This window comes from Buteo buteo, unplaced genomic scaffold, assembly GCF_964188355.1.
Source record: "Buteo buteo unplaced genomic scaffold, bButBut1.hap1.1 HAP1_SCAFFOLD_59, whole genome shotgun sequence".
Classification (NCBI taxonomy): Eukaryota; Metazoa; Chordata; class Aves; order Accipitriformes; family Accipitridae; genus Buteo; species Buteo buteo.
Genome location: NW_027439225.1, coordinates 180211 through 320802, shown reverse-complemented (window position 1 = coordinate 320802; position 140592 = coordinate 180211). Strand labels below are relative to the sequence as shown.

The 140592-nt window shown below is 49.9% G+C and overlaps 2 protein-coding genes across 2 annotated transcripts; both read left to right on the top strand.

The window, feature by feature from the left end:
• The first annotated feature begins 55942 nt into the window (after nt 1-55942).
• On the top strand, nt 55943-70660 carry LOC142027821 (electroneutral sodium bicarbonate exchanger 1-like). Its single transcript, XM_075022022.1, has 24 exons — nt 55943-55990; nt 56274-56469; nt 57177-57311; nt 57780-57915; nt 58131-58291; nt 59225-59410; nt 59519-59607; nt 59740-59897; nt 60276-60363; nt 60869-61015; nt 61173-61264; nt 61598-61772; nt 61909-62042; nt 62585-62830; nt 62935-63040; nt 63975-64136; nt 64863-64976; nt 65315-65476; nt 66094-66345; nt 67152-67220; nt 67763-67936; nt 68036-68173; nt 68655-68752; nt 69273-70660. The coding sequence occupies exons 1-24, from the start codon at nt 55943-55945 to the stop codon at nt 69358-69360; spliced, it is 3354 nt and encodes a 1117-aa protein (XP_074878123.1). The 3' UTR covers nt 69361-70660.
• A 2567-nt stretch (nt 70661-73227) lies between these two features.
• On the top strand, nt 73228-89735 carry LOC142027820 (electroneutral sodium bicarbonate exchanger 1-like). The gene is made up of 25 exons (XM_075022021.1): nt 73228-73347; nt 73668-73997; nt 75340-75421; nt 76129-76263; nt 76732-76867; nt 77083-77243; nt 78177-78362; nt 78471-78559; nt 78692-78849; nt 79228-79315; nt 79821-79967; nt 80125-80216; nt 80550-80724; nt 80861-80994; nt 81537-81782; nt 81887-81992; nt 82927-83088; nt 83815-83928; nt 84267-84428; nt 85046-85297; nt 86104-86172; nt 86715-86888; nt 86988-87125; nt 87607-87704; nt 88225-89735. The coding sequence occupies exons 1-25, from the start codon at nt 73228-73230 to the stop codon at nt 88310-88312; spliced, it is 3642 nt and encodes a 1213-aa protein (XP_074878122.1). The 3' UTR covers nt 88313-89735.
• Nucleotides 89736-140592: the final 50857 nt, after the last annotated feature.

The window sequence follows — 140592 nt, the reverse complement described above, 5'->3', positions numbered from 1 at the left end:
CTTGTACCAAGGGACTGTCATACCCTCGTGTACGGGGACCCCTCGTACACGCACCCTGGCACGATTAACTTTGCACAATCTTGGCCCCCTTCCCTGTCTTCAGGGGAACCCGAACTAGTAAAACGTTTTTGACTTGTTTTTCTTCCTTGCATGGTGAGGATGGACCATGGCAGCATGATGTCCTTACAGTGTCACTTGGTGGGGAGACTTGGACTTGTCCTCTACAGGCTGGACACTAACTGTCCAAATGACTTCCTAGAGCTGGCTGCAACAAAGAAATGCAGTGTCATGCTAAGGAGGAAATGACAGCTGGATAGCTCCCTCCCAGAAGCTATAGCAAAAGAAGAGAATGAGAAAAATGAGGGATAATTGTTCCTGACAATGGTGTCTTTTAAAATCAAAATAGAGATTTTTTTTTTCCTTCAAAATAGAGATTTTTTTTTTCCTTCAAAATAGAGATTTTTTTTTCCTTCAAAATAGAGATTTTTTTTTTCCTTCAAAATAGAGATTTTTTTTTTCCTTCAAAATAGAGATTTTTTTTTCCTTCAAAATAGAGATTTTTTTTTTTCCTTCAAAATAGAGATTTTTTTTTTTTTCCTTCAAAATAGAGATTTTTTTTTTTTTCCTTCAAAATAGAGATTTTTTTTTTTTCCTTCAAAATTTCTCAGGAAGTTTTTGGTGATGTTGGACTCTCCAGTGCAGAATGATCTGAACACCGCTGCAGTGTCCTGATGACAGGACTTTTCCAAGCACTCAGCTTTAGAAATAGTCTATGGAAAGATGTCCATGTCCTGGGCATGAGATTTAAAAAAAAAACAAAACAACCAACCAAATTAAGAAAATAAAATTTGAGCGGAAAGTCCTCCTTTCTCCCCAGTGCAATAATTCTTCATGGCACTTGGAATCATGCTCAAAAATGTTGAATCTCTTCCCCTTAAGTTTGAAAGATGGAAGAAAGATTTGAAAATAAACATGGAAGAACACCTGGTCTGCAGGAAAGTTTTTGTGGGGAAAAAAGTTATCAAAAGCAGCTTGGTGATGTGATTTTTATTTATTTATTTATTTATTTTCCTATTGCCATTTAGGTCAGAGGGACTAATTTGTATGATTTTCTTAAGGATGCTTTCATGTGTAAAATTTAGATCTCATAAATCAAGACTCAAACAGGACAATAGTAAGGATGGAAATGTTTTCTTTACTGGCATACTGGGGACAGACTTTATAGTAGAGAGTGTTGCAATAGGACAAGGGGTAATGGTTTTACACTAAAAAAGGGTAGATTCAGACTAGATATAAGGAAGAAATTTTTTACAGTGAGAGTAGTGAAACACTGGCACAGGTTGCCCAGAGAGGTGGTAGATGCCCCATCCCTGGAAACTTCAAGGTCAGGTTGGACAGGGCTCTGAGCAACCTGACCTAGTTGAAGATGCCTGTGCTCATTGCGGGGGGGGGCGGGTTGGACTAGATGACATTTGAAGGCCCCTTCTAAGCCAAACTGTTCTATGATTCTACGCTAACAAGTTTGGAACAATGTCATCCAGTTCTGGGCTCAGCAGAGAGGAGTGAAACATCACTGGAGTCAGGGTGCCACTTGTTTCTATTAAACATTTTGTTAGAATCTTTCTTTTCTTACTGTAGTTTTGTACAGGCATTCATCTGCCTTTTCCAGTGTTTAATATTCACATGCTGGAAGAGTAATTTAAATGGGTAATAGATACAGAGTGTAACCATTAAATCTAGTTCATAACAATGCAAACTATTGGATGGCAACAATTGCAAATATATGCCTGGCTTTGCAGGATGCCAACTCGTTGGCTTGGGACACAGAGCTCACCTTAAGTGACAATAAACATTTTATATTTAGATGTTCATTGCTGAGCCAGATGAACACAAAGAGCTGCAGCGTTTCATTTTTTTTTTTCTTTTTGTTTTATGTAGGGGCCTTATGCGGACTGACGGCAGTCCCGGAGAGAGATCCAGCCTCGCTCGAGTGGAGTACACCTGCAGCTTTTAATCAGAAACGACAGCTATAAAGCAGCACTATGTGCAATACCTCTGAGACCTGTACCCTTGCTGGTGCTCACACTTGCATGGAGGAGGAGGTGAGCAGGATGCCTAGCAATAAGAGAAGGATAGCATTTGAAATTTCTGGAAGAAAAAGAGTTATTTCTGTCTGTTTTCTTCATTCCTGTCTTTTCTGCTCCTTCTGATAAGCAGTGTGGCTATGTTGTCGGAAGGATAAGCTGAGAAGTGGGTTAAATGAGAAGGTTTTCCTCTGAGGGGAAAAATCTGGAAGTGGCTTGGAGCCATATTTTGTAGCTAAATGGATTGTAGCTGTAAAAACGTGCCGTAGCTAGACGATGAGTAAGGCTGTGTCACAAACTGGAAAAGTTGTGGCTGACTGAGGAAATCTGGAGGGGTTTTTGTGCTTGTGGAGTGTCTGTTTTTTAAGAGCTTCTGGAGAGCTGGATAGCTTCAAGAGTAATGTCAAGTCGTTTTGGGGTCCAAAAAAATGCTGAATTGCTGCAGGAGGAGTGTATGGGGTTTGCTGAATCTGAAATAGCTTGTGAGCACCACTGGAGGCACAGTGTTGTGGGGACACCCCCAGAGGTGCAGTGCCCTGGGCAGTGGGGTAAGGGTGTACTTGTGTGGCTGTCACCTTAGCCTGTTTGTAATTCTGTGCTTGTGTGGGAGCTGCCTGTGTCTAGGTGAACAGTACCTCAGTCACACCTTCCTTCTCATACTGTTTTAATGCTACCGTATTTTAATTTGTCTCCCATTATTAATTAATGGATTGACTCCCCTTCAAAGCAGGTTACTGCTTTTTTCCAAGTGCTGAACTGAAAATGGTGACCAAGTCCTGCATACAATGATACTTTCTGCTAGAAAGTCATTGGAATGATTCTGGCACCCACTTTGGTGCTCATCCATTAGGGGAGGACTTCACGTGTGCTGTACTTTGGGAAATGAGTGTGCATTTATTTCTCCATTTAACTGGATTTTTGTGTGAGTGAGATTTGTTAATATTGTTGTATCACTGATTTTGCTGGCTTGCCGTGGAAATCTTCCCCAAAAGAGTTAACAGCTATTTCTAAACAAGATCCTCCAGACCAGATACATCCTGAACAGCTGAGTTGACCTGGGAAGTGGTTGTAGCCTCAGGTGGAGTTGCCATTACAATCACAATAACTGAGCTATCATATAATCAAATTCTCCAGCTCCCTGAATTGCTGATCTCACTTCTAAGCTTTCTGTAAGTGGAACTTCTGAGTCCTTGATGTAAGAAAAGCCTCGGCAGCTTTTAGTTATCTTTTTGGCATTTTCCATCAAAATTTCTGACTAAACTTCACAGCTTCCAGCTGCCTACTTGGCAGTAGGTTTAGGGAGCTGAGCCAGCACTAATGCCAACCCCATGGGGGTCTGCGCTTGCCCTCAGGCTGTGATGGCTGGTGTGATGCTGGTGGTGCATCTGGTGCAGAAAAGGAGCCTTCCCACAGACACAGGAATAAGGCACGAGTCAGCTGGCACGCTCAGCTCATGCTGCTGTAAATAAGCTGAAGTTTTTTGAAGGCTGGCCTCAAAGGTGACAGCCTTTCCATTGTCACAGGAACTTGAAAGTCAATAGTAAAGATTGTAAAGTAACAAAAGTCCATGATAAAGATTTCATCTTTGAAGACCGCAAACAGCAACCCGCGTGAGGAGTACCTGCTCTAGCCTGAAGTTATTGAAGAGAAAAGAGAAAATGTGTTAGTTAGCATTCAGAGGGTAACAATTTTCTGATTTATATTGATTGCATGAGCTAAAACCAAGAAGTACTGAATGCTTATCTGGGAAGTACAGCAGAAAATTGAACTTAAAGGGGATTTGGAGAATGTCTGTTGGAAGAAAAAAATTCTCTTTTATCTATGCAATTTCCTGAAAATAAAAGCACCCACACTCCATATTCCTTAATCTTTTATTCCTCTTTTCATTTCTACTAGTTGTGAAAACTAGAAGACAAACTAATTTGTTATCCTTGTTTAGCCAAAATGATTTCCTAGAGGAAAGAAATATTAAGAAATGTCTAATGTGCAAAACCAGCAGGATTTCTTGCAAACTAGGACAGGGTTTATCAGGCATAGCATACACATGGCCATTTCACCCTCCCAGGGTTTAACAGAGGGCTGAGATTTACCTGAACTCAAAGTTGAATCAGGAGAAATGGATTTGCCCCAAACCAGGAAACAAGGTTTGTAGTTGTCTCAATAGATACAGTGTGATATAGCCCAGGGGAGGTGGAAAACACTGCAATGGTTTCTGCTGATGTTATATGGAAGGAAAAAGAAAAGCAAGCTGAGAGAAAACCTATCAGATAAGGGAAATATCCAGTCATGATCCTACGGTTTGCAGTAGGGTAAACTGCAGCTACTCAGAACAAACATAAATGTCAGAAACCTATGGAAGAGATGAGATCATCCAAAGGTTAGGTACAAAACCAAAGCAGCTTCAGTGTATTGACATAAGCAGTCCTCATATTGAATGTTAAAACATTTCTCTTCTATCAGCTCAGTGCTAAACAGAAGCTGTAAAATGAAATGATAAAGTGAATCAGATAGAGCAATGTATGTTTGGCTGCTTATTGCTGACAACTGGCCCTGGCAAAAGCTGAAATGGTTTTGTGGGTATCAGCAGGCTGCTGCATTCCTACAGTATTTGCAGTTAATGAGATTATTGGGTTGTTGTGTGATGTATAAAAAAAGCTAATATTCTGTCTACAATGCCAAGATGTCTGGGCAAGTCAGAGACATGGAAAGATAAGAGTGAAGTTATGGGACTCATATATTGGGATGTATATTTCAGATATTTTATCCATTTTCTCTACTGCTTGCAGAGAATAGAGATGATTTATTATGAGGTCCAAAAATGCCATTAGTATGCTACATTTGAAATGCATGCCCTAATCTTATTTACCATTGTCCTGTGTGAGGAATTTTAATTATTCTCTAAGGTTTAAAGGAAAAATACCTCCTGGAAGAAAAAAGGAATAATGCTGCAGTAAACTGGCTTTCTCCAGTGTAAGCTTTCAGCCGTAACAGAAGAGAAAATGTGGAAGTGTGTTAGCAACATTCATTTTTCACTACATTACCTTGTGGAAGCAGTATACAAGAGCTATTAATATTTTATTACAGATATCTGTAACTGTGTTTGCAGTTGACTGATCTGACTGTATGATAAGAATTAAGTTGGCAAACAGGTATTTCTCAAGTACAGTCCTGTCTTTTTGTTTGTTTGTTTTCATGGCCAATTGTTAAGCTGTATCAACCAAGCCACTATGTTGTTATGCAGGGTTTTCCATTTCACACCACGCCTTTTCATGCACACGTTGCATGTGGTGAGGTGCTCAGAACAGAGAGAAACCTGCAGCCCAACACGGATGATGATCTCCTCTGCCTGCACTCCTCTCAGAAGCGATGGCATATAGATGTAGTACTCTTACTGAATACATAGTGGCTGGGTTGGTGTGGTGTTTGGGGTTTTTTTGTTGTTTTTTTTTTTTGTTGGGTTGTCATGTCCCCCCCCCCCCTGCCCCCCCCCCCCCTCCGGTTGCTTGGCTTTTTTGCAGTACTACGTTATAGGCCTGATCCAGCTGAAAATTCCCCCCAACAAAAAGTCTGCTTTTTGTCATCATTTTATAGATGAGCTGAAACCAAAAGATACTGAATACTCAGGTCCTGTTCAATACTTGCTCAAGGCTGGCATGCTGCCACAGAGCACAGCAGGGCTGGGAAGCGGAGCTGGCTCTGGGGCAGCCAGGGGGAGCATGGGGGCAGAGATGCTCTGTTGTGTGGGGCACCCTTTGGCTCTCTGATCTGACCTTGCAGATGGAGGGTGGGTTTCTGTGTGTGTGTGTGTTGGGTTCCCTTTTTTTTTTTCCAAAATTATACAAACTTAGGATAGATAACTAGATAAAATCATGTGTGTAGCTATGTTAGAGTCAGTGGGAGAAGGAAGAGCTCTTTTGTTGAGTCTAGAGCTGGTATTTGCTAAGAGTAACTATGGTGGTGCAATTATGAAATTTTATTGTTAACTGACTGTACCATATGCACGTTTTTGTTTTTATTATGCTAATAATTTTCACTGTTTTGAGCTATCTTCTACGCAATTTTCTGGTTCAAAAAATTTCCCCAAACAAGCATTTAATAATTTTTTTTCCACTACCTTCTTGAATCTCTATATAGGAAGAACCACGTAATTTTTTATTTTTTTTTTTTTTTTTAGCGTTCAATCTCAAGCCCCTGGGATACAGTTAATTTCTCTGGCTCTGTATCACTGCTTTTCCAAGGATGTGAGTACTAGATGGCTTGTTTGAAAAACAGCAGCTGACAACTGCACTTAGTTTCAGACAGCCTTAAACTTTTGTTCCTCATTTACTTGAGTCTGTCGAAGATGCATTTGATACGGAATACCTAATTCTGGTACAATCCTGTTCTTGTAAGGTTTAGAATGTACTGACACAGAGACTTTGTCACATACGTAATGAGTTATTCTGATAATAATAGAAGAAAATTACTTGGAAAGAAATGCCACATGTACGTGCTTAGAAATTCTTGTATTAAATTGAGTCCAATTTGTTATAAGTTTCAAATGTCAAAGAAAATAAAATCAGCAAAACCAGATATATGCGTATTTTCCACAGGGCTGAACAAAACCATCATAGAAACTTTGGAACAGAGTTTTGTGTTTGGACACCTTTCTATTGTACTGTCTCTTCTCTGTCAATGTTGGGCCATTCTTCTCTCATAGCTGAAGTTCACTGAGATGAGAAGGTTGAGAGCACTCTGCTCTTGTATAGCCACTTTTTTTTCTCAGTATGTGTAATGGTCCCCAGAATGAATCCTAATAGCGTGATAATCTTGCTCTGAGCTCAGAGGTGAATTTTGGTCTTAAGTCGGATTTACCTAGCTTTCTTTGAATACTCAGGATGTGGAGAAAAATGCTGTCCTGGTGTCAGCTGGGATAGAGTTAATTGTCTTCCTAGTAGCTGGTACAGTGCTATGTTTTGAGTTCAGTATGCAAAGAATGTTGATAACACACTGATGTTTTCAGTTGTTGCCAAGGAGTGTTTAGACTAAAGTCAAGGATTTTTCAGCTTCTCATGCCCAGCCAGCAAGAAAGCTGGAGGGACACAAGAAGTTGGGAGGGGACACAGGCAGGGCAGCTGACCCAAACTGGCCAAAGGAATATTCCATAGCATGGGACGTCACATCTAGTATAGGAACTGGGGGGAGTGGGGGTGGGGGGATCGCCGCTTGGGGACTAACTGGGCATCGGTCGGCAGGTGGTGAGCAATTGCACTGTGCATCATTTGTATATTCCAATCCTTTTACTACTGTTGTCATTTTATTAGTGTTATCATTATCATTATTAGTTTCTTCTTTTCTGTTCTATTAAACCGTTCTTATCTCAACCCATGAGTTTTACTTCTTTTCCCAATTTTCTCCCCCATCCCACTGGGTGGGGGGGGAGTGAGTGAGCAGCCACGTGGTGCATAGTTGCTGGCTAGGGTTAAACCATGACAAATGCCTATCACAAGGTAAGAAATAACATATTAAGGGACCTTGAACCTGCACTTAGTAGCCGGATAAATTCCTTCTAACTGGTCCAGCTGAGGGGAGAGGGGGTCCCTTGCATGAATGAGGGTGGCAGAAGGTCTCTGATTTGCCTTAAAACCTGCTTCCTTGCCTATAGGCTCACAGAGGAAAGAGGAGTTAAGTTCTGAGAAAAGACAGCAGCAACCCATCATGCCTGGTGGGACCTTGTAAAGCAATTTACAGCCTTTGGCTGTCCGCTTTTTCACCATTAGAGAAATGCTGTTTTCTTTTATTTCACCTTTACGTTTTGCAATGCGTGTTCCACTGTTCACTGCAGAAAATTATCAAACGTGTGTACAAGAGAGTCTGTATTAATACCTGGGCGGGAGATGGGGTTTTGTGGGCTTTTGGACCTCTCTAGGAGTAACTTGGAGCATCCAGGGCAGGCAGGGAGATGGGTTTATATTTTCAGTGAGTGCATCTGTTTGTGTAGGGAGCAAGTTCCCTGGGTGCAATTTTGGTGCTGGCTGTGGGAGCCAAGGGCCTGTCCTGGGAGCTGGACTTCTCCTAGGGCCAGCCCTGGGCCACTGCCAGCCGTGATTTGGGCATTGGAGAGATGCGGAGCAAGCACCTGAGCTAGGCTGTGGGTGTACAGAGCCTCAGCGGTGTCCCCCATGGTTTGGTGCTGGCGAGGAAGGGTGGCAACTCCCTGTGCTGCTACAATTGGGGTTGCATGTGGAGAAGCCTGGGGGTGTGCTGCCTGCCGTCCCATGGCGGGGGGGTCAGCCTGCTGCTGGCAGCAGGATGGGGCACCCCGGCTCACTTGTTGCATCTTCCATCCAGATGAACACCGTGTGGCCAAGGTGTGTGACTCGGTTTACAGGAGGTTAAAACTGTGGTGTGTGCAGCACGCTGGCATTGTTTCTTTTTTGCACATTGCAGCAGTATATTGTGCAAGTGAGTTACCAAAATATCCTGGAGCCCACCCACAACTTCAGCTGAGAATGGATTGTGTTCATCAGCTTTTTTTTTTTTTTTTTTTTTTTCTTTCTTCATTCCACTGAGTCTACTCCCCCACAATTTAGTGAAGCAGGGATGTGCCTTCCTCCCCTGGCATAATGCAGCATGGCTCAGGAATATAGAACCAATTTGTCTGCGTGACAATATGAAAACTCAATAGAATTACAAAAATAGAGTTGTTATTTTTTTAATCCCCCCACCCCCACCCTGCAACGCGAGTGTGTATTATACTTTTCTCCTCATCTGGTTAAATACGCACAACTCGCATAAATGACCCTCAACATGAAGTGAGAGTTGTTTCCTTTAGGCATGGAATTATTCATTTTTAACTTGATACTGGTGCATCAAATTGCATGCAATTTAAGGGTTGATAAGGTATTTATGTTTTTCCTTTAGACTGTAAATGAAACAGAGTTTTCAGACACATTAACTTCTTTAAAAAACAATTCTCTGTGAATTTTGCGTTTTTGAAGTATGCCAGAAAATTTCTTCTCAAAACAGACACTATGTAATACTTGCTTCTAGAAATCAAATTACATATTGGGAAGGTATAATAACAATTGCAACACACAAAGGCAGCACTTAATATTTTCCTAGTCTCACCTACCATTGATGATGACAACCTTTGTTTTTCCCCTTGGGAGTACAATTCATGGTGACCTTGTGACACCATTTTTTTTCTGGGCTGTCATAGAGGAAGAAATTGTGTCATCTGACGGAGGTGCTTCAGAACTTCTCCAAATCCAAATACTGTCCAGGCAAAGGTTTTGTTCTGTTATCTCCCTTTCTCCTCAGCCACCCTCAATCCATGTTGTACTTGTGCATGAATTATGTCCAGTTTGCAAAAATATTGACTGCTACAGAATAGCCCTAGTTAGTAAGCAGAACCACTAGGCCAGAGAGAACTGGGATTTTCCCCCCCCTTCTCCGTAGTGTTGATAAGTTATCAATTCCAATTCCAGCTGTATAAGGTGATTTTCTGCAGGTTTTTTTCATGCATCAGTCTGAGCTCAGGTCCCAAGGCCAATAATTTCCTGCTTTGCCATCTGTCAGTGTCAGTAGCCATAAAGATACAGTTTTTGGGGGTAGCTATTCACAGGGGCCATGGTGGCAGATGTGGAGGGCTGTGCTGCGTCCCCCAGGGTGGATCCTGCCCTCTGCTTGAACGGTTACAGCTGCAGAGGCTGTTCCTCCCTGCTGCCTTGCAAATGCCATCTGACCTTGCCTGCAGGATGTCTGCCAATAGTTTGGGTTTGAGTATTTTAAATGGTCCTCTGGTTTGCCCAGTATGTCATTTCCTTTATTGGCGGGCTGCCGCATTCCCCTGTACCGCTCCTAGTATGGTGACTTCTCAGGATTTGACCCAGAGCATGCGTATTTATTCTTCTGTCAGCACCTCCTGTTCGACTCTGTTCGAATTTGACGAAGCAGAGCTTGCTGCTCATTATCAGGACAGCAGAGGGAAAGACTTGCCACAGAAAGCCCTTGTGGTGCAAAGCTAGTGGAGTTGAGCATCCTCTCCTGCCTTCTCTCAGTTTGCCACTCCTTCTGGCATTGCAAAAGGGCAAATCCCCTTTGTGGTCCCACATGTATGTAAGACCTATGACCTGTGCCATAGAGAACCGCACAAAGAAATAACCTGGGTGCTAAGCTGCTTCCCAAGAGTCAGATCCTCTCCAGAGGGGTTTCCACAGCCTTCCACTTGCCTCACTGCTGCGAGCAGTACACTTGTTCCCAGGTAAAAACCCTTTTGCCATTTTGCATTTGTGGAGTCCACCAGATTCAGATTCAGGAGGACTCTACGCATGGCAGTATTGGCATGTGAAGGCAGGACAGACCTCCCTGTGGCCTCCTGAAGATGCAACAACAAAATATCCCAAGCAGCAGAGTTGCACTTTTGCATCACCTGTTGGGAAAGCTGTTACCTGTAAAGGTTGTAACTATAATGCACATTAGGGCTGTGAGTTTTTCTATGCTGTACAGATAACGTCTGGGAGCTATCACTGCAATGAATATGAAAGTGCAGCATAGTGCTTGGCCTCTCAGCTGAGCTGTTGAATTTGTAGTCCCACAGCAGGCAGCAACAGTAAAAATGGGGGGTTTGTGCCATTGACAGTGGCAGTGATTTCTCATCCCTTGGACTCAATAAAAACCTGACACTTCCTTCACTGACATAGTTAATATTTTCTCAATAGCATGTCAGCGTGCATGTGATCAGAATCTGGCTCCTCTGACTTAGAAACTGGACCGTTTCAGCAGCAAATTTTGCTAGGCAGCCATCCAGTTGACCTAAACCATTTTTAACATGGTAATTTAGAGGCAAAAGGCAGTTCTATATACTTTGCTACATCCTGAATCATCTGTGCTTGTTCTCCCTGTAGTTGCACTATGTCATTTTAGTAGACGTATTATAGCTGAAGCATTTACACTCAGCTCCAAAAGCTCTTTGAATATTCTTCTAAGAAAAGGCTGCTTTATAGGAAAATAGAGCACAAATTATTACCAGTCTGGAGCTGACATGGAGATTTGGCACTCCAGCTGGAGTGCTTTCTTTCAAGAGGTATTTCTATAAATTCTGCCCTGTTCCTGATGAACAGGCAGTCTCTGTTGTCAGTGTCAAACTGTACACTTGTCAGACGTGATAAAGACAAAGGAATATATACAGTGTGCGCTGGCTGATTGCACATTGTCTGGAGCTGTAGAATTTTCCTACACTGTTACTGCTTTCAGGTGATTTATTTGTGCAATTTCTTGGGGAAAGTCATCTGCAGGTTTCAAAATGCATAGTGTTATGATCTTAGGGATTTATTCTCACTGTGTAAATGGGGACTATCAGTGTCATCTGTGAAACTACACTAAGATAGTATGGAAAAATAATCAAGACCACTTTTAGAACAGGGACCTCAGCAGAATGACTGCAGGTTTATATTAACACGCCTGGCATATAATGATGTGACTGGAGAGCAGTTGATAGTCTATCTAAGAAGTAGTACTACTTTTGGATAAAAATTATTGAACATTAGGGGCAATGAACAGAAGGTTTTAGAGGTGTAGTGTGTAGAATTTCCCACATCTCTTGAAAATAAATGTCTTATTTTCATGCTAAGTACTGTCTTTTTCATCTTCTACAGGAAATACTTCAACTCTCATGGAAATAAGTAGGGAAGATAATTGTAGTTTCTTACTCATTTTTGCCCTCAGAAGAAGGAGACCAACTTTTCTTTTAAGACTCTTCTTACTGTAATTGAACCAGGGTAATTACTATGCAAACAATACCTACTTTTCTCATAGCTTCAGGAAATTTGTGATCTCATTATTTGTTTGCTTGTTTGTTTTCCACTGCCTGCAAATCACTACCTAGATAAAGTAAAGATTAGCCTGGTGAACCCTGCCATAGTTTGGACAATACGTTCCATCTGCAGAGTGGTGAGGTCTTGGCTGCAGGAAAGGCTGGGCAGTTTAAGATGCCAGCTTGTTGCTCTCTGATAATTTGTTAGTCCTTGGCTGTGAGGAATAAGCACCTTTCTGGCTGATGTGGTGGAACAGACCATGGCTCAAGCTCTCTTCTGTTGGCTGGAAGAAACCATAAGGTATTTGCTATATTAATGTGTTTTTTCTTTATGCTGAAATTGCGTGCACTGGTGTTGAAATTTTTCCTTAAACAAAACTGATAGTGACTTGTCCAGCTTTTGTATAATGGTGAAACTCTCCAAAATCAATAGACTTTTCTCTGGGCTGTGTGATGGAAAGCATTTCTAGACATAAAACAGCAGTGCTTAGTGTGGACAAAAAAATCCTTCCATTTGCAGGGCATGCGTAGAGGTAAAGACAGTGAAATAAATCACCAGTGTAACATGGACACATTGGAATAAGTTAATTCTTTTCTCTGTCAGTCTGTAGCCTAGAAATACGATGCCGTGATATGAGGAAGCAACTTCTTGTAGTTTTCCAAAACAGTGGTTTGAGTTTTGTGTTTCTCAGAAGTCCAGCTGCAAGCTCTGCCCTTGAGCTGCCAGCAAGGCTATTGTGGGGAGCAGCTCCTGTGGCTCGCTGGACCCTGGCTGTCTTGGTACCGGCTCCTTCAGAGGAACCAACTCCACATTAAACATGCTGCAGCTGTGGCAGATGACCTTCCCTTGCTGCTACCTTTCTTTCAAGGTGGACAGCATTGCTGGAGTGCTTTTTTTCCAGCTGACACAGCATGTTTTATTTACTGTAGGAAGCAGAAATATCTATGTCACTTTTGGTCTGACTACACATTCCCCCCCTCTTTTGTTTTATTGCCTTGTTGGTCATGGAAGTGCAACCTCCTATTGTTTTGTCTTTGTTGCTCTATAAATTACTGAATATTGCCATGTTTCATCAGTTCAGAGCCAGGCAGTTGTTGCGGTTGTAGCAAGCAGATGTTCTGCACTTTTATATCCTTTACTTTCAATGTACAGATCATATTTTCTGCTGATCATAAAAAAAAATGACAGGGGCACATGGGATTCTTTGGATGCTGAATATACATGACTGTTTTGATCCAGGTAGTGAATTCAAACAGAAATATTCTATTTATGAAGGAATCAACTGCTAAAGTACTAGCACTGGTGCCCAGTTTGGGGTCATGGTAAAACTGCAGAAGCAGAGCCCCCAGGAGAGCTCTGTCACTTACTGTCAAGTTCCTGAAACTAAATGAAGTCCAAATAACTAGCATTTAGTATTACTTAATATTTCTTTTCATCAGATCTGGCAGTATCTCTTCCAGTCCTACAGGTTTCTGAAATGCTGTAAAGAAATTAACTGAGCCGAAGAAATAGCTTTACTTTATAAAAACTGAAGGTGTGAATATCCTTTAGTTTTGCACTACTATATGCACAAGATCTTTCTGCTCCTTAGTGCCTCCACAGATAATTTCTCAGCTGAGGCCCTCTCATTAACCCCCTAGGAAAGGATGAGGCCTTGAACTCCTACTTGCTGACCAGAGCAACCAGAAGTCTTACAAATAATGGGCAAAATGCGTTGTGTCCTTCGTAAGTACCTGCTAGTGTTGAGCATATGCTGGTGAGTTCAGCTTGGATAGGAGATATCCTTTAGCTATATACCGCTGTGTCTTCTCTGTCACTCTATGTTTTCTGCACCTAACATCCCCCTCTGTTTCCCCAAGGTGAGAAATTATTTTTCTTTACACATTCCCAAGTGTGCTGATCCCCAGCTCAGCTTGTCTGTAGTGAATCGATATTTGTGAGAGACAAAGCAAATGCCATCTTATATTACATGTGTACTAAAGAGAGAGAGAACAAGAAAGAAGCAGTATCTCCATATCTGTATTACTCTCACTCAAACCACAGACTTCTCGACCAGTTCAAGTCCCATCTCAAATGAGGAATGGACAGCTTATAAACTGTCTGCATCAAACTTATTTGCTGTGACTTGGTCCTTCCACAGGGAGCTAGTTTGGTCCTTCCTAACAACAGACAGAGTTGCAGAGAACTCGGCGTTTTCCTTGACTGAGTTGCTAAGTTTCAGTCTACCTGTATCATCAGAAATGTCCATCCTCTTTACTTTAGCAACTCTAAGCTTACTTTTTGAGTGACTAAAAAGCCCACTTTAGCACATTTTATATGCTCTCCAGTCCCTCAGGCTTCTCAGTTAGCAATTCCTTCCATACCCTTTTTCTTAACCAGTATAATTTTGCAGACTCCTCCACAGAAAATATGATCTCACTGTAATCTCCTATACCTTAAAATAAACCATAACCCTTCAGTCCATTTCCCTCTCTCCATCCTCTCTTCTTTTGCCCTAAAGCTTAATGAACTGCTTTCTGGTGTCTTATTATAGATACTTCCCAGTTTATCCTTATTTCTGCACTGAAATGCCTTCAGTAGTGACAGACCTTTGCTGGAGGTCTAACGGCATTTTCTTTTTTTCTGGTGATGTGCTATCTCTGGAAATCTCATATATGGACTCAGATTCAGGGATCTGTGCGCACTCAGCAAATGCAAGCTAAGCTTGTAGCATTTTGGACAACTCTTTGGAAATTCAGTTAACAAAATTCAGTCTCTTGCCCTTTCCTTGCTAAAGGTCACTTTCTCTCTTTTTTTTTTTTTTTTTCTTCTCCAGGCACTGAAGACAAGACCACCCAGTGTCTTTGTCACGGCTCAGCCTGCAATGTGAGTGTTGTTTCAGTGTGTCGTCCTCACACCCTACTTCCAGGGCATCTGTGTTTTGCTGTTCTGTTCTGTGCAGCAGCATCTCTGTGTCCGCACAACTAAAATTCTGACTCAGGTTTCATCACCTCATGTTTGGAGTTACTTAGAACACTCACACTACATTTATATTTGTTTAAAATGCTGCACCTGAGATTCACTTCTTGCCTTTGTTAATTTAAGTACTTCATCACTCTTCTTGCCTCTCTCCACTGGCTTGCTTTCCTCCCCGTATACACTGTAGTTCTTCATTTTTTAAGACCCTTCCAGGCCTGCCCCATGAGGCTATGAAGCTGTTAACTCTTGTTTCTGCCCAGAAGATGATGCCAGTCTTTTTCACCCTCCTGCTTCACCTTTCCTTATGTTTCTTGCCAGGAGTGGGCAAAGTTCCTTGTAACCCCAGGAGGACAACTCGGTTGGGTGCCTCCTAGGCTAGCCTTGAAATTCCCTTTAGCAGTGATGCCTGTGTGACAGCAGACGCCCCAGTGCGCTGCCTTGTTCTGGCTTGTGTTTGTGCCCCGGTGCTGCTGTCTTCTAGGAAGTGGTATTTGAGGGGACAGAGCCCGCCTTGCTTTTGTCACCCAAAAAGGAAGCCTTGGTAGCAGTGCACTGCTATAATATGAACAATGCAGCTTACTCGTTATGAAGAGTCTGGGTTATCTATATGCATAAGCTTCTCCTAAACAAATTGTTTAGACTGAAAGTATCTACATTTTAGAAATGTAATTCTATAAATCAAATTGTTTTCACCGATCACACTTCCCTTTTATTGCTGTTTGTTATTTGAGGGCATATGATAGCTTTCTGTAAAATGTCGCCTTAATTGCCTTCTGGATATACCCTATAAATCCTGACAAATACTTTTAAAAGCGAAAACAAAGGCATATTTTTCTTCTATCAGAGCTTGCTCAACAAACCGCCTGTACCTTTTCCATGGGGCCTTGCAAAATGGTGTTATGTCAAGAAGAATAATGCTATTTAATTTATGAACCATTAATATTTATTGCACATGCAATCACTGGCATTTTGTGTGTGAGAGCTGGGCAGCAGCTAATAAAATTGGGAAGAGGCTATATATTTACCAGGACTACCCAGATAATTCATATAGGATAATTTTTGATTAATTTATTTCTTTGTGTTGACCAATTTCCTGGTAGCGGCCAACGAGTTGTTTGGGGTTTTTTTGTTTTTTTTTTTAAACTTATTTGCTAGCTCATAATGAATTGCTCAATAATTACTACAAATAATTCAAGTCCTTTGTTATTAGGGATTTGTAAGTGTGTTGAGGAAACTTGCTTATACCACTATACAATTAACAATCGGATCTCAGTCTTATTTCTGAGCGGAGATCTGCTTATTTCTCACAAAGATCAGGACTGGGGACTCCTTATACTGTATTTTGTATCAGTGCATCTGGAGACCCTGCTGTGTAATGGTGCTGCCCCAAACCACACATCCGATTGCCCCGTGCGAGGAATTGGTTTTGCAAAACCTTGTACCGGTGCTTAGCTTTACAATGAGTCCCCCTGCAAACTGTGTGTGGAATACTGGCCCAAAAGAGGGCTCTGGTGCCACAGTATCATCTTTTGAAAACAGTAGCATTAGTTTGGGGGAAGAAATTAGATACATCTGCAAGTCTTTGTAGAACAGGTTGCCTGAAAATAACTGGTAACAAGGTTTTAAAATTCAGGTTGTGTTGGTTGCTGCTGATAGGTGTCTGCTCTTTTCAGTTCCTGATGGGGAATAATATTATGTTCTTGAATCACGTTCTGGTTGCAATGTAAGTTTTATTTCCCTAAGTAGTATATGTGGCTTACTTTAGAATTAGCTGCTTCTAAGACGGTTCTAGCCAATAGATTACTCTGGGAGGTGCTCACAGAAACATGTGAGTATGGGTGAGAGCCATCCACATAGAACAGGTGGGAATTCTGACCCGTTTTGATTAATGTTTGGGGTGGGGTTTTTTTTGGTGTTATTGTTTTCTAAATATTGTGATACTTGCATCTGTAACAAAGTGGAGTCTGTGACTATCACTGAAGAGATTGGTGGAGGAATATTATGCCTAATGCGCCGATACAAATACAAATTTGACTCCCATGCAGATTGGAAACCTGGAAAGCAGCAATATTGCAGCCAATTAAGAGTCACAGTTAGCAGCGTGCTAGTCAGAACTGAAGTGCTGCACCAATACAGTTCTGGCTGATACTGATGTAAGAACACAGAGATAATGGAAGCTTTTGCTACGTGCCTGTGTTATACAAAGGGATTAATTGTGATTGGATCTAGGGTGTTATTTAGATGAATTATTCCCAGTAAGATATTCACAGAACAAGAGGGACTTCAAGGTTGGTGAAGCACACCAATCCTATTAGCTGTTTTGAGAAGATCTGATTTAACTTTGTCTTCTAAATTCAGTCCTTGGAGTCTAGGAGGGGGGAAATGGCTGCTCAGGCCGTGGCCCAGACGACAAGGTAGCAAGCAGTCCTGTTAGGAAGAGGGTAGGCTGCGCAGAGGAGTGCTCCCATACAGTCCTCTGGTGTCTCATTAAACTAAGTTCTTGCACATTGGCAACCAGGTGCAAATGTCTCAATATGTGTGTGGGAAACTAGTAAGTACAAGCAAGGGAGCAGATTTTAACTACTTTTTGGATTCCAAATATGTGGTCTTGCAGAAAACTCTTCTTAAATGCATTTTGAATGTTGCCTGAATAAGGGCAGCCAGAAAGAAACTCTCGAAGTCTTTGGGGTTTTTTTTTCAGCACACTGGGGCTGGAAAAGATTCAGGGAAAACCTGGCATCACTAGCAATAGTAAGCTTCCAGCACCTGTGGCAGACCAGGGTCCCTCACTTGCATTTTGAAGTTGCACTGAAATGACAGTAGTTAAAAACTCTTGCATAGTGTCCCTGTCTGTGACAGAAGTCAGAGCTTTTAGATAGAAAACGAAGAGAAATTAGAAATATGTCATCTTTTAACTCCTGGAAGACACATCAGTTCTTTTGTGGAGCTGGTAGAGATTTGTTAGTTGAGTTTGAATAGGGAAAGCAATGCAGTGTAGTTACTGGCAACTTCCACACTAACATTTTAATGAGCTGATTTTTCTGATGTGGACAAGCAGAAGCAGCAGCAGCATTTTATTTGTTTCCATAGGGTGCATCAGAAGCACAAAGCTGTGCTTTTGAGTTATGAGGAAAGATGAACATTAATAAACAGGCAGGTCAAGAAACCCCACAATACAAAGGATTTTGTTCTTCCTTCAACATTTGTCACCAGATGCTAGCCGTCCAATAAATCTTGCTTTGAGCAATAGTTTTTAAGTCTTGCTTAGATCTGACAGCAGTAAAAGTCCCTTGTGAACTTTGAAAAGGCAATCTCAATCCAGCTGCTGGTGTTTAGGGCTACACAAGATGAAAAGTGCTGTAAATGACAGAATCTATCTTCTAATAGATTTGACAAATGTGGGGGCTGAACCTGTGCACGATGGGAGCTTTTTTATTGACTTGCCAAAAGCAACAGCTCTTGTAACTTGCACGACTGAAATAAACAGTAAAAACATGCAGTGATGCAAGTTGCTGAGTAATCATGTATCCTTCCAGTGAGCAGTAAATACCTTTTTGCTAACTAAATGCTATGTTCAAGAAGAACAAAATATAAAGAAGATGCAATAAACTTCAGAGTAAATCTGCCTCTTGGGTATCCAGTACCAGGCTGCAGTTACTGTGTGACTTTGGGTAGACTGCCTAGCTCAGGCTCCTCAGTTTCTTCATCTGAACCAGGTGGTTTGTAAGATCCTTCAGATCAATGGATGAGGGATTATTACTCATGTTGGGGTATTTTTAGGGACTTGCTAATTATTGCAGTCTTGGTAGGTTGATCTCTCCACTTGCTCACTAAAAAAGTTTGTTGCTTTTTCCACAAAGCCTAAGTAGAAGACAGGTGCTCTTCATCCGGCACTAGTAGTTTTGCTCTAGTGTGTGTGTATTTTTTTACTTTCCCAAAAAGTTAAAACAGTCCTCTTAAATAGTGTTTTAAGAACAGTGCTATCCAGGTAATATAATGTACGCTATAGTCACCAGCAGGTCAGCTTCTTGGAGAAACAGTGCTCACTGGGTTTATCAGCGTGACATCTGTTGAAAACAGGGAAATTCTACCACCAGCTGAATTTTCATCAGGGACACTTGATACCAGAGAGGAATATTGCAGGGCTGTAGCACACACTGTGGCTCCCAGACAGGTTGCATTGCTCCGCAGTGGCTGGGTGAGCATGACCTCAATGGAGACTGGGATCCTGTGCAACTGCTGGGAGTGTGGGGGCACCGGCGGTACTACATGCCACGTACCGCAAGCCCTCAAGCTGACCGTGGGGAGTGAACTTCGGAAGCAGTGGTGTGACAGCAAAGCCTCCAGCTGAGGAACGTAGAAATTCCTCAGGCAAACATTAATCTTTCAAGGGCACATGCTCTACTGGTAGCCAAGCAGAGAACTCCCCCTTTCTCTAGCAAAAGAAATCCACTTCGAATAACTAAAATCTGCGCTTAAACCTTAATAACACAATCCATGATATTTTTTGAAAAATCCAGTTGTTCCCACGCATGCCTTTCTAGCTAGGATTGGGGCACTGAAAAGATTAAATCTCATCATTCTGCAAATCTCTGTATTAACTGACTGCAAAGGCAACAAACACAAACTGCAAAAGTGTCTCTTTTCAGCAGATACCCATGGCTGCTTCTTGGACAAAATTATCTGAATCACTGATGGGCACGTTTAACTCCAGTCGAAGCCCAAGCTGCCTATCGCATTCGTCCCCAGCGAAGGTCCCAGCAATATACAATCTTAGTAATTAGTCTTTGCCCTTGTCTCAGTGCAATTTTTTTCCCCCCCCTGCTAAAAGCTTGGGTGTAAAATGCTAGCTATACAAGTTTAACTGATGTTCATTTCCCCCACACTTTTCCTCTTAATTCTCCCTGTCTTTTTAAGAATTCCCCTTTATTCTTTCTCCCTGCTGGTTTAGGATTTTGCAGCAGCAGAGAAAATATTTTGTTGTAGTGATTGTGAAGAGTATTTTCCATACAGGTATCACTGAACTTTAATGGCACTATACAAGTGGCACTTAATTTTTTATATGACCTAGATGTTTTCTGGTCTTTCCACTCAATATTTGATTTGGGAATCTGCAGCAGTGAGCTGGAGGAAATGAACGGTATGGTAAATTCAGCAGAGGAGGAAACTTTGGAGTAAAATACTGTAGCTTGCTCTGCTCTGGGGAGATAAGTCATTGCTCAGTTGCAGTAGGGCACATAGGGATGGTGTAACGATCCCTCAGGCAGAAGCAGGAACCCTTCAGTACACAGACATCCCCACATGTTCAGCTGTGGCAGTGAATTTTGGTCCCAGGACCACTTCTGTTTGACTGGCAGGGCTGTCCCAGCTGGTTGTGAGTTCCTGGTGCCACGCTGAGCCTTGGAACTGGGGCTGAAAGTGGTACGCAAACAGCACACACTGGCTTGGGCTGCAGTCTGTCATGTATGTCTTGTATGTCATGTCTCCTACTCCCAAGAGAGAAGGAAAGAATTGCTGCTGCTGAGCATGGCAAGAGGAGTGTGGGGAGCATGTGCAGATAAGCGTCTGGATTTTGGTCCCACCCGCAGAGGCCATGCCACTCTGTAGCAGTCTTTCGCTGTCTTCTCTTTCTCTGGTTGCAACTCACGTAGCCTGGGGTGTACACATGCAAAGACAATGGTGAGAGAGAGACGGCACGGGATCTGTGGTGTTCTTCCCATTGTTCTTATAAGGCACTAAGTAAAAAAGTGAAAAGCATGATTATTTATTAATTCTGCTGTGTAACAGGCATATGTGACCACAGACTTGCAAAAGACATTAAATTTGCAAAGTCAAGCCCTCAGAATACTTGTGCAACCTTGATGCAGCCCTCTGTGTGCGTACAGTTAGGAAATGGCCTTTAACTACAGAACTGCAAACTGGAGGGAAGCATCAGAGTGGGAAGGATGAATAATGGACGTGAGTTGCAAGCTGTTTCTTGGGGCAGATAATAAAAAAAAATTGAGGAATGAGGGTGCAGTCAAAAGAATGAAGCAAGGGCATGTGGAGTGGACAAGTGGTCTGGGTTGTCTATATCTGGAGACTGCAGGGCACAAGAGTTCCACATATGAATGAAATGCTCTCTGGAACTTTGGAAGAGAATTTTCCTTCAGGAGACCCTCAGTGGGATCCAAATGACCCTGTAGACAGGAGAAGGTTAACTCGGTACCAAAGGTGGGTATTGTATGGAGTGAAACATGCAATGCCAAAAGCTCTGAATTGGTCTAAATTATATGAGATAAAACAAGATAAAAATGAATCTCCTTCTGTGTTTTTGGAAAAATTGAAGGAAACTGCTCGAAAATATACTGATTTAAAATTGGAAACAGAGGCAGAACAGCAACAGCTGGCCTCGATTTTTATGGGACAATCGGCACCTGATATAAGGCGAAAGCTCCAAAAATTGGAGGGGGAGGACTCAAGAAATCTGAATAAAATGTTAGGAACAGCATGGAAAGTTTACAATAATCGGGAAAAGGAGGAGGAACAAAGAAAAGAAAAGAAAGAGAAGATTAGAGAATGTAGGTTAATAGCTGTTTTAACAGGGGGTGCAGTAAGAGGAAGAGGACAAACCCGAGGAAGAGGAGGTTTTAAAAACTTTGGTGACCAGGACCCTAATGCACCTTTAGGAATAAATCAGTGTGCTTATTGCAGAGAGAATGGACATTGGAAAAAGGATTGTCCTCAGCTGCAAACAAATCAGCAAGAGGCTGTGAAAATGATGACTGAATGAATGAAGGGGACCGGAGGGGAGCCCAGCTGAACCTCTGGTTACAATTAAGCTGGGAAATGATAAAGTTGAATTTTTAGTAGATACAGGAGCAGTATATTCTGTTTTGAATACTCATAAAGGGAAATTAGGAGACAAAACAGCAACCATAATTGGAGCGACTGGGAAACAGGAAAATAGACCATTCTTTCAACCCCTTGATTTAAAATTTGGAAATAAGGCAATTACACATGAATTTTTGTATGTGCCAGAATGTCCGCTACCCTTGTTGGGTCGAGATCTGTTATCCAAATTAAATGCACAGATAGTTTTTGAGGGAGGAGAAATTCTTTTAAAGATACCGGAGTCAAAGACAGGAGAAATATTGATGATACAGGAGAAGGTTAAGACTCAAGAGATGCCACAAGAAGTTGATGATGCTGTGATCCCTACAGTTTGGAACACAGACATACCTGGAAAATCTAAAATGGCACAACCTGTAAAGGTGGAACTGAAGGAGAATGTGAGGCCAGTGAGATTAAAGCAATATCCAATTAAACCTGAGGCTAGATTGGGAATCAAGAAATTAATTGATAAATTTTTGAAATATGGAATTTTAGAGGAATGTGAATCTGAATATAACACTCCAATTTTACCGGTGAAAAAGCCATCAGGAGAATACAGATTAGTACAGGATCTGAGAACAATAAATCAGATAGTGAAAGATATACACCCTGTAGTGGCCAATCCATATACACTGTTAACAGCTCTAGGGGAGAATCATCAGTGGTTTACAGTGCTTGATTTGAAGGATGCTTTCTTTTGTATACCCCTGGAAGAAGGAAGTCGGAAATTATTTGCTTTCAAGTGGGAAAATCCAAACACAGGACGAAAAACGCAATTGACATGGACAAGACTGCTGCAAGGGTTCAAGAACAGCCCAACAATTTTTGGGAGCCAATTAGCAAAAGAACTTGAGATGTGGAAACAAGATGGTCCCAAACCTGGACATTTGCTCCTTCAGTACGTAGACGACATACTGATAGCTACGGAAGAGAGACCAGCGTGTATAAAGGTAACAATTGATCTTTTGAACTTTTTGGGGCTAAGTGGATACAAAGTCTCTAGAACTAAGGCCCAAATAGCAAAGCAGACTGTAATATATCTGGGTTTTGAAATCTCCCAAGGACAAAGACAGCTGGGAACAGAGCGGAAAGAAGCAATTTGCAGTATCCCGGAGCCGAGAAATACCCATGAATTGAGAACCTTTTTGGGAATGGCTGGGTGGTGTCGGCTGTGGATAATGAACTATGGTCTGTTGGCTAAGCCATTGTATGAAGCTCTTAAAGGTCCACCATTTGAATGGGGTCCAGATCAGCAAAGGGCTTTCAAGAGTTTAAAACAGGCCCTGATGACAGCACCAGCCTTGGGACTTCCGGATTTGACTAAAGACTTCCAGTTATTTGTACATGAAAAACAACACATTGCACTAGGAGTGCTGACTCAGAAGATGGGAAGTTGGAAGCGACCGGTTGGATATTTTTCCAAACAATTGGACTTTGTAAGCAAAGGCTGGCCTGCTTGTTTGAGAGTGGTAGCAGCCACTGTGATGATAATACAGGAGGCTCGAAAAATGACTTTGGGAAGAATGATGGTGGTATATGTGCCACACATGGTGATATCAGTGTTGGAGCAAAAGGGGGGTCATTGGCTGTCCCTGAGCAGAATGATGAAATATCACAAGATGATGTGATTTTAAAAACTACTAATTTGACTAATCCTGCAGTCTTTCTGAGTTCTGTACAGGAAAAAGGACAACTGGAACATGATTGCTTGACTACCATTGAATATGTATATTCCAGTCAAGAGGATCTGAAGGATGTACCTATGGACAACCCAGACTGGGAATTGTACACAGATGGTAGCAGTTTCGTTGAAAGTGGAATTCGCTATGCAAGATATGCGGTAACAGCTGAAAAATCAGTTATAGAAGCCAATACCTTGCCGAGCACAACTTCAGCTCAGAAGGCGGAATTAGTGGCTTTGACAAGGGCTCTAGAATTGAGTAAAGAAAAGAAAGTAAACATCTGGACTGATTCGAAATACGCATTTGGTGTGGTCCATGTCCACGGGATCTTATGGAAAGGGAGAGGATTATTATCCTCTCAGGGGTCCAACATTAAATATAAGGAGGAGATTTTGCATTTATTACAAGCAGTACAGAAACCTAGTGCAGTAGCAATCATGCACTGTAAAGCACATCAATCAGGGAACACAAGAGAGATTGTAGGGAACAGATTAGCAGATAAAACAGCTAGGGAAGCAGCCAAAAGGAATACTTTACAATTGGCATTGATTCCCACAAAAACTATTGCATTACCAAAGGAAAAACCTAAATATTCAGAAGAGGATGAGAAATTGGGGAAATTATTAAATGCAAGGAAAAATCTGGAAGGATGGTGGGTGACATCAAAATGACAAGTAGTGGTCCCACCATTTGTAATGAGGGAAATAGTGCAGACAAAACATAAAGAATGTCATTGGGGAGCAGAAGCATTAGTAACCTTTTTGAGAAGGCAAGTAGTATCAGTGAAAATGCTAGAAATAGCTAAAATGACAACTGCTACATGTGAAATATGTTTGAAAAACAACCCAGTAGTAAAGAAAAAGGTCCAAATGGGGATATTGAAATCAGGAATGGAACCAGGGGACTATTGGCAAATAGATTTTTCAGAGTTACCTCGACAAAATGGGTATCGATACATTCTGGTGGGGGTTGATACTTTTACAGGATGGCCAGAAGCCTTTCCCTGTCAGACCAACCAAGCCAAGGAGGTCATTAAATGGTTATTACAAGAAATCATCCCGAGATTTGGAGTACCTATTGGAATCTCTTCTGATCGAGGTTCCCATTTTGTTGCAGAAGTGGTCCAGGGTGTTAGTAGAATTTTGGGAATTACATGGGATCTACATACACCTTGGAGACCACAATCTAGTGGAAAGGTGGAAAGAATGAATCAAACATTGAAAAGACAAATTAGTAAAATATGTCAAGAAACCAATTTGAAATGGCCTCAGGCACTCCCATTAGCCCTTTTACGAGTTCGGGTCCAACCAAAGAGTGGGACACTGATTAGTCCTTATGAGTTATTGTATGGAAAACCTTATGAATCTCCTGAACCAAATTTGAGCATACATTTAAAAGGAAAACAAGATGTGTGTGACTATTTACTTTCTTTAGGAAAAACTTTAACTGCGCTGCGGAGTGCGGTTGTTTAGAGCAGACCTCTGTCTTTGGAAAATCCAGTACATGACTTCCAACCAGGTGATTATGTCTATGTGAAGACATGAGCTTCTGAACCTCTACAAGAACACTGGAAAGGACCCTTTCAAATATTGTTGACTACTTTCACTGCTGTCAAGATTGCTGAATCAGATGCATGGATTCATTATTCAAGAATAAAGAAAGCACCAACAGGGAATTGGAGGTCTAAGGAAGTTGGTCCTTTAAAACTGAAACTTTATAGATAAGTTGCTATGTACTTGGGAAAATAATTGTGTAAAGCTTATAATATTAGGGTTACTATTAGGGATACTGTCAGGGGCATTGATCCTCTTGTGTGGTATAGGCTGTGAATATTTCCTCGTAAGTTGCTCTAAGCGTAAGATACAAAGCAGATGTAAGATTATAAAAGTAGAATCATGAATTGACATGGTAAAGGAATAAGTAGTGTGAGGTAAACAAAATGAGGCGATTATTGCTTAAATTATTAATCTTGATATCAGTCGCTCCTGGGATGTTGATTCAGGATAATCTAGTTTTACAATTGATTCAGGGTTTTGAAGAAGAAAATCAATCATAAAGCTATGATTATCCAAGTTATTGACATCAAAATGGACAAACAATCCCAGAGCTTCTTTTAGCTTATAGTGAATAATTGATAAATTACAGTGAAAGTACTGAAGTGATTTTCAAACCTTTCAAAGGGGGGAAATGTTACCAATACTTGATAAAAGTTGAAATTTTTCTTAAGTCAGGTTTGGTTAAAAGGGTAAAAATTGTAGAAAATAGGGGTTTGAAGCTCACAATAGCTATAGAAACTAAGGAACATACAAAATGTGCATATGCAATCATAAAAGAATAAGTCTTGTCTAAGATCGGTTAACCATAGAAATTTTGACAGATTTGTTAGGTTGTAGTGTTTTGTTTTAAGAAACTAAGAGAGATTGTTATGGACCTTAGTTCCGTTGCTTAGAAACCCCACTTTGATCAAGATTCCAGTTAGTGGAATTAAGTAAGATTAACCAATGAATGTTTTAGTATAAGAATATTGATAAGGTGGTGTGACTGAGGGCCAATCACTAGAAACGTTAAATTCAAGAATTAACATTGAATGTACTTTCATGTAAATCTAATACATGATGGCAAAATCGTACTGCGCAGAATCACATAAGAGAGGTCAACTATCGGACAAGGTGAGGAAGACTATGGAAGACCACCAGAGGGCTTCTGAAGACCACCAGAGACTTCACCACGCCTACATAAAAGGACATTTACATACGCTAATGATTTATCGGACAGTTGATGATTATGTATGACATTTCCCAGGCATCTAGTGAATATCTATAACAGGTGTGTATTTAACCTGCATGATCAAACCAGACAGGTGCACACACTAGGTGGAGGGATCCCCTGTGTGCCCAGCGCTGCAATAAAGGAGTGCCTGCTTCTTAACTTCTCATTGCCGTTAAGGAGTTTTATTCCGGTTTTCGGCGACATTACCACCCGGGACGCCCCCCAGCTGTTTCCAGTGTTTTAAAACACACCGCAGAGGTGATTTTTTATGGAGTTCACTTGACTGTCCTGTTCCCATTATCAATACCTTCAGTATACAAAAATCAGAAAGTCAAATATCAGAGCCTAAGTCAAAATACCAAACAGAATCAATCAGAGATCGAATGTCATATCCAGAATCAATAGTCAAATACCAAAGCCTTAATCAAATTACCGAGACCAAACCAAATGAGTATCTTTGCCTTCAACCAGCGAGACGAATACCCTTTACCAGAGGAGTACTTCTACCAGAATACCAGATTTTTAAGGATCCTTTTATATTTCTTCCTTGCTGACTTCTCTTAGTCGGGCTTACAGGTAAGAGTACCAGACCAGAATACCAGAACCAAGTTAATCAAAAGAATGCCTTTAAATAAAATCTTACCAGTGGCCTTGGCTTGTGAGCCCAGGGAACGGGGATCAAGGGTCTCCCCAAGAAATCTCAGTGCCAGCTGGAGGTCCTGCGATCCCAAGTCCATCGAGTCTCAGAAGCCTCGTCCCATCTGGGTCACCAAAATGACACCGAAAAGCTGGTCGAAGAAACTCTCAAAGACTCGTTTTGGCGTTTTAGAAAGCAGGCATTCTTTATTGCAGTGCTGGATGCACGGGGGATAGTTCCACGTAGTGTCCATACCACAGCTTTAGCACAAACAGGTTATACAGAATAAGTAATTGCATATTAATCGAATTAGTGTACATATACATAGAAACGATCGCAACTGATTATCTTAGTACTGCCTACATCCGATCATGCGCAATGAAGGATCCCTTTGAGTCGAAGGGCTGCTTTTGCGACCACCGACCCATTGAAGTTCTTGCTGGCTGTCCTTGAAGTCTTTATTCTTGTCCTTGTTCTTTGATCTTGAAGCTTAACGCAGCTTCAATCACATGTGGTCAGTTTCAGCATTGTTCTCATCTAGTGTACAGGAACATCTAGTCATAAGAGCAAAGGACTGCAAAACTTATGAAGATTTACTAGTTAGTCCCTTGACTACACTCTTGTAATTATCTCCCCAGTTACCCTTTGTCTCTTGTTTCAGCCATAATTTTAATGCATGATCATTTATCAAATCTCACTTAGTCATCTAGCAGCAAACCAGTTTTCATAGAAGGTACAAAATATTAAAAACATAAAAGTTTGAACGAACCACATGAAATGTATGGACATATGCTATCAAGTTCAGTTATACACATTCGATTTCCAAAGTTCTTCCCCAAAACTATTACCAGGAGTCGCTTATCTCACACAGTTTCTATCGGGTTGAAGTTCCCCCGCTTTGAATTAAAGGTCCAGTGTTCTTTTCTTCTACAGCACATGCCCAAGGGGGGTGTGTGTGTGTAAGTGTTTTGGTTGTGAATTGAGTCGGTGGTCTGATCTGCCCCTGCTGCCTTTACCTTTCCTCCGGTTATCCAAGATTTTTGCTGACTTCGTGCCTATTAGCAGCTTTTCAGCTTCTCGGCGCCTCCTGGGGTAGGATGGTCCCTTCTTCTCAGCCTTTTCGTTCTCCTTCAGGGGCCCAGTCGTTAGCAAGGCATGCCTTGTACAGACAAAGGATCTCTTATTTCACAAGACCTCTTCTTAAGTAAATCCCTCCTTCAGTCCATGGCTTCTCTCTCCAGTCCATCCTCTTTTGTTACTGTGAAATATGTTCATCTGATTCGTGTCACTATAAACAATGCTAGGGCCGCATAATAAAATGTGACCCTCACTGTCTATGTAACCTTTAACCATTTTGTGGATCCTCGTCTAACCGCAGGCCGGGAGGAGACAGATGATACGTGCATAGTTCGTTCTCTTTTTGCCAGCCCAGAGCCGGTTTTGTTGTGAACTATCCTGGAGGAGAACTGAGGCATTTGGATGTGTGTTTGGCCTCAGGGATTGCAGTGCTTGGGATCTCGATGGGCCATTTGTGGTGTGCATTTGTTGAGGGGGAGGTGTCTGTTGTGAACTTGTTTGGGTCCTGGTGACCGCAGCCGGTGCTGTGCAAGGTGAGACCAGTTTCTGGGAGAACTACTGCACCCCCACAACCAGGAGGTGGAGAAGAACACTCCTAGTATGAATATGTAACGAGCGTTGGACTACAAAAGAAGCTGTCTTGTTTTTCGCGGCGCGCGTTGTGGTAGAGCAGAAGCTCCCGGCGCGCCCAGCGCTGTTTGCTTGCCTTTATTCGTTGAATAAATTGTTAACTTTGATTGGAATCCTGTTTGGGACTAAATTCATTTATAACAGTTACTCCTTTGGAATCCAGTAAGATGGAGGCCTGCTGCCCCTCTGCTGAGAGAAGCCTCTTGACTGAGGTAAGCACCGCTGCAGCCCTTGGCTGCTCTTCTCGGGATCTGCTCCCTCCCTGTTTCGGGGTTGTTTGTGTGTGTGCCGGGTTTTTTTTTTTTTTTTTTTCCTTTGTGTGGCGGGGGAGGGTCCGCAGGGCCGTCTCCTGGGAGAAGCTGCTCGAAGCTCCCCCGGCTCGGAGCCGGACCCGCCTCTGGCCCAGGCCGAGCCCCTCAGCGACGGCGGTAGCGCCTCGGGGAGAAGAGATTTCAGAAGGGGAAGGCCCCGTGAGGGAGTCGGGGGAGTGGGACGTGAGAGGAACCCCTCTGCGGATGCCGAGGTCAGGGAAGGAGGAGGGGATGCCCCCGCAGCCCGCGGGGAGGCGGCAGGCTGTCCCCCCCAGCCCGTGGAGGGGAGCGGGGGAGCGGATGTCCCCCAAAATGGCCGCGACTCCCGCGCTGGAGCAGTCTGTGACGGAAGGACTGCACCCTGCCTGTGGAAGGGACCCGCGCTGGAGGAGTCTGTGAGGAACTGCAGCCCGCGGGAAGGACCCACGCTGGAGAAGTTGGTGAAGGGCTGTCTCCCGCGGGAGGGACGGACCCCCCGGCGGAGCAGGGGCCGAGCGCGGAGTCCTCCTCCCCCTGAGGAGGAAGGAGCGGCAGAGACAAGGGGTGAGGAACCGACCCCAGCCCCCGTCCCCGTCCCCTGTTCCCCTGCGCCGCCGGGGGGAGGAGGTGGAGAGAGCGGGGAGTGAGTGGAGTTGAGGCGGGAAGGCGGGAGGGCTCCCCGGGGGGAAGCTGTTCTCAGGCTGGGTTTTGCTTCCTCGTAGCCTTGTTGTGATTTGATGGGTAGCAGGTTACGTTGATTTGGTTTCTTCCTCAGGTTGAGCCTGTCTTGTGACCGTGACCGCAAGCGGGGAGTGATCCCTCCCTGTCCTTGAATTTGAGGAGCTGTAAGTCAGGTCTTCTGTTCTTCAGGGGTGGGGAGGAGATCTGACTGAAGGGTGCTAATTGTACTTTGTCAGTGGAGCTAGGCTTACGGATGAGGATGGGTTCTCTGAATGACATGCAAGAGGCGCCTGGTGACTCTTGGAAATAAGTGTAAAAAGGCCATCCATAGAAATATTTTGGCATTTGAATGTCTGCTGGGAAAAGTTGCAATTTCAGCAGAAAAGAAGTATGTTTTTTTGATAGGCGCCCTTCAGTGATATCTCAAATCTGTAATTTAAGCACTAAGAAACGCAACGATTACTATTGTATTGATTTGGTACTTTGTGTTCTGGTTAGTTGTTTGGCTTCAAATACAGGTACGCCAACACATGCTAAGCTCTAAGTTGATGTGGAGAGGATGGTTTTTACTGAGATGTGAAAACTCCCTGTTCTGTAACCAAATCTTTTTATGGGAAGCATTGTGGTCTTGGACTTGGAATGAGCTGAAAGTTAGTGCTTATTTCCACTTGGAGCTTTATTTTGGGTTTTCAGGCTTAATCCCAAACTGGTGGTGATGCAAAGGTAAAAAGATGAGAGAGCATCTTTGTTTTGCAGACTGCTGAGAGGCTGGGCAGTAGGCCTATGAATGTATTTTGCTGACTGTCTGGTTTTGCAGGGTTTAAATGACAGAACTGCTTGTGGAACCCCATTATCGGTGGGCTGACCGGCAACCTCAAGGCAAGGCCAAAGCCGACCATCATCAGTGACCCGAGACCTCCTGAAGAAAGCTTAGCAGATGAACTAGCAGCAGTGGACAGTCCTGAGGCATTGGTGAAAACATCTTTCAGGTCTGGCGGATATGGGCTTACTTTTGTTTATCCTTGAGAGGATATGTTTTTAAGATTAAGTCTGCAGTGTGGGTTTGGTGGGAGAAATCGGTCCCGAAGGATTCCGCAATGCTGCGTATCTGTACTGAACAACAGTGAAAAAAGAGGTCCATAAGTAATACTGGCTGGACTTGTCCTTTACTTCTCTGACCTCGTTAGCCTTCCTAAAAGATGAAGAACTAGACAGATATAAAGTCTGTAACTAGTCAAAATGGTCAGGAGAGACAGCTCACTCTAGGAAGATGTCTTTGAAGGTTGGCACTGTTTCTTCTGAAAGTGGTTTAGTGGTGAAGACTTGCGCTTTAGGTCAGATGATGTGCTTTATTGATGCGAGGGAGAGCTAACCCTTTTCCTGTTGATGTGATGTCTTGAGAACTGTCTAGCATTAATTTATTTTGCCAAGGAGAAGGATTCTGGCCAGGGGCTTGCAAGCAAGCGATCGCTGCTGTTGTAAAGTGTGTGATAGATCTATTGCTGGGTTTTCCTACCTCTTATTTAATCGTGTGGACGTACCGTTGTCCGATGTTTCTTGGAGGCATGTTTTCTGAAAATGATTTTCTCAAAGTGAGGTAAACTGGAGAAGCCGAGTGATCTTTGACCAAAATGTGAAAATTGGCGTGCCCAGCAAAAGCGGAGTGAGTGGCAGAATTTATTTTTTCCAAGTGTTTTTTGAGCCTTTTTTTGGTTGTTGTTGAAAACCTATGCTCTACTTTTCTTTTCTAGTACACATACATGTGTGCAAGCATGAAATGGTTTTTGCTTTGGATAAATTTCTCTTGACTCCAGTGATTTTGATTATACCTCAGTCTGTCAAACTTATTTCAGTCTTCGTAGAATTGTGATTTTGAAGGCGCTGAAGTTCAAGTCATTGTATTAGGTGGTAATTTCAGATACCTTGTTTATGCTGCTTGACATTTAAAAACATGTTACCACAAAGTGAGTTTGTCAGTCTATATAAATGAATCCTGTAATTCCATGGAGCGTTTTCATCCTTTAATATTTCCATTGAAATGATTCAGGACAAGTGTTTCAGAACCTTCTATGGTTTTATGGTTTTATGGTGAGCCCTGGTATTGAATGGCTTTTAAACACTTTGTGTCTCTGGTATTTAAAATGTGTAATTTCAAGAGATCTAACTCTTTTTTTCAGCTTTCACTTCTGATACCAGATTCTGGGTATCTGCAGTCCTTAGGTTGCCGTCGTCACGATAATTTCAACCTTTTTATATGCCCAAATAATGTCAGAGCGTTTCAAGTGGCATGATTTGATCATGTGAGTAGGGGTGACTCTTGGAAGAAGTGAGCTTGTACATAGCATGAAGGGTTGGAAAATGTCATTAAGCAAAATAGTTTTGCTCATGCAGTTTAAATGGCTTTATAAACATTACCGAACCTTTGTATTTCACCAGTAGAGCAATTACTGTACAGTGTGGCATTTTTGGAGGCTTTTATAGATGGGAATCCAAACAAATTGTTGTTCCAAAGTAAATTTTAATTGTCTAGTTTCATAAAGAAAGGAAGCCCCGTGTGCGCTTGAGCTGTGCAGGGGAGTGGAAGAGAAGAGGGTACGTTGCAATTACTGTCTAAAGACACGAGAAAATAAAAACACTGTGGTGTTTTGACTGAGTTTGGGATCTTGTTGATATTATGGTGCAAACTGGGGCTTAGGAGGCAGTAGCATCTTTTGTATGATGGGCTGCATGTTTGATTCATCAAGGCCGTCTGTGGGTGGTGATCTTCAAGTGCTTCCGAGACAGAGTTTGCCTGGTGTGTCTGAGGGTAAGTGATTGCCTGGCAAGCATGGGCTTTCCTTGTTTCTTGTTTACTAGAGGCTAGTGGAAGATCTTGTTACCCTGTTGCCTTTTGGGGAGTGAACTGTACTTTCCAAGTTGTCCGGTTCAGCATGTCTTAATTGGGAATCTGGTGGCTGAATCTCAGGGGGTGCGTGGGGCCACGTTGGGCTTGCATGAACTGGTTTTACAGAGAGAAAAACCAGGCCTTGCTTTCGAACGTGACTGCTACGAACTGTAAAATGCAGCGACTCCCTTGCTAGTTCTGATTCAGTGCTGTTGGAGCAGTGTATGGCAAAACTATCCCTTCCATGCGCAGCTAGAAAGAGAATGCCTCTCCAGTGTCAAAGGAGTGATGCTTGCTTGTGATTGCATATCTGTTTACATGAATACATACAAGCAGCATGAAATCCCAGCTGCCACCTCTTGTATTAGATCTTGTTTTCTACTGTGCGGTACTTATTGTTCTGTAGCTTGGAAAATTAGGAGGAGATCTATGTTTGATTTTGTTCCGCTTCCAGATATGAGCTTGAAACACATTTAAACCTTATGGAAGGAGGAATGTGACTATTTCAATCATTTTGGTTGTACTTTTCCTGCGGTAATAATCCATCTTTAAGATGTAAAGCAAAACCCAAATGAAACCAACCCCCTCTCTATACCCGGCATAAGTCTAGTGCATGATCCCTCCCTAATGAAAAAGTGTTCCGAAGGGTCTTGATTGTCTTATACAATTATTTTACTATCTCTTTTCTGAAGATACCAAGAACCAGCCCCAGATTGGTCTATGCAAGGCTGATTACCTTTCTAAAGAGAGAATTGAAAGAGTTTGTAGTATCATCTTGTTTGGAATATTGCAGTGAGGGAGCAGTTGTAAGTAATTTTGTGTCTTGACTAGTTCTACTTCTCCAGTGCTTAAAATGTAGATTTAAAATCCATTCTCACTGGCATTTAGTCTGTTTGCCTAGTAAAGGCAGGGGAGGCCCCAACTGGAATTACATTTGAAAATACAGTGGACTATGGAGAATGGTGGATTATCCCCTTTTGACAAGGGAAAAAAGTATCATGAGACACATAGAAGTGATTAGCTTCTTGGCCCACACTTTATGCAACAAACCCGATATATCCACTGTCTTTCTTTGCACCAAGATGCAAGTTCACAATTACAGGGGCTGTGATGCCTTTCTTTTTGAATAGCTGTGCGTGGATCAGCATCCATGTACGTACAATGGTTGGCAGTGGCTGTGGACTGATGCCAGTGTGGAATATTAGGTGGTGGGCGTACGGCCTTGTCCGGGCTGCGTGATCTGGCTGTTGGCTGGAGATGTCAGCGGTTGCCGACACTGAAGCCTGTAACTCAGAAACTCTCTTCCCGGATCTGCTTTTTGATCTGCTTGGTCCCTGTAAAGAGTAGTGGTGGTATTGTTCTTGGTAAGAATTAACAGTGGTAATTACTGAGCTCTTTGGGAGACTGTGTAGTAACTTTACAGCCTGCTTTAGCTTCTGTGCGCCGCTGCCTGCCAGCGCTACCCAAGCAGGCATTTTGATAATGCTGGGCTGGCACCCAGCAGAGGGAGCAGAGAAATGAGAGACAGTTTGGGTGCTGTTCTCCCAATACCACCTAGAAGTTTGTGGAAGTGCTTTATATTGGAGGGTAAGAGAGAAACTGCTGCGTTTGTCCCCAGACTGCTGCCTGGAGTGAACCAAGTCACCAGGGTGGCACTGTTCCAGCGGAAAACTCGATGTGTCCAAGATGTCATCATTTCTGCTAGACTTGATTGGTTTTGATGTACGGGAGAGACGGGCTGTTCTTTTGAGTCCGAAGACCCGGGACGCTGGATTGGGGTATATGACTGCGGTGGTGCTTATGGGATGTAATGGCTGTGCTGGATCTTGTGGCAGGAGAGATCCCATGGTACAAGGTGACGGTGACATCCAGGGAGGAGTGGAGATGCTCGCCTGAGACAAAATGTTCAGTGCAACCTGCCATCCTGGTCCAGGGCCTGTGTGACAGCTGAAGTTGGTCTGGAATCATGGAGTAGTGCAGCTGGCTCCATCTAGCACATGGGGGCTTGGGGCAGCAGTGATTCCAAAGTGATCAGCCAGGGTAGCAGGCAGCTGAAGAGTCAGCAGGTGAGGCAAAGACCCTCTGTCCTGTAGCAGACAAGCCTTACGGGATACCTATGTAGCTATACTGAACTAGGAAGGGATATATATCATCTGTTACTGAGGCCATATGTCCTGGGAACCAGAAAGGCAGATTGAGTTCCTTCAAGGTCAGAGTGTTTTTAAGCTCAAGGCTTGCATGGGTTCTTAATTGCTGTCACCTTTCAAAATACTTCTAGCTTGAGACTGGTAACACCCCTGCTTACCTTAATAGCTGCTTTTCCTATGTCAGCTGCAAAGTTTCTTTATCTTTCCAAGGAGGGTTTGCTTTGCTTCCCTTATCTGCTTCTGTTCTGCTTTGGGAGTCTTAAATGGCCCTGGCAGCTAATCTTCCTGTATTTCGGGTTCGGTTGTGAGTGATGTAAACTGTTGCTCGTGCCAGCGACTGGCCATTTGATCGACAGGATGGAGAGGATGCTGCAGCGCTCCAAATGCGAAAACTTCAGTCACAGCACCGCGTGCTGGGAGTCAGCCCACGAGGCTCAATCATGTGGGTCAAGGTGGCATCAGTGGGAATAAGGGGTACGAGCCAGCCTTCCCCCTACCTTGCCTGAGTCCTAGCAAGAGCCCATCTCTAGTGAGCTGGTGGAGAGGGACCTACAGGACTCCTTTAGCACCTCTCACGTTTTGACACTCTCTGGGCAGCACCGAAGCTTGGCTGTAGCTCCCTAAGCTAGTATGTGAGGTCTGAAAATCAGAGAGGGAGGTGATGCTATGCGGGAGAGCTGTGACCATGACCGCAGAAGAACAGGAGTTGAGGGCTAGTCGTGGGGTAGAATAAAGCCCGCCTTCCCTGCCAGGTCTCAGTATTTGTTTATTGCCTTTTTCATTTGGATTTTCTTCTTCTTTTTTTAAAGAACACACAAAAATGAGAGATGACTCTCACTTGCCCTAACTTGTTAAAAAAAAAAAAAAAAAGACGACATTTTCTCATTGTTTTTTGTACCCATCTACTGCAGATTCAGGTCTCGCTAAACATTAAAATGTAAGCAGTCTCTCTGAAAACCACCCTTCTCAACATCTTTTTCAATCCAGACTTGTTATAAGGCACTTTACTTGCATTAAACTTAAATTCATCAGCGTTGTATTCAAACCTGTTGCTTCTTCCTGTTATTTATTGGTAGTCATTATGACAAATAAGAAGGGAAGAGTGTTCTGTTCATTAAGGAAATGGCTCCCATATCATTTGTCTCTCTTGTCTCTTCTTTTAATTGTGCTTCCCTTCTAGGTGCATGTCATGCTTTGTGAGAGCTGTGCACTATTTTCTTGGTGGATTGAGATTTATGAGTCAGAGGGCAAATGATCAGAGGAGAAAGATTTATGCCAGTTACTGTTCAAAGGCTGCATTCTCTCTCTCTTTGCGTATACCCACAGGGGTCCAGGAGGAAGGTGTTTTTTCAGGCAGTTGAAAGAGAAATGGACTTCTCTGTCTTTTGGGTTGGGGTTTTTTTTTGGTGTCCCAGTCTTCTTGTTCTTCATAGGATAGATGTATTATTGATGACAAGCAAAGCCAGAGATTCTGTCCCTGTAAATATCAGACACATGAAGAGACCCAAGTTGAGAAATTCAGATGGACTGTGGGTGTCCTAACAGAGCTGTGCCTCGGAAAGGCAGGGAAGAAATCCCCTTCCAAAATGGGAATGAGAGTTTGAGCTGAAGCTCCATGGCTAAACAAAGTCCTGGTAGTAAAGAAGTCCTGCTTTGAGGACTGCCCAGTGCCTGTCCTTGACCACCCTTCTCTGCCTGACGTACGTCACGTGAATCTGGTACCATAATAAACTCTGAGCATTTGTTTTGCAGCTGTGCAAGGCTTCCAGGTCTGTCTTTGTAAGCATGCAGATCACCCCCAGTCCTTGACATGGACTACGGTACCCCCACCACACACAGAGGACAAACATATTTTTAAATCCGGATGGTGGTATACCTCTCCAACCACGTGAGTCTCAAATGTCTGTGCGGCACTCCTGTGGGTATACAAGGCTGTTCCCGGGTCTGTGCTTAGTTGCTTGGCTTACCGAAGTTGCTAGCCCAGTCTTCCTTGCAGGTTTTCAGAAGAAACTGTATATGGGCAGGGAGTTGTATATAGGAAAAGACACTAACTTAAGGATAGCCTTTATTCTGATAAGGAAGTGTTTAATAATGCACTATTTAGTTGTCTCCACCATGAGCGACTAAAAGCCTCTACCTACTAATATCAAACTGGGATGCCTTGCAATTCCTGTTGACATAATTTTTAGCCTGGTTTCCTAAGGAAAACCGCCTATCCTTTTCCAAAGGAAATTGCTGTATATCTCTCAGTCAGCCTTGCCGTTAAGTTCTTAAGCATAGCTGAATTTGATCAGTAGCTTAACAGAATGGTAGACATCTCAAAGGTGTTGTTGTGGTTTAACCCCAGCCAGCAACTAAGCACCACGCAGCCGCTCACTCGCTCCCCTCCCCCGCCAGTGGGATGGGGGAGAAAATCAGGAACAAGAAGTAGAACTCATGGGTTGAGATAAGAACGGTTTAATGGAACAGAAAAGAAGAAACTAATAATGATAACACTAATAAGATGACAACAGCAATAATAAAAGGATTGGAATGTACAAATGATGCGCAGTGCAATTGGTCACCACCCGCCCATCGACACCCAGCTAGTCCCCGAACAGCGATTCCCCCCCACCCCACTCCCCAGTTCCTATAGTAGATGGGACGTCGCATGGTATGGAATACCCTGTTGGCCAGTTTGGGTCAGCTGCCCTGGCTGTGTCCTGTGCCAACTTCTTGTGCCCCTCCAGCTTTCTCGCTGGCTGGGCAGGAGAAGCGGAAAAATCCTTGACTATAGTCTAAACACTACTTAGCAACAACTGCAAACATCAGTGTGATCAAGGTTCTTTGCATACTGAACTCAAAACATAGCTACTAGGAAGACAGTTAACTCTATCCCAGCTGAAACCAGGACAGGTATTTAGTTCCTCTCTGCTTTGTGAAAACTGCTGGTAGGATAAGAAAGGGTCCCAGTGAAGGAATGGATAGGAGAGAGAGAAGCTGACTTCCCAGAGTTGCTGTCTGGCTGAGCAGTGCTAACATCCTCTCTATGTAATCAGCACATCTGTAGCTGTGAAGGAGGCGCCATATGTGACCACACAAGCAGGCAGGGCGCTATTTGGAGGAAAAGCCCAAGGAGAGCAGAGCAGCAGGAGACACAGCAGATCAGAGAATGTGTTGCTGTGGGGAAGGTAGGAAAGATGTAAAGCACAAGTGCCTAAGAAACCAGTCACAGCTTGTGCTGCAGCTTTGAGTACTCGAAGTGCTGCTAATGAAAGGTACTCTTGTCACTACTGTTATGCTATAAATCGTGTCTAATCACCCTGGTGGAGGGGACCACATATCTTATTCGGGTTAATTCTATGCCATGACCCCCTGGCCTCTTGGCATGTGGTGACGCCCAGCGTGGTCTTTCTGTGCACATGCAGAGGTCGAGGGTTTCCTGATGTGAACTGACTGTCCTGGCGTGTCACCTAATGGGCAGGAGCAGCTGGGTTTTCAGGCAGAATAGCCCTGGAAAGGGGCTGGTGGCCACCTGGCCTATTCCTCCAGCCTGCAGCTTGCCCTTGAAGGGCACTTGGGAGGAGGGGAATGCGGGCTCTGGAAGAGATTTATTGTCCTGGCAGTCTGTGCATGTCCTGTGGTCCATAAGTTGCTCACGCTGTTATTGAATTAAGGCTGTCATGGTGTATAATTGATTCCCAATGAGAAAGTGGGATAGTGGCTTTCTTAGTCTTGGCAGTCAGAGAGAGTGTGATGAGCTGAGCTAAGTGTCTTTGAATTGCTGAAGCCTTGAGTTCTTTAATTTGCATAAGCAAGAAGCATTAAGGCGGCACTCCAAAGGAAATTCCTATACAGTTTCATCTGCTTTTAAATGGCTGGCTGATGGCAATGAAGTTACGTGGTACGTTGTACTGTGATGCTTTCCTAAAGGATGTGGTAAAACATTCTCCAGATCCAATCCAATCAAGGACAGATTTGGTTTGGTTTTGAGACCACAAAACCTGCAAGTAAGAGTTCAGGAATATTTTGAAGGGAATAACAACAATAGCAATCGTGCAATGACCCAAAATAATCTTAAGGCTGATGGATAAGAGCTTAATCTTTGTTAAGGTCCTGCGTTTCTTCTTAGTGTGAAGAGCTTTGAAGGAGGAGGAAAAAGGGATACTTAGCTCCAGTTAATTGAGTGTGACAATCAGATCTGGAGAGAAAACTGTGTTCCGTCTTGGGAAAACACTAGCCATTTATGCATCGAAAGATCAATTTGAGATTTGTTTTTTTGATGAAACCCAGGAGAGAATCTATGCTAAACATTCACCTGGGACACATTGGAAATCCCCATACCTGTTGCAGGTGTCATGCATCTAATGGATTGAGTTGTTGATTCCCCCAGGAATGCTCTGACTACCAGCTATGGGTTGCTTGGAGTCCCCTGTTTGCACCCCCTGCTCTGTGTATCTCTCTTTTGACCCTGTGCTTTCTGATGAAGGTTTTGTCTGGTTTGCCTCCCCATGCAGAATGATTTTTGGTAACTGCTGTATTTTGCTGGAGATTCCTTTGCCAGAAATTCTAAAGCCCAGCCTAGCAGTGCCTTTGCAGAGAGATAGCAAGGTGTAGGTAAGCTGCCGTGAACTGTCAACACTCCTTACCCCCCTAACTTGCTAATGGCTGTTCTTTTATCTGGTTTTTGCCTGTTAGGCTGCCAACTGGCAACTTCTGGAAACTCTCTTATGTAATAGAAAGGTCTCATTTGGAAATTATCACACTATCCATCTGAGTACTCAGCACATGCTGATGTCAGAGCCGCTGTGCCTGTAGTTTGCAGATTGGGACAATTATTTGTAGTTGTAATAATTTTTGGATCTGAATCTACTGAAGTGTTCTCAGCAAGACTGCTAAAGCTATCATGTGTTAGCTGGTTTCCACGTGAACTTTATAAATGGATCTAAACTTTATAAATTGACTCCGGTTGTTTTGAAACCAGGCCTGTAGTTTAACTTTGCTGTCAGTGCAGCACCAGTACTCTGGCAAAGAGCAATCTTGTATCTTCTTTTGGTGGAAAGGCCTTTATTCTGAGGTGTGGCAATTGACCCAGGAATGTGGGCTTTGGGTCCCCATTTGTGCCCAGGGCTTCCTTCTGTTATGTCTGTAGCTTTGATCTGTCTCTTCTTTCATGTGAGCTCTTGCAGTTCCTTGTCAGAGCAAATTTTCTCTCAGCTCAGCTGAGAAAGGGCTAGACCTGAAGTTGTGTTTCTTTTAAATGAGAGCTACTGAAGAGCATTTCTTGTAAAAAGGAAAACTCTCAGAAGCTTCTTTTGCTTCCTCTTAAATGATGTGCGCAAGCAGCATTTAGATCAGCGTGAGCATCTGTAGTTGGAGTTTCTAAGAAGAAGGTAACATTTCTCTTTCCAGTACTTGGAACCTCAAGACTGATTTTTGTCATGTAATTGTCACCAATAGTATCTGCTCCTGAATCAAAAAGATGCTTGTTATCCTTCCGGCTGCTTGTAGCAGTTACAATTAAGCCTGCCCTAATTCCAGACAGTATTACTCATGATAAAGTAATACTCAGATTCATTCTGAAGATGTTGAGAAAGTTGGATTCCTCTTCTGGCACTGTAGCTCCTTGTGAGAGTTTCTTCGCTTCCTAAATAGTTTTAAAGTTGCTTCTAATGTGATTACCTGCAATGCCTGCAGTACTTGAGTAAAAGAATGAGAGAGTGTAGTAGTGTAAATGGGGTGGGCCAAAATTGGTGTAAATTGGCATAAAACTCAGTTGACTTCTGTGGAGTTCTACTGATTTACTGCAGGTGAATGTGTGGCTTGGTATTTCAAAGCGGTGCTCGTGCACTGAAACGTGCCTCTGTGTTGATTAATGTTAGAAATCTGCTAAACTTGGCAGAGTGTTTTTGCTGAATCATGAGCGATGCTGTTGAATGATGTGTTAGTCAAAGTGGCCTGGGCTAGATACAGCAAATTCCCGTCTGTGGAGTGCCCACTGGCTTTCACAAAAACTCTGTGAAGCTTGCAGACTTGGAATCAGTATGGCCTTTAACTGTTGACCTTTTTTCTCCACTGCTTTAATGCTGATTCTAATGTAGCCAAGGCACTTTCTGAGCACCTGAAGATGGTGTTGGCAAGCCATGAGCTGACACGTAGGTTTTCTTTGTGTTGCTTGGGCTTTGCGTGTTTGCTCATTGCATTAGTTCTCAGAAAAAAAAAATGTGCTTAGTGCTTTTCTGCTTTCTAATTCATTATGTCATATAAATAATTGTGTTATCCTGATACATCATCTCTTCTGCTAGCAAAACTGTCTTAATTTCTTACAGAAGCTGCTGTTTGGTATCAACAGAATACAGGCTCCTTAGTTTTGTGCTGCAGCAGAATATCAGCCGTATTGCTCTCTTTTTTCCAAACTCATTTTTTTCTGAATTGAGGTTAAACTCAGATTTGTCATCTTCTATATGTCATTCTTTTTGAAGCAGCGGTACAATAATGAGTGAAAATTTTATAATAGCAGAAACTGATTCAATCTATTTTACACAGATCGGTTTCCGCCCCGGTCGCCCGTGCCCCAGCATGGCTGTGTTATGGCCTATACAACTGTGGTTTGTGCTGTTTAACATGAATGACCTGGATGATGGGGCACAGCGCACCCTCAGCAAGTTTGTAGATGAACACCCCCCCGGCCCCAAAAGAGGGGCTGTGGTTGGTAGACCTGGTGGGTGTGTTGCCATCCAGAGGGACCTCCACAGGCTGGAGAACTGGGCTGACAGGAACCTCATGCAGTTCAGCAAGGGGAGGCACAAAGTCCTGCTCCACGGCAGGGAAAAACCCCATGCCCCAGTATGTGCTGGGGGCTGACTGACTGGAAAGCAGCTTTGCTGAGGAGAAGCTTGGGGTCCTGGTGGACAACAACTTAGACCGTGAGCCGGCAATGTGACCTTGCAGCAAAGGCGGCGGCCAACAGCATCCTGGGTGGCATTAGGAAGAGCGTCACCAGCAGGTCCATCTTCCGCTCTGCTCAGCACTGGTGAGGCCACATGTGGAGCGCTGGGTCCAGTTCTGGATTCCGCAGTGCAAGAGAGACAGGGGCATACTGGAAAGAGTCCAGCAAAGGATCATGAAGAAGATGACGAGACTGGAGCATCTGACAGAGAAGGGGAGGCCAGGAGGGCTGGGACTGCTCAGCCTGGAGGTGAGAAGGCTTGGGGGAAGCTTATCAATGTAAATACCTGACGGAAGGGAGCACACAAGATGGGGCCAGGCTCTTTGCCGTAGTGCCCAGTGACAGGACAAGAGGCGGAGGGCAAAAATGGAAATTCAGGAAATACCATTCAAACATAAGAAGCAGCTCTTTTTTTTTTTTTCTGAAATGGTTTTTGGGTTGGATTTTTTTTGGCTTTGGGTTTTTTTTTACTGGGAGGGGTAGCCAGACACTGGCAGAGGTTGTCCAGAGAAGTTGTGGAATCTCCATCCTTGGAGATATTCAGAACATGATGGGACAGAGTCCTGGGCAACCTGCTGTCGCTGACGCTGCTTTGAGCAAGGGGGTTGGAGTAGATGATCTCCAGAGGCCCCCTCCAGCCTCAGCATTTCTCTGTGATTCTGTAGTGGGAACAGCGAAGCTGAATTATCACCCTGTGAGTAAAATCCTAGCGTCTGATCTGCATTGTGGATCTGTTGTCTGCATTGCAGATTTTTGTTGCATTGTCTGCACACATCTGCTGGGTGGAACTCCCTCTAACATCAGTATGAAGTAGAGGTCTGCAGTGCAGATTGACAGCTGGGATTTTTCTCTGGAGCGTTTCCCCATCTGTGTTTGAGGCAAACCAGGATAACATATTTTAACTTTTTTTTCCTCTGTAAACGGAGTGTTTTGTGAGTTGAGTGTTCCATAGAGAAGTTTCTTAAAAGGCAAGCTTCATCTCCCAGTCCTGGAAAAAAAGTGGCACTGAGTTCACAGCTCAGATGATAGCAAAGAAGAAACTCATGTGATGAGATACTAATACAGGTCCGCAAGTGTAATTTAAATTTGTCTGAAGGAGTTTCCTCTAAGGAGGGAGGGGAAGTGCAAATGACAGAGACAACTTCCATAGAGAAGCAGTGAAAACGTTTTTATCAGTTCATTGTGAGTTGGGCAATGGTCTTAGTGAGATTATCTGTAGCCTTAGAAAGCATTAGTTCATTTCCAGGGTCAGCCAAATGCTTTGATCTGTTTTGAATCGAAGCCTGGTCGCAGAGGTTGCTGCTTGTTGCTTCTGCAGAAGCATTTCTGGGGGTCCTGCTGAGCTTTCTCTAGGTCTTAAAAAATACTGCTTAAATGTTGATCTTTGCAGAGATACTAGACTAAGGTGGCATCTCTTTTTAACCAGTACTCTCTCCTAATGTTGATGTCAACAGAGAACTTGGCCTAAAATACTACCTGGGCAATCTTCTAGTGTATTTCCTCCAGCCCTGAGATAAGACAAAGTGATAGGAAAGCAAATAAGCCCATTCTCTCATTAATCTTTCAGTTGCTGAATTTGTGTGTCTATTGATGTGCAAAATGTGATTATACTTTTCCTTTGTCTTGTCAAAGGTGAAGTCATCTTAGTGACACTCCTCCTGTCCACAGACACTTTCTTGGGAACTACCTGTTCAATACTTTCAGTAGCTGGCTTCTAAACTTCTCTATTTTTGTTTGGTTTTGTTGGCCCAGGCATGGCCTCAGATGTGAGAGCAGATTCTCTGCCAGTTTTATCCCTGCAGTTTTATCAGAGTACCTGCCTTTAGCAGGGCTGTACCAGTATATGCCTAAGGCAACTAAGATGTCACAAGCTGAATGGCATTAGCTAATGGAGTGCAATTCAGATGGAGAGCAAGGTAATCAATCAACCAGTTCTCTGTTCTCTTCTGAGTGCCTGCATACTTCTGTGGGAATTTCAAGGACTCTGGTGATAGAAACAAAGCACCAAAAGCTAACTTGACTCAAAATTTCAGATGGGTAGCATGAACAGCAACCATCTGTGGTTTTGTTTTTTTTTGAACAGGAGATATTTTCTGGAGAGGAGGTGAAAGAAACAGGTTTGCTATGTGACCACATTGAGATAAACACTGGCTTTGTTGAACTCTGAGACAAAATGCTGGCTTTTGAGGGCCAAGTATGCGCAATTTGTAGAGTAAGTCCCCATGGCTGTAGCTCTGGCTAGACAACTGCACCTGTGTTCATGCTGTTTGACATCCCCAGTACAGAAAGGCTGAGTGCTGCGAGGGATCCTTGCTATTCCACAGCACCTGACTACGGTCTGCCTAGTCTTGGAGAGCATTTGTGCCATACTTGACTTCTCTGTAACCATGCGGACCCCAGGGCCACCTCACTGTTCCCTTTGTAAGTGGCTCTGCCCCGTGTCCTCCTTGGCTGTTCTCTGGTGACCACGGAGGGATTGTTTTTCAGTGGGATGTTACTAGCAGGACAGGAAAGGCAGGAGGGGTTCAGCTGTTTTGTGAGGGACAGCCAGAGCTGCAGGTAAGAGAGCTGAGGTGACCTGCGGTGACCTCCTCGTGGCCATGGATAACCAGCTGGTTCACATGCAGGGGGGGTCTAGCTCCTGTGCCAGTTTTATGTTGTGTGTGGGATTTTGTGTGATTTTGGTTTTGTTGTTGGTTTTGGGTTTGGTTTTTTTTTGCGATTCTTACTGAACCAAGGCCTGTCACCCCAGGCTGTTTCTGGCAGAGTGACACCAGCATCCCTTGGCAGGACTGGATTTGCAGGACTGGGCTGTGGGTAAATGAGCTGGCAGAAAGCCTGGAGTAGTGCCAGGTCTGGGATGAGCTGCCCAGTCCAGGAGGAGAGAGAGGGTGGTGGTCATCATCCTCTGCCTGCACTAAACTCACATTACCTTGTGGCCTTCCTCGCTTGGCACCAGCCTGTTCAGTGTCAGCACTGGAGCGTGCAGGTGTGTGAAACTACAGCCATCTGGCTTGTCCTCGACTTAGTGATGAAACTAACAGTTGCTTTCTGACAGAAGGCCATCCTTGGCTGGGCTGGGCATGTCCACGGGTTCCCTGTTGCGTAGCATCTACTGGAGGATAGTGTCCATTTGTGTGGCACTTAGCATTTTCCTGGGATGACTGCCATAAGCATTCCATTTATGCTAGTGTCGCTGATCAAGTCTACGATTTCTGCGTGTTTTAGGGCTTTTGTCTGTCCCAAACTTGTAAGCAGTCAAGACCCAGGTGTTAGTTTAGTCTTGTGAAGCCCAGTGGCAGTTACCTGATCAGCAACCTCCTTGCTTGGTGCCCGTGTTGAGATGACACCATGACTGGTCACGGTGAGGCATCGTTGCATCTAGTTTTCTGGGTCACACTGGCTATAGCATCGTGCTGACCTGGCCATGTAACTACAGTGGTTTGGGCTATGCCTCTTCTCCAGGTGTGCATTGACTAGTGATGCTTCAGGTGGCTTGCGTCCAGAAGATGCATCCAAACTACATATGAGTGCCGACTGGAAAGTGCGTCAAAAGCCCACTATTTTCAAAGCGTTACTGCTTGTTGAACAAAGGCTGGTGCCTTGCTGCAGCCTAGGCAGTGTGGACATATGGCCAACTTAGCCTGCAAAGCGGCTTTGAGAAGATCGTCTCAATAGAACCAATGGAGAGTTGAGAGAGGATCGCTGAGTTCATTTTATACCCATTTCCTGAAATTTCTTCTTCTCAGCTTTATTCTTCTTGGTCATATATTCTTAAAATGAAACTCTTCTTTATGAAAAAGAAAGAAAAAAAATTCTGGCTCTATAGTTTCCAGGCAGCCTGGATTATAAAATGAAATAACCCAACTGTATATTTAGAAGCATGCAAGTAAATGTCTCGTAGCTAAAGTTAATATAAAGGTACAGCTAATTGGAAGTAGTATGTTAACACTGAGAATAACAGTGTATTTATTTCCCATTTCACAAGGTGGAAAACAGACTTCAGTTAAATGAAACTGCAATGAAAATCATAATTATTTTGTTGTATTTCTGAGGAAGAAAGTAAGCCTTGGAAATTTCTCAGGTGATTTTGGAACTTTCTTCTATTGTGGGTGTTCTTTCAACTTTAAAACATTTTCATCAGAATTTTTTGATGCCTGTAAAAATAGTAATAACATAGGAGACTAGCAATATTAGATAAACAATTGCCAATTAAATCAATCTCACTGTTAAAACACAATAGGCAAATGTACACTGCAAAGCAGCATGAAAAAAATGCATAGAAAAATGGTAATGCATGATTTTCAGAATCACGTGCTTTGTGGTTTTTACATGCCTGTTTAGTGGTTTGTCATAGTCCTTACCAAACAGTCGTGTAAGGAACCAGCTTTGCCAAGGACCTTCCTTGCAACACTCTCCTTGGGATACCTAGTTTGTGGCAGCAAAAATGGGAATGCCATGGAAAGGAAAATGAGGAATGAGAGTAGATGGATGGTTTTCTGTGTGTGTGCATGTGTAGGTAGGGAGAGCCCTGGCCCATTTCATGAATGTCAGGCCAGGATCCTGCTGAGAGATGCTGGTGGTCCTGCAGGATAACTCAGCCCCGGATTGTCTTCCTTCTTCAAGTGCTCTGTCTGTGAGAAGCCTGAAAAAGGTGGCCTATGTTGGAAAAGCAGGGCGTGTGGTACCAAGTACCTGCTTTTTTTTTACCCTGATAGGAGAGGAGGATTTGTGGCCTGTCACAGACTGCAAGTTTCCTCTCTAGTGTCAGCAAGTGGGAATTTTGCTCCTTCCAGGGCAATATGGTAGGTTGAGACCTATGAACACAGTGCAACAACTCGGCCAGGTGGGAAGCCTGAAACCATAGTGAGGGACAAAACTTAGCTGCTAGAAGAAGCATTAGAAACTGGCAGTGAAGTTTGTCATGAACAGGTCCAGTGAGGAACCCGCTATGTTGTGCTCATCTCTGAGGAGATGCAAAACCCACAGCTGAATACTAAGCAAAAAGGGGGAAAAAAGGAGGAGGAAGAAAAAACCAAGCAGCATCGTTTGGAGGAAAGCACGTATTTTTCACTCTCATGTAGAATCCAGGAAGTTGGTTTCAAAAGTTTTGTTGTTGTCATTACCTCTTTGATAGGAGTAGTTCATGCTGCTACAGGAGAATCACAATTAAAACTGATGACGGTGTGAGGGTAGCCTCCATGACAGGAGGCAGCGCATTCCCCTCTCTCTGTGTTGGCTTGCAGAGGCTCGCTCCTCACTGAGGGGGGTGGGCTGCCACGCTGCTCTGAACTTGGAGGCAGGTGATTTTGATGCTGAAGGTCATGCCCAGCTCCTCTTTCATGTGCCACAGGTCTGTGACTAGCTGATGAGTGTAGCTGCCCATTATGTATATGCAACGGGAGAGAAGAGGGCTGTTTTGCTGTGGCTCTACAAAAGCTGTGGACAAGAAGACCCAATGACAGAGGAGCGATAGCTCTGATAAGCCAGACCTCTACGCAGTGTCTAATGTTAGTGTTTATCTGGCCAGTGGGTAACTGGAAGTGTTGTCAAATGGCAGATAAAACCCTAAAAACATGCACTGTGACCATCCTTTTACCATTTGTTGCAAGTAACCATGGGGCTAGGGATGCAAGAAGTCGGTTTTTGTTTCCCCGTTGTTCAGTTGAGGAGTGAAATCGGGAGTAACTTTAAGTGAGAGTCAAATGGACTCCAAGCCTGTAGATGAAACGAAATACAGGGATGGAGACTCTGACCTTGCCTATCCACAAAATAGCAGTGATTTAGAGATCAGTTTATGAACTTATGACTTGCATCTATTTAATTTCATTCAGTAACTGATGCGTGCAGCATTCCCTTTCTAGCACACCTGGGTGGAGGAAGATGTTATCATGCCAGTTCAGGCACTCATGCAGCAGCAAGTAGAATAGCTGTTGTTTTCTTCCTTCACTTCCTCTAGATGAACTTCTGAAGTAAGGCAGAGGGGCATCTTTCCACACTGTCATTCTGTGTATTTCTCTTTCTTCAGCCTGTTTCCATTGTACTTTAATTTTGTGCAGAAGTGATGGCTTGCCCATGACACCTGGCTGATGGTTGTTCTCTCATTTGGCCCTTGTCATGGCAGAAGCAGGCGTACTGTGATTGCTTTACTCACCACGTTAGGCTATCAACCAGCATTTGTTGATCACTTGTGCGCTTGCAGATTTGAAGTTGTCATTCTTTCCATTTGCCACAGTTCTCTTTTCTTTTTTTTTTTCTTTTTTTTTTCTTTTTTTTTTGTTAAAGCTTCTGGCACAGGACACAGCCCTCACTATACTTCAAGTAATCCTCTCTGCACCCTTCCCAAAATTCATGGCTATTATTCAAGAAAGCAAAGAAGGGTTCAATGAACAACACTGAGACAGAAGGAATGAAGTCCTGTCAGTTTATATTAAATGGATGGCATTTTTTAAAATTCCTAATTAAATACCGCAACCTTTTCTCATTTCAATTGTTGGCAATAGTTTTGCTGTAGCCCAGTGTCAATTTACTGTTCTCAGGCAAGAGAGGAGCCCTGTTGGTGGGAGAATTGTGCGGGTGGTGTAACACATAGAGCTTCTAGCTCACCTTCCTGTTATTCAGATGCCAGAGTCTGTGATCAGTTGTATACAGCAAGTTGCCTATATTTGCGTTTCACATTTTGGTGGCACTTGCAAGATACCTACTGCTATGTATTAGTCTTGTATTTTGCCACTAGTAAGAGATTGCTGCTGAGCTGATTCACCCTTGTGGAGAATGAAGTCATATATGTAAAAAGTAAATTATTTGGCATGTGCTTGACTTACTACCCTGACTTTTTATGATGTTGTGAGTCAAATTGAGAGTGTTTGTCCTCACCCAACTTTTGAGAAGCTGGCTTACAAAAGATGTCGTTAATAGGTGCGAACACAGTTTGATGCAGGCAGTACACAACTCCCAGCATCACAGGGCCTAGCTCCAATGCTGTGAAGGCCCGTTCGTCTGCAGGTTTGCACTGTGGAGGGGATTGAGAGACACGTCCTGCCGGTTCCTTCTTTTAGTCCCTTGAGCAGAATGGCATTGCGATAGGCTGGAAGAGAGAGGTGCTGGTTTGAGGGCACCTTGTCAAAAACCCCAGTCCTAAAGGTTAGTGAGGATTGACTGAAAAGATCTGATCTCTCATCCTTTGTATCCTCAGATGCACAAAATACAAATGGGCAGAAAATTGAAAAGGAACAGTCCTTGTGGAAGACTGGATGTTTTTTAAGAACAATAAACTGGGAATTCATCTGCCTGCTAAGTATTTTCTCTGTGCAATGGGAATGATGTTTTGTTGTTGTTTAAACTCTTACAAGGAACGTAGCTCTGTTGCTTTTTGGCTGGGGTGGGACTAACTCTCTGTTTGTTTCACAGCGGTCTGGATCTCGACACCGCTGAAAGTGCTGTCAAGGAGTTAGAGGTAGGAGATGAAGCAGGTCCACGGGAGCTTAGCTGAATGTTAGGCTGAGCAAATCTTTTGTTTGTTATGGGACGGAGGACGTTTTGTCAAATGCAGCATTTCAAGTGCGAGTAATGGGGAACTTCTCTAGAGAGTACGAGGGTGAAAAAAATGACGTAAATGAAAAGTGTCATCAACAGGCAGCATGAGCGCGAGTAATGCTTTTATCAGAAATACTTCAAAGAAGCTACTGCCTGTTGAAATTGGACAAATGAAAACTCCTATTTGTGGAGCTCGTTGCACTCCGTGCCTTGCTGGTTCCTGTTCAGATTCGTTCTGCAGTAGCACTTTCCCGTGGTTTCGCTCTCAGCCCCAGACCTGACCACTGCTTTGAACTTCTCAGGCTTGACTAGCTGTCAGACCCTCCTAGTTTTTCAGGAGCTGTGGCAGTACTGGTGAGCTAGCTTGATAGCAGCTAATCTAATGCTCAGTTGCATGTGCTTTCCTCATAGCTGTGGGAGCCAGGGGACGTTCTTTTAATGACGCCATTACTTTGTGGCCAAGCTCGGTGACAGCTGATGAGTTCTGTTGTTGTCATCTTCTTCCTGAGACAGAAGAAAGCCCCTGCCATTCCCGAGGAAATGAGACCAATATACTGCCTGCTTAAAAATGCTCCTGTTAGTTAAGTTTAAACAAATCTTCAGAGTACAGTAGTAGCATTGTAAATAGTATTGAAGAAAGTGTGCTGATCTTAACTGATACAGAAAATTATTGGTTCTTTTTTTTTTTTCTTTTTCACTTTTGAATATACTGAAAGGTATTCCTAGAAAAAGTTTCCCCTTTATAAAGCAGGAGTTTGTTGGAGCTGAATTACAGTTCCTTTGTAACTGAATTGGGTCAATATTCCGAAAAAGGGGAATATGTTTATTTTTGAAACAGGTCAATAGTGCATGTGTTGTGCTGGCAAGGAGGAGGCTTCTTAAATGTAGAACTTCTTAAATTTAAAAGCACACCTCCACTCTCCATAGTAATGCTTCCATGTTAATTCAGGGTTAAGATATTCATTCACTTCAGTTTCTGTGAATCTGTTAGGGCAGCATGCTCTGAGGTGATGGGAGGGAGCAGGGGGAAGAAGGGGAAGAGGAAAAGCAAAATATCTGGAACCTGCTCTTCCATGACTCCTGCAAACTGCAATGTTATTTTTTTCCCAAGCCTGAAAACTGTACTTGACAGTGGAATTGTGGCTATCTTGTTAATATTCTTCCTTCCTTTCTTATTTTGGCCTCTCCAGGAAGCAATTCGAGTAATCCTCGGAAATCTTGATGATTTACATCCATTTTCTACAGACCACTTCACTATCTTTCTGTGTACCCTTTCTTTCCTACTTGTAAAAGAAAAGATCCAATGACTTGTATCTGTTGGGCATTGCTTAATTTGACATTCCTGCCTAGTAGTGCGCAGATCTTTAGCTGGAGTACGAGTCCTTTGAGCTTTGCAGTTTTACACTAGCTGAAGATCCTCCTCAGTTGTTGCCTTCACCAGAGAACTGATGTATGTAAAAAGAATGTTTTGCAGTGTTTTCAGATGGCCACCCCTGCGTTCCAAATCTGATTTAGCCAGAGAAAACAAACGTGTATATGTAAAGTCCCAGGAAGCCCACGTAATGCGATTGCAAGGAAAGCTAGTGTGTTGTTTCAAAAGGTTAATAAAACATAAAGCGCTCCTTACAGGCGCAGCAGTGTTGGCCCACTAGTAGAGAAGACCGCAGTAGTTTTCTTGTAAGGTACATTAGGATTAAACATTGTAGTTGCTGTAGTGTAAAGGGTTAAGAAGAAGTTACTCTCCTGAGGCTGTTGTTGCAGAGAAAAGTAAGTTAGTTGAAGGAGAAGCCTTTTCAGTCCTAAGGTGTGTCAGTTTGTGAATCGGATCAGGCCCTTTGGCATCATCACCTCCCGTGATTCCGAGTGCCCAGGAGTAATGAACACCCACGTGTTTCCGCCTCCAAGGCATTCCCTTCCAGTCTCGGCAGACTGCGTTATTGCCACCCCTGGTCCTAGCAGGCAAGAACGAGATCATCCTCTTTCCCTGTCAGAAGCTGGTATGTATGAGAGCAACTTATTCCTCTTACTGCCAGGAAGAGAAAGTAGCCCAGAGCATTGTCAGAGAGGAGGCACCCAAACAAACGAAGCCTCGTTGTTGGTTTGCTTCGCTAAAGCGCAGCCAGTTTTGCCTGCGTGCTTGAGGAGGGTTTGATTCCCGAGCTTGTATTTCTAGAACTGGGAAGTCCATCCACCTGCTCAGCCAGCACCGGGCCCTGCGGAGAACTGCAAGCTCAGAGGCCTGGCGTGATGAGTTGTCCTGCAATCTGTGTGTCGGGCTCCTCGCTGTAGCATACCTCTTAGTTAATCACCAGCTGTGGGAGTCCTTGAAGCCAAACTCAAACAAACAATTTCATCCCTTAAAGGAACTGATTGCGTCAGCGTTTCATCTAGGCAAATCTTGGGCTCCATCTCTGGTCCTCAGGATGTTAGTTTCTGCTAGCAAATGGAGTAAAAGTATTCATGTTACCTGTTTCTTCCTGAGATCAGAGGCACGTAAGGAGACTGCTGCCTGGCGTCACCCATTCTTGCACGCATGAGCTCCTAGGTGTGCGAACTGCACCCCCAGGAAGGAACGTCTGTAACTGTGGCGTTTGTCATGTCAATTATCTTTTGTCCTCCCATTTTGAACTGTGAAGTGAATGTAATGACGCTACTCCTGTGAATCCTAGTCCTTTTCAGTTTTTAAAAAAATTACTTTTTAGTTAGGAAAGCTGATGAGGTTTTATTCACAGGGTTGGGAGCGCCTGGCATGTTGTTTCTTGCGGGAAGATGTCAGGACTGAAGCCAGATACAGTTAAGGAAACACAATGCTATTAATGCAAGCAACTGATGGGAGAGTGTCACCTGGGTGAGTGTTTCTTGTAATGTGTTACTAGCGCTTTTTCACCAAGTTCATACGGACAGATTGTAGGTGCTCCCTTCTGCATATACGTTCAGTGTGGTATGACTTTTGAAGCTTTACAAGAGGACTCCTGCTCCTTTGAAATGTTAGTGCTATGTTCTTAAGTCTTATTGTTGTTCTCAGATGTCAGTAAATGGGAGAGAGTATCGAAGATGAGATTCAAACATGAGAATGTCCACCTCGTGCCTTATCCCTACATTTGCACGATGTATCTAGAACTCGGCTCTATTTCAGCACGGCGTATCTTGTGGTAATTCACTATGGTTATGTTTGGATAATGTCTGGAAACATCTATGATCTATGTCTTGCTTTTCCCTTTCCCTTCCTCCACTGTGTCTTTGAATGAGAGGGAGCAAAACTGCGTGCGGTATGGCTGTACCATGGATTTGAAATAGAGCATAGCAATGTGTTCTCTTTTGTCCTGTATTGCTTTTTTTGAAAATGTCTGGAATTTCTCTTTGCCTTTTCACCCACTGCTGACTCTTCAGCTAGTATTTTTATGAAGCAATGCCCAGTGGCTCCCAGCCTTCATTCTTGAATGTCGGTAACTAGGCTGGAGCCAGCACATATATATATGGAACATGTGTTTTTCTTCCTTATGCTTGACTACATTTGTTGACGTTGAATTTCACGCTCTTTGTTTCTGTTTTCCTAAAGAAAGAATGCATTTGTTTTTCTAAATAATGATAGTAATAATGGTAATAATGTCTTTTGTATAATTAGCAAATGTTGTCACCTCCCTAGTGTCTCATTTTCCAGGTTTTCTATGAATTCCCTGAAGAGCCTCAGGCCCCAGCTGAGACCTCTGTGGGACTCTGCATTGAACCTCCTCTGTTGTGAAAACTGAGGTTTTTTTCTTACTGTTTCCTGTTCTGATGATTGGTCCCTGGGAAAGGCTGCTGCTGGTCTGTCTTGTGAGCACTTAGTAGATATTCTGGTCTCCCTTATCAAATGGACAAGTAGTCCAAAGCAATTGTCCCCATCCCACTGGCTTGTGTTATTCACAGCCAGGAATTCTGAAAGAGCTGTATTTGCAGTTCTTTGGTTTCAAGATATCATATGCAAGTCCAGCATTGTTTCTAAGTCATTTATCTTGTTCTCAGGACGTGTGGTGCAATGCAAAAATGTACTATAAAGTTGGTTAAAGAAAGTCCAGTCACCAAATATTCACCAGATTTTACAATACCTCTGTTACAGGTAAAGAAGTAAACAAGGGCAGTGATGAGCTTTTAAGTTGCGTGTGTGGTTCTCTTTTGTGTGTTGTTTTTTTTTTTTAAAAAAAGTGATATTCCAAGTAGTCTGGAGAAGCAGAAGATATATCTAGGCAATGCTGTAGTTGTCCTGTTTCTGGGTGTCAGTCAGGCAGTGTAAGGTGGGAGTGAATTCTCACCTAGAACCATCCAAGTTGAGGGAAACCTTCCTGTCAATTCCAGCGGACTTTGAATGAAGTCCTGCCTGAGGACGTGAGAGCCGTGCTGGCTTCAGTTAAATGTGTTTTCGCCAAGTCTGAGCTGAGCTGTCAAATGGTTTCTTCGCTGTGAGAGTCTGTATGAGGTCAATAGTGCTGAATAATGAAGTAGTTTCCTAAGTGCTGCATGTGTCGAAAACAACCAAGTTAAGCTTCTTTGGAAAGTAGTTGTTTAGTGAGATCTCACGGTGGGTTTGTTTTCAATACAGGTAAGTGTCTGAAGATGGAGTGAATTAGTGAAGGTGTCCTGTCCAAATTCCCCCCGAGGAAATCCCGCTCTCTCTGCTAGCATTACGTTCCTGCTAATGATGTTCCTAGGCCCTCCTCTAAAAATGGAGCCAATAGGATGTCCTGGGAAGCAGTAGTTCTTCTTTAAAACTGTTGAGCATAATTCTCTGGATGGCCTCTCAGTGCTTACCTTCTGTTTGAATAAGGCAGCTAATCTTTTATTCCTGAGTCATTTTTTGGTTTTGGTTGTATAAGCCTGGACAATGTTGCGAAACACAGATGTATATTAAGTCTGACTTTTGTTCTAAAATAGAAAAGTCAAAATCAAATTTTATCAATACCAAGTTTGCAATGTTTTGAAGGTCAAGAGAAGAAAAGAAGTGTCAGATAGTGCTGCAGTGGAAGAAATGGTGAAGAGGAGAAGAGTGGAAGTCGGAGCGGAGGCCTCATGCCCACAGTCGGGTGTGGGCAGGTCAGTTGACTACAAAATAGTCTTCTGGGGCACATATCGATGTTTTTGATGTCTCTTGCACCTTCCTCGTATTTCATTCCTGTGTAACCCTTTGGCCCATTTGTCGTCTTCCTTCTCTTCCCTAGGTGACAGAATCTAAGCAGCATTGCCCACGTTTGGGGAAAAGTTGTCCTGTGCTTTCAGGTTCCCATGCCGTTAACTAAAGCTCTTCCCCTCTCACTCCTTTGTGTTAACGTTACCTGCAGAATCACAGCGGGATGAGAACTGGGCGGCTCAACAAAGCGGTGCACTGGCTTGCACACCTGAGGCAGGGATGACAAGGGAGGAACTGGGAAGAGTTTTCTAGCTGCCTCCCAGCCTGCTCCTCTGAGTCGGCTGATGACTGCTGCCTCTCGGCTTGAGGCAGAGATCTCTGTCTGTGGCTTTCAGAGAACCGTTGAGGTTTTCGGGACCTTTGATATCATTGAGTCCAAGCCCTCCTGCTCAAGCAGGGTCACCCAGAGCAGGTTGCCCAGGACGTGTCCCCTCAGGTTTTGAGTGGACTCCAAGGGTGGAGACACCACAACTTCTGTGGGCAACCGGTTGCAGTGCTCGACCACAGTTGCAGTCAGAAAGTTTTTCTTGTGTTCAGCTTTAATTTCATGTTTTGCAGTTTGTGCCCTTTGCCTCTTGTCCTGCCAGAAGGCGCTGCTGAGAAGAGCCCGGTTCCCTCTTCTTCATTCCCTCCCATCAGATGTACATGGATAAGAGCTCCCTGAGCCTTCTCCAGGCTGAAGGGTCCCAGCTCTCCCAGCCTCTCCGCATATGAAAAGTGCTCCAGTCCCTTCGTCACCTTTGTGGCCCTTTGCTGGGCTCGCCCCAGTGAGTCCCAGTCTTGTCCTGGGGAGCCCAGTCTGGACAGAGCACACAGACTGGCCCCAGCAGCCCTGAGCAGAGGGGAAATGATCCCCCCAGGCCTTGCTTTCTCATTCAGTGCTGTCTGTAGGTACATGCATAAATTTGCATGTCTGAGCAGCCTCTCAGGCTGTTGTTGCTGGAAGGGTCTTTCATTCCGTCTAGCTGGCGCTCTAGGCTTTCACCTGTCTCCTGCCTTGCTGCTCTTTCTTCTTGAGCTCTTGGGGTATTTCTCACGGAATGTTAAGTGGTTAAAACGTAACACAAGACATGGTTATTCAAATGCATTTGTCTCTTGTTTCTCTGTGCAGCCTGATGAATATCATGGCACTAAATGACTCATTGTTATTCCTTGTATTGCAGATAACTAATTCTTGTTCCTCAGATGCAGCTGTCCTAGGCGGGTAGTATGTTTCACCGGAACTGTTGACCCAGGTGGAAAAAACAGTCTTCTCGGTTCTAGCTAGCAGCCAGGATAAACTACTGTGTAGCAGGGTTTTTTTCTGAATCTACCCATTGATCCAATAAGATATTCTTTTTCCCTACCGTATTTGTGCCTCCTGTTATCCTCAGGATGCTAGAGCTTCAGCTCTACTGTTAGAAAGAAAAAGAGAGAAAACATGATGCTGCTAGTGGGCTTTGCTTCTCAGGAGGGTGAACGAGCCTGTGAAGGGTTTTCCTTCTGCACACTTTTGAGCCTGACACCTCTCATGCAGGAAGTTTCTCTGTTCTGGAGAGTTTTTGCTCAAAGCAGAGCTGGCTTCTCCCCAGGCACTAAGTTTTCCAAGCGGGAAGGCTCTAGGGGTGCATGGCTTTAAGTAGCTGCCTGGATCCGCATCATAGCTTGTGATTTCACAATGGTCCCTATTGTGTCTCTGGAGTTGGTGCACACTGGGTGCCACTTAGCTCCTCCCGTGAGGGCTACTCCATCAGTCCCTGGGGAATCGGGCCCCCTGACTGACCTGGAGGTTCAGTTGTCCCCGAAACCCAGTGACTGACGTGAGGATGAACCCAAACGGGGGTTACAAAATGACACTTCTGGAAGAGTTACAGGTAGCACGGCCGGGGCTCAAAAGTGCAGTTTTGTGGGTTGGGGTTGGTTTTTTTCCAGTTTGGAAATCACTTTTTTAGACAGGAACCTCAAGAACAAAGCAGGAGGTGGGTTTTTTTGGTCTGAAACACTCATCCCTCTCCTGCTGTATTAAAGACGTCCAGACTCTCGTGGTATACAGTAGAGGTGATGTTATGGGCTGTTTTATTTGCGTATGGGAAGGAAAACCTCCTACAAGTCCGTGGTTTTAGGGCTGTGCCTGAAGGAGGAGGAGGCGGCACGTAGAGGCGTGATGGCTCGTGGACTCGCGTGGACGCAGGGGTGGGTGATGGCTGGGAGGACGTAAGGGAGCTCTCCACCCCCAGCCCCAACTTTTCCCTTCTTGTCGTTGCTAAACAGAGACATGACGAGGAGGCAGTGATTGACCGGGGAAGAAGGAGCAACACTGTCAGTGTTCGCTATGAGGAGGAGGAGTTGGAAGGTGAGTCTCTGCTGAGATCCTGGTAGAGGAGCCACCAGCCCAGCGCGTTTTCCCATTGCACAAAGTCTCTCCTGTGTGCCTTGTTGGGTGTCACATCATGTGCAGCAAAACGTGCCGCGCTTCTCAATGAAGCAGCACAGTTATTGTCACGTTTTTTACTATTACGGCTTTTTAAACGGAGGGAAAAAGCCCCCCGGGAGGCCACGGTGTGAGTTGTAGCCACAGGGCTCGATAATTCACGGCTTTTTTTCTCGCAGAGGCTGCTCCTGGCTTGGAGAGGTCAGGAGAATCATTTCAGGGCTGCAGACGCGGGGCTGTGATTTTCTTTTTTTGTTCTGGAGTTCATTACGATGGGACTGATTTGATCGTCTCTTGTCGCCTCGTGCCATACAGAGATTTTGAAAATAATTAGCTTGTGTTGCTGCTTAATGAGCAAGTCTGAGTGTTGTCCAGCCGAAGCTGGAATTTGAGAAGAGGTCCAATACTTTGGGGGCACTTTTAGATGACCCAGAGCCAACACTTGTTGTTGCTGTGTTGTTGCAAAGCTCGAGTAAAATAGGCTTGGAAAAAAGGAGGTCCAGTGAAAATAACATTCAGGGAAGCTGGCGTTGCTCCTGGGATATATAACCGTGGCTTAGCAAGGCACCGGCCACCTCAACCATTGCCGCAATGCCGAGAGTGCTGCAAAAACCGCTGCTTTTTCGCAGGCCACCGGACCCTGTACGTGGGCGCGCGGATGCCACTGGTTAGGCAGAGCCACCGGCATCACCGCCGCCACAGCCAGAAGCATCGGGAAGGGGAACGGGAGAAGGACTCTGCCCCGATGGAGCAGGGCTACCACTGTAAGTCCCACCGCGGCATTCGCTAAACTCCTGGGGGCAACGTGGGCGCTGGGGCCTTCTGCAAGCAGGTCCCCGTGGCTAGTTTGAGTGAGTTGCTGTTCTTCCGAGGGAAAGTGGCCGTATTGAGCAACACCCTCTTTTTCCCAAGTTTTCTTTTTTTTTGTTGTTTTTTTTTGTTTGTGTTTTTTTTAATGCAGTTAAATGCATAATGGGTTTAGGCTCGTCTTCCTTAGAGGGATCCTGGCTTTAAAAATGGCAATGTGGGGAAGGAAAGCAGCCCATCATCATGCAGAGGTGGACTAGATGCTTCTCCTTCTCCACGGCTCTGTGCAAGCCCAGACAGATGCAGAGGAGAGGGGCCAGCCCAGTGTTTATGGCTGCACTGGTGCTGATGGCCACTTTGCACGTGAGCGTGACGAGCTGTGTTCAGGCGCAGTAACGGGATGGGTCTTTGCCTTCTGCCCCCAGGCTCCCCGTCCCAGCGGGTGCAGTTCATTCTCAGGAGCAAGGAGGACGAGCAGCACCTCTCTCACCACTTGTTCTCCGAGCTGGATGAGATCTGTGTAAAAGAGGGCCGAGATGGCGAGTGGAAGGAAACGGCAAGGTAAATCCCTGCTGCTTGGCTGCGGTGGGAGAGGAGTCCCTGCACCGGCAGCGCCCGTGGGCTCTGCTTTCTCCTCTCCAGGATGCGAAGCTTTTGCAGCTGCAGGTGGCGGCACGAGGAGCCTTCTCCTCTTGCCACCCCGTGGCTCTGTCAAAGGGGTTGCAGAGCTGGGGCTGTTTTCTTGCAATGGGGCTGATCGCACCCGATGTCCGCAGGTGGCTGAAGTTTGAGGAGGACGTGGAAGATGGCGGCGAGCGCTGGAGCAAGCCCTACGTTGGCACGCTGTCCTTGCACAGCCTCTCCGAGCTGAGGAGCTGCATCAGCAACGGGTCGGTGCTGCTGGACATTTGTGCCAACAGCATCGAAGAGATTGCAGGTACCATGGGCGCTGCATCCCTCCGGGAACGGCCGAGCTCAGCTCGCCACGGTGCTCTTCACTCCCAAATCAAACCCTGCCCCAATGGCACGTCCTTTTCCAGAAGTGCCACTGTGTTTTTCTCATGAGCTGTTTTTGGATGTAGACTGGGCATGCAACAGTCGCACCGTTTTTTTATTCCAATGCGGGGTCCTTTTGAAAGCAGTTTGTGGGGTTGAGAAGCCACTAGAGAATATTCTGCAGCCAAAAAGGAGCGTGTGTCAGGGCTTAGCAGGCTGCTCTTAGAAATACAGAGTCTGCGTAAGAGCTGAACCTCCTTAAAGGAACTATTTCTTACAAGCTGTTTCCTCGCATTCTTTTTTTTGCTTTTGCCTTAAGATCCAGCATGTAAGAGTTTTAAGGCAGAGTTTATCTGGCGATGACCAAGCAGTGTATTTCTGTGGGGAAGATACTTGAAGTTAATTGCAAAAGCCGCTTTGGAGAAGTTATCTTTGACTGGCGGCAGGTCTCCATTCAGCCCTTTCAAGGGCTGGAGAAGTCGGAGCCATTCTTAGCACGTTTCTCCCTGGGCTCGGCAAATTGCACTCGATCAGCACGGGAAGCTCTGGGAACGTCTGTGCTATAGATCGCTTATAATTTGGGTGAACGTGTAGAGTCAGAAAGGCCAGGTCGGGCAAGAAAATTGCGTCATTTAGAATGGGAAATATTTATCTTAGCGGAATGATGAATAAGCACTTGGATGCCATGTTTCTTAGCAGAAGAAAATTCTCGTTTTGGCTGCAAAGGCTGAACATTATTAAAAGGCCTTGCTATGCAAGGCTGAGCCGGCATTAGGGTGCAGCCTGTGTGGCACAGCCTTCCCTGGGGGCTTTGGGGGTCGGGACTTGTTGGGGTTTCTGCTCTGATGGCTTTGTTTCCCTTTGCCATCCTCAGATACGATCCTGGCCCAGCAAGAACAGTCCACGGAGTTTGACGAGCACGTGCGGGCGCAAGTTCGAGAAGTCCTTCTGAGGAAGCACCACCATCAGAACGAGAAGACAACCAACCTTCTGCCCGCTGTCTGCTCGTTTGCTGATGTGAGCAAGAGGCAGTCAGACCTGCACCTCCTCTACAAGCCAGGTGAGGCTTTCTGCAGGGCTGTGGCCCCATTAGACTTGTCCGGGCAAAGGAGAAGCGTCCCAGTTGCTCCTCGTCCATCTTTCTGAGTGTCTTTCTTTTTCCTACCAGCCCAAACAATCACCTCTTGTCCTTCTCCCACCGCTGCAGAAGCTAAAGATGGGGTGAACCCTGAGAGCAGAGCAACGGATTTAAGCAAGGTGAGACACTCGTAGCTTTCTCACGCCTTTAGGGCCAGATTTGCTCTTGCAAACTTGGCTGGAGAGTGTGCTGCAGAGCGCTGTGGGCTTTGCTTTTGGGGTAATTGCCTGAAAATCGCTTGTCGTGCCCAGGCGGAGCTGCACTTCATGAAGAAAATTCCCACCGGGGCTGAAGCATCCAACGTGCTTGTAGGAGAGCTGGATTTCCTTCACCAGCCCATCGTGGCATTTGTCCGCCTGAGCCCGGCTGTCCTCCTCTCGGGCATGACGGAAGTTCCCATCCCAACAAGGTGCGAATGAGAAGCGCAAATTTTTTCCGTAAAAAAGACACCCAACCAAAGATCGAGTTGCAGGCATCAGTTTGGTGTCCCAAGGGAACAAGGCGAGTGGGAGGGGGAGCAAGCACGTTTCCCCCACCCACATCTCCTCGCCTTCGTTTCTCCATTCCCTGCTGTAGCTTTTAAACCCATCGGCCAATTGTAATGAAAGTTGGCCCCCAAATGAAATTTGCCGTCGGTTTTGAAGAATTTCAAATTCATCGTGGCGTCGCTGAGCCTACGTGTCCCGTCTTGAGCCACGCTCCGGGCTGGGAGCTGCCAGGGCTTTCCCTGGGTGCTCTTGGAGCAAGGACACCTTCTTCTCTCTCTCATTTTGTTTTTCTTGCCCAGGTTCCTGTTTGTTTTGCTTGGACCAGAAGGAAAAGCCCATCAGTACCATGAGATCGGCAGGTCCATGGCCACTATCATGACAGATGAGGTGCGACAAGATGAGATAGCTCCGGGTCATTTTTGCCTTTCTTCAGCTCTCCCTGTCTCTGAAGTAGTGAGGAAGAGGATTTGCTGTCCCAGCTGCCCGCAGCTCTCCAAATAGCCCAGCCCTCTTTCTCACCCCGAAGCGAACACGCAGATTTGCATCACCCCACATCCTGGAGGCTGAAATCCCACCCGGGGTGCATCCTGCACCTCATCCTTCTTGCCGGGGTCCCCAGCACGCTGTCCCCAGTGGTGGCATTGCCAGGGCCAGTCAAACTTCTCTTGCTCTTTAAGCAGAAGGGTATGGTGTGCCATGGGGGACGGGGGCCTCGTGGGGGAGATGATTACAAATGCCCTGACGCACAGATTTTTCCTTTTGGGGGAGTATTTCCTGCCCTTTCCAGCAGGAAATTTTGGGGAAAAAGCCTTGCGTTTAGCCAAGAGCTTATTGCACTGGTTAGGACCTCCGAGCTGGGTTGTCCTCTCACCAGGTTGTCTTCTATTGGTAGGTTTTCCGTGACGTTGCCTATAAAGCCAAGAACGGGGCTGACCTCGTGGCTGGCATCGACGAGTTTCTGGATCAGGTCACGGTCTTGCCGCCAGGAGAGTGGGATCCATCGATCCGAATCGAGCCCCCGAAAAACGTCCCTTCGCAGGTGGGAGGCGCGAGGGGGATGGGCGGGACGGCTGGGGATGCTGTTCAGGGGCCCAAATTCACAAGGTCCCACTCTGACACAGTCACAGAGCCAGACCAGAAGCAAAACAAGCCAGCGGTTACAAGTCCATAGCTTTATCTTACTTCCATTTTAACAGGAAAAAAGGAAGATGCCAGGAGCTCTTGACGACAGTGCTTCTCACAGCACGCTGGAGAAACACAGTGGCCCTGAACTGCAGCGGACGGGAAGGTGGGAGCTTTAATAGTTTGGGTTTTTTTTCTGTTTGCTTCTCAAATCTGAGCATGCACCCTCCCTTCTAGCAGGTCTTTGGGGTTAGCTGGTTCAACGAAGGGGCTCCGCATTGCCAGCTTGGTCCCCTGGGCTGGGCAGGGGGGAGATCTGGGCAGCTGGGCTCAGCCCCAGCCATCACCATTGCACGCAGGTTTCCTTGATTTGGGAGGAAGGAGAGTGCTTCTTTTTAGCCACGCAAGTGACTCCGTGCTTCTGATTGCCCTTCTGCAGCAAAGCAAAGTCCCCGTGTTCCTCCAAGAGAACAGACTCTCTTCTTTTTCCTTCCTGCAGGCTCTTTGGAGGTTTGACCCTGGACGTGAAGCGGAAAGCCCCGTGGTTCTGGAGCGACTTCCGGGATGGTCTGAGCCTGCAGTGCCTGGCGTCCTTCCTCTTCCTCTACTGTGCCTGCATGTCCCCTGTCGTCACCTTTGGGGGACTGCTGGGGGAGGCGACCAATGGCCAGATAGTGAGCACCTCTCTCTGTTGGGGGGCATGGGGGAGGATAAAAGTCAGGCCAAAGTCCTCGCTGCAGTGAATCGGCTTTGGTTTTTGTTTCTCCCTAACGATTTATTTACTCACGGCTGCCTCTCTTCCCTGGACAGAGTGCCATGGAGTCGCTGCTGGGCGCGTCCATGGCCGGCGTGGTGTATTGCCTCTTTGCCGGCCAACCTCTCACCATCCTCGGCAGCACCGGACCCGTCCTCGTGTTTGAGAAGATCCTCTACAAATTCTGCAAGTAAGGCTGGCTGCCGCAGCTGGGTGCTGCGAGAGCCTTCAGAAGGGGGCAGTGATGGAGAAAAGATGCTTTGCTTTGCTTTTCTGTTTCTTAGGGGTAGTTGCTAGATTTTAGTGACAGTCCTTTTGTTGCTATGGCTTTGATGGGAGATAAACCACCCTTATTGCCATAAGGTTTATCATTAAGCCCCAGCTTGCTGGCAGCAGGTGACTGGGTGCAAACCCAGCTGGTTTCAGTGTCAGGGCATCAGGGTGATGTGGGAGAACACCACCTGGCCCAAGAGGGACCTGACCTCAAGCAGCCTCCAAGGTGTTAACACAAGATCCTTGTTCAACAGTGGTAACTAAATAATTGGCCTCTCCTCCTGTGGGTCTACACCCTGCACCACAGCCCCGAGGCTCTCTGTAGTAGTACCTGGAAACTGCATTTCCCATCCGCAGCCTTGACACGCTCCAGAATTGCTCCCTGTTTTCCCCAAAGGCAGGCATGTCTCAGGGCCTCTTGCTGGCCTTTGCAGCCTTTGTTTCATTTTGCTTTCCCAGGGAGTACACGCTCTCCTATCTGTCTCTGCGGGCGTGCATTGGGCTGTGGACCGCCTTCTTGTGCATAGTGCTGGTGGCCACCGATGCCAGCTGTTTGGTGTGCTACGTCACCCGCTTCACGGAAGAAGCCTTTGCCTCCCTCATCTGCATCATCTTCATCTACGAGGCTCTGGAGAAGCTGAGTCACCTGCGAGACACCTACCCTGTGCACATGCACAGCAAGCTGGACTTCCTCACCAGCTACTAGTGGGTTTTTTTCCCCCTGAGAAAGCTTCTGCCCCTTGGCAGGATCTGCGGGCTGCACCTCCATCGCCTTTCCCTTACCCCTGTCTTGGCTTCTCTCCTCCCAGCTGTAAGTGTGAGGCACCGACCCATCCCAGCAACGAAACGCTGCGTTTCTGGGCGAGCAACGGGATCAACGTGTCTGGCATCGCCTGGGAAAACCTCACGGTGACCGTAAGTGCCCCGAGCCACTGCTTCCTCGCGCCGCGGCCACGGGGTCCAGGGGCATTTGCATGGTGCAAAAGTCAGAGCCCTTCAGGGAATGATGGGCTTCAAACTGTGCTAGTGCTGCTCGGAAAAGTCCTTGCTTAAATCTAGCGTGTGGTTTGTTAAAACCGCTTGGTCCTCGGGAGGAGAGTCCACCTTGTCCCAGTCTACCTGGTCCCCAGCGTTGTGGGTAGGTAGCAAGTGTCCCCCTCAAGCCTGTTGCCGGACAGTATTTCTGACTGGGAGGAAGGTTAAGTAGTGGGTGGTTTGATTATTGTAGAAGTTGTAGGTAGGACTTAAGTTCATGCTTGAAAGGTAGTAATTGGCCTCCTTAATGGGTTCCTAGTAACTCTGGGCCTTGCTTTCTCGTTCAGTGCTGTCTGTAGGTACATGCATAAATTTGCATGTCTGAGCAGCCTCTCAGGCTGTTGTGGCTGGAAGCAGAGCCCGGGCCTAGGGCAGCAGGCTCTTATGGTGGCCTTCATCCCCTCTTGGCCAGGTTCTGCGAGCCCTCCCCTGGGAAGGGACGATTTGTCTCTTCTCCTCCTTTCCTACCATGGTTGTCTTTAGCCCTCCTTCCCTCTTCCCTCTCTCTCTCTCCCCAAGAGTTTCCAGTGTTTCCTTCCCCTCTGGTGTCTTCTTTAGCCACGATTGCTCGAATGGCAGGCAGAGGATGTGCCGAGGGTGCGTGGTATGGTGTCCCCTCACATCTCGTTTCTCCGCTCTATAGTTCGATGTGTCACTTGTTCAGCTGCTGCTGCTCATTACATATAAATCTCCATTGGCAGGAGCAGTTAGAGGGTCGTGGATCTTGGACCAAGATCCTCAAAACCCCCTAGCTACGCGAGGTTTCCCTGCCGCACGTGCACTGCCTTTGTGTCCTGACGCTCTGTTTCTCCAGGAATATCGGCATTTGCGTGGGGAGTTTCAAGGACCTGCCTGTGGACGCGACGGCCCCTACACGCCTGATGTGTTCCTCTGGTGCTGCATCCTCTTCTTCGCCACCTTTGCCCTGTCAAGCTTCTTGAAGAAGTTTAAAACCAGCCGCTACTTTCCAACCAGAGTAAGTAGAAGATGGTGGCCAGCGTCCATCTCCACACTCGTTTCCCAAAATGGCTTTCCTGGAGCACTAAGCAGTATTAGCCCCGCCATGGTCAAGCTGGGAAACGTTGGCCTTGCAGGCCAAGCTCTCCAAGAGCTTGGATGTCCCGCACTCATTTCCGTGAGTGCAAAATCATCGTAGCATTTCCCACCTGCCTCGCGATCTGCCCCAGATTGAAGATTTTTGGGGTTTGATTTTTTTTAATTTTTTTTTTTTTCCCTCTCCTCAGGTAGTAGGAAGTCAGGTTTCCCAAAGTTTTGGGGGTTGGGGTTGTGGGTTTTTTTCCTACCTTCTGCGCATTATGTGCTCGAGCGGAAAGTAGATTCGAATGAGGAGGTTCCTTTTGAGGACTAAAGGATGCCTCAGTGCCTTGTTGCCGTTGTAGCTGTGAGTGTAGCTGTAGTGGCAGACATCTCTTTTCTTATTTTTAATATTATTATTATTATTTTTAGGTTTTGACTTAAACCAACCCTTGTCCGCCTAATTAAGCTTTTTTTATTATCTGACGCCAGATCTCACGGGGACAAACACAGCAACAGTATCTAAGCAAGGGATCAGGCTGCATGTGCTCAGAGGGGTGGTGGGATTTGGTTAACCAGCCTGAATGTTGTGGATGTCCGCAACTCTTGCATCTCACGTTACGGCCCTGTTTGCCATGCCCCTTTCACCTCTGGTTTCTCGCCCCAGGTACGGTCCACGGTGAGCGACTTTGCTGTTTTCCTCACCATCGCCATCATGGTGCTCCTTGACTTTGTGGTTGGGATCCCATCGCCAAAGCTCCAGGTCCCCCACACGTTCAAGGTAATGGGGTGTTTTGGCACGTGGGGGTGCCACAAGGTGATGCCGGGGCAGGGCAGGGCTGAGTCTGGAGGAGATGCTGGTGGTGTGACCATCTCCTCTTCCACCTCCAAGTGCCTTGCTTCCTCCTGGCAACGAGAAGATGGCCCCAAAACTAGATACCTACAGGAGAAGTACCTAGAGGTGCTTGCAAAGAGGAGACTGGCACTGCTGAAGCCCACGGGAGAGGGGGACATGAAGCCAGGGCTGGGAGGTGCTCTGACACAGGGAGGGAGGGGAAAAGGAAAGCCAGTGGAGTGCCTGGCCTGGGAGACGATGCTGATGTGTGGGCTTTGTTGCAGCCTACCAGAGACGACCGCGGGTGGTTCATCAACCCCATAGGACCCAACCCTTGGTGGACGGTGTTGGCTGCGCTCGTCCCAGCTCTGCTCTGCACCATCTTGATATTCATGGACCAGCAGATCAGTGCCGTTATTGTGAACAGGAAGGAGCACAAGCTGAAGGTAAGGGCCTGCGAGAGATGACCCCGGCCCCAGCCCCTTCTGGGCTGCAGGTCTGGGGAGAAGCTCTTATTGCCGATGCTTTCTGAAGGCATTGGTTTGGGACAAGGTCAGGCTGCGTGGCAGGATGCTCTCCTGGATTAACGATGATGCAGGGAGCAAGTGACAGGGCAGTTCAGATGAGCAACCTTTTGGAGGAGCAAATTAATCTTGGAGCAATATGGAAGCGCGTTTTTGTTTTGAAACGGCAGCAGCAGCAGGTGCGGGGAATGCATTGTTTTGATGCGCTGCCAGGGATAACTCAGAGTCACACCTTCCTCGCAAGTGGTAGAATTTTCTTTGTGAGTGAAAAAAACGGTTTGGTGGTTTTGGGTTGTGGGTGGGTTTTTTTGGAGAAGTATGTATCGCACAAGCTCCCCATATCCCTTGTGTCTGAACTCCTGCCAGATTTTCATGCCAGGTGCTTGTGCAAAGCCTGCGTACACCCTTACTTGTTTCCATTTCTTGTTTTAAATTCTGAAGAAGTTGACCTGTGCTCGAGCAGGGTTTGAGTCTGACTTGCGACGTTATCCTTGCTCTTGTGCTATGGGATGCTCTGTTTCTTGTTTTCCTGCCTGCAGAAAGGATGCGGGTACCACCTGGACCTTTTCGTGGTGGCCGTGATGCTGGGGGTGTGCTCGGTGATGGGGCTGCCCTGGTTTGTGGCTGCGACCGTCCTGTCCATCACCCACGTGAATAGCCTCAAAGTAGAGTCTGACTGCTCAGCTCCAGGAGAACAACCCAAGTTTCTGGGGATACGAGAGCAGAGAGTCACTGGCTTGCTGATCTTTGGGCTCATGGGCTGCTCCGTCTTCTTCACTTCCGTGTTAAAGGTGAGAGGAAAATGCAAACCACCCGACAACCGCGAGCTTGTTGGAGGTTACAGAAAAACAGTCCCCTCTCTGCAGGCCTGAGTAGTTAGTTGTGGAGCGGAGGAGGAGGGGGTGATCCCAACCCTTGGGGCTTGACCCACGGTGGGAACCAGCCTCGGTTAGGCTTTGCAGCCCTTCGGGCCCCCGTTTGGTGTGCTCGAGGCAAGCGAGCAACGCAACTGCTTGAATTTTCGGGTGTCTTTCAGGCCCGCCCATGTTTATGGGTTACAGCTGAGCATATTCAGACCAGCACGTCTGCTCTCTTTCAAACAGGCAGCCCTTTACGGGCTGCAATTTGCTCCCCAAATGCCCCGGAGCAGCTGTTCCCAGGAGCTAAACACACTGAGGTCATCCCCGTGGGCTTCCTTGCACGTTCCTCCCACAAAGTAATCTCGTCTCTAGGCTAAAAGGAGGCCTGTGGCCTTTGCCTGTTGCCCCAAGATTAGGCAGAAGTGTTTTTCTACCGCCACAGAATGCGGCATAGGGTAGCACGGGTGAAATCGCCTATTTTCCTCCAACCTTTCTGGAAAATAGGAGTATTCTGAGGAGAGGTAACTCCAAAGTTCAGCCTAAAGCAGAGCCTTAGCTCACTCGTGCGCACAAAATCTTTAATGGTTAAAACCTGACCCATCTGTAAGCCTGAATGGAAGCTGGAAGGCTTCAAGCAATTTTAGGCAGTGCCTGTGGAAGAGGGTGGTAATACTGAAAATGCAATACGGAGAAAGAAACGATTGCATTCTTTTTTTTTTTTCTCTTTTCCCCCCCAGTTTATACCAATGCCTGTGCTCTATGGCGTCTTTCTCTACATGGGTGTGTCGTCGCTCAGAGGAATTCAGGTACGGACTCTTTTACAGCGTGCAGCATGTCGTCTCCCTGGTATTTTGTCTCCGTAGCAGCAGGGAAAAAAGCAGTGGCATGGGAAAAACTTCTTGCAGAGCAAGCAATGAAACTCTTTTGTGTAAGAAAAAGATTGGTGGAGGCACAGGAGGTATATAGGGCTGGGAGGACCAGGCAAGTTCAGCGCTCTCTGTTTCAGGGTTTAGGGCAGGTCAGTGTTTGGTTACGTGAAAGCGGGGGAATTCAGTGCAAAGGGAAGGCAGTTTCTGCCACTGGTGGAAATCCTCGCTGGGGGATTCAGTGGGCCGAGAAATGCTAATAATGGAACGGCACGGAATAGTTGCCGTTTGGTGGGCAGCTCTCAGGGGCAAGCCGGTTGATAGATGGAGCGAAGGGAAAATGGGTGCTGCTCCCAGGAGGAACGCGGTGGGATCCAGGATTTCTGACGGCAAGCGAGATGCTGCAAACCGCCTCCACGTCTCGAGAGGGCCAGAAACTTGCCGCAGTCCCAAGGCGGCAACCTTTCCCTTTTATTTTGCAGTTCTTTGATCGCTTGAAGCTGTTTTGGATGCCAGCGAAACACCAGCCGGATTTCATCTACCTGCGGCACGTGCCCTTGCAAAAGGTGCATTTGTTCACGGTGATCCAGCTGACCTGCCTCGTCCTGCTCTGGACCATCAAGGTGTCCCGTGCCGCCATCATCTTTCCCATGATGGTAAGAGCTGCCGCCGCTCAGCAGCGGGGTGTTTGCAGCGTTGGAGTGAGAGGTGGCATCGTCTCTGAGCTCACCGCATCTTCCCTCTTATTCGTGAAGGTTTTGGCTCTCGTCTTTGTCCGGAAAGCGATGGATTTCTGCTTCTCAAAGCGCGAGCTCAGCTTTCTGGATGACCTTATGCCAGAAAGGAAGAAGAAGTTGGACGATGCCAGAAATGAAGCCAGAGAAGAAGAAGAGGTAAGGCTTGCTGGGTCCTCGGGGCTGGACATCTCCGTCGGGCTGTGAGGTTGCCTGTTTCTCTTACAGCTTGTCTGGAAACGTTGGGGGAAGATCAGCACTCAATCGAAATAGATCCCAATAGCCTGGATCCCACGTTGTAACCTTTGTTTCCTCAAGTAGCAGTGAGCTGAACGCTTGAATACAGGTGTAATTTTTAAAACGAGTCGTTTTTCACAAAGGTCATTATCATTACGATGATTGTTATTAGAAGGTGCTGCTGCTGCTGCTGGCAAGATTTGCTCATAATCGTGTTTTGAACACCCAATCCCCCTGCCCCAAAACCTTTGGAGTGAACGGTTTCTACCCTGCTGCACTAATACCTATAGCTGCCAAGGGGCAGAAGGGGAGGGCAGACTGCTAACTTTGTGCTGGGCATTCAGCTTATCTCCACTTTGACCAAAGACAGAGAACGTGATTTGTCCCTTTTTTACCTCAGGAGTCCAGGAGGGCGATGGAAGCTGCTGCTGCTGCAAGTTCAGTTCAGCTGAACGTGGGGAAGACCAGTGACATGGATATCCCAAAGCAAGGCAGTGACAGGTAAAGCCCCACCAAGCGCCAGGACCCCCGGCAAGATTAGCTTGAAGGGGTTTGGCAGAGTTTTCTCCACTTGCCTCTTTGTGGGGCATCCCACAGAAACCAGCAGGCAGCTTGGTGGGAAAATCAAATTCGGGGGCAGGGCTGCAGGAGGTGATCGCAGGGCTCTGACCCCAAGCAGAGTGGCTGCAGCACTCGCGTTTGACCCCCAAACCTTGCATCATCAGCGCCTTTACGGTAGCTGGAGTTCCTCATACTTACACATGAGGAGTTGCAGGCGTGATCTGTACCAGCAGTGGCTTAGGAACCCGGACCAGGGCTAAACCCCAGCAAGAGCCTTTGCACAGAGCTGTTGCTCTGCAGCTCCCCAGCTTGCCTCCCAAAACTCCTCATCCAGCAAAACCTCCCATGCTTATGCGCAGCTTTGATTCTCGGGGCTCCGCTGTTCCTCTTGCTGATGCTAATGCCCTTGGTGGCATCAGTTCCCATAATCACGGATTGCTGTGTAAAATATTTATTGCAGGACTGATCCTTCTGAGATTATTATCCTGGATGAAATGTCACAAACGACTGTATGGAAGGCTCTCACTTTGAAGACAGAAACCCTTTGAATCCAGGGAGGAAAAAGGTAAAGGATTGCACACGAACGTGTCCGTGCTCCTCTGCAAGCGACGGTGCACGCCTACGCTTTTCCCACGCTTTGGCCGGCAAGGCTGAGCAAACAGCCTGTCCCTGGGAACAGGCAGTGAGGACCGTGGCATGCAAACCAGCTCCTCTCTGCTGGGGTGGTCCCCCAAACAGGGCTGAATCAGCAGCAGCTGGCAGGTCTTCCACTGATGATGCTCTCCCTCTTTTTCTCTTCCCTTTGCCTTTCCCCACTCCCGCTTTTCACGTTTAGGAATCTTGACTTGGAAGGAGAGGAGCGAGAGCGTGACTCGGGGATGTGCCAACGCAGACAGAGGGAGAAAGCGCTTTGTTTCAGTTGGAGGATTCCCATTAAAGCCATGCAGATGTTTTCAGTTATCCTTGGTGTGCTTCAGGCATTCAGTGTCTCTAGACCAGCAAGCTGAGGTGAACGTCACAGTCAATGGGAGTTTGGTGGTGTTAAGTCTGTGTGCGTACGTGTGCGTGTGGGGGTGTGGGTTTGTAGTGGTAGAGGGACTGCTACTGCTTTATCATTCAGTGCTCTTCTTTTAGTACCTAATTCCTCCGCTTTTTTTTTTTTCCTCTTTTTTCCAAATGTAAACTGGGAATGTCCAAAATAATTTTCTGTTATATTTGATGCATTCTCCACTTTCTTCTTCATCACGACCGGGTTTTTGGTCTGGTTTGGGGTCCTGGCTTTAATTCACTCTTCTGTCTCTTACTGGTACGAGAGGGATGCCCTCTGTGGCAGGGCAGCATAGAGAGCGTCCGAGCAGTTGGCCTAAGGTGAAAGAGAAGCATTTGCTCCCTGCGCTTCAGTTTTACCTCTCTTGCTTGGTTTGGTTTTGGTTTTGGTTTTTTTGCTTTGGCTCTGCCATCAGCCTGGGAGCTGCAAAATGCAGAACTGCCACCTTCTTGTCCCCTGGCTGTACACTGCATCTAAGGGAGCACTTCAGGTATTTGATTTTGAGTACACCGTATGGTCACAGGAGCGGCCAGATGAGACCTGGGGGGGGCTCTGTGTCCCTGGGCTGCCCCCTCTGTTGTTCCTCCACTTTCCTTCTGTATTGGGTCTGGCTGAGTTGGAGTTCTTTTACCCCATAGCAGCCCTCGTAGTGCTGTGCTCTGTACTGGTAGCTAGAAAGCTGTTGATAACACAGCAGTGTTTTGGCCATGGCTGAGCAGTGCTGGCACAGCATCAAGGCTGTCTCTCTAACATTCCCCCCCTCCCCAGTAGGCTGGGGGTGGGCAAGATCTTGGGAGGCAACGTAGCCAGGAAGAAGGCATACAGGCAGCAAGAAGAGGCATCTCGGTAGCAAGTAAATCTTAGGTCCCTTCAGATGCTGGGGACCCTGCGTTCATGCAGCATTGGGCAGACCCCAGATGGATTTTCCCTTGGCACACTGTACAGATCCTGCCTGTGGAGAAGTTCCTCCTTTTGGTCATTCACGGTGTTATACAACTTTTCTTAGAAGAAAACAACTCTATGCGTAAAGGATGTTCACGCGCGGACTTCTTGCTGCACTTTAGATAACGGCAGGGCCGCGCAGGTGGCGTAATCGCTGGTACCAAGCAGGAGCTGCCTGGAGGCTCCTCTGTCACAGTCAACCAGCTCCGTTTATCCTGCGGCCAAGGGCCATGTGTAGGGACACAGCCTGAAGGCCACGCCGTACGTACAGTGCAGCACAGACCTGCACCCGCTCCGGTGAACTGTTAGGTGGATCCCCAACTCCTGGAGGTACAGTGATCTCCCAGTCAGGATCTCTGCAGCAGGCTGTTAAACTGCACGGTAACTTGGGAACCAGAGAAGATCCAGATCTGGAGGGGATGGTTAACCACAGGGCCTCACGTTGAACCTCCTCTAAGCTCGTCCTGTGCTTCCAGGGTTCTCGAGCCTCTCGGGGGGCATCTCCCAGACTGGCCGGTGACTCCCAGCTCCCTCGTTCCTGCCTTCCCCTCCCTGCCTGCCTGCCCCACTGTGGCCCCTGCAGCAGCACTCAGCTGAGCACCCTCCGTTGCTCCTGGGGAAAGAGCGTCCTCCTTGCTCTCCGTGGCATTCCCCCAGCACACGGTGCTGTAGCGAGGACAAGGCAGTCAGATACAGACACAGCCTGTTGAACAGAGCGTCCTGCACGCAGTGCTTCCGATAGAGCAGCTCAGGAGCGAGGAGGTGAGCTGGGTGTGCTGCCTCTCACAAAGAGCATTTGACATCGGCAACCTTCCCCGCTGGACCCTCTGCAGCCTCTCTTTTTCCCGATGTTGTAGGTGTTAGGTTGTGTGGTTAAAGGTTCATCTCCACAAACACAGAGGAGGACAAAGGAGCAATGGCAGGCAGGGGAACCCCAGGGACCTAGGCAGAGGCAAGGGAGCACCCTGCTGTGGCTTTTCCCAGGGCTGTCGCAGGAGAGGGATCGCCCAGCTTGTCTAGGTATGAGGCTCACCAGACAAGTATTGACTCTCCCTTGCTCACCTCACAGACTGACGGGGGGAATGCGCTTCTGTGGCCATGCCCTGCCTCTGAAGCCCGGCCGTAGACAAAAAACTGGCTCAAACTGTGAAGGTTACCAGGCGAGACGTGACTGGGTGCACGTGTGTGGCAAGGTCTGTGCATGTGAATGTCTGAAACTGGATTCTGAGCTGTCAAGCAGAAGCCTGCTTCTCGCTACACGCAGCCAGCGTGGGCTGGTTGTAAATTTGGGTAACACCTGGAATAAGCAAAAGTGGCATGTCCCGAATCCTACAGTTAATAACGAGCTAGGAGAGAGAAGCCTTAATTCGGAGGCTGATCAGGCATTGTACTGCTCCCATAGACAACTTAGATTGGGAACACTGGGGGCGTGGGGTTCCAGAAAGAAGAGGTGGTGGCAAAAAGAAGGGTTCCCAGAAAGAAGAAGGGATCTTGAAGAGAAGGAGGGGACCCAGGAAGGAAAAGGTGAAGATCCTGGCTGGAGGAAGTATCCTGGAAGTGGCGGAAGATCTTGGAGACCAGAGAGCTGCGTGGAGACAAGTGCCAGGGGATGCCCAGGGACCTTGACCAGCACCCTGCGAAACTGGTAACGGCGAGCAGCTGCACAGCAGGAACCAAGGTGATGTTCTGCCTGACCTTCCTGGACCTGCAGTAGCCTCCCTGCTGGGATAGGGGAGTTGGCTCAAGCAACTGCAGGATTCAATAGGAATGCATTTCACCAAGGTAAAGAGGACACAGCAGTGGCTTGGAAATGCTGGTTGGTTTAATGGTAAAACTGGAATTATTCTGTCAACTGTGCATTCCTTTTAATATGGACTTAATTTAAAACGGCTGCTTTGAAGTTGTTCTGGCTTCACCTTAATCGACACCTGCAATCTTCATCATCTTATCTTCTCCAACAGCGACACCACACCCTGCCCCTCCCCACCCCCTGCAAAAAAAAACCAAAACCAACCCAGGAAAAGAAGGACTTCAAGGGCAAGCTAGGCAGCAAAGTTGTGCGAGATTGGTCAAACTGCTCAAAGTTTGCAGGGAGATTGGAGCTTGCAATTCAGATGTACGTCGCTCAGCGTGGGGAGGGTAGTACGCACCTTTCACTGGAGTCAGAGGGAAAAACAGGGAGAAGGGAGCTGCAGCGTAAAGAGTAAAGGACACAACATTCTTAGGAAAACTCTCCTTTTTCTTTCCTTTTCCTTGCTCCTTCGCTTCCAGATCTCCGTGGTCGCAGTTTGTGCTGCCTCACCTCCAGCACAGCGTGCAGAATGAAAAGACTGTCACAGAATTCGTCTTCCTGGGGTTCTGCAGCACCCCAGCCCTGCAGCGCTGCCTCTTTGGCCTTTTCTCTGCCCTCTGCTCTGCCACTCGGATGGGAAACACACTTGTCTTTCTGCGTATCTGCCTGGACTACTGCCTCCACAGCCCCAGGTACTTCTTCCTCTGCCACCTCTCCATCGCGGACATCTGCTACGCCTCCAGCAATGTCCCCGTATGCTAAGGAGCCTCCTTGGACAAGGCAGAACCCTCTCCGTTGCTGGGTGTGGGGCACAGATCCATCTTTATTTAATCTTTGCACTTACAGCGTGCGTGCTGCTGGCCGTGATGTCTCATGTTCGCTACGTGGCAATCTGCCGTCCCCTCTGCTGTGCCCTCATCATGATCTGGAGGCTGCGCCTCACCCTTGCCACAGTTTTGTGGGCTTTGGCGTTCGTATTTGGTACACTGCAAGCCTCTCTGGCTTTACACCTGCCTTTCTGTGGCCCCTGCGAGGCTGTCCACTTCTCCTGTGAAATTCTTGCTGTCTTAAAGCTGGCCTGCACTGCCGCTCCTGCCAATAAAGTCCTGATCTTTGCTGTTTGTGTGTGCTTCTTCCTCTTCCCTTTAGCCTTAATCCTGATTTCCTCCCTGGACATCCCGGCCACCGATCTGCGCATCCGCTCTGTGCCAGGATGGCACGAAACCTTGTCCACATGTGGCTCTCACCCGACCGTGGTGGGTGTCTTTTATGGAAACGCCATCTTCCTGTACGCGGGGCCCGGGAGCGGTAAGTCCTCTGGGAGGGAGACAGTTCTTTCCCTTTTCTACACTCTCGTCAGCCCCAGTTTGAAGCCCGTCATTTACAGTCGGAGGAACAAGCAGGTGAAGGAAGCCTTGCTGAAGCTTCAGAGAAGGAAGAGGGTCTTTCATTCCGTCTAGCTGGCGCTCTAGGCTTTCACCTGTCTCCTGCCTTGCTGCTCTTTCTTCTTGAGCTCTTGGGGTATTTCTCACGGAATGTTAAGTGGTTAAAACGTAACACAAGACATGGTTATTCAAATGCATTTGTCTCTTGTTTCTCTGTGCAGCCTGATGAATATCATGGCACTAAATGACTCATTGTTATTCCTTGTATTGCAGATAACTAATTCTTGTTCCTCAGATGCAGCTGTCCCAGGCGGGTAGTATGTTTCACCGGAACTGTTGACCCAGGTGGAAAAAACAGTCTTCTCGGTTCTAGCTAGCAGCCAGGATAAACTACTGTGTAGCAGGGTTTTTTTCTGAATCTACCCATTGATCCAATAAGATATTCTTTTTCCCTACCGTATTTGTGCCTCCTGTTATCCTCAGGATGCTAGAGCTTCAGCTCTACTGTTAGAAAGAAAAAGAGAGAAAACATGATGCTGCTAGTGGGCTTTGCTTCTCAGGAGGGTGAACGAGCCTGTGAAGGGTTTTCCTTCTGCACACTTTTGAGCCTGACACCTCTCATGCAGGAAGTTTCTCTGTTCTGGAGAGTTTTTGCTCAAAGCAGAGCTGGCTTCTCCCCAGGCACTAAGTTTTCCAAGCGGGAAGGCTCTAGGGGTGCATGGCTTTAAGTAGCTGCCTGGATCCGCATCATAGCTTGTGATTTCACAATGGTCCCTATTGTGTCTCTGGAGTTGGTGCACACTGGGTGCCACTTAGCTCCTCCCGTGAGGGCTACTCCATCAGTCCCTGGGGAATCGGGCCCCCTGACTGACCTGGAGGTTCAGTTGTCCCCGAAACCCAGTGACTGACGTGAGGATGAACCCAAACGGGGGTTACAAAATGACACTTCTGGAAGAGTTACAGGTAGCACGGCCGGGGCTCAAAAGTGCAGTTTTGTGGGTTGGGGTTGGTTTTTTTCCAGTTTGGAAATCACTTTTTTAGACAGGAACCTCAAGAACAAAGCAGGAGGTGGGTTTTTTTGGTCTGAAACACTCATCCCTCTCCTGCTGTATTAAAGACGTCCAGACTCTCGTGGTATACAGTAGAGGTGATGTTATGGGCTGTTTTATTTGCGTATGGGAAGGAAAACCTCCTACAAGTCCGTGGTTTTAGGGCTGTGCCTGAAGGAGGAGGAGGCGGCACGTAGAGGCGTGATGGCTCGTGGACTCGCGTGGACGCAGGGGTGGGTGATGGCTGGGAGGACGTAAGGGAGCTCTCCACCCCCAACCCCAACTTTTCCCTTCTTGTCGTTGCTAAACAGAGACATGACGAGGAGGCAGTGATTGACCGGGGAAGAAGGAGCAACACTGTCAGTGTTCGCTATGAGGAGGAGGAGTTGGAAGGTGAGTCTCTGCTGAGATCCTGGTAGAGGAGCCACCAGCCCAGCGCGTTTTCCCATTGCACAAAGTCTCTCCTGTGTGCCTTGTTGGGTGTCACATCATGTGCAGCAAAACGTGCCGCGCTTCTCAATGAAGCAGCACAGTTATTGTCACGTTTTTTACTATTACGGCTTTTTAAACGGAGGGAAAAAGCCCCCCGGGAGGCCACGGTGTGAGTTGTAGCCACAGGGCTCGATAATTCACGGCTTTTTTTCTCGCAGAGGCTGCTCCTGGCTTGGAGAGGTCAGGAGAATCATTTCAGGGCTGCAGACGCGGGGCTGTGATTTTCTTTTTTTGTTCTGGAGTTCATTACGATGGGACTGATTTGATCGTCTCTTGTCGCCTCGTGCCATACAGAGATTTTGAAAATAATTAGCTTGTGTTGCTGCTTAATGAGCAAGTCTGAGTGTTGTCCAGCCGAAGCTGGAATTTGAGAAGAGGTCCAATACTTTGGGGGCACTTTTAGATGACCCAGAGCCAACACTTGTTGTTGCTGTGTTGTTGCAAAGCTCGAGTAAAATAGGCTTGGAAAAAAGGAGGTCCAGTGAAAATAACATTCAGGGAAGCTGGCGTTGCTCCTGGGATATATAACCGTGGCTTAGCAAGGCACCGGCCACCTCAACCATTGCCGCAATGCCGAGAGTGCTGCAAAAACCGCTGCTTTTTCGCAGGCCACCGGACCCTGTACGTGGGCGCGCGGATGCCACTGGTTAGGCAGAGCCACCGGCATCACCGCCGCCACAGCCAGAAGCATCGGGAAGGGGAACGGGAGAAGGACTCTGCCCCGATGGAGCAGGGCTACCACTGTAAGTCCCACCGCGGCATTCGCTAAACTCCTGGGGGCAACGTGGGCGCTGGGGCCTTCTGCAAGCAGGTCCCCGTGGCTAGTTTGAGTGAGTTGCTGTTCTTCCGAGGGAAAGTGGCCGTATTGAGCAACACCCTCTTTTTCCCAAGTTTTCTTTTTTTTTGTTGTTTTTTTTTGTTTGTGTTTTTTTTAATGCAGTTAAATGCATAATGGGTTTAGGCTCGTCTTCCTTAGAGGGATCCTGGCTTTAAAAATGGCAATGTGGGGAAGGAAAGCAGCCCATCATCATGCAGAGGTGGACTAGATGCTTCTCCTTCTCCACGGCTCTGTGCAAGCCCAGACAGATGCAGAGGAGAGGGGCCAGCCCAGTGTTTATGGCTGCACTGGTGCTGATGGCCACTTTGCACGTGAGCGTGACGAGCTGTGTTCAGGCGCAGTAACGGGATGGGTCTTTGCCTTCTGCCCCCAGGCTCCCCGTCCCAGCGGGTGCAGTTCATTCTCAGGAGCAAGGAGGACGAGCAGCACCTCTCTCACCACTTGTTCTCCGAGCTGGATGAGATCTGTGTAAAAGAGGGCCGAGATGGCGAGTGGAAGGAAACGGCAAGGTAAATCCCTGCTGCTTGGCTGCGGTGGGAGAGGAGTCCCTGCACCGGCAGCGCCCGTGGGCTCTGCTTTCTCCTCTCCAGGATGCGAAGCTTTTGCAGCTGCAGGTGGCGGCACGAGGAGCCTTCTCCTCTTGCCACCCCGTGGCTCTGTCAAAGGGGTTGCAGAGCTGGGGCTGTTTTCTTGCAATGGGGCTGATCGCACCCGATGTCCGCAGGTGGCTGAAGTTTGAGGAGGACGTGGAAGATGGCGGCGAGCGCTGGAGCAAGCCCTACGTTGGCACGCTGTCCTTGCACAGCCTCTCCGAGCTGAGGAGCTGCATCAGCAACGGGTCGGTGCTGCTGGACATTTGTGCCAACAGCATCGAAGAGATTGCAGGTACCATGGGCGCTGCATCCCTCCGGGAACGGCCGAGCTCAGCTCGCCACGGTGCTCTTCACTCCCAAATCAAACCCTGCCCCAATGGCACGTCCTTTTCCAGAAGTGCCACTGTGTTTTTCTCATGAGCTGTTTTTGGATGTAGACTGGGCATGCAACAGTCGCACCGTTTTTTTATTCCAATGCGGGGTCCTTTTGAAAGCAGTTTGTGGGGTTGAGAAGCCACTAGAGAATATTCTGCAGCCAAAAAGGAGCGTGTGTCAGGGCTTAGCAGGCTGCTCTTAGAAATACAGAGTCTGCGTAAGAGCTGAACCTCCTTAAAGGAACTATTTCTTACAAGCTGTTTCCTCGCATTCTTTTTTTTGCTTTTGCCTTAAGATCCAGCATGTAAGAGTTTTAAGGCAGAGTTTATCTGGCGATGACCAAGCAGTGTATTTCTGTGGGGAAGATACTTGAAGTTAATTGCAAAAGCCGCTTTGGAGAAGTTATCTTTGACTGGCGGCAGGTCTCCATTCAGCCCTTTCAAGGGCTGGAGAAGTCGGAGCCATTCTTAGCACGTTTCTCCCTGGGCTCGGCAAATTGCACTCGATCAGCACGGGAAGCTCTGGGAACGTCTGTGCTATAGATCGCTTATAATTTGGGTGAACGTGTAGAGTCAGAAAGGCCAGGTCGGGCAAGAAAATTGCGTCATTTAGAATGGGAAATATTTATCTTAGCGGAATGATGAATAAGCACTTGGATGCCATGTTTCTTAGCAGAAGAAAATTCTCGTTTTGGCTGCAAAGGCTGAACATTATTAAAAGGCCTTGCTATGCAAGGCTGAGCCGGCATTAGGGTGCAGCCTGTGTGGCACAGCCTTCCCTGGGGGCTTTGGGGGTCGGGACTTGTTGGGGTTTCTGCTCTGATGGCTTTGTTTCCCTTTGCCATCCTCAGATACGATCCTGGCCCAGCAAGAACAGTCCACGGAGTTTGACGAGCACGTGCGGGCGCAAGTTCGAGAAGTCCTTCTGAGGAAGCACCACCATCAGAACGAGAAGACAACCAACCTTCTGCCCGCTGTCTGCTCGTTTGCTGATGTGAGCAAGAGGCAGTCAGACCTGCACCTCCTCTACAAGCCAGGTGAGGCTTTCTGCAGGGCTGTGGCCCCATTAGACTTGTCCGGGCAAAGGAGAAGCGTCCCAGTTGCTCCTCGTCCATCTTTCTGAGTGTCTTTCTTTTTCCTACCAGCCCAAACAATCACCTCTTGTCCTTCTCCCACCGCTGCAGAAGCTAAAGATGGGGTGAACCCTGAGAGCAGAGCAACGGATTTAAGCAAGGTGAGACACTCGTAGCTTTCTCACGCCTTTAGGGCCAGATTTGCTCTTGCAAACTTGGCTGGAGAGTGTGCTGCAGAGCGCTGTGGGCTTTGCTTTTGGGGTAATTGCCTGAAAATCGCTTGTCGTGCCCAGGCGGAGCTGCACTTCATGAAGAAAATTCCCACCGGGGCTGAAGCATCCAACGTGCTTGTAGGAGAGCTGGATTTCCTTCACCAGCCCATCGTGGCATTTGTCCGCCTGAGCCCGGCTGTCCTCCTCTCGGGCATGACGGAAGTTCCCATCCCAACAAGGTGCGAATGAGAAGCGCAAATTTTTTCCGTAAAAAAGACACCCAACCAAAGATCGAGTTGCAGGCATCAGTTTGGTGTCCCAAGGGAACAAGGCGAGTGGGAGGGGGAGCAAGCACGTTTCCCCCACCCACATCTCCTCGCCTTCGTTTCTCCATTCCCTGCTGTAGCTTTTAAACCCATCGGCCAATTGTAATGAAAGTTGGCCCCCAAATGAAATTTGCCGTCGGTTTTGAAGAATTTCAAATTCATCGTGGCGTCGCTGAGCCTACGTGTCCCGTCTTGAGCCACGCTCCGGGCTGGGAGCTGCCAGGGCTTTCCCTGGGTGCTCTTGGAGCAAGGACACCTTCTTCTCTCTCTCATTTTGTTTTTCTTGCCCAGGTTCCTGTTTGTTTTGCTTGGACCAGAAGGAAAAGCCCATCAGTACCATGAGATCGGCAGGTCCATGGCCACTATCATGACAGATGAGGTGCGACAAGATGAGATAGCTCCGGGTCATTTTTGCCTTTCTTCAGCTCTCCCTGTCTCTGAAGTAGTGAGGAAGAGGATTTGCTGTCCCAGCTGCCCGCAGCTCTCCAAATAGCCCAGCCCTCTTTCTCACCCCGAAGCGAACACGCAGATTTGCATCACCCCACATCCTGGAGGCTGAAATCCCACCCGGGGTGCATCCTGCACCTCATCCTTCTTGCCGGGGTCCCCAGCACGCTGTCCCCAGTGGTGGCATTGCCAGGGCCAGTCAAACTTCTCTTGCTCTTTAAGCAGAAGGGTATGGTGTGCCATGGGGGACGGGGGCCTCATGGGGGAGATGATTACAAATGCCCTGACGCACAGATTTTTCCTTTTGGGGGAGTATTTCCTGCCCTTTCCAGCAGGAAATTTTGGGGAAAAAGCCTTGCGTTTAGCCAAGAGCTTATTGCACTGGTTAGGACCTCCGAGCTGGGTTGTCCTCTCACCAGGTTGTCTTCTCTTGGCAGGTTTTCCGTGACGTTGCCTATAAAGCCAAGAACGGGGCTGACCTCGTGGCTGGCATCGACGAGTTTCTGGATCAGGTCACGGTCTTGCCGCCAGGAGAGTGGGATCCATCGATCCGAATCGAGCCCCCGAAAAACATCCCTTCGCAGGTGGGAGGCGCGAGGGGGATGGGCGGGACGGCTGGGGATGCTGTTCAGGGGCCCAAATTCACAAGGTCCCACTCTGACACAGTCACAGAGCCAGACCAGAAGCAAAACAAGCCAGCGGTTACAAGTCCATAGCTTTATCTTACTTCCATTTTAACAGGAAAAAAGGAAGATGCCAGGAGCTCTTGACGACAGTGCTTCTCACAGCATGCTGGAGAAACACAGTGGCCCTGAACTGCAGCGGACGGGAAGGTGGGAGCTTTAATAGTTTGGGTTTTTTTTCTGTTTGCTTCTCAAATCTGAGCATGCACCCTCCCTTCTAGCAGGTCTTTGGGGTTAGCTGGTTCAACGAAGGGGCTCCGCATTGCCAGCTTGGTCCCCTGAGCTGGGCAGGGGGGAGATCTGGGCAGCTGGGCTCAGCCCCAGCCATCACCATTGCACGCAGGTTTCCTTGATTTGGGAGGAAGGAGAGTGCTTCTTTTTAGCCACGAAAGTGACTCCGTGCTTCTGATTGCCCTTCTGCAGCAAAGCAAAGTCCCCGTGTTCCTCCAAGAGAACAGACTCTCTTCTTTTTCCTTCCTGCAGGCTCTTTGGAGGTTTGACCCTGGACGTGAAGCGGAAAGCCCCGTGGTTCTGGAGCGACTTCCGGGATGGTCTGAGCCTGCAGTGCCTGGCGTCCTTCCTCTTCCTCTACTGTGCCTGCATGTCCCCTGTCGTCACCTTTGGGGGACTGCTGGGGGAGGCGACCAATGGCCAGATAGTGAGCACCTCTCTCTGTTGGGGGGCATGGGGGAGGATAAAAGTCAGGCCAAAGTCCTCGCTGCAGTGAATCGGCTTTGGTTTTTGTTTCTCCCTAACGATTTATTTACTCACGGCTGCCTCTCTTCCCTGGACAGAGTGCCATGGAGTCGCTGCTGGGCGCGTCCATGGCCGGCGTGGTGTATTGCCTCTTTGCCGGCCAACCTCTCACCATCCTCGGCAGCACCGGACCCGTCCTCGTGTTTGAGAAGATCCTCTACAAATTCTGCAAGTAAGGCTGGCTGCCGCAGCTGGGTGCTGCGAGAGCCTTCAGAAGGGGGCAGTGATGGAGAAAAGATGCTTTGCTTTGCTTTTCTGTTTCTTAGGGGTAGTTGCTAGATTTTAGTGACAGTCCTTTTGTTGCTATGGCTTTGATGGGAGATAAACCACCCTTATTGCCATAAGGTTTATCATTAAGCCCCAGCTTGCTGGCAGCAGGTGACTGGGTGCAAACCCAGCTGGTTTCAGTGTCAGGGCATCAGGGTGATGTGGGAGAACACCACCTGGCCCAAGAGGGACCTGACCTCAAGCAGCCTCCAAGGTGTTAACACAAGATCCTTGTTCAACAGTGGTAACTAAATAATTGGCCTCTCCTCCTGTGGGTCTACACCCTGCACCACAGCCCCGAGGCTCTCTGTAGTAGTACCTGGAAACTGCATTTCCCATCCGCAGCCTTGACACGCTCCAGAATTGCTCCCTGTTTTCCCCAAAGGCAGGCATGTCTCAGGGCCTCTTGCTGGCCTTTGCAGCCTTTGTTTCATTTTGCTTTCCCAGGGAGTACACGCTCTCCTATCTGTCTCTGCGGGCGTGCATTGGGCTGTGGACCGCCTTCTTGTGCATAGTGCTGGTGGCCACCGATGCCAGCTGTTTGGTGTGCTACGTCACCCGCTTCACGGAAGAAGCCTTTGCCTCCCTCATCTGCATCATCTTCATCTACGAGGCTCTGGAGAAGCTGAGTCACCTGCGAGACACCTACCCTGTGCACATGCACAGCAAGCTGGACTTCCTCACCAGCTACTAGTGGGTTTTTTTCCCCCTGAGAAAGCTGCTGCCCCTTGGCAGGATCTGCGGGCTGCACCTCCATCGCCTTTCCCTTACCCCTGTCTTGGCTTCTCTCCTCCCAGCTGTAAGTGTGAGGCACCGACCCATCCCAGCAACGAAACGCTGCGTTTCTGGGCGAGCAACGGGATCAACGTGTCTGGCATCGCCTGGGAAAACCTCACGGTGACCGTAAGTGCCCCGAGCCACTGCTTCCTCGCGCCGCGGCCACGGGGTCCAGGGGCATTTGCATGGTGCAAAAGTCAGAGCCCTTCAGGGAATGATGGGCTTCAAACTGTGCTAGTGCTGCTCGGAAAAGTCCTTGCTTAAATCTAGCGTGTGGTTTGTTAAAACCGCTTGGTCCTCGGGAGGAGAGTCCACCTTGTCCCAGTCTACCTGGTCCCCAGCGTTGTGGGTAGGTAGCAAGTGTCCCCCTCAAGCCTGTTGCCGGACAGTATTTCTGACTGGGAGGAAGGTTAAGTAGTGGGTGGTTTGATTATTGTAGAAGTTGTAGGTAGGACTTAAGTTCATGCTTGAAAGGTAGTAATTGGCCTCCTTAATGGGTTCCTAGTAACTCTGGGCCTTGCTTTCTCGTTCAGTGCTGTCTGTAGGTACATGCATAAATTTGCATGTCTGAGCAGCCTCTCAGGCTGTTGTGGCTGGAAGCAGAGCCCGGGCCTAGGGCAGCAGGCTCTTATGGTGGCCTTCATCCCCTCTTGGCCAGGTTCTGCGAGCCCTCCCCTGGGAAGGGACGATTTGTCTCTTCTCCTCCTTTCCTACCATGGTTGTCTTTAGCCCTCCTTCCCTCTTCCCTCTCTCTCTCTCCCCAAGAGTTTCCAGTGTTTCCTTCCCCTCTGGTGTCTTCTTTAGCCACGATTGCTCGAATGGCAGGCAGAGGATGTGCCGAGGGTGCGTGGTATGGTGTCCCCTCACATCTCGTTTCTCCGCTCTATAGTTCGATGTGTCACTTGTTCAGCTGCTGCTGCTCATTACATATAAATCTCCATTGGCAGGAGCAGTTAGAGGGTCGTGGATCTTGGACCAAGATCCTCAAAACCCCCTAGCTACGCGAGGTTTCCCTGCCGCACGTGCACTGCCTTTGTGTCCTGACGCTCTGTTTCTCCAGGAATGTCGGCATTTGCGTGGGGAGTTTCAAGGACCTGCCTGTGGACGCGACGGCCCCTACACGCCTGATGTGTTCCTCTGGTGCTGCATCCTCTTCTTCGCCACCTTTGCCCTGTCAAGCTTCTTGAAGAAGTTTAAAACCAGCCGCTACTTTCCAACCAGAGTAAGTAGAAGATGGTGGCCAGCGTCCATCTCCACACTCGTTTCCCAAAATGGCTTTCCTGGAGCACTAAGCAGTATTAGCCCCGCCATGGTCAAGCTGGGAAACGTTGGCCTTGCAGGCCAAGCTCTCCAAGAGCTTGGATGTCCCGCACTCATTTCCGTGAGTGCAAAATCATCGTAGCATTTCCCACCTGCCTCGCGATCTGCCCCAGATTGAAGATTTTTGGGGTTTGATTTTTTTTAATTTTTTTTTTTTTCCCTCTCCTCAGGTAGTAGGAAGTCAGGTTTCCCAAAGTTTTGGGGGTTGGGGTTGTGGGTTTTTTTCCTACCTTCTGCGCATTATGTGCTCGAGCGGAAAGTAGATTCGAATGAGGAGGTTCCTTTTGAGGACTAAAGGATGCCTCAGTGCCTTGTTGCCGTTGTAGCTGTGAGTGTAGCTGTAGTGGCAGACATCTCTTTTCTTATTTTTAATATTATTATTATTATTTTTAGGTTTTGACTTAAACCAACCCTTGTCCGCCTAATTAAGCTTTTTTTATTATCTGACGCCAGATCTCACGGGGACAAACACAGCAACAGTATCTAAGCAAGGGATCAGGCTGCATGTGCTCAGAGGGGTGGTGGGATTTGGTTAACCAGCCTGAATGTTGTGGATGTCCGCAACTCTTGCATCTCACGTTACGGCCCTGTTTGCCATGCCCCTTTCACCTCTGGTTTCTCGCCCCAGGTACGGTCCACGGTGAGCGACTTTGCTGTTTTCCTCACCATCGCCATCATGGTGCTCCTTGACTTTGTGGTTGGGATCCCATCGCCAAAGCTCCAGGTCCCCCACACGTTCAAGGTAATGGGGTGTTTTGGCACGTGGGGGTGCCACAAGGTGATGCCGGGGCAGGGCAGGGCTGAGTCTGGAGGAGATGCTGGTGGTGTGACCATCTCCTCTTCCACCTCCAAGTGCCTTGCTTCCTCCTGGCAACGAGAAGATGGCCCCAAAACTAGATACCTACAGGAGAAGTACCTAGAGGTGCTTGCAAAGAGGAGACTGGCACTGCTGAAGCCCACGGGAGAGGGGGACATGAAGCCAGGGCTGGGAGGTGCTCTGACACAGGGAGGGAGGGGAAAAGGAAAGCCAGTGGAGTGCCTGGCCTGGGAGACGATGCTGATGTGTGGGCTTTGTTGCAGCCTACCAGAGACGACCGCGGGTGGTTCATCAACCCCATAGGACCCAACCCTTGGTGGACGGTGTTGGCTGCGCTCGTCCCAGCTCTGCTCTGCACCATCTTGATATTCATGGACCAGCAGATCAGTGCCGTTATTGTGAACAGGAAGGAGCACAAGCTGAAGGTAAGGGCCTGCGAGAGATGACCCCGGCCCCAGCCCCTTCTGGGCTGCAGGTCTGGGGAGAAGCTCTTATTGCCGATGCTTTCTGAAGGCATTGGTTTGGGACAAGGTCAGGCTGCGTGGCAGGATGCTCTCCTGGATTAACGATGATGCAGGGAGCAAGTGACAGGGCAGTTCAGATGAGCAACCTTTTGGAGGAGCAAATTAATCTTGGAGCAATATGGAAGCGCGTTTTTGTTTTGAAACGGCAGCAGCAGCAGGTGCGGGGAATGCATTGTTTTGATGCGCTGCCAGGGATAACTCAGAGTCACACCTTCCTCGCAAGTGGTAGAATTTTCTTTGTGAGTGAAAAAAACGGTTTGGTGGTTTTGGGTTGTGGGTGGGTTTTTTTGGAGAAGTATGTATCGCACAAGCTCCCCATATCCCTTGTGTCTGAACTCCTGCCAGATTTTCATGCCAGGTGCTTGTGCAAAGCCTGCGTACACCCTTACTTGTTTCCATTTCTTGTTTTAAATTCTGAAGAAGTTGACCTGTGCTCGAGCAGGGTTTGAGTCTGACTTGCGACGTTATCCTTGCTCTTGTGCTATGGGATGCTCTGTTTCTTGTTTTCCTGCCTGCAGAAAGGATGCGGGTACCACCTGGACCTTTTCGTGGTGGCCGTGATGCTGGGGGTGTGCTCGGTGATGGGGCTGCCCTGGTTTGTGGCTGCGACCGTCCTGTCCATCACCCACGTGAATAGCCTCAAAGTAGAGTCTGACTGCTCAGCTCCAGGAGAACAACCCAAGTTTCTGGGGATACGAGAGCAGAGAGTCACTGGCTTGCTGATCTTTGGGCTCATGGGCTGCTCCGTCTTCTTCACTTCCGTGTTAAAGGTGAGAGGAAAATGCAAACCACCCGACAACCGCGAGCTTGTTGGAGGTTACAGAAAAACAGTCCCCTCTCTGCAGGCCTGAGTAGTTAGTTGTGGAGCGGAGGAGGAGGGGGTGATCCCAACCCTTGGGGCTTGACCCACGGTGGGAACCAGCCTCGGTTAGGCTTTGCAGCCCTTCGGGCCCCCGTTTGGTGTGCTCGAGGCAAGCGAGCAACGCAACTGCTTGAATTTTCGGGTGTCTTTCAGGCCCGCCCATGTTTATGGGTTACAGCTGAGCATATTCAGACCAGCACGTCTGCTCTCTTTCAAACAGGCAGCCCTTTACGGGCTGCAATTTGCTCCCCAAATGCCCCGGAGCAGCTGTTCCCAGGAGCTAAACACACTGAGGTCATCCCCGTGGGCTTCCTTGCACGTTCCTCCCACAAAGTAATCTCGTCTCTAGGCTAAAAGGAGGCCTGTGGCCTTTGCCTGTTGCCCCAAGATTAGGCAGAAGTGTTTTTCTACCGCCACAGAATGCGGCATAGGGTAGCACGGGTGAAATCGCCTATTTTCCTCCAACCTTTCTGGAAAATAGGAGTATTCTGAGGAGAGGTAACTCCAAAGTTCAGCCTAAAGCAGAGCCTTAGCTCACTCGTGCGCACAAAATCTTTAATGGTTAAAACCTGACCCATCTGTAAGCCTGAATGGAAGCTGGAAGGCTTCAAGCAATTTTAGGCAGTGCCTGTGGAAGAGGGTGGTAATACTGAAAATGCAATACGGAGAAAGAAACGATTGCATTCTTTTTTTTTTTTCTCTTTTCCCCCCCAGTTTATACCAATGCCTGTGCTCTATGGCGTCTTTCTCTACATGGGTGTGTCGTCGCTCAGAGGAATTCAGGTACGGACTCTTTTACAGCGTGCAGCATGTCGTCTCCCTGGTATTTTGTCTCCGTAGCAGCAGGGAAAAAAGCAGTGGCATGGGAAAAACTTCTTGCAGAGCAAGCAATGAAACTCTTTTGTGTAAGAAAAAGATTGGTGGAGGCACAGGAGGTATATAGGGCTGGGAGGACCAGGCAAGTTCAGCGCTCTCTGTTTCAGGGTTTAGGGCAGGTCAGTGTTTGGTTACGTGAAAGCGGGGGAATTCAGTGCAAAGGGAAGGCAGTTTCTGCCACTGGTGGAAATCCTCGCTGGGGGATTCAGTGGGCCGAGAAATGCTAATAATGGAACGGCACGGAATAGTTGCCGTTTGGTGGGCAGCTCTCAGGGGCAAGCCGGTTGATAGATGGAGCGAAGGGAAAATGGGTGCTGCTCCCAGGAGGAACGCGGTGGGATCCAGGATTTCTGACGGCAAGCGAGATGCTGCAAACCGCCTCCACGTCTCGAGAGGGCCAGAAACTTGCCGCAGTCCCAAGGCGGCAACCTTTCCCTTTTATTTTGCAGTTCTTTGATCGCTTGAAGCTGTTTTGGATGCCAGCGAAACACCAGCCGGATTTCATCTACCTGCGGCACGTGCCCTTGCAAAAGGTGCATTTGTTCACGGTGATCCAGCTGACCTGCCTCGTCCTGCTCTGGACCATCAAGGTGTCCCGTGCCGCCATCATCTTTCCCATGATGGTAAGAGCTGCCGCCGCTCAGCAGCGGGGTGTTTGCAGCGTTGGAGTGAGAGGTGGCATCGTCTCTGAGCTCACCGCATCTTCCCTCTTATTCGTGAAGGTTTTGGCTCTCGTCTTTGTCCGGAAAGCGATGGATTTCTGCTTCTCAAAGCGCGAGCTCAGCTTTCTGGATGACCTTATGCCAGAAAGGAAGAAGAAGTTGGACGATGCCAGAAATGAAGCCAGAGAAGAAGAAGAGGTAAGGCTTGCTGGGTCCTCGGGGCTGGACATCTCCGTCGGGCTGTGAGGTTGCCTGTTTCTCTTACAGCTTGTCTGGAAACGTTGGGGGAAGATCAGCACTCAATCGAAATAGATCCCAATAGCCTGGATCCCACGTTGTAACCTTTGTTTCCTCAAGTAGCAGTGAGCTGAACGCTTGAATACAGGTGTAATTTTTAAAACGAGTCGTTTTTCACAAAGGTCATTATCATTACGATGATTGTTATTAGAAGGTGCTGCTGCTGCTGCTGGCAAGATTTGCTCATAATCGTGTTTTGAACACCCAATCCCCCTGCCCCAAAACCTTTGGAGTGAACGGTTTCTACCCTGCTGCACTAATACCTATAGCTGCCAAGGGGCAGAAGGGGAGGGCAGACTGCTAACTTTGTGCTGGGCATTCAGCTTATCTCCACTTTGACCAAAGACAGAGAACGTGATTTGTCCCTTTTTTACCTCAGGAGTCCAGGAGGGCGATGGAAGCTGCTGCTGCTGCAAGTTCAGTTCAGCTGAACGTGGGGAAGACCAGTGACATGGATATCCCAAAGCAAGGCAGTGACAGGTAAAGCCCCACCAAGCGCCAGGACCCCCGGCAAGATTAGCTTGAAGGGGTTTGGCAGAGTTTTCTCCACTTGCCTCTTTGTGGGGCATCCCACAGAAACCAGCAGGCAGCTTGGTGGGAAAATCAAATTCGGGGGCAGGGCTGCAGGAGGTGATCGCAGGGCTCTGACCCCAAGCAGAGTGGCTGCAGCACTCGCGTTTGACCCCCAAACCTTGCATCATCAGCGCCTTTACGGTAGCTGGAGTTCCTCATACTTACACATGAGGAGTTGCAGGCGTGATCTGTACCAGCAGTGGCTTAGGAACCCGGACCAGGGCTAAACCCCAGCAAGAGCCTTTGCACAGAGCTGTTGCTCTGCAGCTCCCCAGCTTGCCTCCCAAAACTCCTCATCCAGCAAAACCTCCCATGCTTATGCGCAGCTTTGATTCTCGGGGCTCCGCTGTTCCTCTTGCTGATGCTAATGCCCTTGGTGGCATCAGTTCCCATAATCACGGATTGCTGTGTAAAATATTTATTGCAGGACTGATCCTTCTGAGATTATTATCCTGGATGAAATGTCACAAACGACTGTATGGAAGGCTCTCACTTTGAAGACAGAAACCCTTTGAATCCAGGGAGGAAAAAGGTAAAGGATTGCACACGAACGTGTCCGTGCTCCTCTGCAAGCGACGGTGCACGCCTACGCTTTTCCCACGCTTTGGCCGGCAAGGCTGAGCAAACAGCCTGTCCCTGGGAACAGGCAGTGAGGACCGTGGCATGCAAACCAGCTCCTCTCTGCTGGGGTGGTCCCCCAAACAGGGCTGAATCAGCAGCAGCTGGCAGGTCTTCCACTGATGATGCTCTCCCTCTTTTTCTCTTCCCTTTGCCTTTCCCCACTCCCGCTTTTCACGTTTAGGAATCTTGACTTGGAAGGAGAGGAGCGAGAGCGTGACTCGGGGATGTGCCAACGCAGACAGAGGGAGAAAGCGCTTTGTTTCAGTTGGAGGATTCCCATTAAAGCCATGCAGATGTTTTCAGTTATCCTTGGTGTGCTTCAGGCATTCAGTGTCTCTAGACCAGCAAGCTGAGGTGAACGTCACAGTCAATGGGAGTTTGGTGGTGTTAAGTCTGTGTGCGTACGTGTGCGTGTGGGGGTGTGGGTTTGTAGTGGTAGAGGGTCTGCTACTGCTTTATCATTCAGTGCTCTTCTTTTAGTACCTAATTCCTCCGCTTTTTTTTTTTTCCTCTTTTTTCCAAATGTAAACTGGGAATGTCCAAAATAATTTTCTGTTATATTTGATGCATTCTCCACTTTCTTCTTCATCACGACCGGGTTTTTGGTCTGGTTTGGGGTCCTGGCTTTAATTCACTCTTCTGTCTCTTACTGGTACGAGAGGGATGCCCTCTGTGGCAGGGCAGCATAGAGAGCGTCCGAGCAGTTGGCCTAAGGTGAAAGAGAAGCATTTGCTCCCTGCGCTTCAGTTTTACCTCTCTTGCTTGGTTTGGTTTTGGTTTTGGTTTTTTTGCTTTGGCTCTGCCATCAGCCTGGGAGCTGCAAAATGCAGAACTGCCACCTTCTTGTCCCCTGGCTGTACACTGCATCTAAGGGAGCACTTCAGGTATTTGATTTTGAGTACACCGTATGGTCACAGGAGCGGCCAGATGAGACCTGGGGGGGGCTCTGTGTCCCTGGGCTGCCCCCTCTGTTGTTCCTCCACTTTCCTTCTGTATTGGGTCTGGCTGAGTTGGAGTTCTTTTACCCCATAGCAGCCCTCGTAGTGCTGTGCTCTGTACTGGTAGCTAGAAAGCTGTTGATAACACAGCAGTGTTTTGGCCATGGCTGAGCAGTGCTGGCACAGCATCAAGGCTGTCTCTCTAACATTCCCCCCCTCCCCAGTAGGCTGGGGGTGGGCAAGATCTTGGGAGGCAACGTAGCCAGGAAGAAGGCATACAGGCAGCAAGAAGAGGCATCTCGGTAGCAAGTAAATCTTAGGTCCCTTCAGATGCTGGGGACCCTGCGTTCATGCAGCATTGGGCAGACCCCAGATGGATTTTCCCTTGGCACACTGTACAGATCCTGCCTGTGGAGAAGTTCCTCCTTTTGGTCATTCACGGTGTTATACAACTTTTCTTAGAAGAAAACAACTCTATGCGTAAAGGATGTTCACGCGCGGCCTTCTTGCTGCACTTTAGATAACGGCAGGGCCGCGCAGGTGGCGTAATCGCTGGTACCAAGCAGGAGCTGCCTGGAGGCTCCTCTGTCACAGTCAACCAGCTCCGTTTATCCTGCGGCCAAGGGCCATGTGTAGGGACACAGCCTGAAGGCCACGCCGTACGTACAGTGCAGCACAGACCTGCACCCGCTCCGGTGAACTGTTAGGTGGATCCCCAACTCCTGGAGGTACAGTGATCTCCCAGTCAGGATCTCTGCAGCAGGCTGTTAAACTGCACGGTAACTTGGGAACCAGAGAAGATCCAGATCTGGAGGGGATGGTTAACCACAGGGCCTCACGTTGAACCTCCTCTAAGCTCGTCCTGTGCTTCCAGGGTTCTCGAGCCTCTCGGGGGGCATCTCCCAGACTGGCCGGTGACTCCCAGCTCCCTCGTTCCTGCCTTCCCCTCCCTGCCTGCCTGCCCCACTGTGGCCCCTGCAGCAGCACTCAGCTGAGCACCCTCCGTTGCTCCTGGGGAAAGAGCGTCCTCCTTGCTCTCCGTGGCATTCCCCCAGCACACGGTGCTGTAGCGAGGACAAGGCAGTCAGATACAGACACAGCCTGTTGAACAGAGCGTCCTGCACGCAGTGCTTCCGATAGAGCAGCTCAGGAGCGAGGAGGTGAGCTGGGTGTGCTGCCTCTCACAAAGAGCATTTGACATCGGCAACCTTCCCCGCTGGACCCTCTGCAGCCTCTCTTTTTCCCGATGTTGTAGGTGTTAGGTTGTGTGGTTAAAGGTTCATCTCCACAAACACAGAGGAGGACAAAGGAGCAATGGCAGGCAGGGGAACCCCAGGGACCTAGGCAGAGGCAAGGGAGCACCCTGCTGTGGCTTTTCCCAGGGCTGTCGCAGGAGAGGGATCGCCCAGCTTGTCTGGGTATGAGGCTCACCAGACAAGTATTGACTCTCCCTTGCTCACCTCACAGACTGACGGGGGGAATGCGCTTCTGTGGCCATGCCCTGCCTCTGAAGCCCGGCCGTAGACAAAAAACTGGCTCAAACTGTGAAGGTTACCAGGCGAGACGTGACTGGGTGCACGTGTGTGGCAAGGTCTGTGCATGTGAATGTCTGAAACTGGATTCTGAGCTGTCAAGCAGAAGCCTGCTTCTCGCTACACGCAGCCAGCGTGGGCTGGTTGTAAATTTGGGTAACACCTGGAATAAGCAAAAGTGGCATGTCCCGAATCCTACAGTTAATAACGAGCTAGGAGAGAGAAGCCTTAATTCGGAGGCTGATCAGGCATTGTACTGCTCCCATAGACAACTTAGATTGGGAACACTGGGGGCGTGGGGTTCCAGAAAGAAGAGGTGGTGGCAAAAAGAAGGGTTCCCAGAAAGAAGAAGGGATCTTGAAGAGAAGGAGGGGACCCAGGAAGGAAAAGGTGAAGATCCTGGCTGGAGGAAGTATCCTGGAAGTGGCGGAAGATCTTGGAGACCAGAGAGCTGCGTGGAGACAAGTGCCAGGGGATGCCCAGGGACCTTGACCAGCACCCTGCGAAACTGGTAACGGCGAGCAGCTGCACAGCAGGAACCAAGGTGATGTTCTGCCTGACCTTCCTGGACCTGCAGTAGCCTCCCTGCTGGGATAGGGGAGTTGGCTCAAGCAACTGCAGGATTCAATAGGAATGCATTTCACCAAGGTAAAGAGGACACAGCAGTGGCTTGGAAATGCTGGTTGGTTTAATGGTAAAACTGGAATTATTCTGTCAACTGTGCATTCCTTTTAATATGGACTTAATTTAAAACGGCTGCTTTGAAGTTGTTCTGGCTTCACCTTAATCGACACCTGCAATCTTCATCATCTTATCTTCTCCAACAGCGACACCACACCCTGCCCCTCCCCACCCCCTGCAAAAAAAAACCAAAACCAACCCAGGAAAAGAAAGACTTCAAGGGCAAGCTAGGCAGCAAAGTTGTGCGAGATTGGTCAAACTGCTCAAAGTTTGCAGGGAGATTGGAGCTTGCAATTCAGATGTACGTCGCTCAGCGTGGGGAGGGTAGTACGCACCTTTCACTGGAGTCAGAGGGAAAAACAGGGAGAAGGGAGCTGCAGCGTAAAGAGTAAAGGACACAACATTCTTAGGAAAACTCTCCTTTTTCTTTCCTTTTCCTTGCTCCTTCGCTTCCAGATCTCCGTGGTCGCAGTTTGTGCTGCCTCACCTCCAGCACAGCGTGCAGAATGAAAAGACTGTCACAGAATTCGTCTTCCTGGGGTTCTGCAGCACCCCAGCCCTGCAGCGCTGCCTCTTTGGCCTTTTCTCTGCCCTCTGCTCTGCCACTCGGATGGGAAACACACTTGTCTTTCTGCGTATCTGCCTGGACTACTGCCTCCACAGCCCCAGGTACTTCTTCCTCTGCCACCTCTCCATCGCGGACATCTGCTACGCCTCCAGCAATGTCCCCGTATGCTAAGGAGCCTCCTTGGACAAGGCAGAACCCTCTCCGTTGCTGGGTGTGGGGCACAGATCCATCTTTATTTAATCTTTGCACTTACAGCGTGCGTGCTGCTGGCCGTGATGTCTCATGTTCGCTACGTGGCAATCTGCCGTCCCCTCTGCTGTGCCCTCATCATGATCTGGAGGCTGCGCCTCACCCTTGCCACAGTTTTGTGGGCTTTGGCGTTCGTATTTGGTACACTGCAAGCCTCTCTGGCTTTACACCTGCCTTTCTGTGGCCCCTGCGAGGCTGTCCACTTCTCCTGTGAAATTCTTGCTGTCTTAAAGCTGGCCTGCACTGCCGCTCCTGCCAATAAAGTCCTGATCTTTGCTGTTTGTGTGTGCTTCTTCCTCTTCCCTTTAGCCTTAATCCTGATTTCCTCCCTGGACATCCCGGCCACCGATCTGCGCATCCGCTCTGTGCCAGGATGGCACGAAACCTTGTCCACATGTGGCTCTCACCCGACCGTGGTGGGTGTCTTTTATGGAAACGCCATCTTCCTGTACGCGGGGCCCGGGAGCGGTAAGTCCTCTGGGAGGGAGACAGTTCTTTCCCTTTTCTACACTCTCGTCAGCCCCAGTTTGAAGCCCGTCATTTACAGTCGGAGGAACAAGCAGGTGAAGGAAGCCTTGCTGAAGCTTCAGAGAAGGAAGAGGGTCTTTCATTCCGTCTAGCTGGCGCTCTAGGCTTTCACCTGTCTCCTGTCTTTCTGCTCTTTCTTCTTGAGCTCTTGGGGAATTTCTCAGGGAATGTTAAGTGGTTAAAAGTGTCCTGGTTTCAGCTGGGATAGAGTTCACTGTCTTCCTAGTAGCTGGTACAGTGCTATGTTTTGAGTTCAGTTTGCAAAGAACCTTGATAACACTGATGTTTGCAGTTGTTGCTAAGTAGCGTTTAGACTAAAGTCAAGGATTTTTCAGCTTCTCCTGCCCAGCCAGGGCACAAGAAGTTGGCACAGGACACAGCCAGGGCAGCTGACCCAAACTGGCCAACAGGGTATTCCATACCATGCGACGTCCCATCTACTATAGGAACTGGGGAGTGGGGGGCGGGAAATCGCTGCTCGGGGACTAGCTGGGTGTCGATGGGCGGGTGGTGAGCAATTGCACTGCGCATCATTTGTACATTCCAATCCTTTTATTATTGCTGTTGTCATTTTAGTAGTGTTATCATTATCATTATTAGTTTCTCCTTTTCTGTTCTTTTAAACCGTTCTTATCTCAACCCAGGAGTTTTACTTCTTTTTCCCGATTTTCTCCCCCATCCCACTGGAGGGGGGGGAGTGAGTGAGCGGCTGCGTGGTGCTTAGTTGCTGGCTGGGGTTAAACCACGACGGAGACAGAGTCACAGCAGCACAGAATGGATGCTGAAAGGGACCTCTAGAGATCATCCAGCCCACCTCGGCTGCTCAAGCAGGGTCAGCTGCAGCAGGTTGTGAGTCTGGTTCTCAAAGATGCCGTTGGCTGCGTTGCTCCCAGGTCGTGGAGCTCGCTTGGGAAATGGGCAATAAAGAGGGATGAAGTTTCCAGGCACTTTCTGGCCGGTGCAGTGATTTGGGGTTTTTTGGGGGGTTGGTTGGGGTTTTTTTCCTTCTGATTTCCGCTCCCCCCGCCACTTCCCGGTCTTGTGGCTGCCCAAGGTGCAGCCAGAGAAGGGGAGGAGGGTCCCTGCCTGGCCTGCAGCTCCCTCCCTCGCCATTCTTGGGGTGATTTGGGGTTATTTTGCTGTGTCAGTGAGGCAAAGCTGGGCTCTCCGGGGCTGAGGTCAGTGGGACCCGAGGAAGGCCGTGACGGTCTTGAGGCTTTGAAGGGCTTTGCACCGAGCCCCGGCCCCGCTGGAGGGGACGCTGGTGGTGTTCAAGACGAAGGCCTTGCAGCCCTTGCTGTCGTGTGTGCCCGCGTCCCCCCCAGCCCCCAAGGTCTGTCGTTGTCGCAGGGGCTCTGTGCTGCTTTCTGCGTGGGGCCGTGTCCGTGAGTCCTGCAGGGACCTGTCTGTCCTGGCTTCCCCACCAAAGGGCTGCTCCCCCTGGGGAAGGGGAGAGGGGAGTAGTCCGCGTCCCGCCCACCGTTGCCTGCCCCGCTGGTGGTGACTCGGCCCTGGGGGGATGCTCACCGGGGCTTGCTGAACCCCCATGCGAAAAGTGCCGGGGGAACGGGTGTGATGGGGATGGCGAAGGTGCCAGAGCAGACTGGGGTGCCATACCTGCTGGTGGGGCCTGGGGTGCCTGGGCTGCAGGGAAGGGCTTATCTTTTATAGGTTATCTTTTGTGATGGTAACTTGTAACCTTCCTTCTTGTCTTTTCCCAGAGAGACCTGGCCACCATGCATTGTCTGGATGTCCTTTACCATATTGTGGATTGTTAAATAATGATACATTTATTGGCAGTGGCACCCCTATCAAGGGTAGGACTTAGCTTTGTCCAGAGGCTGGCATTTGGGTAGAAATCCAACAATCACTTTTGCGGAATATTCGAGCTATATTCTGTGTTAAGATTAAATGGAGGTTCCGATCCCAAGATGGTATCTGGCACACTTGACTCATTGCTACCGTAATTGTTACAAACAAATCATAAAAATCAGTCGTAACTTTATCAATTTCAGTTTAAGGGGAGACTCTTGTTCAACTGTCCATGAGGTTGGAGCCCTTTTAATCTTGGAATAATGAATCCACGGGCCTTTCCCTTGGACCTTGACAGCTGTATGAGTAGTCAGGAGCACCTGGAATGGCCCCTTCCACTTCTCAGTTAGCTGCTCCAAATTCCACGACTTGATGTAGACCAAGTTTCCAGGTTGAAATGGATGGGCTGGTGTATCCAGTTCCAAGGGCCTGCTTGTCGTCACGTACTTGTGCAATTCCTGTACAGTCTTTCCCAAGGACATTAAGTAATTAAAGTCCATTTCCCCTTTAATGTGAATTGTTCCTGGTATATGTGGGGCCTGGTAAGGCCTTCCATAAAGTAAGTTGCAAGGGCTCAAGCTGGTTTTACCACGAGGTTGTATTCCAATTCTTAACAGCGCTCAAGGTAGCGCTTGTATCCAAGTCATTGATGCTTCCTGACATATTTTCCCGATCTGCAATGTAAGTGTATGGTTCATTCTTTCTACTTTTCCACTTCATTGTGGCCTATAAGGGGTATGGAGATCTCATGTTATGGCTAAGTTTTTACTCAACTGTTTTATAACTTCAGCAACAAAATGTGGTCCTCTGCCTGAGGACATTCCTAAAGGGATACTGAACCTCAGGATAATTTCTTTCAACAAGATTTTAGTTACTTCTCTAGCTTAATTGGTGTGACAGGGAAAAGCTTCTGGCCATCCAGTAAAAGTATCAACTAGAAGAAGCATGTATCTATATCCCCTTTTCTAGGCAGTTCTGTAAAATCCATTTGCCAATAGTCTCCTGGGGAATTTCCTCCTTTTGTAACCCCCAATATTAATTTATTACTGGTATTTGGGTTATTTTTACAACAAATTTCACATTTTTCCATGATAGATTGGATAATTTCTGTCATTGCTAGGCTTATAACTATCTTTTGAAGATGTTTTACTAAATTTTCAGTTCCCCAATGTTCTTTATTTAGCAATGTTCTCGTTTAGCAATTTCTCTCATTAATGAGGGTGGGATTATTATTTGCCCTGTGGGTGTGACAGCCCACCCATCTGTTTGTTCTTGTGCCTGTAAGGCCTTTATTAAGTTAGCATCTTTACTATCATATTTAGGTGGTGTTTCCGGTAAAGTTATTTCTTTTTCTGGTAATAATGCCACGATGCCTGTTTCTGCAGCCTCTTTGGCAGCTTCATGTGCCAATTGGTTACCTATTTCTGGTGGGTTTTTTCCTGTTTGGTGGGCTTTGCAATGCATTATTGCTACCGCCATCGGCTTTTGAATGCTCTGTAATAGTTCTTGAATTTGTGCAGCATGCTTGATTTCAGTTCCTTGTGCTGATAGTAGTCCTCTCTCTTTCCAGATGGCTCCATGGGCATGTACAACTCCAGAAGCATACTTAGACTCTGTCCAGATATTAACCTTTCTCCCTTCACTCAGTTCCAATGCTCGAGTTAAGGCTATTAGTTCTGCCTTTCGGGCTGATGTTTTGGGAGGTAAGGCTCGTGCCTCTACTATGCCATCTAAGGTCATCACAGCGTATCCTGACAGTCTCTTCCCATCGTGAACAAAACCACCGCCGTCAGTATATAACTCCCAGTCTGGATTTTCTAACAGAACCTCTTTAAGATCCGGACGGCTAGCATATATTTCCTCTACAGTTTGTAAGCAATTGTGTTCTGGTGAACTCTCCGCTCAATCAGTGGAGAGGAACACTGCAGGATTTGTAACTGAAGTGGTCTTCAGATCGATGTCATCTTGTTCTAGTAGTACTACTTGGTATTTCAGCGTACGGCTGAGGGACAACCAATGCCCCCCTTTTTGTTCCGAAACTGTGACTACCGTATGTGGTACACACACAGTAATTTCCCGAGATCCCGCTGCAATTAAGATGTCATCTACATATTGTAATACAGTTCCCCGTCCATTCTCTTTTCTCCAAATCTCTAATTCATTCACCAGCTGATTTCCAAAAATAGTTGGGCTATTCTTGAAGCCTTGTGGTAGAACTGTCCAAGTATATTGTGTCTTTCACCCTGGTTCAGGATTTTCCCACTCAAAAGCAAAAAGCTTTGTTCACTGGTGGTGGTAGTTAGTAACATACACAGGTTTGCAGCAACTGGATGTATATCTTGTACTCTCTGATTTATTGCTCTAAGATCCTGGACTAAACGGTAATCTTTTCCGTTAGCTTTCTTTACTGGTGAGATAGGTGTATTATATTTTGACTCACATTCTGTTAGCAACTTATATTTTCAGAATTTTTGAACTATTGGTACCAAGCCAGTTCTCGCTTCTAATTTTAAAGGGTATTGTTTAATTCTTCTTAGGTGACGATCCTAGATTTAGATCAATTCTTACTGGTTATGCTCTCTTAGACCTTCTTGGAACTTCTCCTGCCCAAACGATGGGGATCGCTGCATCTTCTATTTCTCAAGGTATCTTGTCCCTTTTGGGGTTTGTATCCTGTAACAACAAGGCTATGGCTTTGACATATTTAGATTCTGGGATTAAAATTTCAACTTCCCCATCCTTGAATCTGATTTCAGCTTCTACCTTTTCAAGTAATTCTCTACCCAGTAAAGTTTTCAGAGAATTTGGCAAATATAAAAACTGGTGAGTAACCCATTGTTTTCCAAGTTTAAATTTCAGGGATTTGAAAAATGGCCAGGTCTCACGAGTCCCTGTCGCACCAATGACATTTATGCTTTTGTTACTTAAATTTCCTTCTAGTGTATTTAAGACTGAATACGTAGCCCCAGTGTTGACTAAAAATTGTGTTTCCTCATCTCCCAGCTTTGCTTTAACCAGAGGTTCTGCTGGGAGAGGTTGCTCTGGTCCCCATCAGTCCTCTCCCCCTGCTTACTCCAAAGGCTTCTCTCAGCACAGCCACAAATACACTTGATTCCTCTTTCCTTTAACATCCCTCTTCCTTAACCCTTTCCTCTTCTTGACCACTGTAGCCAAACACACTACCTCATCCATTAACTTCCCTGGTCATTCAGGGACATGTTTAGAAAAATATTTTTATTGGTGCACATATCCCAGATTTCCACAAGACTAACATTTTCTTCTAGTGTTCCTTCACATTCTCCTTCTCTTTTTCTAGGTCTTAGTTCAGACCCTGCACCTGATCATCTTTCTTCCTAATCCTTATCTCACTTGTAAACTCTTTGCAAAAGCGACTGCCAATAAATCAGCCTCTTGTTGCTTTGCTCCTCTTCTTTTTTCTCTCTTTCTTTTTCTTTTTTTTTGGGGTTTTTTTTTTTTGTTTTTTTGTTTGTTTTGTTTCTGCTATCAGGGGCCATTTGACCCACAAGGACACTAATTGCAAGTGCATCATTAAAATTTTGTTAGCAGAGCTTGTCTGAGTCCCCCAAAATCACTGGGACACTCATCAGGTCTCTGCCTGCATTCTTGTACTTTTAGTTCAGTTTACCAATTTACCCCTAGTTCTCCACATGCCCTAATGGCTTCTATTAAATTTCAGAGCCCTGTCTGACAAACAGCTCAGTCTCCTACACCATTATAGTCCCAGTTTTGATTTTTTTTTTCCCCCCCTAAACTGTTGTGCTAGTTCTGCTCAGGGAAATTTAACATTCACCCTTCTCCTTTTCTTACAGGGACATCAGATCCTAGGTAGCAGCCGCAGCCTCCTCCAAGGAAGATATCCTTGAGATTTTTTTTTCTTTTTCGGAGGAAGCTCTCCCCTCCAGGATCCACCTGTGACTCCTCCCAGCAACCACGAGAGGCTTTTAACCTCCCTTTTAGGCACCTGAGATCCCGGGTAGCAGCCCCAGACTTCCCCAAGGCACCCACCCAAGATGATTTTTCTCCTTTGGAGGAAGCTCTTTCCTCCAGGGTTCACCTGAGGCTCCCCGGAGGCATCTCCCAGAGTCTTTTGGCCTTTTCTTATAGGGACCTCAGATCCCAGGTAGCAGCCCTGGATTCTCCAAGGCAGGTACACAAGATGATTTTTCTCTTTTGCAGGAAACTGTCTCCTCTGGGATCAACCCAAGACTCCTCCCAGTTATCTCTCAGAGTCTTCCGACCTCTGCTTTCAGTACCGGAGATTGCAGCTACCTGCCTCAGACTCCTCCAAGTAAGTTACTCGAAATATTTTTTTCTCCTTTAGATAAATCTCTCAACTCTGCCAGCCACCTGAGACTTCTCCCAGGTATCTCCCAGAGTCTTTTGACCTCTGCTTTCAGGACCAGAGATCCCAGGTAGCAGCCCCAGACTCCTCCAAGTACGTTACTCCAGGTATTTTTTTTCTCCTTTAGATACAGCTCAACTCCGGCAGCTGCCTGAGCCTCCTCCCAGTCATCTCCCAGAGGCTTTTGTCCTCTGCTTTACCTACCTAAGATCTCTGGTATCAGCCCCAGAATCCTCCAAGTAAGCTACCCTTGAGGTTTTTTTCTTTTTTGGAGGAAGCTCTCCCCTCCGGGATCCACCTGTGACTCCCAGGCATCTCCCAGTCTTTTGACCTCTGCTTTCAGTACCGGAGATCACAGATCAGATTCAACAAGGGTGTAAAGAGGGTCCCGCCGGAGGACATTTTGGAATCAGTCCTCCCAAGAGCAGCGGATCTGCAGTCAGGGACTCCCCCTTGGGTCGGGACGCCGCCCGAGGTAACTCCTCAAGGTAGAGAGCCCTCAACTTTTAGGTGAGTGATACGCGCATTTTGAGTCATCATTTTAAATTCTTAAGTCGGCTGTGTAGTATTAATTCCCCTTACATCACTGAGCCTGTGGTTTACAAAATGTTACTGGAGTTCTAACTAACTTTTTACGAAAGAATAAAGCTGAGCTTTAACACCTGTTGGATTTGACTGTGTGTGCCTCCATAACATCCCTTCGAGTGTAGGTTAAAGCTCTGCCAATGAGCCCCGTTAGCTCGTGAGCCAAGACCCCCTTCCCCCTTTGAGAAAGGCGAATCCCATCTGACACCAGCAGGCCTGGGGCCGTGCCGGCCACCCCATTATTGAAAAACCCAAAACTCTGGCAGTGACACCAGCCGCGACCCACGTATTAACAGACCGGGTCCGTCTCTTTCTTCCAGTGTTGCTGCCTGCAGCTGGAAGGAGAGAGGGAAAAATAAGCCGTGTTCCAGATTCCCCTCCCAACCATCCCAAGGCCCCGAAGTCTCTTTCGATCGCCCTTGGACCACGCATTGCAGCTTCGTCGCCACCCAGGCGGAAGAGCAGTAGTGGGCAATAGCCCGTGGGCTGTCCCAGGCTGGGAAGTTTCCCAGTGCTGCCCTGAACCCGGGCCCCTGGGAGGCAGCAGGCTTCCCTAAGAGGAGGCTCTGTCCGGCATCTCGGCCCCTCTGTTCCCCTCAGAAGGGAGTCACCCACACCCCTAAGCTGTCTTGGCTTCCTCGGGGAGGCAGTCGTGATACGGGGGTAGGCCTTTCTGACCGTGGCAACACCTCTGGCGCAGCTGGCCCGAGCTCCACATCCTCCCTGGACTGGCCTTCCACCTCCGGAGCCTCACAGCTCTTGTTGAGAGGCACCTGGGAAGGTGAGGAGGGGGTTTGCCTGCTGCCCCCAGCCTGGCCTCCTTTTTCTTTTTCCTTTTTCTTTTTTCCTTTCCTTTCCTTTTCCCTTTTTTCCCTTTCCTTTTCCCTTTTTTCCCTTTCCTTTTCCCTTTCCTTTTTCCTTTCCCTTTCCTTTTCCCTTTTTTCCCTTTCCTTTTCCCTTTCCTTTTCCCTTTCCCCTTTCAATTTCCCTTTCCTTTTTCCTTTCCTTTTCCCTTTCCCTTTCCTTTTCCTTTTTCCTTTCCCTTTCCCTTTTTTCCTTTTCCCTTTCCCTTTCCCCTTCCCTTTCCTTTCCCCCGGTGGCGGGAGGATCCAGGGTCCCCCGGCTCTCGGGTGCTTTCTGGCGCCCGTTTCTGCCTCGGGGAGGGCAGAGCACGGTTCCAGCAGCCAGAGGCTCTCAGAGTCCCGGGTGCGCCTTCCCCTTCCTGCTGCCTCCCGGAGCTCTGCCGGCGGGCTGGGCTGAGCTGAGCTGAGCTGGGCTGAGCTGAGCTGGGCTGAGCTGGGCTGAGCTGAGCTGAGCTGAGCTGAGCTGAGCTGGGCTGAGCTGAGCTGGGCTGAGCTGAGCTGAGCTGAGCTGAGCTGGGCTGAGCTGAGCTGAGCTGAGCTGAGCTGAGCTGGGCTGAGCTGGGCTGAGCTGAGCTGAGCTGAGCTGAGCTGAGCTGAGCTGGGCTGAGCTGAGCTGGGCTGAGCTGAGCTGAGCTGGGCTGAGCTGGGCTGAGCTGAGCTGAGCTGGGCTGAGCTGGGCTGAGCTGAGCTGAGCTGAGCTGGGCTGAGCTGAGCTGAGCTGAGCTGGGCTGAGCTGGGCTGAGCTGAGCTGAGCTGAGCTGAGCTGAGCTGGGCTGAGCTGAGCTGGGCTGAGCTGAGCTGAGCTGAGCTGAGCTGGGCTGAGCTGAGCTGAGCTGGGCTGAGCTGAGCTGAGCTGAGCTGGGCTGAGCTGAGCTGGGCTGAGCTGAGCTGGGCTGAGCTGGGCTGAGCTGAGCTGAGCTGAGCTGGGCTGAGCTGAGCTGGGCTGAGCTGAGCTGAGCTGAGCTGGGCTGAGCTGAGCTGAGCTGGGCTGAGCTGGGCTGAGCTGAGCTGAGCTGGGCTGAGCTGAGCTGAGCTGAGCTGAGCTGGGCTGAGCTGAGCTGGGCTGAGCTGAGCTGGGCTGAGCTGAGCTGAGCTGAGCTGAGCTGGGCTGAGCTGAGCTGAGCTGGGCTGAGCTGGGCTGAGCTGAGCTGAGCTGGGCTGAGCTGAGCTGAGCTGAGCTGGGCTGAGCTGAGCTGAGCTGAGCTGGGCTGAGCTGAGCTGAGCTGAGCTGAGCTGGGCTGAGCTGAGCTGGGCTGAGCTGAGCTGAGCTGAGCTGGGCTGAGCTGAGCTGAGCTGAGCTGAGCTGGGCTGAGCTGGGCTGAGCTGAGCTGAGCTGGGCTGAGCTGAGCTGGGCTGAGCTGAGCTGAGCTGGGCTGAGCTGGGCTGAGCTGAGCTGAGCTGGGCTGAGCTGGGCTGAGCTGAGCTGAGCTGAGCTGGGCTGAGCTGAGCTGAGCTGAGCTGAGCTGGGCTGAGCTGGGCTGAGCTGAGCTGAGCTGAGCTGAGCTGAGCTGGGCTGAGCTGAGCTGGGCTGAGCTGAGCTGAGCTGAGCTGAGCTGGGCTGAGCTGAGCTGAGCTGGGCTGAGCTGAGCTGAGCTGAGCTGGGCTGAGCTGAGCTGGGCTGAGCTGAGCTGGGCTGAGCTGAGCTGAGCTGAGCTGGGCTGAGCTGAGCTGAGCTGGGCTGAGCTGGGCTGAGCTGAGCTGAGCTGGGCTGAGCTGAGCTGAGCTGAGCTGAGCTGGGCTGAGCTGAGCTGGGCTGAGCTGAGCTGGGCTGAGCTGAGCTGAGCTGAGCTGAGCTGGGCTGAGCTGAGCTGAGCTGGGCTGAGCTGGGCTGAGCTGAGCTGAGCTGGGCTGAGCTGAGCTGAGCTGAGCTGAGCTGAGCTGGGCTGAGCTGAGCTGAGCTGAGCTGAGCTGGGCTGAGCTGAGCTGAGCTGAGCTGAGCTGGGCTGAGCTGAGCTGAGCTGAGCTGGGCTGAGCTGGGCTGAGCTGAGCTGGGCTGAGCTGAGCAGGTCGTCCCCTCGGTCCCACCTCTCAGGGCTGGTCCCGCTCCTGCCAGCCCTTCCCAGGGCCAGGCTCTGGCACGCCCTGAGGCTGCGTGGGAGCTCTCTCTGGGTCGCCACATCCCTGCTGGCGAGCGCAGAGGACGTGGCTTTCTGCTACCGTCGCCTGGCTCCTTCCCCCGGCCGAACTCCCCTCTGGAGCGGGCAGGGGCACGCCGCCCTTCCCCGCCAACTGCCGCCCCCGGCTCTCTTTGCCCGCTCTGGCCGCGGCGCTCCCCAGGCCGCTTCGGAAAGGGGTGGGGGTGGCGCTGTTACAAATAATCTGGTAAGTTAAAATTTTATATAAAGTGGGTTCGATCAAAAGGTGAAGACTGTAGAATATAGGGGTTTGAAGCTCGCAATGTACTCGTCGAAACTTAGGAACGTACAAAATGTGCTGTATACAGTCATAAGAAATAAGTAGTGTCTAAGATTGGTTAACCATAGAAACTTCGACCGATTGGTTAGTTTGTAGTGTTTTGTCCTAAGAAACTAAGAGAGATCGTTGTGGACCTTAGTTCTGTTGCTTAGAAGCCCCACTTTGATCAAGGTTCCAGTTAGTGGCATTAAGTAAGATTAACCAATGAATGTTTTAGTATAAGAATATTGATAAGGTGGTGTGACTGAGGGCCAATCACTAGAAACGTTAAAGTCAAGAATTAACATTGAATGTCCTTTTTATGTCAATCTAACACATGATGGCGAAAATCGTACTGCGCAGAATCCCATAAGAGAGGTCAACTCTCGGACAAAGTGAAGACGACTACGGAAGACCACCAGAGGGCTCCTGAAGACCACCAGAGACTTCACCACGCCTGCGTAAAGGGACGTTTACATATGCTAATGATTTGTCGGACAGTTGATGATTATGTATGACATTTCCCAGGCATCTAGCGAATCTGTATAACAGGTGTGTATTTAACCTGCATGGTCAAACCAGACGGGTGCACACACGAGGTGCAGTGATCCCCTGTGTGCCCAGCGCTGCAATAAAGGAGTGCCTGCTTCTTAACTTCTCATTGCCGTCAAGGAGTTTTATTCCGGATTTCGGCAACAGCGCGGCCCCCGGGCCGAGACCTGCCGCTCCGCTCCGCTCCGCTGCGGGCCGGGCCGGCTCCGGGGCAGCTCGCCTCGGCGACCGACTGCCAGCCGCAGTGACAGCCGGGCAGCGGCCCCAGGCTGCTCCAAGGAAGCTCCCGGAGACGAGGGCTCTCCTCTGGAGGAAGCTCTCTCCGCCGGGAGCCACCCGCCGCTCCGTCCGTCCGTCCGTCCGTCCTCGGGTCCCCTTGTCCCGGCAGGCTGCGCTGGTGCCCGGGAAGGGCAGCGGGAGAGCCCCAGGGCTGGGCCGGGGCCGGGGCCGGGGCCGGGGCCGGGGCCGGGGCCGGCTCTGTCCTGGCGGCGACCCCCCTGTGGCGGGGGCACGGGAGGACCCCCTTTGGTCCGCCCCGGGACTGACTGACAGCGCTGCCCTCACAGCGGGGGGGGACTGACTGACAGCGGCGTCACGCTGCACAAAGCCCTGGGGAGCTGCCCCGGCGGGGGGGGGGGCGAGGCGGCAGACAAAGGGGGGTCCCTCGCCTCCCCTGCGACACACGGCCATGGGGGCTTCCTCCCCTGCACCGCTCCGCTCTGCCACGGATTGCCTGGGGAGGGGGGGGTTGGGGGGGGTCCGGGAGGGACACGGACACTGTGCATCTAGCGAGGTGGCTCTCTCTCTCTCTAGTGCAACTGTAATTGCCAACAAGCCGTAACAGCAACCATCAATCGGAGGAGCACCGGGTGTCTGTGTAGTATTTTCATACAAACTTATCCTCCCCAAGAAAGTAAATCGCTAATAAAGCAAAGCCAGCAGCAGGACAAGCAGCACCGGGGCAGAGGAGATCCCCCTTTTGGGGAAGGAGCGGGTAAGTAGCACAAAAATGTCCTGCGGGAGGAGGAAAAACGGAGAAGCCTTTCCCAGTTCCGACTTCCCTCACCCAAGAGCTCTCCGGCCTGATCACGCTGACTTCAGCAGCTAGGAGCATCAAGGTCCACAGTCACCAGTGCCAGCAATACGGGACCGGTGCCACCAGCCCAGGTACCGCTGGAAGTGATGTCAGATACAGAAAACCCTGTGGTAGGTGAGAAAGTCCTGGTTTAAATTTAGTCAGTTAGCCAAGACCAGTCCGATCGGTTCTAGTCTTGCTGTTTAACGGTGCCTCACCTGGAGCACCAGTGCCGATCCCTTCTGCTCTTCCTCATGGATGGCGCGTCCCTCTTGGCAGGAAAACGGACCGCTGACCCGATACAGAGCGACTGAGCGGTCAAAGCGAGGAGGGGACACCTCCTCAAAAGACCACCGAAGGCCAGCCGAGACCCCCGCGCGTGCGGAGAGGGCGTCTGATGCGTCAGGGTTACACAATGCTAGGCACATGCACCAGATAGTTTGAATATGTATTAGGTAGGAGTAGTTTAATAAATTAGATGCAATTGTTACCGTATAAAAGGGACACAACTGATGAATCCGCCCTGCTTGATTTGTGCAAAGTCCACGGAGCACCCTGCGCAGAATAAAACAGTATCTCTTCCGCCTGTGTGAGATTGCTCTCTTGCACACCGTGTACCAAATCCGCTTTTAGGACAACAGAAGCAAGCGTGTGGCTTTTTCCAGGGTTTATGGGATGCCAAGGGGAAGAGAGGGAAGAGCTTGCTTGTTTCTGCTTGTTCTTCTTTAAGTACCTTTCCCTTTCCTTTTAGAAGGCGGCCAGTGCTTTAAAGAACAAGGTGCTTTCTCAAAGTTAAAAGAATGCCTATCCCAGTTAAAATAAAAACCATTTTTGTTTAGATTTCATTAACCCATGTTCTTTATCGTCTAAAATGATTTTCCAAAAGGGATGCGCATCTTGCCCGTAATTCTGTAATGGCATTTTCCGGACTGAGACATCAAAATGTCTTTGTGTGTAGGTTGTAGCCTCAGCCAGCCCAGCTCTTGCAGGGTAAAGGCCCTTTCTTATGCAGCTGCATCTAAGATCAGGGAAGTGGGACATCCTCCTGCTCCTGACAGAACCAGTGCTAAAGAAGATCAACTCATGGATATCTTCCCTTATTTATGGCTTGTTCTCCATCTGGTCAACTCTCTAGCCATTCCCTGGTCCTCACCGCTGTCCATCTCATTGTACAGCCCCCCAGCAGAAGGGACCGAAACCTGGTGCACTCCGCCTGTACCACGGTTTGTGGGACAGGACTGAGGAGAACGCCGTAAATGGAACCAGTTTCTCAACCCCATTTCTTCTTGGAGGGAAAGCATTCTTTCACTGCTGATGGGAGCCCGGGAATGAATACAGAGGCATATAGGGTGGATAATCCGTGCATCATGGTGGGAACAAGCCAAACAGACCCCGTGTTGCGTTATCATCTGACTCTTTTAGAACATCGCCTCATTCTGCCAGACACGTTACCCCATCAGACGGCCACACGTCGCTACTGCTAAAGTAACCACCAGTAACACGGTGTTATGTGTTAGACCAGCATTGTGCGTGTAGGTGCTGACGGTGCCTCAGCTCGGGAGAGGGCTGAAGAATGACGGTTTATTGCAAATGCGCTAGCGTGATGGCAAAAAGCTGCCTCAGCATGCCCTAGGCGCGTCTGAAATCTTAACTCCCAGCCTCATCCCACTACCTATCAAAGGCATAAATAATTACACAACTTGTAGCAGAGTGGTAAAAGCTAATCCAAAACATTTTCACCAATTTTGACCTTTTTAATGCTGTGAAGCATAGGGCAGCAGTCCATCCAAGACGAGAAACCTCTACTTCTTCTTCTTGGAGGGAAGGAGTGCTTTCTGCCAGGGTAAGACTGATTAAAGTAACACACAGTGCCAAGCCGATGCTTGTTTTATTAGAGTCTCATACAATGATTTTCAAATGTAAAATTCCCCATTTATGACACTCAAGGATCAACATCGTAAAGCTTGTCGCTCTTTTTTCCAAAACCTCTAGGTTGTGAAGAAAAAGACATTCTAACCCAACATCTTCAGTATGTTAATTTGAAAACGTAAACAAAGTAGAATTTCATTTTAAAGCATTTAATAGCGGAGACAAGCCATGTGTAAAGCTGAATTACAAAAGAAACAATACAACCCGACATTCATGCTACAAGTTTACCTTTCCACAACCAGTAGTACTTCCAGGTCAGTTCTTTCCAACAAAGAGATGCTGTAGTGGAGAGAAGATTATGCTGGGGAAACAACAACAACAAAACCCCCCCACGCTGTACCTAAAATACTTCTCTGAGAATTGTAACAACAAGGTAATTTCTGTCCACCAGAAAGACACATCCCCAGCACAAAATAATACAGAGGAAGACCAAAAAAGTAGAGGAAACATAGAGAACAACCTGTGCCATAACAGTCTAGTCTCAATAGTTAAGGGGACTGGCATACATTATGATTAACAAGGAGTTTTATTCCTTCCAAAACCAACCCACCTATCAAACAGTTACTGCCAACGTTCAACACGGGCTGTGCAGTGAACAGACCACTCTTGTTTCAACAGCTTTAGAGCACTCCTTTAGTCAGCAATGCCCAGCAACTGCTGGCGGGGCTACTTTCATTTCAGTTTAAAATGGTGTCTTTGGGAGTCAGTTACAAAGGCCACAGTTGCTAAGCGGGCAAATAAAGGCCATACTTGCCTTAAGGGGACTGAAGGTCCCTCCCAGGAAGGCCCCTCGAGAAGGGGCAGTGTGTAAAAGTCCTTTAGAAACCGGGCTGGAGACGGCACTCCGCAGCTGATAAAAGCCACATCCTATGAGGGCTGTGACTGAGGTCAGTAACACCCCCCCATCTCCCCAACCCCAACCCCCCATGAGGAGTTTTTTCCCCAAAGACAGCCCAGAAGAGGAACATTTCCTGGGAATGCTGCACCTTACCACAAGACAAAAGGACACCCCTGAATGCTCCTTTGCCTTGGCAGACTTTTTTGTTTAACCACAGAAAAGAGGGACCCATTCTTCAAGAGAACGTAGAATCACCTGAACTGCCAGAATCAGGCACAGCCTCGGACAGAGCCAGGACTGCATCTGCTCGTAGCTGCAGTATTCGTACCTTCTCCAGAACCTGGACAGACCCCTTCCTTCTGACTCCACGTTTCCTTTGTTTACCGTTTGGTCCAGTTGCTGCAGTAGCTGCACCGCACCCTCAGCCTGACCGGTTCCTGTTCTTTGTTCAAGGTTCGATCCCACAGGCGCCCCTGTCAGAAACAGCAGCAAGAACAAAAACACAAGCTCGCTCTCTCCACACTCCCTGCACACCCAACGGCAGACCCTGAAACCGAGAGGTCGGTCCAGACTCTGACTGACATCACGCCTGGGAGCTTTCAAAGCAATCACAGTGCAGACTGGTTGGAGGTAGGCTCCCATCTCACAGCCCGGCTCTGAAAGAGCTACGTAGCCTGGCTCTGTGGGTGGGAATTGCTTACAGCCAAAATCATTGCTGACCTACTGCTCTTTGGTGGTTCTAATTCCTAGTCTCACGTGCTGGAAAATACCAAACACCACTTTTAAAGGAAAACTATTACCAATGTCATCCTTGCGGCTTTTGACTTCATATGACCAATTCGAATGAAACAAGCCAGGAATTCCTTACTTACACAAACTCACCCGGTTACAGCCCACAGTAAGGGATGCTGGACTAAACTCACGCTCATCTTCTTTGGAGGAATTCTGAAAGGAAAAGGAACCCAAGAACTTTCACACCATGTAAAATTCTATTCTACAGGAGATCTTTGTTTCTTTGCTTGCTTGCTTGAAGAACTAAAAGGCAGGGTCTGCTCTCTTGTTCTGTGACTTTATTTTCTTTCCTGCTACTATGAGGACCTTCTTCACCAATATCTTTCTGCCCCTCCCTCCTCAGGACGTTCCCAGGCCTAACATAAAGCTGGAATTCATTGACTAGACTTTAATATAGCAGATAGTGAAAGCGGGACACCAGCTACGGCACAGACAGACATTTTAAAAAACATCGACAGAGGTGCTGTGGGAAATAACAGCCGCTGGACAATACAGGCCCCTAGACATCAGCCCTGCTAAGACACACTCATAGGAAGCAGAGTAACAGGGCAGGGACAAAAGTGAAAAGTGCCAGAAGCAAGAGGTGAGCCAGCAATACCCATTCACAAGGCTATCAGCAATACAAAGGACCACAAACAACAAAACCACCCCGTAAGCTTCTTTAGGAGAAAGTGAAACAACTCTGTCACAGAGATAAGATAAGCAAAGAATAGATCCCTCCCTGATGGTGCTTCTCTTGCACTAAGCTCAGGTTCACCTGAAATTCCAGACTTTAGATGGCCAGAGATCTTTGCAGTTTAGTCTCAGAGCATTAACTAAGGTAGGAAAATTATCTGCAGTGACAGGCTGAGCGTCTCCCAGTTCTTTCTTCCTTGGACTTCTACTGGTGCTCTTGGTAAGCAGAAAGATGCACAGGCTCAACTCCAGTCACCCTGACCAGACAGCCTCCTGTCAAAATCACAGGCCTGGAAGGCATTGGGATGAGAGCTGAAAATGCAATCTGTTTAAAAGCCATGCAACTGCAGCACTCCCACGCTCCTCCTTCTGAATCGACTGCCGATGCTGTAAAGTCAGTCCTACGCGTACTAAGCAGACAGATTTCCTTCATGTTTTAACGAGAGCCTTCCCTTTTCGAGATGCACTCTAAAACACCAGCTGGATTTGGATCCAAAGTCATACACTGCTCATAAACTGAACAAGAGCCCTGGAGGAATGACCAGAAGAATCCTGAGAAAGCACAGGCGCTACTGAGATGGTTTTTCCTAAACCTGATCTTTCTTCTCATCCTGAATACCAAAAGAAAACAAATGGAAAGCAAACCAAACGGAAGGCGTGTCACAGAAGCACCTGGCCCTGATCTCCTAAGAAAGCACACGAGGGAGAGGTCATCTGCTCAGGATTCCATGCGGTGCTCCTGACATCTGGTCTGGTATTCATAAAGACACCAGTTTGTGTCTGGAGCTCCCTCTCAGTGTAACAGTGCCCTGACTAGTGCAAATTGCAGGTACGAGTCATGGTGGCACAAGCATCTCTTCTGGAGAAGGTTCTTCTCACCTGAACTGGTATTTGCCGACTTGATGATTCACTCATCATAGTTCCAGATTACCTGGAAAGAGCTCAGGACATGTCCTCCCACATCAGTTAACATAACAGGAGGTTACGGTGATGTCTGCCACCTACCACATCATTTCTCAGGGTCCAACATTCTAACCCGGAGCTCCAGCTTCCAAGGACCCTAATGTTTGGGAAATTCAGCCACTGTACAAGGAGCGGAGGCATTCTGGGGACAGCAGTTATGGCAAAGCGGGGAATAAAAAAAAGCATCTTTCAGAGGATGACCCTTATCCCACCAACAGAGTGTTTGGAGCACCTGAGGAAAGAAGCCAGAAAGGGCACGCGTAGAGAGACCTGTCGCTAATCCTGCAAAGGTAAGCTGAAGGGAAAAAAAGGGATACAGGTTTTGGAGACAAATCAGCCTACTTGTTTTAGAGAAGTTCTGTACTGAAGGCTCCTGAGGAGTTACCAGACAGTCTCCTTCCTATCTTGAAAATCCAACAAACCTGTCAAAAACCCCTCTTCTGAAAGAAAGTTTTGGGCTTACAACAAGGTGAGGGCTCTTTCAATACAGGAGTTTACCTGGGCAGGCTGAAGGTAACCATGCAGCTAGCAGCACCTGAAATTGCAGGCCACTGTACATGCAGGGGATCCCTGCAGAGCAATTATGCTGAGATTGGCCCTTTGAAACTAGTCCTACAGCAGCAAGCAGGCAGCATGCCCTGGCCAGCAGGCACCAAGCCCACAGACGATATTTGCGTAAAGGCTCAGCCAGTTGTGGAGAGGTCCAAAAGGTTTCTGAAATGGGGGCAGCACGTCACCATGCAGAAACACGCAGAAACCTGGGCATCTGATGCAACTCTTCCCCTCCCAAGGAACAGTGGGAGAAGAAGCTGTTCCTTTTATACCACCAGGCAACTTCCTTTGTGGACAACCCCAAGAGGAATGAGTTTGCCTCCTTTGAGAAGACTCTCTCCAAAGAGCTGGAGAGGTAAGGTGGCCAGGAAGGCAATAGTGTGGCAGGGGTTTGAATTAAATGCAGAATGGCTATCAGGATCCAGAAAATGGATGAAATGCACTGGGAGGATGGGCAACAGCCAAGAGGAGGAGAACAGGGGGGTGAGGGAAGACCCTCTTACCTAAAGGGTGTGCCTAACAGCAGCTCTGTCAGAGCAGCCTTTTAGCTTGTGGGCTACAAGAGGAAGAATCTTGCCCTCCTGACAAGGTCTCTGGAGAACAGTGGGTTTAGAAAGCAACTGCCAATCCCTCTGGGACAATCCTGTCGTAAATCTGCCTTCTGAGGACACAGCGAGAAAAAAACATGACACTGTTTCAAGAAGAGGGAGATGCCTGCAAGGCCATCTGCACAGAGAAAGGACACTGCTGAGGAGTGGCAAGTACTCGCACCGAAGCCAGCGTCAAGGTGTCAGCACCCACTGTTGGCCCTTCATGGAGTTCTGCACAAAGGAGCATGTGAGGTAAAAGAGGACTGGAGTCTCTTGAGGACAAGGCAGGGCAACCTTCAGGTTCAGCTGCGAGAGGCTAAGTTCACCCCTAGAGCTTGTAGCTTCACAGTCAGAAAAGCCTGTGTTGGTTCCCGGTAAAACTCATCCCGTGGCTAAGTTTGATGAGCAGGAATCACAAATGTCTCCATGCAGGTGATGCAGGTGAAAAGGGAAAAAAAGTTACCTGAAGGCATTTTTATGCTTGCCACTTTAAGAACCTAGGACTAAACAGATGCTGTTGTCTCTGAATATTCTGTAGCTTATCGTTTCAAATCCATGCTTTGCTTTACTCGTATGGCAAACGCGCTCGGCTCCAGTTCTGAAAATAAGTCAAACGGGTAAGAACTGAGTTTACCAAAAGTCACAAAAAGGAAGCAATCTTGTAAATGGCTGCTCAAGTATTTCATTAGAAAGCAGGGTTTTAGTACCTCCCTCTAAGCCAACAAGACAGGTACCCTTAATCTGTATTTGTACTCACGTTTCAAAGTCTCATCTAAAAAATGACAATAGGCACTCACTCCAGTATTAGGCTTTCTGCTTTTCTAGGAAGCCCAACAAGCAGTTAAAGAGAAAAACAGCGTGACGTGACAGGGAAAGGGGCATGAGCAGCAAGGTGAGAAAGCTTGCAAATCCTACAAGATTACTGACACAGGGAGAAGGGCAGGTAGCAAAGAACCATAGAAAGGTCTTACAAGACTCGGTCGTGGAGCAATAAAATGGCAGAGAGGTACAAAGTGGCGCACGTGGGGAAAAACAGTCCTGGCTTCACACACAAAGGCTCTAGAGCTTCTCAGCTGAACGCTTGAAGCAAAATTTCAAACTACCGTCAGTAAAACCAGCCTCTTTTCCCACTGAAGCACGAAATCCACGCGCGGCAGTGAAACAGGGGCGCTTTTTACAGCTCCCATTACTCGATGCTCAGCCCGTGCAAGCGCAGTAGCCCCTCGGAAGTGACCGCTTTCACGGTCAGTGAAAGAAGGCAGGAAAAGAGCAGCCCCCCCCGTCCGAATTTAGGGTCTCCTAGGAACTCACTGCTACCGGCAGGCACCAAACCGCAGGCTGTAGCTTCAACACGCTCACCTGCCGATTTTAAGTCCGTACACACGCCTGCCTGCATGAAGAAACCTGGTTTCAGGCGACCGACAGGTACCTGCTTTCGAGGACGTCCTCCTTTCTCCCGGCCTAGGGAAGGAAGCAGGAGAGCCAACGGGACGCGACTGCTCTGGAAACGCCGCTGCCGACCTCCCTGAAGCTTGACAGGCCTCTTGCCCCGGGGGCTGCCAAGAACGCCCGGGCAGGACTGCGTCGCAGCCCGCCACCGACGCCAGGCTGTGAGGGAGGGACGGACACCCCCGCCGGCTGCGGGTCCCCGCGGGGACAGCCGGCAGAAACCCCTTTCTCTCCACAGCCGCACGTCTCCGCGGTGCCCGCCGGCCTCCGCCGGACAGCCACCAGCGGCAGGCAGTCCCCTGCTGCCCCCGCAGCCCCGGGGGCGGCAGGGAGGGGCCGGGGCTGGCCGGGCCTGCGGGGGGAAGGCCGGGTCCCGGCGCCCCGGCCTGCCGCGAGGGGAGATGCCGCCACCGCCGCCGCCGCCTCAGCCCCGCTGCCGGCCTGCGAGGCCCCCGGGCAGCCCCGGCGCTGGCGACCGCCGGGCAGCCCACCGCTCCACGGACGGGGAGGAGCCCCCGCCACGGCCACCGGCCCCGCCGCGCCCGCCGCCCGCCCTTGCCTCAGGCGGGGCCGGGCCGGGGCTGCGGCCGGAGCGGAGCCGAGGGCAGCCGAGCCCAAACGAGATGAGCCGAACCGAGCCGAGCGGAGCCGAGGGGAGGCGAGCGCCGCCGCAACGACATGAGCCGAACCGAGCCGAGCGGAGCCGAGGGGAAGCGAGCGCCGCCGCAACGACATGAGCCGAAACGAGCCGAGGGAAGCCGAGGGGAGGCGAGCGCCGCCGAAACGACATGAGCCGAACCGAGCCGAGGGAAGCCGAGCCCAGCCGAGATGAGCCGAGCCCAGCCCAGCCGAGGGGAGCCGAGCCCAGCCGAAGGGAGCCGAGCCGAGCCCAGCCGAGGGGAGCCGAGCCCAGCCCAGCCGAAGGGAGCCGAGCCCAGCCCAGCCGAAGGGAGCCGAGCCCAGCACAGCCGAAGGGAGCCGAGCCGAGCCCAGCCGAGGGGAGCCGAGCCCAGCCGAGGGGAGCCGAGCCCAGCCGAGGGGAGCCGAGCCCAGCCCAGCCGAAGGGAGCCGAGCCCAGCCCAGCCGAGATGAGCCGAGCCCAGCCCAGCCGAGATGAGCCGAGCCCAGCCCAGCCGAGATGAGCCGAGCCGAGCCCAGCCGAGATGAGCCGAGCCCAGCCCAGCCGAAGGGAGCCGAGCCCAGCCAGCCGAAGGGAGCCGAGCCCAGCCCAGCCGAAGGGAGCCGAGCCCAGCCCAGCCGAAGGGAGCCGAGCCCAGCCGAAGGGAGCCGAGCCCAGCCCAGCCGAAGGGAGCCGAGCCCAGCCCAGCCGAAGGGAGCCGAGCCCACCCCAGCCGAAGGGAGCCGAGCCCAGCCGAGATGAGCCGAGCCCAGCCCAGCCGAAGGGAGCCGAGCCCAGCCCAGCCGAAGGGAGCCGAGCCCAGCCCAGCCGAGGGGAGCCGAGCCCAGCCCAGCCGAGGGGAGCCGAGCCGAGCCCAGCCGAAGGGAGCCGAGCCGAGCCCAGCCGAGGGGAGCCGAGCCGAGCCCAGCCGAAGGGAGCCGAGCCGAGCCCAGCCGAAGGGAGCCGAGCCCAGCCCAGCCGAGGGGAGCCGAGCCCAGCCCAGCCGAAGGGAGCCGAGCCCAGCCCAGCCGAAGGGAGCCGAGCCCAGCCCAGCCGAGGGGAGCCGAGCCCAGCCCAGCCGAGGGGAGCCGAGCCCAGCCCAGCCGAGGGGAGCCGAGCCCAGCCCAGCCGAGGGGAGCCGAGCCCAGCCGAGATGAGCCGAGCCGAGCCCAGCCGAAGGGAGCCGAGCCCACCCCAGCCGAAGGGAGCCGAGCCCAGCCCAGCCGAAGGGAGCCGAGCCGAGCCCAGCCGAGGGGAGCCGAGCCGAGCCCAGCCGAGGGGAGCCGAGCCGAGCCCAGCCGAGGGGAGCCGAGCCCAGCCCAGCCGAGGGGAGCCGAGCCGAGCCCAGCCGAAGGGAGCCGAGCCCAGCCCAGCCGAGGGGAGCCGAGCCCAGCCGAGATAAGCCGAGCCCAGCCCAGCCCAGCCGAGATGAGCCGAGCCCAGCCGAGATGAGCCGAACCCAGCCCAGCCGAAGGGAGCCGAGCCCAGCCGAGATGAGCCGAGCCCAGCCCAGCCGAGATGAGCCGAGCCCAGCCCAGCCGAAGGGAGCCGAGCCCAGCCCAGCCGAAGGGAGCCGAGCCCAGCCCAGCCGAAGGGAGCCGAGCCCAGCCGAAGGGAGCCGAGCCCAGCCCAGCCGAAGGGAGCCGAGCCCAGCCAGCCGAAGGGAGCCGAGCCCAGCCCAGCCGAAGGGAGCCGAGCCCACCCCAGCCGAAGGGAGCCGAGCCCAGCCGAGATGAGCCGAGCCCAGCCCAGCCGAAGGGAGCCGAGCCCAGCCCAGCCGAAGGGAGCCGAGCCCAGCCCAGCCGAGGGGAGCCGAGCCGAGCCCAGCCGAGGGGAGCCGAGCCGAGCCCAGCCGAAGGGAGCCGAGCCGAGCCCAGCCGAGGGGAGCCGAGCCGAGCCCAGCCGAAGGGAGCCGAGCCGAGCCCAGCCGAAGGGAGCCGAGCCCAGCCCAGCCGAGGGGAGCCGAGCCCAGCCCAGCCGAAGGGAGCCGAGCCCAGCCCAGCCGAAGGGAGCCGAGCCCAGCCCAGCCGAGGGGAGCCGAGCCCAGCCCAGCCGAGGGGAGCCGAGCCCAGCCCAGCCGAGGGGAGCCGAGCCCAGCCCAGCCGAGGGGAGCCGAGCCCAGCCGAGATGAGCCGAGCCGAGCCCAGCCGAAGGGAGCCGAGCCCACCCCAGCCGAAGGGAGCCGAGCCCAGCCCAGCCGAAGGGAGCCGAGCCGAGCCCAGCCGAGGGGAGCCGAGCCGAGCCCAGCCGAGGGGAGCCGAGCCGAGCCCAGCCGAGGGGAGCCGAGCCGAGCCCAGCCGAGGGGAGCCGAGCCGAGCCCAGCCGAAGGGAGCCGAGCCGAGCCCAGCCGAGGGGAGCCGAGCCGAGCCCAGCCGAGGGGAGCCGAGCCGAGCCCAGCCGAAGGGAGCCGAGCCCAGCCCAGCCGAGGGGAGCCGAGCCCAGCCGAGATAAGCCGAGCCCAGCCCAGCCCAGCCGAGATGAGCCGAGCCCAGCCGAGATGAGCCGAACCCAGCCCAGCCGAAGGGAGCCGAGCCCAGCCGAGATGAGCCGAGCCCAGCCCAGCCGAGATGAGCCGAGCCCAGCCCAGCCGAAGGGAGCCGAGCCCAGCCCAGCCGAAGGGAGCCGAGCCCAGCCAGCCGAAGGGAGCCGAGCCCAGCCAGCCGAGATGAGCCGAGCCCAGCCCAGCCGAAGGGAGCCGAGCCCAGCCCAGCCCAGCCGAGATGAGCCGAGCCCAGCCCAGCCGAAGGGAGCCGAGCCCAGCCGAGATGAGCCGAGCCCAGCCCAGCCGAAGGGAGCCGAGCCGAGCCCAGCCGAAGGGAGCCGAGCCCAGCCGAAGGGAGCCGAGCCCAGCCAGCCGAAGGGAGCCCAGCCCAGCCGAGATGAGCCGAGCCCAGCCCAGCCGAGATGAGCCGAGCCCACCCCAGCCGAAGGGAGCCGAGCCCAGCCGAAGGGAGCCGAGCCCAGCCCAGCCGAAGGGAGCCGAGCCCAGCCGAGATGAGCCGAGCCCAGCCCAGCCGAAGGGAGCCGAGCCCAGCCGAGATGAGCCGAGCCCGGCCCGGGCGCCCCCTCCCTCTGCTCCAGCTCCCCACGCTGCTCTGCACTGGCTGCTGCTGCTGCTGCTGCGCTGCAGAGGCAGCTGCATTTTGGGGCTTGGAGCGCTTTGGGTTCCCGCGTGAGCCCCAAGCATCAGAGGAGTTGGCCTGTACCTCGTGGCAGGTCTTGCAGCTGCTTTCAGGGGGGTCTGGGCTCTGCCCAGGCCTCTCGAGTCAACGTTGACTCTGGTGCCTAATGACGGTATGCTGGCAGTGGCCCTGGTAGCTCAGCCCTTTCTCTCCCCAGTTGCGATGATGTCAGCAGGTTTGCCTTTTCTTGGTCCAGGCACCCTTCACGCAAAGATTCCCAGAGATTTTTTCATCCCTCCCCTACACACACAGTGGGATTCCTGGAGGGCCACAGAAATGCAACAGCAGCAGCGTTAGGCTCTTCTGGGGTTTGGGGGAGGAAACACCCTCATAGATAGCTGTCTGGAGCCTTTCTGGCAGCCACCTTTTACCTCTCAAACAGACACAACCGAAAAGCTCCGATGGTCAGTGACCTAGCCGAGCGATGATCAAAAATGCCCCTTTTTACCCCACAAAAGCCTAACGGCGACGTTTGTAGGAAAAACTCCCGCGACACGGGAGTTCAGCCGAGACACGGGCCCGTCGGGAGGAAGAGAGACTTCCTTTGTATTGCCGGAGTCGGCCAGCCACTTCATCCACCGTTTGTCCCTCGCCTTTTTTCCAGGACATCACTGCCAATGAGTTGGCATACAACGCTGGTACGTGTTGTAGAAACTTCCGCCCCAGGGGTTGTGTGCATTGGACTTCATCTGGATCTGTGGGTGACTGCTCGTTATCCGGATCATTATAAATCACCTCCAGCACGGCTAATTCCCTCAGGTACTGGATACCTCTCTGCATGGTGGTCCACTTGCCTGGCTGACACGTAACGTCTTCCTTGAAGGGGTATTTTTCCTTCACGCCTGACGGAAGTCCCCTCCAGAGGCTGAGGGCTCGTGTCTTTTTCCCAAACGCCTTGTCAGTGGCCCCTTCCCTAGACAGGGATCTCACCTGCTTGCCTTCCGTACCCTCTAATTCCAAGCTACCGGCCCGTTACCCCAGCAGCGGAGCAGCCGGGTAAAAATGTGCTCACCCGGATGGCGGCCGAAATCCTTTCGCGTATCTTGCAGCTCACTCAGGGATAGGGATCGGGTGATTATCTCGGGTTCTGCCTCTTTCTCCTGTTCTCGTGATGGCCCTGGCTCACCTCCATCCCTCGCTAAGTTGAACCGATTTCTCCGTGTATTTCTTTTTCTGCATAGGGGCGACTGACACCGGCAGAGGTCGGTTCTCTGGTTCAGCTGCAGCGCCTGTCGCCGGGGTTGGTTGGGGTAGCTGCAGTGCTTGTCACGAGGGCTGGAATAGCTGCAGTGCCTGTCGGTCTGTTTTCCCTCCCTTCCTCCTGAGGGTGCTGCATAATATCGAGCAGTGGTTGGTAGATACTGGCCAGGGCCCAGCACAGTGCGGTAAGTTGTGCCGCTTTGGAACAGGCACCGCATTTTCCTTTCCAACATTCTATCGCTTCACCAGGGTCCTGTAGCTGTTTGGGAGTGAAGTTCCAAACCATTGGAGGTGAGAAGTCCTCTAGATACCTGCCCGTTTTCTCCCACATGCCACGCCACCCATGACTATTCAGCCTTGGGGCAGATCTCTGCGTGGTATTCTTAAAAAACTTTTTTGGAGCCCTAAACAAGACCTGAAACACATTCGGGAGACATAGCAAGACGAGCATGCTGGCTTGAACACCCCAGGGATCTTCAAACTTCTCAAAAGCTGCTGTAATTAGCCTGAAGGAGGAAGGGGAGGTGAACGAGCGGGGAGAAAGTACCCCCCCAACTTCCCCACAGATTGGGTGCGATTACCAACAAATTCCGAGAGAGGGCGCCCGAGGCACGGGAGTGACGTCGACGCCGCACGCAACTACCAGCTTAACCTCAGGACCCGTGACGTAATCATCTTGCGAGTCGACGTCACCCAGGACAGCAAAATGATAGTCCTGAGCCCGCGCCCAGAGGTGATAAACAGAGTGCATGTAAGAACTTGCACAACACCGCCACGGGAACAAATGAGCCAACACTGGGACCAGCGACTATTCAACTAATCTAAGAAATGCGTACAACAAATTCGTTTTAACACGCTCCGGCCAGATCTGTCGTTATCTCAACCCTTCGTGCCCCACGTTGGGCACCAAAAAGGACTGTTGTGGTTTCAGCCCAGCCGGCGACCAAGCACCACAAGGCTGCTCGCTCACTCCCCCGCCGCCACCATCTTTGTCCAGAAACAGGAACGAAGCCTCTCCCCGAGACTAACGTCCCGACGGTGCTCCACGAAATCTGGAGTCCCCTCGGACGCTGGCGGCAGCAAGCTAGGAAAATCCGAGTGCCAAAGCCCACGGAGTTTCTGCTCTCAGCTCCAGGAAAGATTCCTGTTCATCCGTAAGAGGGAAGCCAGCGTCACCCTTGCGCGGCGGGAAACAAGGCTTATCCGATCGACGCCGGAGCGCCGCGTGAAGCCAGAGCGCAAAGCTGGACAAAACCGGGGGGGCAGGGGGGAAAGCCCGGCCCGGCCCCTTGGGAACCCCGAGGGCCCCTGGGGAGCGCAAAGCCGGGCAGCTGCCCTTCCTCACGCTCCCGGCCAGCTCCTCCCTGGAAAAGCGGGCACCGGCCTCCTCAGCCATCCCGGGGGCCCGGCCGGGAAGACCCCCGCCAGGGACAGCCCCGGGCGGTGCTGCCCAGAGCCCACCCAGCCCCGCCGTCCTCCCCTCTGCGGCACCCACCCCTTCTCCCAAACGGAGCCCGAGGGGTCACGGCCCATGGGCCGAGACCAGCGGAGAGCCGCCAGGGAAACCGCCGCCTCCGTCCATCGCGCAGACGGGAGCCGCAGCAGCCGGAGAACGCTGGTGTACTGCATGCATAATTGTATCGTGCCGCTCCCAGGGCAAGCCCAGGCACCGCTTCGCGCGTGGGACGTGCCGCCCCGAGAGCGGGGCTAGCCCAGGGGCGGCGGGGACAGGCTGGCCAGCAGCGCCGAGCCCGAGGCAAAGTCTGCCGTGGGTGCAGCCGAGGGCTGGCGCGGCCGGAGTCCTGGCTGGCCCTCGGCGCCTCTGCAGAGCGCCGGAGCCACGAGAACCGGCTCGGTCCCTTTGCGTCGGTGTCCATGGAACTGACTCGGTCCCTTCGCGTCGGTGTCCTTGCCACCGGCTCGGTCCCTTTGCGTCGGTGTCCTTGCCACCGGCTCGGTCCCTTCGCGTCGGTGTCCTTGCCACCGGGGCAATCGCTGCCAGAGACGCGGGGCCCCCTGGGCCGCTCCCCGGCCCCTGGCAGTGTCCCTCTCCATATGCCCGCCCGCCCCTGCCATGGGCAGGAGGTCTCCGCGCCCGCGCTCCCCCCGGACGAGGACCTGCAGCGCCCGGCGCGCGGTGCCGAGGGGCCGGCTCCTGCCCACCATCACCTGCGGCTGGAGGAGCCGCACCGTGCCCGCAGGCAGCGCTGCCCGCCCTGCCCGCCCATGCCGCTGCGCCCGACCGCCTCCACTCAGCTCGGCTCGGCTCGGTACGGCTCGGCGAAGCTCGGCTCCGCTCGGCAAAGCTCAGCTCGGCTCGGCTCGGTATGGCTCGGCAAAGCTCGGCTCCGCTCGGCAAAGCTCAGCTCGGCTCGGCTCGGTACGGCTCGGCAAAGCTCCGCTGGGCTTCGGCTCGGTACGGCTCAGCAAAGCTCGGCTCCGCTCAGCAAAGCTCCGTTCGGCTTCGGCACTTTTTTAGGTAGCTCAGGTAGCTCAGGTTTTTGAGGTAGCTCGGTCCTGGGCTCCCAGACCTCGCCTGGGCTATGCTGTAGTTGGGCCTGTCTCCAGCCCTGTCTCTGGCCCCGTCTTCTGGGTGGACCTTGGACCCATGTTGTAGCCCTGCCTCCTGCTGCTCCGACTGGGTGGGCCCTGGACCTGGTTCATCCCCTGGCTGTGTCTGGGGCTGTCGATGGACCCCACTACCAGCACCCGGCCCTGCTGAGACCCTGTGGGACTGTGCCCTGATGGGTGAGGGCACAGCCCCGGTTCCCCTCACTGGCTTCCTCTCTGTTCTTTGTGAAGTTCAAACCCCTCATCTTGTTTTTCCTCACCACACGTCCCTATTCTCGGTTTTTCCTGCACCCTACCTTTCTTCTGTATTCTCCCCAGGATATACTTGCAGCTGCTTTGGTTTTTTTTTCAGGTTTGAATTATCTTTTTATGGCACCTTATCCTCCCATTTTTCCCCATTCGTGTCCAGTTGTCTTTTAAACCCCTTCTCAAAGCCCCGCTTATTTAATTTATCCTTTGCCAGGCCCAGCTGCTTTTCATTCTGAGGGTTGTTCTCCATGAGGCCTTTTGAGTTTAGGCTATAAAATCCAAAGACAAGAAAGCATCTTGCCACACTTGGTCATCTCTTACATAGTCCGCCCTAACCATGGCCTGAAAATTTCCAGCTTTTAATTAATTTTTTATGTTCCTGGAAAAAAACCCACTGCTACCTTCTGGAATTTCTTCACCTGCAATTAGTTTTCTGTGAGTGTGTCACTGTACCTAAAAACAGAGAGGCTGGCATTGATCTGATCTGTCTTACTGTTAAGAAATACTTGTTCCCAGTATGAAAAGAAGTATCTCTGCTCCTGATTTCTGACTCAAGACATTTCGTAGCCCACATGCTGCTCACCAAAGACGCATCAATCATCACACATCAGGCAGGAGTGACCTCCGCAGGTAGTTACGAATTCCCACACTGAGATACCGCTACGTGGTGTGAAGCGTATGGCTTGACCTGAAGATCTCTGCCACTCACAAAGCACGCCGGTCCTCCACGCATTTAGACCTACTGCTCTCATAAAATGCAGCATCTTGTGCCCTATCAGCATCATGTTGAAACTAGGCACGGTTATAGAAATGATAACTTTATACTGTTTTGTTAAAGTTAAGATTAAATAAAAGGCTAAAGGACTTAGATACAATAGTTTAAAAGGATAAATGCCAACCTCATGTTTAGTAGCTGTCTTAAGAAGGGACAGGCAACTTCCCCCTTAGCCCAGATATTACTCCGCCATTAAGAGAAGGACCAATGTCACTTATTATCCCTTGTCGAAGCAGTCTCCTGGAGGAGCAACCCGAATGTTTTGCTATGCTAGGATTAGGCTTGCCTGAGTAAGCACAACTCCACGTACTCCATGTGCCACTCAGAAAGGAGCTGTGATGAAGGACAGAGCCTACACACCACATGAACACATTCACATACATAAACGTACCCTGGGCTTTAGATTAAATCGAAACAGAGGGTTGAAGGATTCTTCTAGGGACTTCACTCTTCTTCCTGCCTAGCTCATTCATTTATATTGCAAGTTTAAGCTTGATTTCTTATACTCAGTTGAAAAGGGACTTTCTCAGAAAAAATGCCAACTAGGCAATATGTTATCAATTGTGCCTTATTCTCTACAGGAAATACAAAAGCTGAGTTCCTCTCGCACGTCCAGCACTTCCTAAAACAATCCACTCTACAGCTTAATTGATGCCTTACTAGACATAATGCCTTATAACTCAGCTACCTTAATGAAAATAACTATATATACATATGTCCTTGTACATCTTAAAACTCAGCATGTTTCCTGTGTCACAGATACAATTATGCATACAGTACACCACATAAGCCTAATTGGAAATGGAGTGAAGATTGAGGTAAAATGACTGGATCCCATGGAAAAATTGAGGAAACCGATACTTCTCAAAGCCTTTGTATGCATTTGTGGCTTGAAACACCTCAGCTTTCTCTTAGGTGGCAAGGGATGCTGTCTCAACTTTATCAGGTGTTCTACATGGTATGGAGGTATGGAGGAAGTACAAGAACAGATACTCCAAATACAGATGAATTCAGCATTTTTTAAATTTTATTTAATCAGTAATCAGGTAAACTTAATCTGACACCAAAAACCACATCTTGTCACACTTGCTTTTGAAATACAGCATACCCAAACGAGGGAGGAAATTGTTTTAGTGTGATTTATAACAGTAACGAAGAGTTATTTTCTTTTTGGTAATGACATTGTGCAACACATTTTCTGTTTGGGGAGTAAGCTTCTGAAGTATTTTAATCTGCCTCATCTACCGCTACAGATTTCAGCAAAACTGCAAAATCCTCACAAGAATTAGCACTGTATATAAATCCAGTAATAATCCACAATCATCTCTCCATTTTGGTTGTATTTCTGCTGTAGATACTAGGCTTCTTCAAACTTCCACCAACCAGTGGAAATTTGCCAAATATATAACCCAGTGGGCCATTTAAAGGGATTTTGCTGTGAATTATGACTGCTACATTTGTGGGCAGCTTTCAGTACCAGAGACTGGAAAGGGAGAGGCAGAGTGTGAAGAGCAGGGGGCGCAGCTTTCACCCTGAGACCTTCCACATATTTGTTCATGATCTACAGAAAATGGATGAGCTGGACAGCATAAGCTCTCTGTGCACAGATGGAACGGCACTACTTAAAACCAGTCCTTGCTTTGGCAACTGGGGGAGACGTCAGTCCTGGCTCTTAAGCTGGCAGAGGCTGCCTGAAGCCTTGTTTAAGCTGGTGTCTGTACAATCAAGCTATTGTGGTTTACCTAGGTAGTGCGTGGCAGCTGAGCTGCAGCAACAGACTGTGCACGCTCTTTGCCCATGAGATGAAATGCATTAGCTTTAACTTCTTGCATCCAGACCACTTGCCAGATGGATTCCTAACAAACAGCAGAACTGAACTGCTGAATTACTTTACATATGCTTGGAAAGCCTGGGAAAAAAATAAACACGAAAGAAGTAACTAATGGGAACAGAGGGATGCATTTCTGAGTGCAACAGACTCCATCTTTATTTCAAAATATCTCTGTACATTACAATTCTATTTAAAAAAAAAGAAGTCAAAAGTCAAAGCAGTTTCCCATGCTAAGTGAAATATCAGGTCTCATTTTTTAGATAATCAAAAAGAGAGGCTGTGTTTTCACTCAGCAGATCTCATGGCCTGTTCCTATCTGAGCATACTGCTCAATAGCAACATAGAATGTGTTAAATTAAAGCTCTTATTGTGCTCATCACCATGAAGCAGGATTTTTTGAAGAACCACTGTTAGAAGCAAACTGATCTTCCTTGCAAAGTCAGGTTGTCCCTTCTTCAGGTGGAGTTTGCTCTCAGGCAACCTGGCCATCCTGGGAACAACACCAGGTCAGCCTCCTACCTGCTGGTCCCCTCTTCTCTGACAAGAAGAAGCCATCCTGTGTATAACTAAGAACCCGATGATTTCCTTCCCATGGGTTGCACATTAAAATATCAAAGAACTCTGATTGTGGTCTTAGCCCATAGCTGAAACATTAGGAAGTTCGTTTCTGGAAATTCAAACACATTCCTTAGCTTGCATAACGTCTATATACAAACAAAAGGACGCTCAAGGCAGGCAAAGCTAAGAATGTGAGCAAGAAGTGGACCGTCTGTGGGCTGGTGTGTGGCCACCTCTGTGGCTGCTAACACTCAATTCCAGCTGGACCTGTCAGCTCCTTCCTTGGAAGCATGCTGTCAGTGCAAATTGACAGGAATCCCTGGGATTCAAGCCTCAGAATGTATTCCCTTATGCAGCGCTAATTGTTCACAACAGGACAGATATCGCAGGAGAAGATGTTTGACTAATTGCATATCAAATTGCACCCAAGCCAAAAACCCGTCGCAGAGGAGGCAGTATGGAATTTCAGATAGGGTGAAATGGGATCACGTGTATGCATGAACTCAGCCACACGGGTTCTGCTTAAATTCTCACCGTAAATATTCAGCAGAATTTGCAAGGCCATAAGGCAGTGCTCTGCGTGAATGTGAATTGCATCCATAGCACGTATGGGACTGTGTCTTGTATAATTCATGAGAATAGCCACACGGGGTCATACCAAAGGTTCGTTCAGCTCAGCGTCCTGTCTCTGCATCTGAACAGTGAAAGATGTGTAGGAAAAAAGCATAAGAAATGCAATAAGCATAGCATGCTCCTTCCCCTGCTGTACCCTCTATACTGACAGTCACTGGTTCAGGGATTTCTGGAGGCTGTTCCTGCTTCCTAGAGCTTAATGGCCCATGAGAGACCTTCCTTCCCTGATTCTGTCTAATTGCTTCTTCAACCCATTCATACTTGTGCTATCCAAAACATCCTGTGGCAAGGAGGTGCACAATTTAATTATGTATTGTGCGCAGATGTTCTTCTTTTCATTTATTGTGATCCATAATTTCATGTGTTGCCTGCTAATTCCCGTGTATAAGAAAGAGCAAACAATCTTTCCTTACTCATTTTTGCAGTTTTCACTTCCTCCCGTAGATTGCTGCGTATTATTTGGAGAAAATGAAAACTCAAACTGACTCATCTCAGCTATTAAGGTGATAAGAGATCACATCTATTTGTTAACTTCCAGCTGTGTCTTTATAGTGGGTCTGTTCTGAAGTCCAGGTGCAAGAAATGGTCTCTCTGTAGTATTCAGGCTGTGAATACAAATGACAGCATGAACCTGCCTCCAGCTTTATTATCCATTGGGCTACTGGGATTTAGAAACTCTTTGCATCTTGTCTGGTTACTATGGCCATTCTCAAAGTCTGTTATTTCTATGCTTTGTGCCAGATATGTAAGTATAAGGCTATGCTTTGGGTTGCCCTCAAAGGTATACAGCATTTCAATGACAATCTCTCCATGTTCAGACACAGAGGTTTCAACAGACCCCCAGATGCAAAGACCAAAAAGAACCCCAAAACCATGGAAGAAAATCAACCCTGTCCCCCCCTTTCTCCTTGTCTTCACATGTAATATTGTGCAAAATGCTGCTATGAAGGTCTCCCTCTGCAACTGCTCCACCCATCACTGGATTCTCCATCTTATTCAAAGTCTCACATATATCTAGTCTCATTTTATCCCATGTACCCGTCTCCTAATAGTGTTCCAGGTGCATCCTTCTGCTTGCTTGTCATGGGCAACAGTCATTTTTTCTTTCTCAAGGGAAAGCTGTATTCATACATCAATTCTCCACCTTCATGCCAGAGACTCTCTCCCTTAATTCTTGTTTTCAAAGCCCCTCATACAAAATGCACAACGGGTATGGAATGCCAGAGAATCACAGCACCTGTGTTTTGTATTCAGCCAGCACTAGCTTGAGTGGATGTGCAAAAGCACAAGCCTAGACTTTGGAGGTCCCCAGCCCTCAGCACCCTCTTAGCTCTGTTTCTGCTACATACTTTTTCCCCCTTGCCATGTCTGACTATCACTGTTAAGTTCTTAAAGGCAGGAAAGGAGTGAAATTTACAGTGCTTTGTCTCCTATTGCCAGTGTCTGCGACAATTAACATGAAAATGCACCCTGTCAGTGGTTCACTTCAAGTGTGGAGCATTGCTGTTCCTCTCAAGGGGAAAGAACCTAGTGCAGTTCCCAAGAGCTTGGGTTTTTTAAGCCCCTTTTTAAAATTACATTTCCATAGACAACAGAATATTTAGTTGAGTTATTCTGTGCAAACTGAATCAAATCTTCCTGTCGTTGCTCTCTGTGATCAATAAGAGGTGCATCATTTGAGAGGAGTATTTACAGTGCCCAGTGTGGAAGTTTGGTTTATACCATCGGCGTGAGCGAGGGGGTTCTGAAGAAACTACCAGACAATCGGTATGCAAGGATGACAGCCACAGGGGACAACAAGCTGTAAGTGACCATGGTTGCATAAGGAGCTTCAGCCCTTCTTGGCCAACCTGCTGTACCTACATGTTGCCCTCTACCGGAGATAATGGCACGGCTCCAAGCATACGGCAGGCCTTAGCACAAGATGAGCATTAGCCAAAATCTGAGCAGGAGCTGGGTAACCAGTTGCAGCTCCACGGGTCCCTTCCAACCTCCACCCTCCTGTGCAACTCTGTGCCTTGCTTTCACTCCTAAAGCACCTGAACTCAGCCCTCGTGCCCGCCGGCAAGGATGCTGGGACAAGGCACGATCCCAAACTCCTCCCCGAGGGGTCATCCCCAAACAGCAGCTCCCCGCTCCAGAGCAGCCGATGGCAGACATACTCAGAAGAGAGAAAATATCATTTTATTGAGAACATCAACTGCAGTGGGGGGTGGGCCCAGGACTCACAGGGGTTCAGCCAGTAACAGGAAAACGGCACCTACAAGGACAGAGTCAGAGAGCGCTGCTGAATGCACAGCGGCAGGAAGAGGCAGGGTTTGGTTGCCCTCTCTCTGGGGAACACCGTTGACGAGGAATTGCTCATAGCCCAGAAGAGAGCGAGCTACGGCTGGCATTGCCGAGGGGAGGGCTCTGGCGCCTTATCCCCACGGGGAATGCCCTTAGAGAGCTGTGCGCGCGCAGAGATGCACAGGGCCCCTGTGCCACGCAGCAGGGCTCGATGGGGAGCCCCTGGGGAGCGGCCACGGGGTTCTTGCCAGACCCTGCGCAGCAGCAGAGCCTGGTACACACCTGGGCTTCTCGACCTGCCGGACCTTCCTGCATCTTTTCCGTTTGCGATCCCCCAATACGTTTTCTCTCTTCCTCTTCTTTTTTTCTGCACAGCTTTCATCTCCCCAGGCCTGTTTCCTCCTTCGGTTCCTTCTCTTTTCCTTGTCCCGAGGAGAGCCTGCAAACCTTTCCATCCCACAGTGTGCTTAGATAGGTAAGGCCACGATCCAGCGGAGACAGTTCTGATTTTAACCCAAAGTGACTCGTTTTACCTTCTTTCCTCTGAAAGGCTGCCCAGTTGTTGCGGGCGTAGCAGGGGCTCTGCCGTGCTCTCGAGGGTGGCTGGAGGCAAAGCTGGAGGTGCCTAAACCAGAATTGTTGGAGTTCAGGGGTGGCAAGGGACGGCCTGGAGTAGTAAGGGACTGCTTGCCAAATTACCACCTTAGCTCTCTGGGGAAGATGCTGCTTTGCATCATCCATCCACATTTTGCACAGTCCACCTGCCCCAAAACAGACTTGATGAAACTGTGATGAAGTAGGATCCGAGCAAAAGCCCTCTCAAGTTGACAGCTACTCCCCGCTGTCTTTTTGTAGGTATTTGGTTGGATTAAGCACATGCTTAATGCATTTGAGAAAGGACCTTTCCAGTTTTCCATACAACGTATGATTCCGTGGGGGAGGAGGAGGAACCCCAAACACACAAGCCATCGGCTGGCCGGAGGAGGCCCAGCAGCTACTTGGCCTCCTCAGAAACTACCCTCCTACCCGAGAGACACTGTCACGGTGCTTGTGGAGCAGAGCTGACATACCTCTGTCGTTTTGGACTCCGCCACCATGTCTCCCCCAGCTCCTTTGAGGACACCCAGAGAGGGGGATGCATGCAGAATGGCTTCTGCCTGGTGGCCCTGGTCTCCTCTGCCTGCAGGGCCACTTTGCTCTTCCAAACGCAGGTCTAGAAAGCAAAACCATGTGCAGCAGTGATGCCTTGGAAGTAGCACACCTAAAGCAAAACCCACCCCAAGCCCTACACCGGTTTTCTTCTTGACGTTGAGGTTTCTGGTATCCCGAGCCCCAGCCTGGGACAGCCCTCAGTTCCTCCTCATACCTGTGGCTCCGTCCGTGGGGGCTGGCGACTCCCCAGCTGATGGACAGGAGCGGCCAGCCACCTCCTCCCCAACAATGTCGCCGCAATTTTCAATCATAAACAGCGCCAGCGTGTTCACCTGCACACATCAAACCCTTGCTCTCAACCCAGCTGCCTGAAGTTGTCCCAAGCAGCCTTTCCCACTCCCGATCCTTGCCTCTGCACAGACGGCTGTGGCTGCGGGGCTGCCTTTGCAGGCAGCCACCCCACCGGCATTTGCTCAAGGGAGGAGGCAGCCAGGGACCTCTGAGCAGCCAAGCTCGGATAGGCCGGCAAGGCTGCAGCCGGCTTGCCAACACAGCGCACCTTCTCGGTCACCTCCAGCATGGCCTGGAGCGGGAGCAGGTCCTCGTCGGGTGGGCTCAGCAGGTTTGGCCCAAGGCAGATGGCCAGGTTGCTGCAGCTCATCCTGCTGGTGGCTGCGTTGCGGCCGATGTGCTGGAGGAGGGACAGCAGCCGCTTGAGGAGGAAGAGGTTGGCTGCAGGCAACTTCTTGGCCACCCTGAGGGAACAGGGACACTAGGTTGACAAAGCAGATTTTGCCCAGGCCTGTTGTCCAAGGCAGGGGGGAGCCAGCGGCTGAGTTGCCCAGCTTTCCAGGTGCTCTCAGCCAGCGGCCAGGGCTCCTGCTCAACAGGCAGGCTGCTGCCCGCACTTACGCTTTCAGCTCGGAGACCTTCTCCTCCTTGCTGGTCCTCTCCATGGCTGCCATCCAGTCCTCATAGAGGTGGGTCACCAGCAGCTTGTCGGGGATGCTTCGGAGGAAGTCCTGCAATGCCAAGGGCTCTGGGTGAGCCTTTGAAGTTTCCAGGCCGGCCAGGAGCTCCTCCAGCCGCAGGTCAGAAGCGCTCACCTTCAAGACGGCGGCCAGCAGGAGTGCAGGCTGGTTGCCCAGGTCGACATCGGCGTCGCGGTCCAGGGCCTCCCGCAGCTCCCGAAGTTCCGTCCCGCTGGCAGCTTTGCGGAATATCCCCTCCGTCGACGGTCCTTCCCGGCGCAGGACAGCCAGCAGCTCCTGCAGGAGAGGCAGGAGGACAGTTGCTTGGCCGAGGAGCTGCCTTCCGACAGCGGTGGCCAGAGCACTGCCCCAGAGCGGGCTCCTTGCTGGGGGTGAAGAGCCCAAGCCACCATCCCCGGAGCTCCTGGGGACGCCCGTGTCCCCTGTGGAGCAGCCGGAGGGAGGGCTCCTACCACCTCTAGGGAGCATCTGGAGGGCTGGGGACCCCCCCGGCCAGGCTGGCTTACCTGGATGGGCCGGGGCAGGGAGCCGTCCTCCCCGCAGAGGGCTGCCAGGGGCTGGCCAAAGAGCGCCCTGCTGCAGCCAGAGCCCACCTGCCCTGGCGCCTGGGCAGCGGCCGGGGTCCTCCGATGAGCAAAGGGCCAGGGCAGCCCCCTCCTCTTCCTCCTCCTGCTGCTGCTCCCTCCTGCTGCAAAGGAAAGCCGAGCAAGAGCCCGTCAACGGAGACCGCCGGGCCAGCGCTCCCGGGGCCTGCCCTGCCCGCAGAGTGGTGCTGAGCGGTGCAGCAGGACGGGCAGGGAGCCAGCAGCTGGACCTCCGAGCTCCGGCTCAGCAGCTCCAGTTGGGAGGCTCCTGAGAGCCGGCACGCCACCAGGAGAGGAGAGCCTGGCCCAGCCCTCGCCCTGTCCTCCTCCAAGCTGTGGGCAGCAGCAGAGGCTCCGTGTCCCCGCAGAACCACGTCCAGCGGCCGCTGCCCAGTGGGTGTCCGTCCTTCCTTCCTCCTGGAGGTGACATCCTGCCTCGGGCTGCCCAACCTGCATGGCGACACTCGAGGGACAAGTGAGCACAGCTCCAGCGCTTGCAGGAGCTTACCGTTCTTCCCGAAACTCACCCGGTGCGTGGCAAAGTCCCCCTCCGCTGCTCGGTGGGACCGTCGGAGGCCCTTGCTTGGGACCAGCCTGCAAGAACCAGGCTGCGCTCAGAGAGCAGCCCCGCGGCGCAAAGGGCCGCCGGCGAGCTGCCAGCTGGCACCGGCAGCCTGAGCGTGGCAGAGCCGGGACCCTCTGCCCTCCCGGGCTCTCTGCCCCGCGGGGCAGGTTTCCCCCCAGCACCGCCGTCCAGGATGTGCCGGCACTCCCGGCGGCTCCCCAACCCTCTCCGCTCCCCGAGCGGCACCACCCTTCCCTCCATCCCTCACCCCACTGGCCGCACGTGCCGGCACAGCCAGAGGCGGGCGAAAGGCAGCCCTTCTCACCTTGGCCTGGCCCTCCATCAGCCTCTCCAGGCTCCCGGCGCTTAATGTCCTCCACTGGGCAAGAGAGAAGGAGCGGAGGCAGGTGAGCAGCGATGCCTCTGCCGCTCGCTCGGCTGGAGGACCAGGGCTCAGGGGCAGAGCCCAGACCGGGCAGGCACTCACGGTGTGGCGGCGGCCCAGCTCCTTCTCCAGGAGCCTGATGGACGGGACAGGCGTCACCCGGGCTCTCTTGGCTCCTTCTGGTATCCTGTGCACCGGGAAGGGACAGGGAGAGAGCTGGCTGAGCCCCAAGCTGCCTCTTCTCCCTCCTGCGGCAGCTCTGCCCGAGCGAGAGCTGCCGGCAGCCACGGGGGCACCTCTCCCCAGCTGAGGAGCTGCGTTCCCCCGTCCGGCTGCACCTGCAGCATCCCCGCGGCTTACCCCAGGAGCGTGCCCACCCACAGCTCCTTCAGCGCCCGGGAGCTGCAGAAAGAGAGGAGAACCAGCGTCAGGCCCTGCAGGCCCTGCTGCTCCCAGCCCGTGGGCAGAGGCGGGAGCCTGCGCAGCCCTGCCCCGTGGGGAAGGACACCGGAGAGGGACGAAGCCCTGTGGGGAAGGAAGGACGCTGGAGCGGGATGAAGCCCCGTGGGGAAGGAAGGAAGGACGCCGGAGCGGGACGAAGCCCCGTGGGGCAGGACAGAGGCGCTGCCCGAGCCCTGGCTCCTCATGTCCTGCCAGAGCAGCTGCTTTCGCCCTCCCCTTCTGGGGACCCAAAGGGGATGCGGGACCTGCCCATGCCCCCATCCCTCCCTGCCGGCGTGCTGCTCGCTCCTTGCCCAGGCTCTGCACGCAGGGCAGAGGCCGTTCTCACGATGGTGCGGGTGTGCTTGGGAACGTCTCCCGCCTGGCCGTGGCACTCACCCGAAAGTGGCGACGCAGGAGCCGCTGGGCCAGACGAGGAGGATGGAGGTCCTGTCCTCATCGCCGCCTTCCTCCTCTTCCTCGTCCCCTGCCGCCTCCTTTCCGCCGCTCAGCACCCACAGCTGGTCCAGGGCCAGGTGGAGCTGTGGGCACAGGCTGGTGCCGCGTCTGCAGAGAGCAGAGAGGAGAGGCAGGCGGTGAGCTGGGGGTGTCCTCCTCGGGGTCCCCCCGGGCAGAGCCCAGTCCCCCACCTGCCCTTGGGACAGACGGACGGACAGCGATGGGCGCCTCCAGCACCCACCAAGGTGCCGGGGCCTGGGGCTGGTGCCGGGGTGTCCCGGGGCTGGGGCCAGGGCCAGGGCTGGGGGAAAGGCAGCTGGGCTCTGAGGGTCTTACTGCAACTTGGCGATCACCAGTTCCTCCTGGAGGAGGAGAAGGCGTCTCTCGCTCCTCTTGCGGCCCCGGGTCAGCCGCACGTCCGCGCTCAGCACCGCCTCGGCGTCGGCGAGAGCCTCCCTGCAGAGCAGAGAGCGGCGGGCATGAGAAAGGCCGCTGCCACCGCGGGTCCCGGCCGTGCCCCCGAGGCACAGGGAGAGCTCACCTGGAGCCGCAGCAGCAGTTGGCCTGGCCCATCCTGCCCGGGAGAGGAGGACCCTCGCCGTGGACCGAGGACGCGGGCCAGTCGGCGACAGCGGGGATGGGAGGCGAGGTGCCGGTGCCGGCGAGGTGCTGCTTGGCCAGATCCTGCCTCCTCCCAGCGCTCCTCTGTGCCAGCACAGCTCCGTGCTGCTGTCTCTGGTGGCTGTGGGCTCCAACTGACCAACATTCCGAGCCCAACGACCAACATTCTGAGCCCAACGACCAACATTCTGAGCCCAACGACCAACATTCTGAGCCCAACGGAAAGTGGGAGGGGCACCCACCCAGTGGGTGAGAGTTCTCTCCAGTATGGCCGTCTCTGCCTGGCACTGGGGAGCCCCGGGCGGGCTGGACGGACCCAGCAGAGGGGAAGGACCGTCTCCCTCCACCTCTTGCCAACGCTTTGCCTCCTGCAGCCCAGGAGGCAGGGAGCCGCCTTTGCCCCAGGGGCACTTTTCTGGCTCGAAATCGCTCCACTTGGCGTCCACCATCACCCCAGGTGTCTGCACAGCTGCTTTCCAGCTGGGTGTCCCCCAGCATTTACTGGCGCAAGGGCTTCTTCGTCCCCAGGTCTCCAGGACTTTGCTCTTCCTCTTGGGGAACTACAGGAGGTTCCCGTCAGCCCCTTTCTCCAGCCGGTCAAGATCCCCCGGCTTGACAGCAGGACCCTCCGGCGCAGGAGCCTCTCCTCCCAGTTCTGTGCCACCTGCAAGCTGCCGGAGGGTCCGCTCTGCCCCATCTCCCAGACCAGGGAATGTGAACAGGTCCCGCGTGGTGCAGCGCAGTGGGGGCAAACATGCACTTTGATAGGCCATCACTTGTCACAGGAGGTTCAGAAATTTAGGGGAAAAATCCATATTGGTTTGGGTATTATTTACACAGTGCTTCCCCTTTGTATTCCTGCAAGCTATTACAAGGTGTTCAAAATGTCTCCTTTTTCATTTGAATGTCACAGCTCTTCACAGTGCTGATGTTGCATGTAACATTGGATCGGGTTGTACTCTCGCACAGAGCGTTAGGTAGTATGTAGCCTAGATTATTAGGGAGAAGATCGCAGATTACCGCATTAGTCGTGCAAACACCAATGACAGGAGGTTGCATCTAGCTCTTGAGCCAAAGGGTCAAAATCCAAGGTGTCTATTGATCTCAGTGGGCTATTGATCAGCAGATTGAACTCACCATGTTCAGAAAAGAAAAGGTACGTGAGAAAGGCCTATTCTGCCTTGACTGCTACAATGCGTGTTTTTGCAGGTATGAAGATAAATTACCTTCCATCTATCCATGCCCCTCCCGCCACCCCTTTCCAAAAAAGAAAGGACTAGAGAAAAAAGATTCAACTTGTAGAGCAATGGGGCTTGTAACAGCCAAGTAAATTTCCCTAGATCATTCCCATTCGATGAGCCACTTTGCCTGACATTTTGCCTCTACCTGGTACCAACAGAAGACTCGGTACCTGTGCCATGCTACAGGAGACGTAGAATTTCGTGCTGATCCAGAGCTTTCCACCTACAGCCAAAACCAGGGCGAAGCTTTCCTACACCTCAACCGCTCCCTGGTGCCTCTTCCCCAGGGAAAGTCTTTCCTCTGTCACTCTGTGCTCATAGCTGGTCACAGGCAATGCAAGCCCCAAGCCTCAGCCACCATCCCAGGCCACCAACCCCCTTTAGCCATCAGCAAGATCTCAAACTCCTTTTCGGCTGCAGGAGAAGGGTTGTTAATAGAAATGGATGCACACGGCACAGTCTATTCCAGAATAGCCACAGCGGTTAAAAGCTTTCCGTGTCCTGGATTGGTGGTTTTCAGGACCAGCTCCTGGGTGCCGTTGCACGAGGCTAGCGATAGCTCTATTTCATGCAGGTAATTCAGGCTTAATCCTTTGTCCCCACAGGCCCAGCAGCACAGAAAGTCACCGTGGGCTGTGTTTGAGCAGCCTGCTCCACTGGACTTGTGGCAAACATCCGCATCCCTGCTCTTCTGTTGTCCACATAGGGTCCTGGTCAATACCACAAGCTGTTTTCCCTGGAAATGACCATCGTGGCTAAAGACAGACTCCTCCTTGTGGACTCTAGCCAAGCTGTGGCAACGTCTCTGGCACCCATGCTGTGCCAGCTTTCAACCCCCAAGAGACTGGAACTGAGGCGGGTCCAACAGGAAGAAAATCTGCAATTTTCACTGAAAGAGGGGAGCGACCACCGGCACTGAAGAGCCATTCATATCCTGCTGAAAGCCACAGGGAAATGCAATGTGTGGTGAGCTTAGGCAGGAATACTCCTGTCCAAGAAGCAGCACGCTTGGTTATTAAGGCTTTATCACACTTGGGTGATAAGGCTTTATCCTTGGCTTTCCCGCCGTGCTGACCGCTGTGGCTGCTGCCTGTTCTTTCCTGCCATGCTGGCTGCACCCGCCTGTGGGGCTGTCCTTGGGAAGGGCACCAGAGCCGAGAAAGCCCCTGGGAGAGGGGCAGGGAGAAGCTCTTCTCCAGAGATTTGCCAGAAGCTCTCCAGAGCATCCCTTTTCCAGCCCATGAGATGCTCTGTGTGACAAGGGAAGGTGCCCATCGGTCCAATGGATGAGGCCCTGCAGGGCTCCCATCAGGGTCCTTTGACCTACCCATCTTCCAGCCGCCACTCCAGGGGCTGGGGGTCTCACGAAGGGCAGGGCCCTGTCCCCCACCTGCCGTTGGGACAGACATTGGTGCATCCAGCCATTAAAACCTGCCGAGGCCAGCTAACTAGGAAAAAGAGATGAGCCACACTGCGCAGGCCCAAAGGGCGGACACTATGTCAAGGATAACATAAATAAGTATACGATTAGAACAATATAAGCTTGCCTTGCTGTAGGTAACGGTATGCACGATAGGCAGAACAATCCCCTGTGCATCCAGCGCTGCAATAAAGAATGCCTGCTTTCTAAAACTCCAAAATTGAGCCTCAGAGAGTTTCTTCGACCGGCTTTTTCGGTTACACACCCCTACCTCTGACTGGCAGGACAGAAGAGAAGATCACTGGGGCACCTGTCCCTTTCACTCGTGCCACTCAAGTCCTGCTTGACCTTGCCCGGGTTTTGCTTTACCGTGTCCTGGTGCCCGCGTGGAAAAGGAGCAGGGGAAAGCGGTCTGTGCTTCGAACCAGCGTGCCAGCCTCCCCGTGACATCCCGGAGCACTCCTGGGCGGTCAGCACCACAGGGGTCTCCTATTTCTTCTGGCAAAGTCTCAGCTCCTCCTCTCTTGCTTGCTCCTCCTCCCCCATCCAGATGCTCCTTTTCTAGGTGGTGGAAAGCATATTCTGCTTTCCTTGACTTCCACACGGCCCCTTGGTTTCCAGCAGGCTTCCCACCAGTGCCTCTGCAAGCCTGTTCTTAAGTGCAACCGAAAGAAGAATTTTCTCTTTATTATTCCCACACCTCAGAGGCAATTCTGCTTTCACTGATCTGAATGGAAATTTGTGAGTAAAGATGATGTTTAGATTTGTCTGCAGTGCCACAGTAGAGTTCACAGGGCCCTGCCCACCTTCAATAAATGTCAGCTTTGCATTGCGGTTTTAACTGGAGTGACAGCTACTGAATTGGAGAAGACCCATGGGAGAAAACAAACTGATGACAGAAGTTTTGAATGATGGGCTTGGGAACCACAGATGTGCGTGTTTATGGAGTACCTCTCTTTCAATCTCCTGAGAGGATTTTTTCCTCTCATCACTTGAGTAGGATGGAAATCTTTTCGGTCTGATGGATTTGGTATTTTTAACTTCCACTTTTTACCGTGTTGCGAAAAAAATGCACGCAGCCTTACCGTTTACATCCCACAGTGTTACCCGCTGGGCAGAAACGTCTGAGGCTTTCACATCTATTCCATACCTCTGCTAACACTGTGCCAGTCTTGATCTGGTCAAATGAGAGCAGCCACTGCGAATAACGTTCTCGACTTCCCCATCTCCTCACTCTGGTTTTCCTCTGTTTCTCAGGCATATGCTTTCTCGAGACTGCATATGAAGGTGAGAGATTACTAAAGTCCTTCCTTATTCCTAAAGGCATCTGAAAACTCTGTTAGGAGTCACTTGCTGTAAGATTATCTCCTGAAGTCATCGCAGAAATATCTAAGATTTTGTAGAAATTCTTTTGAGGCTCAGGAAGGTATGATTCTTTTCTTATGCTCAGTTTCACAAAAGTCTCTGTAGCCTTGGTCTCATCTTCTTTAATGCTACGTTTGAGGATTAGTGGTTCTCCCAAACAGGGTGCCCTGCTGTTGAATTAGGCAGGCACAGCATAGAACCCTTGGTCTGGCCACGGTGAATCCTTTTTTGGATAGGCTCAGATGAGCACGGTGAGTTTATGTTGTTTCAAGGATTTGCTGCAACATCTGTGCCTACTTTGACCCAATACTGCAAGCTGTTTAAAGCCATACACTTCCCCCCTGCCCCCCTCCAATGAACCAGTCTGAGACTCTGTAGAGCACAGGATTATTGCACTATAATATAAGGTATTAATATAGCAGCAAAGCAGTCTTCTTTGCTGGAATACCTACCTAGCCTTCCTACCACGATAATATTGTTTCATAATGTGTGTACTGGAATGAAAATGCTCATAAATGCAACGTGAATATTTGCTGACTGCAGGTATTTTTACAGTGCTGATCCCTCTAATATGGAGGCAGATGTAACGATACTCACCCGTGTACTTCTACGAGCCTGTGCAATGTTTTTAGTGTCTTTTCCTATACACAACTCCCTGCCCATATACAGTTTCTTCTGAAAACCTGCAAGGAAGACTGGGCTAGCAACTTCAGTAAGCCAAGCAACTAAGCACAGACCCGGGAACAGCCTTGTATACCCACAGGAGTGCTGCACGGACATTTGAGACTCACGTGGTTGGAGAGGTATACCACCATCTGGATTTAAAAATACGTTTGTCCTCTGTGTGTGGTGGGGGTACCGTAGTCCACGTCAAGGACTGGGGGTGATCTGCATGCTTACAAAGACAGACCTGGAAGCCTTGCACAGCTGCAAAACAAATGCTCAGAGTTTATTATGGTACCAGATTCACGTGACGTACGTCAGGCAGAGAAGGGTGGTCAAGGACAGGCATTGGGCAGTCCTCAAAGCAGGACTTCTTTACTACCAGGACTTTGTTTAGCCATGGAGCTTCAGCTCAAACTCTCATTCCCATTTTGGAAGGGGATTTCTTCCCTGCCTTTCCGAGGCACAGCTCTGTTAGGACACCCACAGTCCATCTGAATTTCTCAACTTGGGTCTCTTCATGTGTCTGATATTTACAGGGACAGAATCTCCGGCTTTGCTTGTCATCAATAATACATCTATCCTATGAAGAACAAGAAGACTGGGACACCAAAAAAAACCCCAACCCAAAAGACAGAGAAGTCCATTTCTCTTTCAACTGCCTGAAAAAACACTTTCCTCCTGGACCCCTATGGATATACACAAAGAGAGAGAGAATGCAGCCTTTGAACAGTAACTGGCATAAATCTTTCTCCTCTGATCGTTCTCCCTCTGACTCATAAATCTCAATCCACCAAGAAAATAGTGCACAGCTCTCACAAAGCATGACATGCACCTAGAAGGGAGCCACAATTAAAAGAAGAGACAAGAGAGACAAATGATATGGCAGCCATTTCCTTAAGGAACAGAACACTTTTCCCTTCTTATTCGTCATAATGACTACCAGTAAATAACAGACAGAAGCAAAAGGTTTGAATACAACACCGATGAATTTAACTTTAATGCAAGTAAAGTGCCTTATAACAAGTCTGGATTGAAAAAGATGTTGAGAAGGGTGGTTTTCAGAGAGACTGCTTACATTTTAATGTTTAGCGAGACAGTAATCTGCAGTGGATGGGTACAAAAAACAATGAGAAAATGTCTCCGTACCCGCGGTGGCGGGTACCGTCTCCTCCTGGGTGTCACGCACCCAGGGCAAGCACGGCCCCCTCCGAGGGGGATCCAGAGCTGCTGCTTCTCCGACCGGGCGACTAAAAGCCCTGACAGTACTCCTGGAGCCAGGGCTGGGGGAAAGCACGCCACCGAGTGACACCGCCTGACCTTCCTTCGCGCCCTCGAGGTCCTTTCTCCTATTTCTGCGTCACTCCAGCCAATGCAGCCAACAGAAGCACGGCCAATACTCACAAATGCGTTTGCCATCTGCCAAAAGGAGGCCTCGGCTTGGTCCCCTCTCGGCTAGGCCGAATCAACTTGTTCTTTTTCCCCCACCAGGAAAACACTGTTGAAAGCCAAGAGCATTTGTACCCACAGCCCCTGAGAGCCACCTGGAGGCCCCGGGGGCACCCCAGCCTCCCTTAACCCTTTCCCTCCCCAGGAGGAGCTGGGGAGGCTCTTGGGGGGGAGGGGGGGGGGCGCGGAACACAGGGAGCCCCCGCGTTCCTTCCCGGGAGACGCCAAAGAGTCCTTAGTAGCCAACAGCCGGAAGGGACCATGGCGCAGCCACCACGGCAGCTCCCACCGCGTGGGCCCTGGGGCCCCCCGGCGCCCCAGCGTTTTCAGACTTTTGTACTCCCCGAAACCTTCTACCCTCGAGGTAGGGACCGGCCCTGAGCCCGGGGACGCTCTTGGGGGCAAGAGCGCAGCTCACCGCCGGCCATGGCTCCTCTCTCTCTCTCGTAGGCTCAGCCAACCTGTACCATCTGCCCGGGCAGGAGCAGCCCTTCCCTGCAGCCTGGGCACCCCTGCCAGCGGTGGCACCCCAGGCCCCCCAGGCACCACCAGCAGGTATGGCACCCCAGTCTGCTCTGGCACCTTCGCCATCCCCGTCACACCCGTCCCCCCCGCCGTTTTCGCACGGGCGTTCAGCAAGCCCGCGGGAGCACCCTTGCCCTCGCCTGGGTGACGCGTGCCCACTCAGGCCAATCTGCAGAGAACTTCCCAAATATCTCTGGGAATTTCTCTCCCGTTTCACCTCCTAGAAGGGAGTCTCCTCCCCAAAGTGCAACCCCGTCCCACCGGCACAGCAGCTCCCCACGCGCCTGGCGCAGAGCTGGGGGATGTCGGCCGTGGGGGATGGCTCGGTGGGTGCCCCCGGAGAGTTCCCCCAGCCCAGCACGGCTCCCTCTCACCCACACAGGTCTGCAGATGGCTCCGTGTGGCTGCCTCTTCGACCCCCGGGTGTTCCACATCCAGTGGACAGTCGCCGACCTGCCTCCACCGGCCGGTGCCATGCTCGGCCAAGGCACCGCTTCCCTGCCAGAGGCTGCCCTGGGGGGGCCCTGGGGCTGCGGAGCAGCCCCGGGGACCCCCCAGGGCCAGCCACAGTACCTTGCCCCCTACCAACATCAGGCAAGAGCGGTGGCCCCGGCCCCTACGGCGCTGCCGATGCCCATGCCCACCTACCGGCACATCCAGGGGCAGTTGCTGATGATGGACACCTCCAGCATGGCCACCCCTGCAGGGGCACCCCCGGGCAGTGACGTCCCCCTGGGCAGCGACGTCCCCCCCAGACCCTCCGCTGCCCCCCCCAACCAAGACCTTGGGGACACTGCAGGAGATCTCGAAGTGTCTGAGGAGATGCTTCTGCAGGAGGCCCTCAGACTCTTCGGGTGCTCCACGGACGCAGTGGGGGCCAGCCAGGCTGGGGCCAGCCAGGGTGGTCCCAGCAGCAGCCCCGTGCCTGGGCACCCCAGGGGCACCAGCGGAGAGGGGACAGGGGTGGCCCCAGCCTGCCCAGTGCTGCCGACATGCAGCCCCGGCAACCAGCACATCGAGGGGCAGTCGGAGAAGATCGACGCCACCGGCACGGCCACCCCTGCGGGGGCACCCCTGGGCAGCAACGTCCCCCCGGTCAGCGACGTCCCCCCCAGCCCCTGCGCTGCCCCTCACGCCCAAGCCCTGGGGGACATCGCAGAACACCTCGCGGTGCCTGACGGGGAGCTTCTTGAAGAGGCCCTCGGGCTCCTTGGGTGCTCCCTGGACATGGTGGGGGCCAGCCGGGACGGTCCCAGCAGCAGCCCCGTGCCTGGGGACACCGAGGGCACCGGCGCAGCCACCCCCGACTGGGACTTCAGCCCCTGGTCGCTGCCGGACGAGCTGCTCACCCTCGACTCCCGCATCGCCGAGCTCAGCGACACCGCGCTGAGCCTCGACATATTCCACAGCGTCGGGATGGAGCCCCGGGAGCCACGGGGGGATGCGGGGATGGACCTGCCACCATCCCCGTCTGCCACGGCAGAGCAGCCGAGGAAGAGGCAGGCGCAGAGCTCCTTGCCAATGCCACCCAGCAAGCGCAGGGCTCTGGCAAACGACATGGGGGTGTGAGGGGGGATCAGACAGGGGTGAGATGGAGATGGGGGGACTGGGGGGTGGGAGGGGAGGGGGGTGGATTGGTTGGGGGGGGTTGAGGGGGTGGGTGGGAGGCGGGTGGGGCGTAGGGAGGGTTTAGAGCAGCTTTGTTGGGACCTTTTCTGTTGTCTTTTCCATTAAAAGCTCCTTCTGCAGAACCATTCCGTGCCTACGTGGGACGGGGAGGGAGCGCGGGGGGCACCGGGAAACAGCCCCCAAGAGGTGCAAAAGCCCCACCGAGCCCCAGATCCGAGCCGGCGAGCCCCGAGGGGAACCCAGCCACCCCCAGGCCCGAGTCACCACCAGCGGGGCAGCAATGGTGGGAGGGGGAACAGGAACGACTCCCCTGTCCCCTTCCCCAGGGGAAGCAGCCCTTCGGTGGGGAAGCCAGGACAGACAGGTCCCTGCAGGACTCACGGACACGGCCCCACGCAGAAAGCAGCACGCAGCCCCTGGGACAAGGAGAGACCTTGGGGGCCGGGGGGGACATGGGCACACACGACAACAAGGGCTGCAAGGCCTTCGTCTTGAACCCCACCAGCGTCCCCTCCAGCGGGGACAGGGCTCGCTGCAAAGCCCTTCAAAGCCTCAAGACCATCACGGCCTTCCTCGGGTCCCACTGACCTCAGCCCCGCAGCCCAGCTTTGCCTCACCGACACAGCAAATTAACCCCAAATCACCCCAAGAATGGCGAGGGAGGGAGCTGTGGGCCAGGCAGGGACCCTCCTCCCCTTGTCTGCCTGCACCCATTTACACCCATTTACCAGCAAAACTCTCCCTGCAGGATGCAATTTGGTGGGAGCAAGATTTGTGGGTATGTCTGCACCCAAAACGCAGCAGTACGTGGCACCCTTTAACTGGTGTTCTTCCCAAGCCCATTCACC

Excerpts from the sequence above, each read along its gene's own strand:
- LOC142027821 (XM_075022022.1), top strand. The coding sequence starts at position 55,943 with ATGAACCCAAACGGGGGTTACAAAATGACACTTCTGGAAGAGTTACAG. Across the intron at positions 57,916-58,130 it reads GAGTGGAAGGAAACGGCAAG|GTGGCTGAAGTTTGAGGAGG; the intron begins GTAAATCCCTGC and ends CGATGTCCGCAG. Across the intron at positions 68,753-69,272 it reads CCAAAGCAAGGCAGTGACAG|GACTGATCCTTCTGAGATTA; the intron begins GTAAAGCCCCAC and ends TATTTATTGCAG.
- LOC142027820 (XM_075022021.1), top strand. The coding sequence starts at position 73,228 with ATGGGAAACACACTTGTCTTTCTGCGTATCTGCCTGGACTACTGCCTC. Across the intron at positions 79,968-80,124 it reads CGAAAAACATCCCTTCGCAG|GAAAAAAGGAAGATGCCAGG; the intron begins GTGGGAGGCGCG and ends CCATTTTAACAG. Across the intron at positions 83,089-83,814 it reads GCCGCTACTTTCCAACCAGA|GTACGGTCCACGGTGAGCGA; the intron begins GTAAGTAGAAGA and ends TTCTCGCCCCAG.